The 144179-nt window shown below is 37.8% G+C and overlaps 1 long non-coding RNA gene across 3 annotated transcripts; it reads right to left on the minus strand.

The window, feature by feature from the left end:
- Positions 1–6663: 6663 nt before the first annotated feature.
- On the minus strand, positions 6664–92140 carry LOC129422933 (uncharacterized). Of its 3 annotated transcripts, XR_012358026.1 has the most exons (5): positions 68088–68198; positions 54984–55051; positions 54639–54897; positions 20511–20700; positions 6664–6755 (listed from the first exon to the last, which is right to left on the minus strand). It is a non-coding gene; the product is annotated as an uncharacterized lncRNA (long non-coding RNA). The 3 variants fall into 3 exon arrangements; XR_008637587.2 differs by lacking the exons at positions 6664–6755; positions 68088–68198 and adding an exon at positions 91943–92140 and having other exon boundaries at positions 19716–20700; XR_008637588.2 differs by lacking the exon at positions 6664–6755 and having other exon boundaries at positions 19716–20700.
- Positions 92141–144179: the final 52039 nt, after the last annotated feature.

The raw sequence follows: 144179 nt of genomic DNA on the forward strand, positions 1-144179 counted from the left end.
AAATTTGATATACATACTCAGACGCCGTCATGCTGTAGGCGTTCCCCAAATGCTCCATAGTTTTCTGTTCTTGGAAGAAGTGAAAATAAACAAGAAAAAACGATAGTGTGTGTGCAAATGTTTTCTATTGCCTTTGTGTAATTGCTTGTAGTGGGGTGTCCTGTCTCAATATTTTCTCGCACATGCACTGTTGTATGCGTATTGTCCACGCACTGTCTGCACAGTCTTAAACTTTGGGCCGCACACGGATGACCGCGGACCCTCCTGATGACACAAATTACGTCATGCAGACGGCGTGCGTCAAATAGAGCCGCCATCTTGAAACAGGGGAGCCCCTCCTCTTTAATGCATCAGCGTCAAGGTAGGCAAAGGTGTAACGGAAATAAAATCACCATAAATCGTCATGAATGCAATTTTCTAGGGTTTTTTTTTTCGTTCCAGCGGTCAGACAGGTATTTAGCATTGAGTGATATTAAGAAAATCTTTTTTAGAAAACCTTTTTCTAAATATGGATAGTGCTAGTAGGCCTAACATCCATATGCAGCACAAAAGTCCGGCCTCATCCATGAATTCGAAGTACAGAGATAGCAGCGTTACTTCCTATGACTAGACCCCTGATCCAAGATGCCGGCGGTTTTGACGCATGCTTAGAACCCCAAGGTAACATCTAGTGTACATATCTATGGTATACCTTTTGCTTTAGCTGTGACAGTCGTAAAACACTAAAAAAGTATATTGACAGACAGCAAACTGACTCGGTAGATACTGCTAAAAAGACACACTTTGACCTCTTGTTTACCAAGCACTTTTTAAATGTGTTTAATTTTAATTTAATCATGCCCCCTGTATAAACCAATAATTCCCACCTTTCCTTTATCTTTAATCTTATCTAAATAACCTGTATTTCATAAATATGTCACATTAATGTATGGGTTTTGTCTCTCGGTTGTGTTTTGTGTTTCTTATGCCTATACAGTATACATGTTTTTTGTTGGCACAGGGCAGGTGATGGCTCAGGCGTTGACAAGGATTGTTTTTGTCGAGCGTAGCACTTGGCACCCCATAAATTTCGCTACGCTGATAAATTTCTGTCATTGTGCCTTTCCATCAGTGACTGTTGGTGACACAGTGGCTTCTCTCCGAACTGCTTACTGTACTGTTGTTGAATTAAAATAAACAAGAGCCTCAAGGTATATAAATGCATGCCAATGAGACAAGAACAACTGCTCCCATGCAAAACAGGCCGAGACAGATGATACAGCAGCCGAGGGAAACGATGACAGATATGCAAGGAACAATAATAAACACAGAGGCACTTTGATAGAAGTAAGCAAATTACGTCTCCATGCAGTCCAGGAGGTTGGATATTAAAAGAGTTGTTTTAAGTCTATCAAACAGCTAACCACTAATCTGTTTATTGCTGTAAAAAAATGCTTTTGTGCGTAGGCTGTTTCTATTACATAAGGCACAGAGGAAAGTTTTTGCTTCGTTCCGCTTCGGGTTCACGTAAACATAAACTCGTGGCCTATTGTTTTACGGACAAAAATCCCTAGCTGGTCCTATAGGTGTCATTGGGGCAAAACCTATAAGTACCTCAAGTACATATTGGTACCAAAAGTGCATACTGTATTATACCAAATATAAACTCTAAAAAATTCTGGGTTATTTTCAACCCAGCATTGGTCAGAAAAAAGAGACAAACACAACATGAAGTTAAACCAGTGCTTCTCAAATAGTGGGGTGGGACCCCAACGGGGGGCTTGAAGCGACACCAGGGGGGGCGCGCGAGACCCCGGGAAAATACTTTTTCAGGAAGTGATTTTTTTGCACCGTCACTTAAAGACATTACACCCCAAACACGCTGATAAGCCGCTTGAGTTTTTTATTATTATTTATTGATTATATTTAATGTAATTTGTAAGTATCAAATGGTCAAAAAATATACTATAAATAAGGATAGATTTTTTTATTTCAGGCAAATTGATGCATTTTAAGTCTTTACTGTTACAGACTAAAAACAATGTTAATAAAGTTATTCTTTGTTGTAAGTTGATTGATATTTCTTTTTTTGTGTTTTCTTTAATGTTAATAAGGATACGATGTTTTGCAGATGTGTCATTTTATAAACAAATTATACTATTTACAGTCGCGGCAGAGAGTTGGGGGGGGCGCGAAATGTTTACTTCTTCCTAGGGGGGGGCGTGACAGAAAATAATTGAGAAGCACTGAGTTAAACCAACTTTGTTTTGCAAGTCAATTCAACCTACTATTTAAATTTTTTTACTTATAACTTATAAAAACATGTTAAAATTGTTTAACTTTATTAAAGGTAACAAAAATATATGTTTTGACATTTTTTACAGTTCAGCATTTTTAAAGGCATGGTATCTGATTTGATCCAGAAATATTTTTAGTTATGCTGGTTAAAAGCTTTATCACATCCCGATAGCATTCACTATGTTAAAGTGTCTTAATGTATTTGTATAAATATATGTCATCTGTGAAAGGTAGGACCAAATTGTTCAACAAATCATTGAACTCGGACCGAATGCAATAATTGTATGCATGCAATTTTTGCCCTTTTTCGTGAACGTGTTTTGCATGCCCTGTTCACCAGTGGTGTCAAAAGTATTCATATTCATTACTCAAGTAAAAGTATAGATACTAGAGTTTAAAAAGACTTTTGTAGAAGTTGAAGTATCAACTCAAGCTTTTTACTCAAGTAAAAGTGAAAAAGTACTGGTTTCAAAACTACTTAAAGTATAAAAGTAAAAGTAATGTAAGGAAAAAAATATCATTACGGAAAAAAGCCTAGGCCGCACCACAGGGGCCTATTGTGCACGACCCGATCTCCTCTAAAAAATGTTTCTTAAGGCCATAATAACTATAGTGTCATATTAAAATGTTAATGTTAAAAAAATGTGGGATGCACTAGGGCCAGGGGTATGCAATGTCAGTCCTGGAGTGCCGATGTCCTGCAAATTCCAGCTCCAACCCTTACAAAACCTTGGCTACCTGTAGTTTCAGGTGACTTTTTCAGGGGCTTTTGATTAGACCTGGAGCTAAACTCTGCAGGACATAGGAACTCCATGTTGCCGACCCCTGCACTAGGCTATCTGTTTCAACTGAATACTGTATATGCCCATTAAAAATGAACGCATTTTAGTACAATGCAAACAAGTACATTAAAGCAGTGGTTCTCAAACTGGGGGCCGCGAGATGGTGCCAGGGGCCCCAGTTTTATAATATTTCATGAAATACATTACTTTATTATAAATTCTATAAACCTCAGAAAAATAAGGATACTAAACAAAAGCAATACATTTGTATAATTTAACATGTTTTGTTTAATTCAAAATTTATGTTTTAGAATGATTTATGTCATAAATTTTTTTTGGGGGGGCTGTGAAGGAATCCACTGTACACAAGGGAGGCCGCAAAAAAAATGGTTTCATAACCACTGCATTAAAGAACCTTATATGTGTACTACTGAGCATTATATATAAATATTCAAATATTATAATGGTGCAAAAAGTCAAAATTCAGAGCAGGGCCGCTGCTGGCCAAACTTTTACAGTGGTGCCCTCTCTAGTTAAAAAACAACAAACTATAGTATGTGTGAGCATAGAAATATGCTATTGTTATCATTTATAATTGTATTTTGACAGCAACACAATCTACAATTACACACATATGCAATTATATATTAAAGCCTATATTTCTGCATCTGTACCAGTGTAGCTAATGGACTTCAGCTTAATCTAATGTGACAAAGCTGATCTTACATGTCAGTGTAAATCCAAGTAATTTTGAAGACTGTCTTTCTTGTAAGTAAATTAAAAGTCAGGTTTAAGGAAACAGCTGATGTCTATTAACAAAAGCAAAAGTTGGTATGTATGGGTATGTGTTTGATTGATTTAACACTCAAGCATTTAGCTAAGTAGGTTTTGTTAATGCAAATAAAATTTAGGGCAGTTATTACAAAACAACAGATGTCTTTAGCATAGATATCTTTGCCATGCTTCAAAACGCAATGCAGCACAATGTCATTTAAGTTGAACAACTGAAGTTACATGATTTAAATTGGTACATTGTTATACTATTTAAATCACACAGATGCGTTGGTGTCAGCAGCCAGCTATATATTTACACAGGCTTGTGAATGTGATCTGACCTGAAATTGATCCGCGAGTTTTATTTCGTCCTTTTCCATTTGAAGGCAGAATGCCGCGTTATGTTACTGTACAAACGGATGGCGGATGATATCAAAGCATCGCGAGAGCAAACCGCTCCAACTGCTTCGCATGCTTTCTAATCGCTCTCGCGGTTCTTTTAAGTTTATCTTTGCAGCGCTATCGAACAAACTTCTGATCATCTGCAGTCAGCTGGGGGGGCGGGGATTGCGTACGGCGGGGATTGCGTACAAACCAATAGGGTGTCGGAATGGTGTATGTTTATACTTCTCATCCAACCACATTCGCATTCATCCGGATGATGCAATTTATCAAGATAGGTTTTGGGGTTTTTTAACGATGACAAGCCGGAATGTAAAAAAAGAAAACAAGCCGAAATTAAAAGAAGTAACGAGGCGATTTTTAAAATGTAAGGAGTAGAAAGTACAGATAATTGCGTGAAAATGTAAGGAGTAGAAGTAAAAAGTCGTCTGAAAAATAATTACTCAAGTAAAGTATAGATACCCAAAATATCTACTTAAGTATTGTAACGAAGTATTTGTACTTCGTTACTTGACACCTCTGCTGTTCACGTCATCAGCGGGTTTACGTGCGGTGGTACCCATATAAACACCAGCAGTGTAGATTTAACACTGGTGATTTTGCTGCGTAATTGTTTAAAATAGTTAATTGCCATCTTTATTTCAAACGACCCGACTGACTGCGACCCGAATATCATTAAAAATATGAAACCGCAGGCCGCTCATTTTGGATCAACCCGCGCATCACTGTTGCTGTTATGTTATGTACACTGTTATGTAGTTTGTGTTCCTTTTCCAATTAGTGTAACAATATTTATGTTTTCAAACAAGCAAACAACTACGTCTACACAACCAAAAAAACTCAAAAGTTGTTTGTTGGTTATTTTGGTAATGTTATTCACTTTGTACTGCAAAGTTGTCTCTCACTGGTAAATGAGATAAATGGTTCATGTTTTATTTGGAATAGGCATGACTTTGGATGGCTCCAAAGTAGTAGGTTAGGGTGTTTTCACACATGCACTGTTTAGGTCGGCCCAAATGACATGTCGCTCCGAGTACGGTGCGTTTGGGTCAGTGTGAACACAACAGCCGCACTCGGGTGTGCACTAAACGGCCGCTCCGAGACCGCTCTAAACAGGTGGTCTCGGAGCGGCTGTTGCCGAACTCTGGGGCGACCCACCTGTGGTGTGAACACTGCTGGACCTCGGGCCGAACCAAATACAGGAAGTTCTCCACATGTTTGAGCAACTGGGCTTCCGTTGTGACGTGAGCCGGGTGTTATATTGTGGGTTAACAACAAACAAGCCAATCCTGGTCCGTTGCATAGAGATTCGCTGTCGCCTTTACGTTTGAGCTGATGATTTTATAAATGCATAGCTGTCCTCCACACACAAATAGTGACATTACGGGCTTTTTAGCAAACGGCTCCGTGAGAAAGGCTTTAATAGAACAGCTACGCAATTTCTCGTTAAAGCAAAGAAACTTCGCAAAGACGTGCATCGTTTATCTCCACATATTGATAGCTGCGCTCTCCTTGTCAGGCTGGTTGTCGTGGAAACGTGGGGGTGGTCATGAGACGGTAAGAGCTGTCAGAGACCAATGACAGCACTGACCGTTGTCACATAGTGTACGGTGCGGCATTTCGAGTACAGCAAAAAAATATATATGTGAACACGGACCGCACTAACTGAAAAATGATACAATGTATTTTGGTGCGGTCCGAGGCCGCACCACGGTGCGCACCAACATATGTGAAAACAGCCTTAAAGTTAGCATTTTTCAAAATCAGATACCCTGCCTTTAAAAGAGACATATCATGAAAATCTGACTTTTCCATGTTTAAGTGCTATAACTGGGTCCCCAGTGCTTTTATCCACCTAGAAAACCTGAAAAAGATCAACCCTGTAACTTAGTTTTGGTAAACCATTATCTGCAAGCATGTGAAAAATAGCTAATTGAAATTTGGCTCCCCTTGTGATGTCAGAAGGATATTGTATTATATACAATACGTACAATATATACATATGTGTGCTGGGGAAACCAAAGATTTATTTTGCATCTTAAAAAAGTCTTACCTGCAGCTAAATGGTACATACATATTAGGACCTTATAAAAGGGTACTGCATGGCCCAGTGATAGCTTGGGGCAATTTTTTCTGACAGTGTACATGTAAGGAGACTCTTATCTGTAGTTTCCTGAATATTCCAATATTTTAAAAATAAATAGCAAGGGTTGTTTGTGACTATATCTTGAGAATTTATCATGCATTGCTGCAGTCTGTCTGTCGAACTGCACACATTCAAACAAACAATCTGACATGTTGACACTACACGACAGGCAGGTGGATGCATTAGCCGATCCCTCTCGTAGGTTAGAACGCATTGCCCTATTTCGCTCAATCAGACTTTGGGGACAGATACAGGCAGATAAGCAGAGTTCAGATCACTCACGGTTTGTGGAGCGGCCCGCAGCACATTCGGCCGAACACTGAACCCTTCAACAAAGAGAAGATGCGTCTTCTTGATCCCTGCCATGCAGTTTCCTGTAACAAAGGGCTTCCATCAGATCTTCAAAACATATTTGTGTCATCTGTTTGTTTATTCTTAAGAATGAAATATTGCAATGTTTGCCCCGCTAACCGACGGGTTTGTTCTTGGCGTACACGGCCAAGGCTATAGGAAATCATCTGGCGTGTTGGAAAGCACATGATATATCTGAGTCTTATTCCAGACGGATAAGATCTTGCGTCCGCTATGGCTGCGACCGGCTCGTGTGAGTGATGTGCAGCCTCTAAGTCACCCTTGTTTCCTCTCAGCCACGGCCTGCAGAACCTCACTAATAAATGACACTGGAGGACAATGTCCTATTTCCACTGCGGAGTCATCTGTCATAGCACACTGTGAACAGTCCAAAGTTGCCCTCTCAACCTGCTAACTGCCTTTAGACGACAAACATTCACGCACGAGAGAGTAATCCTGTCTGTATTATAGCATTCACAATGTTATATACTGTACATTATACTGTACACTTTTAAAAATAATGGAGCTAAAACACTTTACACTGTAGTCAACATCAGGAAACAAAGAGCTGCTTTTTATATTTGGTCAAGCTCCATATTCAGACATTAATATACACTCACCTAAAGGATTATTAGGAACACCTGTTCAATTTCTCATTAATGCAATTATCTAAATCAGCAGAAGACCCCACCGGGTACCAGTCATCTCCACTACAAATAGGAAAAAGAGGCTACAATTTGCACGAGCTCACCAAAATTGGACAGTCAAAGACTGGAAAAATGTTGCCTGGTCTGAAAAGTCTCAATTTCTGTTGAGACATTCAGATGGTAGAGTCAAATTTTGGTGTAAACAGAATGAGAACATGGATCCATCATGCCTTGTTACCACTGTGGAGGCTGGTGGTGGTGTAATGGTGTGGGGGATGTTTTCTTGGCACACTTTATGCCCCTTAGTGCCAAATGGGCATCATTTAAATGCCACGGCTTACCTGAGCATTGTTTCTGACCATGTCCATCCCTTTATGACCACCATGTACCCATCCTCTGATGGCTACTTCCAGCAGGATAATGCACCATGTCACAAAGCTCGAATCATTTCAAATTGGTTTCTTGAACATGACAATGAGTTCACTGTACTAAAATGGCCCCCACAGTCACCAGATCTCAACCCAATAGAGCATCTTTGGGATGTGGTGGAACGGGAGCTTCGTGCCCTGGATGTGCATCCCACAAATCTCCATCAACGACAAGATGCTATCCTTTCAATATGGGCCAACATTTCTAAAGAATTCTTTCAGCACCTTGTTGAATCAATGCCACGTAAAATTAAGGCAGTACTGAAGGCGAAAGGGGGTCACACACAGTATTAGTATGGTGTTCCTAATAATCCTTTAGGGGAGTGTATATCACATTCCACATGGGTCATATATATATTTTAGATTTGTCCACCTCTGAATACTACACATAAAAGTAAAAAACTGCTTTACAAAACATACACAACATTGAGAAATCACAGTCAGGTTAATGCACTTACAGTACAATGGAATAAAAATCCAATACAGACTTGCATCTCATTGGCTGAGGACTTTGCAGTGTAGGCTATTATTGCAGAGTAATTATGGGTATTATGGAAAAATTTACTTCTTTTGTAAAATGAACTAAAATATTGTTTGTTGAAATTACTTAAACAAATTACTTGGAACCTGTTGACATAATATTTTTAATTAAACCCAACATTTCATTTTTTGGAGTGTGTAATGCTACTCTAATGGTACTCAAGATTAACATAAGATAAGCAGAAACAGCATGTATTGTGTGAACTTGAACACCATTCCACTTTCTATGTCTATATTCATGGTAAAACTGCTTAATCTACACATAAGATGGTCACAATTATACACAAGTTGGGGAAGGACAATTTGACATCTCCAAAACCAAAAAGTCCCCATGAAATCAAAACTGACAATTATTTTTTTTATTATTTTTATAAAAAATTAATCAGAGTCATTATTTTTGTATTGTTTTTGTTCATGTGCCTCATAAAATTTTATCCAAATCTGAAAATACTTCGGCACTCTTGTGGCGATTATTTTCTGATGATGTAATCTAGACTGCTTGGGGGGAGCATCTATTAACCCCACCCCCTCCAACTGTCAGTCTGCTGCGAGTTCCCAAAAATTGAATGCCTACTTTTCTATATCAAGTCAATTCACAGAAGAAAACACAAGCCCCTCCCGTTAGTTCCCTTGTGTGATATCTGTTTCACTCGAAAAAACACGGAAGTAAAGTCAACCGCAACTTTTGGTTCACGGGGACTTTAATATCGTACCCAAGACATCCGAAGGCATCATGTGTACCACAATATCACATAGTATATTACACAGGCACTACATCCAACTTGGTGCATTAACTGCCTGATTAGGCATTAGATTATATTAACCAAAGTGCCAAGAAAGACATCTTGAGTTTTAATATCAATTTGTAGGTTAATCAGGTCAGTATGTGCCAAAGCCACAGTGTCGGCTTTAATAACGGAAAATCAAGAACCTGTTCAATGCAAAACTTTCCTGATCTTTTCCGCATACATCTGCAAACTTCTCATTATGGCCTTTTTGACAGTTGTTTTAATAATCTGTCAGTCTAAGAAAATGTTTAATGAGCCGGATTTAAATTACAGTAATTTGATTTTTATTGAGGCTGCATTAGAAGATTAAATGGATGTAATAATTCATATTTTCCCATTCCTCTAGGCTAAAGGCTTGGTAAGAAAGATTGAACTTCTATGCATCAGCAGGACTACTTAGCAACGGCAAACCTTATTAATAATAAAATGCACAATCACTCTGTTTTATGAAGGAAACAGGACAAGAGATGCCCAGGGGAAGATCACGGGAACAACGGCAGCTGAATGATGCCCAAATTAAATAATGACAGCCAGAGAGACTGAAAACTTCACCTTGCCGCAAATTATCTGCACAATATCAACATGGATACGTGTGAAAGCGACCGTTCTACGGATTCTGGCGGTCTCTTCCGTTCACGCGATTAAAACCTGACACCAAACAAAAACATTGCTCATTTTCATCCTCAAAAATAGAACCAGCAGTGCGATTCTTCTCACCTGGGTTGCTTGCACCCCTTTTCTCTCTCTCACACACACACACACATACTTTCTCTGCATCTCTACCTGTTTTCTGTGGTGAAAAATGTTATTTACATGGCGAGGGAAGCATTGTGAATGCTTAGAGTGAGGCACCTGGTCGTTCGCGGGCAGAGATAGAGTGCCTACAGATAGAAATCTAACAGCACTATCTATCTGGGTTATTAAACCTGCCCCTCAGGACATACTGAACAGAGCGCTGGCTATTATGTAGGCCAGAGAGAGACAATCGAGAAAAGCCACGTCACAGAAAATGTGTGCCAATGCAGGACAACACGTATGTAGGGTGTAAAGTATTGCTTTGATTGTGTTTCATTATTACACACTAAAAATGCTGCGTTTTTTTTTTCAAAAAAGGGACATACCGAGTCAGCGTGGTGATAATTTAATCTATGCTTGGTTGATTCAACCCAAAATGATCTCTGGGTCTGGCGCTAGCACTTTTAGCATAGCTTAGCACAGGGGTCTTTAACTTTTCTTCTGGGGCCAGATTTAAAAATTGTAAATATGACGCAGGCCAAACTTTTACCCCTATTTTTACTTTTGATATATTTTTTTACTTTTACCATATATATGTGTGTGTTGTTGTCGTTTTTGTTACTTTTGTTGTAGTATATTTGAAAAAAACATATTAAAAACATGCATTTTCAAAACAAATGCACACTTCTTGTATCCAGTGTGTTGCCTTTTAATTACTGAAAACTCATATTTTCTTTATTAATATTTAAAACAATTGCAGTTTAACACGTAAGAGCCAAATGTTAATAGTAAAAGTGTAAAAGATCAACACTCCTAAACATATTTTGTTTATAACTGTTTAACTTTCATTCATTGTTACATGTCAACTACTCACAACATATAGCAAGTCTTCTCCTAATGACTAAAATTGCACTACATTTTCTTTTTTAATATTTTATAGATATATAGGCTAAACAGCCTTTCCATTGTACATTACATACAGATATAACTGTCGGGAGTTCGCCCCCTAGTGGCAGTCGAAATGAAAATGTAGTTTAATCGTAAATCTGTCATGGGAGAGAACCTTTAATCTACGAGTATAGTTAATAATTTACTTACCAGCAATTAAAGTATTCAAGTGTTACTGATAAAGTAAAACAAAAAATAGTTAATAATTTTAACTTTGCACAGTTTTGATTGGAACACGCTGAAATACATCACTTCCGGTCGCCGCGTCACATGCGGTGTAGTCGCATAAGTTTATTTTCTTTAATGCATCCAAATCTCGAATTGGATCAGATAATTATGCACCCGCAGATGATTGGCACCCCACACAGCCCCTTTCTGTGTTGTCTTGTACAGTGGAAAGGTAAAAGTAATCACGCTGAATATAAATCAGACTATAGTCGTTTCTCAATAAGGCTGCAGCCTCCGGAGGTCGCATTTCCAGGCTGCATACGTCATTAAGACTTATTTCAGAATTTTAACAATTATAAAGTTTACTATTATTCTTAGTTAATCGTAAATTGTTGTAATATGCTTATGATTTGTGAATGTAATGCTCAGTTAACTTAAACTCTATGACGTATGCAGTTTGCATATGCGACCTCCGGAGGCTGCAGCCTTCCGAGTGAGAAACGGCCAAAGGTGACCGGCGGGCCGGATAAAGATGATTGGCGGGCCGCACGTTGACTAGCCCTGGCTTAGCACAATCCATTAAACCTGATTAGACCATTAGCATCGAGCTAAATAGATAACCAAAGAGTTTCAATATTTTTCCTATTTAAATCTTAAATATTAACCCAAGATTTTAGAGTGAATACTTGAGTATCTTTGGGTGGATACCAAATTAGGCGGCTTAAAAATGACCTCTTTCTCAAAAAAAAAAAATGTCTGAATGAGCTATGCAATCACCTTCTTAGCAATTTACATTCCCATTTAACTATGTTATTTATACATACTGTTAAAATGTGTCGCTTGAACACACTTTTTTCAATTAAAGTGTTGGGGAAATAAATGCAAATGACTATTCATTAAAACAGCCAATGAAAATCCATTGCAATCAACACTATTACTCTATATTGGTAACAGAGTTTGACAGTAACAGAATTGACACTGACTAATTCAAACAACATTTTTTTTTAGCTATATACGGTTTCATCAGACGCATTCACGTTGACGCGATTACGTGCCTGAACCGAAGTGAACTTCCGGTTTGTATTTATTTAGCGTCTGGCTAAATAATCTGATCTCTGAAACAAATACCTTAAAATGTTTTGATTTGCTAAAGACGAAGGATACGAGCATTGATAACAACTGTTTGGAGAGGTTTGGCAGCAAGACAAGAATTCAAGGACCTGTAGTTAACATTGCATACATTCATTTTACACAGTAACATTAGCTCAGTGTAATAGTTGATAGATGTGAGACATGAATGAAGGTAATTTATTTGTCATTTATTTCCCTTGTTATCAGAAATTAACTGTAAAAAGACTCTGTTGTTATTGTCTCTATGTTTGTTTATGTTGTTGCTGCTGAAACCGTCTATTAGAGACTTTTTACAGAAAATATTATATTGTTATATCTTGTGATCCATGGCAATGGGTCTTAAATTATTAAAATAATTAAAAATATAACCTTTTGAAAAAACTTTGGAGACCAAATGTACCTGCAAATATAATGTCCCACAAGCAACTAGTCTAAAAATAACCTTGCACAAATGTCAAATAACTTTTATCTTGAAAAATGTCTAGTGTTTTTTGAATAATAGTTCATGTTTGACATCTGGTCTTTCGTGAATACATTAAAGAGGCTGGATGTAAGATTGATTTCTAGTGGTTGAACTTGGTACCACAGTCTAAATTCAAAATATTAAAATGGGTTTTCCCCTGCCCCTATCTCGGGTTACCAAACTTATACAGGAGCACAACTGATGATGGAAAGCATAAGTTTACCTTCTCATTTTTACGTTTGCAATGTTTTTGTCTGCAAATTACAAACTCACTCATGTGAATTTTTATAACTCAGTCTGCAGCTCATTTCAGAGGTTGTGTCCACTGGAGGTCACATTTATGGGCCATTGTGGTCTCATTCAAGCCATGAAACTGTCGAAACACAATATTGGGTACATTTGCAGTGGGCAGAATCACATAGACCAAGGCATTTAAAAAAAAGAATAACTGCCCAACATGCGTGCATCTCCTATAGCAGTGGTCTTTATTATTTTTTCACAATTGGTCAAAGTCAATAGAAAAGCCACTTTTAGGAGTGGAGAGCCCCAAAGTTAAATCCAGTCATAAATAGCATGTCTGCTTATCAATCTGTCATCCATAAACATACAATATGCAATGCAATAAATACAAAAGGGCAAATCATTCTTTATCATTTACCATTTAACTTTGTAACTGAGACAATAAAATTTTTCTTAATGACAAAAAACTGGATTTCCTCAATGCTAAGCATTCTTATAAATTGCGTACCACTAGGGGGCCAACATTCTCTTCATTTTATGCGGCGCTGCACAGAACGATTGGTGAGTGACATTACTGTGCCGCGAGAGCATTTCGAAAGCATAAGAAGCTTACAGTACTTTGATGTCAAATGAAAATCGCTCTGTGCAAGCGCTGCATGCAGTTGAACATGCTTATCGACGTGCGTCTTGATATACTGTAATGGGAAGGTTTTCTAACAAAGTTAGTGTTCAGAGCAAAAAAGACAAAAAAAGCGCATGCCTGCATGATCATATCACTGTATTATTTACTGCCATGCGAGCCACAAATTAAACCTTGCCAAGTCGCTTTGGGTGAAAAGCTCAGCTCGTCAAAGTCACTCTCACTCGGCCGTCCAATCACAGTAGAGGAGGGGTGGGACAAATATTACAACAACCAGTCAGCGCATCATTCAACGACTGATAGACAAGCCGAAGTATCATAGCAACCAAAGCACTCAGCTACAAAAAAGCTGGCAGTCGGCATCCACCTGTATTTTAAGCCGCACTTAAAAGCTTTGGTGTGCACACCCCTAAAGAAATGATGAGAACGATTGATCACATATTGCGTCTTTTGCGCACTCAAGTTTGTTATTTCAAATGTAGGCACACGGTATGCGCGCTCATAACAGAAGCGATGCGCAAGCGGTTGCGGCCATAGACTGTAAAAAAAGATGGACGACACCCGTTCGCTCTCTTTCATTGGTGAAAAGTGAAGCCGCCGGTGTCCTGATATGGCACTGACATCTTGAGTTTTGAGGTTGCGCAATATCGATTTCGGGACCAGTCCTGCGCAGTAGTGAGCAGTAAGGAAAGCCGCGAAAGCAAGGCCCCACCCTTGCCCTCGCAGAATGCGCATATCACAGCTGTCAATCATGACGTGACACCACCGTTTTTATAGCATTAAATAACTAACTAAAAACAAACTTATTTTAAAAACAAACACTTGTATTTACATCAGCGTGATAATAACTACAGTAAATGACAGCTTCGGAAAAAAGGTAGCCTATTTGAAGTGTATTTAATTTGTTTAGTTGGTCTCAAGTCCCATTGAATAACATGGGGATGCAGGGTTTATGACCTATACCGGGACCAGTCACTGGGGGGCGATCGAGACGTTTTGCCTTCACTTTTCAGGGCTTGTGCGGCACGCTTGGTTGCAACGCGCACGCGGTGCGACGCGCTCATTTTTTGCAGCCGCGTCCGCACCGCATCGAGTTAAAAACGTCTCAACTTTTTACAATGACGCAAACGCACCGCAGGTCATGTGACAAGGACCAACTGACGGTCGCGTTTTTAGATGTGAAATGTGAACCGCCCCTTAAGTTTGTTATGTTTTGTGTTATGCTATTTAACACATTATGTGTTGATTTTGTAAACACAGAGATATTTCTAGTTAGATAGACACAAAATGTGTTGTTTTAACACAGCCGTTTTAAGAGTGTACAATAGCTTAGAAACAATACTTAAAATTCAAGTTCAGTTTTCTGCAAGTTTTTACATAACTGATGTCATATTTGAAACTTAAATCCTACAATTAAAGGTGCCATAGAATATTCTTTTATTTGTCTAGGCATAGATGAATAATACGAGTTATGACCATGTCGTAAGCCTCAAACGTGGTTGTTTCCTTATTCATATGTAAACCTTGTGCATGCAAAAGACCACTGTAAAACAGACTGTGACGTTACATTCAAGATGTACGCTCCAACATGTTTACTAATGTGAGCTACTGGCATGAGCCTCAGAGCAGAGCCAAACAGAGCAGAGCTCAACATTATTATTCATGACCCTTCCAAATACGGCAAAAATATTCATTCAAAAGACAAATCCTAGGGTTGTAAATGGACATGTAAAATCGTTCTGCACTTAATAAAGTTACATATCGTCTATGTAAATTTTAAAGAACAATTTAACAGATTATTACAATGCATTCTTTGGCACCTTTAAACAGCTGAACCAGCAGCCACTCAAAGTCACAGGATAAATAATGCACCGAAACCCTGATAAAAAGATGTCACAAGAAACAATTACGCAATGCCACGATAAAATACGCACTAGTGCATTTTACCATAAATAATTGTTTTGTTCTACAAGGCAAACGATTTCAACCGATTGAAGCAGGAATGCGTGATATTGAAAATTTTGCTGTAAATATTAGCACATGAGAAGAGTGTTTGCCCGACTCCAGAGACGATACAGAGGTAGGAGTAATTGATCAGACTGAAACCCTTGTATTGCCTGTTTTGAATGTTCAAAGAAACACTTCTCTACTTGATTAATTCAATCCGATGGAAGACTGTGTTTCGAAGGGGCGTACACAAGCATATATTTTGTCCCCAGGCGTTTGAGCGAGGTGCACAGTTGGTGCACTATTAATTGTATTCTCGATCCCATTTGTTTACATTAGTTATTAAATTGGCATGATAAAAATCTCATTATATGTAACATCTCGCTGACTGTTCGCACTTAAGTCCCTCCCTTAATTTCCTGTTGATAGAAGTGCCCCGCAAAGCTTCTTTACCACGGTACAAAGACTTGTCTGAAATGCAATTACTGATGTGTTAATGAAATAAAGCAGCGATCACGAGGTAGCGTGTGCGTTTGCCACAGCCTACTTTCATTAACGCACACCTGCACACGAGCAAAGCAAATCTCTGACAGCCATTAGAGCCAGAGCATTTAATTATGCCTTTAAAACGAGGTCACCGTCGGAAGGACAAACATATTCGAATAAACACTCAATGCCAGATTCAACCTCACTTTCATCTCCAAAAGTGCTTACAGGGCGCACGTCAAATTACTCATCGCTGACTTCTGATTCATTCCTGATGGTCTGTCATTTTTTGTGTAAGCCCTTGAGGCCCTGAAGAAAAACCTATGTGGACAGGTGGCTCTCGAGGGTCCTGTGTTTGAGATAGGGGGGTCAGGTTAGTTTGACCTCGGATCTGTGCTGATTCTGACACGGTACGATCCGTGCACGGGGCCAGGGGATGAAGAGCACTGACCCGGAACCGCCAAGGGATCCCGTTCACCTTTGGGATTCCACAATGAGCCACTGATAAAATGTTAGAGCTGAAATATTTACACATGCCACGCGTGTGTATCATCCAGGATGTCTTCTACTGTTTACATACGCCATGCGATCTCATCTCCAGAGTCTTTTAGCACACAAGACGTGGCGTTAAAAGGTCACGCAAAGCAGAACGGACTCTGATAGCATGCAAAATTACAATGATCGGCTTCGTAAATCCACTTAAAGATTTCATGAAACGTTGATAAAGATGGAAACCATGCGTTACGTGCAAAGGTTTACAAGCGATGGAAATGACGTGGACACTAATGGGTGATGCTATTCTTTGCCGGTAATCGCCGGTAAATGACTACAGGAAGCATGCGGACGGGAAGTTTTTCCATTTGCTTTTGATTCTCCCTTTTTTCTTCTCTGCACGCACACACGAGCCGAGACAATTTATATGAGGAGAGGAGTTGGAAATTCTTTTTCATCAGGACAAAAACGACAGTTTGCACTCTTCACGCATTCCTGCTCCCGCGCATCCACGCCGGCGACGCAAAACAGCCCGGAAAATTAAAGCCAGTAATGTTATTTTTCCCATCAAGCCTCTTTCTTGAGTTTCCTCGCTCTGGTTTTTGATTGATGTCCTGTGTGTTTTAAATATTGATCAAATTAATGCATCAGTGCATGGCATCAACTGGAAATGTAGGTGTCACAATGGGAGAAATTTACAGCGTTAAAGAGGTGAACACTGAGTGTTATAAATTATAAGGCATCTGATTAATATTCAGGTGACATCTAGTGAATATAATCCTATGCTATTCATTTTCAGTGCCACTGCACTACTTCCATTACTCATGCCAAAAATGAATCAATAAATCATGATTCATGGCAGCTATATGGAGGCCAAATATCGCACGGCCACCAGGAAGCTTTTCAGGAGGTTACGTGCCGTCAGCGGATCAAACAGAACCATATGTTCTACGGCAACGCGAATGACGTACCACCCAACATCTCAAGGTCTTAAGGTGAAGTCAGCAATTATAATAAGTCAAGTATGATCTGTCACAATAAACGTAAGGGATGCATGAGCATACGTGCAATTCAAATTTGATTTGAATGTTTTGAAATGGTACGTGAAAACATTTGCTCATTTACATTGTTGAAATTGGAATATTCTTTTATCTAAAGTGGCACGCAAACGCATTAAAGAAATACATCAGCGTGCTCATTTCCAAGCCCACCTTGTTGGCTGTTTATGGTTAAACACTCATTAATGTCTACTAGAGCTGAGCGATACAATGAACAACGCATAACACAGCTGTAAACCAGCAAGATCTTACAATGTAAAAATGTAAATAGACTAATAGAAAACGACTTTATGTTGACTCTACAAAATGCTGAGTTATTTCCAACCCAGAGTTGAGCCGTTGGGTTAAATGAACACAGAAAATTTTTGACCCAACAATGATTTAAAACTACCCAACATACTTTAGGTTATATTATAACCCAAGATGCTGGGCTCGTCCCTTTTGGACCCAATGTTTTTAAACTCCGGTCCAGTGATTCCCAGGAGGCAACCAGGATGTTCTAGAGGGGCCCCCTGAATATTTCAGAAAGACAAATATATATTTTTTAATTTTATTATGAGTTTATCTCTCATTTCATACTACATACCTTCCAGAATTGTTTATATTAGCTTTTTATCTTGTGTGTTTTCCTCATTAAAGTCCCCTTCATTTCACTTACTGGGTTTTGTACATTGGGTTATTTTTAAAGGATTAGTACATTTTCTTAAAAAATCCAAATAATTTACTCACCACCATGTCATCCAAACTGTTGATGTCTTTCTTTGTTCAGTCGAGAAGAAATTATGTTTTTTGATGGAAAACATTCCAAGATTTTTCTCATTTTAATGGACTTTAATGGACTCCAACACTTAACAGTTTTAATGTCGTTTAAAATTGCAGTTTCAACGCAGATTCAAAGGACTCTAAACGATCCCAAACGAGGCATAAGGGTCTTTATCTAGCGAAATGATTGCCATTTTTGGCAAGAAAAATAAAAAATATGCACTTTTGAACCACAACTTTTCTTCCTCCGGCTGTGTGACGAGCCAGCGCGACCTCCCGTAATTGCGTAATGCCATGGAAAGGTCACGTGTTACTTATATGAAACGTACATTTACGGACCATTTTAAACAATAAACTGACACAAAGACATTAATTAGTATTATTCGACATACAACAACGTCAGAACGGTCCTCTTTCAACACACTTGTAAACACTGGGGCGGAGTTTTGCATACGTCATTCGTGACCTCTTGACGTGATGACTTATTACATGAGGTCACGCTGGGGCGTCACACCACCGGAGGAAGACGAGAAGTTGTGGTTTAAAAGTGCATATTTTTATTGTTCTTGCCAAAAATGACAATTGTTTCGCTAGATAAGACCCTTATGTCTCGTTTAGGATTGTTAAGAGTCATTTGAAACTCCGTGGAAACTGCAATTTTAAACTGCATTAAAACTGTTAAGTGTTGGGGTCCATTAAAGTCCATTAAAATTTGAAAAATCCTGGAATGTTTTCCTAAAAAAAAAAAAAATCTTCTCGACTGACAAACAAAGACATCAATATTTTGGATGACATGGTGGTGAGTAGATTATCTGAAAGAAAATGGACTAATCCTTTAACGAGCCCAGCCAGTGGGTTAAATTAACTAAAAAATATATACTATATATCTGCCCCAAAAATGAGTTAAAACAACCCAGCATTTTGGGTTGAAACAACCAAACATAGGTTAAATTACATCCCAATTGTTTTTATTTTAAATGTGTAAGGTTTAAACAAGATATATTTAGTTAAAGTTGCTGCAATTCAAATAAAATTGAATTGAAAAAAAATTTTTCTTTAGGTTTATACATACAACATTACTCTAAGACAGTGGTCTCCAACATGGTGCCCGGGGGCACTAGGTTGCCCACACAGAGTCTGTGAGTTGCCCGCCAAACCACATTCTACTAATAGTCTCAATTTTAATATTTATTTATTTATTTATTTATTACATATTTTTTATATTAGCTTGGCTTCTTTTATGCATGTTAACAGTTTAAACAATGATAAAACATTAACACGTAAAATAAAATAAAATCTACAAGTAAAACAAAAAAGTTTTAAGACTATATCAAAAAAAGTAGCCCTTCAGATTTTATCCATTGTGGTAGACCATTCTCACAAAAATGGTGGAGACCCCTGAAATAAGAGTACCAAATTATATTTACTATACATAAACATATGTAAATTCATATATATTTTAGGTATGGGGTCCCTCACAAAAGTTCCATCATATTTGGGGGTCCCTGGCATCATAAAGTTTGAGAAATCCTGCCCTAATCTATACTAGAACTATATTGTACACCCATCTACTCTTTAATCAGTCCTTCTAGAAAAACTCGTTTTCGAGAGTGTTTTTTTTTTATTTTATTATTGCAGGCAAAAATCCTTGATCTTGCGGCACATTTTCTTATAAAAATGCGATGGAATATGCAAGATATTTATGTAATTTTATGCGATGAAACTGCGTGAACTTGAAAAAATTGCGCAAACTTTTTGTAGCTTTTCAATGATGTTCATGTCGCGTAATTACGTCACTTCATAACATCAGGGGACATGGCTGCGCTTGTGTGAAGTAAATGCAACATTTTTTAATTTCTGCTAAGATATATATATTGTGTCTAGACCAGTTCATATTAGAAAAACGAATTTAAATTAAAACACAAATCAGAGCCAGGTGTCTCTCACCCGTGAGCAAACAGCAGGGGAACAGAAAACCCGAAGTGAAATAATTATAAAGCATGGAGGGGGTCGCGCTGTTGCTTCACTCAAGTCAAATACACTTTTCCAGAGGATACAATTCTGACAGCATTTTTTGTTTTTCATGTTAAATGTCAAAGTCCATTTGTCTTTCAAGTCGTGTTTCTGAGATCTTACTGGAAATGTGAGAGCCAGAGACCCAGAGGACAGAAAAGCAGCTCCAAACAGCTATGTCACACCATTACAGTTAATACGTACTTTGCTGTTTGAAAAGAAGGCATTTGGAAATCTGCACACTGCTGTGATAACCGGAGAGATGACAGTTCTTGTTCTCCCTCAGCCTCACCTGCCACTGCCTGTCTATGACATCTCAACTCAGTCAGCCAAATGTCACGAAGCAGAAAGTGAAATCAAGCTGGCATCCGGTGAAATGATGGGATGGAAAGAAGGAGCTTCGGAGATGTTGTTCTCTCGGGTGAAGTGAACGTCATGCGGTCCTGTTCTCCTGGACTCAACCAGACTAGATGACAGCTCACCTTTAGAGATGGAGACAGATTACAGTATCAGCATTGTCATGAGAAATCATGCAGGAGTTTGACAGTAATTTTATTGCTGTCATACCATACTACACTAATACAAAAATAGCATTGTATGGTTTTCAGGATTTGTACTAAGTACTAAGAAGTTACACTTTTCTCGACATATGGTAATATCATAATGCATTCTCATATTACACTTACAAAAAGTACTGATAAGTACTACGGTACAAAAAAATATTTTATTCCCTAATGTACCATTAAACATACAATTTCACACTACCATGGAATGCATCATTGAATTGTGGTTTTATCATCTGATACTGCACGCAAGTTGGGGAAGGACAATTTGGTCTCTTCAATTCACCTAACATGCATAATCTTTGGACTGTGGGAGTAAACCGGAGAACTTGGAATAAACCAACACTGACCGGGAGAACATGCAAACTCCAGATGAAGACTGAGCAAATGTGCCACCCTAAACATCATCTATGATACTCTTTTAAAAGATTACTTCACGTTCACCAGAAAATTTCCTGAAAATGTACTCGTCACCATGTCATCCAAGGTGTTTATGTCTTGCTTTTATCAGTCAAAAAGAAAGAAGTTTTTGAGGAAAACATTCGAGGATTTTTCTCCATATAGTGGACTTCAGTTGAGCCCAACAGTTTGGTGGTCCGAATTGGAGCTTCAATCTAAACAATCCCAAACAAGGCATAAGGGTCTTATCTAGCGAAACGATTATCTTGTTTGCCAAAATAAAACGTAGTTAACCACAACTTCTATTTTTGCACTTGCCCGCAGATGGGTGTCCGCGACCTTATATATTACAGGGTTCCCACACCTTAATTAATTTCAAATTCAAGGACCTTTCAAAAACTTTTCAGGTGCAAATCCTCCACAAGTTCAAGGACTAAATGTGGGGACACATTTCAAGTGAGAGCAAGGTTACATCGTATTACCTTTTAAGATATATTGTTACAGTTCCCTTTTGAGGGAACTCGCGCTGCGTCACTGTGGTGACACTTTGGGGACGCCTCCAGGGGTAAGTGCGTCTGAATGTGTATATCAACTTCAACCAATGGTGAGGCTTAACAACAATGACAGGGTGACGCGAAAGTTAGGAAGTATATTGATATCTGAAGTATTGCCAAAGAGGGCATTACAGAGTATAGCAAGAGAGATGCAGCGTCTCGTTCCCTTCCCGAGACGTTTTCATGTGTCAAACACAACTATATGCAAAAAAGCATTTTGGTATGAATCAACATTCGCACACAGAAGATATAAGCATTTAAAGCGAACAGTTTAGCACGTGTGCTTAAAAAGTCTAGAATGTTTATGATATTATCCACTCTAAAAACAAACGGTGCTATATAGCACCAAAAGTGGCTCCCCGCTCGCAACCACAGAAGAACCGCCTCCAGTGCCATACAGCACCGGTGAAGCACCGGTGAAGCACCTGTGTAGAACCATATAGTGCTATGTAGAACCAAATGTGGTGCTATAGTGGTGCTATATGGCACCTATATGGTTCTACACAGGTGCTTCACTGGTGCTTCACCGGTGCTATATGGCACTAAAAACGGTTCTTCTATGGTTACGATTCAAATCAACAGTTTTGGTGCTATATAGCACCGTTTGTTTTTTCAGAGTGTCCCCATGGCACTAAATTCAGCTTTCAAATTTTAGCACAAATTTCTATAAATAGTTTTCGTGTCCGTGGCATGACTTTATTTTTGTGTAATTTTATGTATTGTTTTCTCATTTTTTTTTTCTATTTTTGAATCATTGTTGCTTGGGGTTGGGGTTAGATTTGGGGTTTGGGTTAGGATTTACTTTTATGTATTAGTTTCTACATGTTTTTCTTCAGCTTTTAAAACTATTCTCGCCTGGAGTTGGGGTTTGGGTTAGGATGTCTAAAAATGTAACAGGAAGTGATTCTAACTCCAACCCCAAGCGACAATGGTAAGAAAATAGAAAAAAAGAAAACAATACATAAAATGAAACAAAAAAGAAAGTCGTGCTACGGACACAAAAAATCTATTTATGGAAATTTGTGCAAGTAACACGAAAAAGACATTTGTGCTGAATTTCATGCCATGGACACGAATAAATGAATCAAATTTTTCGTGACTATAACACATCTTTCTGTGAGATCAGTCTGTGTTTTTCGCATACGTCATGCGTGATGTTTCAACGTGATTACGTAATACGTAAGGTCACGGACGCACACCCGAGGGCTAGTGTAAGATGAGAAGTTGTGGTTAATAAGTACATATTGTTGATATTTTTGCCAAAAACGATGATCACTTTGCTAGATAAGACCCTTATGCCTCGGTTGGGATCTTTTGAGCCCTTTGAAGCTGCATTGAAACTGCAATTTGGACCTTTAGACCGTTGGGCTCAATTGAAGTCCACTATATGGAGAAAAAAAAAGAAAAGTGTTTTTTTTTCGACTGAAGAAATAAAAACAAACATCTTGGATGATATGGTTCTATAAAACTACCAAGTTTTTTTACACATACCATGGTAATAGCATGGCTTCTCTAAAAAACCTTTCCATGCATATGTTAATCCGACAGCAAATCCTTTTTATGAGAATTACTGCAATCCATTATATAACAACATCCTGCTATAAATTCAAACAGAGTTACAAAGAAAACTACATTTATTTTAGTCGGCTTAAATCTACTCCTAACAAAACACACCGAAGCTCTTCACAGAGGAACCAGGATTTAATATTCATAGCGCGAGAGAAAAATACATCATCCCGAAGGTATTTAATAAAAAAAGATTATACACCAATGTCGTTAAATACAGTTGAATAATTAACTGTTCATAATACGCCATTTCTGTGATTCAAGGTCACGCTTTACAAGTGCAAAAAGCATTTCAATACTCACGGTCAACATCAAAACACTGAGGTGTGCATGAAGCGTACTATATGTTTTTCTGCAACACCTTTCGTATTCTGTAATTCTGCCATCTTAAAGTATTAAAACGAGTCGTCAACACGTGTCAGCCTGCTAATCTGGTTTCATTTATTCTAAGCCTTGTGACTTTAACTTTGAAAAGTTTTCTCACTCTCCAGGGTCACACATACATATCAAAGCTCGTCTCCATCCTAATATGAAATAACAAGACGACAACAAATCAATGCTCTGGAAAAATCGTTATTAATAATCACAGGATTTATTGGCACTTGCACGACGGCTGCTACAAACCCCGAGTGTGTTTTTATCAATGTCTAGAATAATTGAAATTCAGGGAGTAGATAAATGTACGGCGACCCTTGATGGCAAAAACCTCGGGAATGTTTTGGGAGGGAGAGTCACAAATTCATATGAAGATCGGGCTTACAAGGTTAGCTAGGGTTGTAAAGCTCGGAAATTTTGAAAATATTAAACTTAAGGTCTGTGTAAAGTCTGCTATTAAATGTTTCTTAGTTTGTGACCGACTATGTCATGCTGGTTTATGTTTAAATGAGATCTGACTGTGCGTTTTGATCACAGAGTTCTTCATATAAAGTAATTGTATAACTTCAGTTCACAAGGTTTGCAACGCGAATGGTTTGTATTTCTTTTATACTGTTTTATGCAATAAATACCTTATTGTACTTTTACTTGCGTGTTGTGTTTTATATGGTTCAGAAGTGGTTGGGGTTAGGGTAGGCGTGAGGGTGGGGTTAGATGCTCCAAAATATCTTAAAAACCATAAATGTTTATGAAACCGTTTCTACATTTACACATTCATAACATTAAATGTCTAATCTGATGTAAAAGGCACAAACCTTAAAACTTAACAACAGGTTGTATTTATAAGCTACTGCCGCAAGAGCAGTGGTTCTCAAACTTTTTCCTTGTGCGGCCCCCCTTGTGTACGATGCATTCCTTCGCGGCCCCCCAAAGAAAATGTATGACAAAAACTGTTCTAAAATTTTACATTTTAATTAAACAAAACATATTCAGTTACACAAAGTAGTGCTGTTGGTTAGTAGCCTTATTTTTTTTAGGTTTAATTACACAGAATTCATGATAAATTAATGTAATTTATAAAATGTCATAAAACTGGGGCCCCCCTGGCACCATCTCGCGGCCCCCCTGGGGGCCCCGGACCCCAGTTTGAGAACCACTGCGCTAGAGGACACTAATGCCTTAATACGTCACTTTACGTCATAATAAGGTGCTTGCACAAACGACTTATGAGGTCGTTATTTTTTGGAGGACAGTCTCCATAATTCAGTTCGGTGAGTGGGGCACAAACTTACGTGGGGTTAATTGTAACACGGCTACTTTACATACTTATACAGGGCTGACCAATCTGTGCTTTTGGTCTTTTTTTCTTACTGTCAGAAAATCTCCTGTGAATTTGTGAAAAGTTTGATGTGTTTTGGTTAAGATATTGAACAAAGAGTGTTTTGCAGGCATGGAAGTAAATTTCTTCCTCTTATGTTTTTTGAGTTCGGTGTGTAAGTCACCAATTCCAACCTTATATTATTTTAATGACTGTCTTCTAAAACATAACAGAATTTTGAAACATGTCAGCAACTCCTAGTAACTGATACTGGGATTGAAAACATTTTACACAGCGGGGTTAGTTGTCACACAGTGTTACAATGAAGTCTCAGGTATACAATGATAATAAAATGAAAACAACGTAAATAAATACTATTTGTCAAAATCATAACTGTTAATATAATATCAGGGGAAATAACTCACAATTATCATTTTTTGTCTTTATTGTACAGCCCTTTCAAATAAATATATTTCTATGCAATGATTAATAATACAAGGATAGTTAGATGAAGGGTCATGGATGGATGAATGTGTGGATATCTATCTATTATAGGCAGATATATAAGCAATATCCACCTTTAGTATATAGACAAAATTTTATTAAATAATTTGTGTTTAAACTAAATTTTCTAGCAGGTGTTACAAACAAACCCTCTGTTTGTTACAATGAACCCCACCTATGGGGTAACGTTTGCACTCCTGTCATTTTCGTGTAATTGTACAATAATGGTAAATCCCACAAACAAACTTTAAGTGTTCATTTGTAGCAGAGATGTGTGTGTTGATTGTGTAAAAAATTATTAAACTAACTTAAATATTTTTCAAAGCCAAAAAGCGTAAGGTTGTGCCCTGCTGACCCGTACTACATAGTTTAGAGGCTTTGTAAAGTTTTTAATCAATACATTTCTAACATTTATAATGTGTTTAGAAACAATTCTCTGAAATGACTTTACACAGACTTTTAAATAATTAAAATAAATTATTTGTAAATTATGAGTAATTTATACAAACTATATTATATACAAACATCAGCTTCCTTGATATCTGACTGTCTCAGAAAGTTAACTATGTGATGGAAAACATGATTTATCCATTTAATCCATTCCATCTGAAAATTGCAAGACTTAATGTCACTTATAGATCCTAGTAATATAATTTCAATAGATAACTTTATCTAAATTTAATATTTTAACAGAAGCAGAATATACTTTTTTGCAAAAAATATCATAAAAGATTTATGCTATCAGAGAAGAAATGTAAGATTTAGCAACTGGTCTGATAAAGAAACTGACAGTTCAAATCAATGGGTGTGAAATTCTCTCACAGTGACCCCGGGGCTATCGAGGCCCTCGAAAACATTGAACCCATCATTCAAAGCGCTGATGCGTATTTGTCCTGGTGTGATTTTGAATGTGACACGTCTTTCAACGTGTCGACTTTACGGCTGTGACACAAGCGAAAATCCACTTCCCCTTGTAGAATAGAGGAGACCCTTTGGCTATGACTTAATCAACCTCTTTATCTCACACCTTACAGGAGTGTCCACAGCAAATCCCTGTGAATGATAATCAGGGCTGTTTTGCCGTCGTCTGGATGCTTTTTCCCTCCAGTTGTTTACTAATGAATTCCTAAAGTGCTGCATGAAAGTTGATTAGAATGGATTAGCTGACCTCGCCACGTCGCCATTTACATTCGGAGAGGCAACACCGAGTGCTCGCCCAGCCGTACCGTCAGCCAACCCTAAAAATCTCCATCTCCCTAATGGGATTGCAACAGAACTTTCTTCAGCTGGTCCTTCATGCCTCATCCGGTCCGGGCAGCAGGCGGTTTCGAGAGCGCAAAAAACAAACACGATTCGAATCGAAGCAGTGGGACTTTTACAGAACGTGACCCCTCGGGCACATCGACTCTGTGTTCTCCCATCACTTTGGTCAGCTAATTAAGGTGCAATGTTCCAGTTGATTAGTTTTCATTGTGTAATTACTGTGCAGTCTGTTTTCTTATGACTGCCAGACGCTCGTAGCTCACCACAAACAGAAGAGGGAAGAAGACAGTGGCCTTACAGGGTGAGAAGCGTCCCTGGGAAAAGCATCCGCTCACCGGGATCGGAGGAAACGAGATGTGACGAAATGTGAGGAAACAAGGAAGACGTGTTGATTACCAAAATCCGTGGCTTGTAGAGGTGTCTGTGTTCATGGTGTGTTATAAACCAGTTAGTAGTTTAGCTGTTATCAAAATAGTTTGGCTTTTAAGTAAGAAGGTGCTTTTTTCAACAAATAGCATTGTGGAAGACAAACACTAAATGCAGTGATGTGAATTGTGTTTAGCTGAGTGAGACAATAATCTAACACATGTCTTTATACTCAATCGCTTTATTTAAATGGTTTATGTATAACCTGTTTTCTTCACTTTCTAAGAGTCGCTTTGGATAAAAAAATCTGCTACCTAAATGTAAATGTTACTCAGTGTAACAATTCACAAGCTTTTCGGCATTTTACACACTGCAAAAAATGACTTTCTTACTTACACTGCAAAAAAATTATTTTCAAGAAAAAAAATTCTTAGTATTTTTGTATTGTTTTCAGTAAAAAAATCTAAAACTCCTTGAATTAAGATGCTTTTTCTTGATGAGCAAACCGACCCAAGAAAATAAGTCTAGTTTTAAGACAAAAAATATCAAAAATATCAAGTGATTTTGTGCATAAAACAAGCAACTAAATTCAAGAAAAAAATCAAGAAAAATTTGCTTACCCCATTGGCAGATTTTTTTGCTTGTTTTATGCACAAAATCACGTGAATTTAATATTTTGACAAAGCATCTTAATTTAGGAATTTTTAGATATTTTAACTGAAAACAAGACAAAATTTTTTTTTTTTTCTTGAAAATCATTTTTCGCAGTGTAGTATTTTTGTTAAATATTTACAAATTATTAAATCAAGATGCATTTTTTTATGAGCAAAATGACCTGAGAAAATAAGTCTAGATTTTAGACAAACAATATCAAATTTAAGCGGATTTGTATGGAGCTAGAATGATCTCTATAATAATTCACACAAAAACACGGTGTACACACACGTAGCCAAATTCACATGCATGAACGCTAATTCGCGTGCACAAAAAAAATATATATATTCATAAAATATGTTTGACCATTTAAATATATATATATATATATATAATATATATATATATAATATATATAATATATATAATAATTCACATGCACAAAATAAAAATACATATTCATAAAATACGTTTGAATATGTTTCATACAATACAAATGAAAAACACAATTCACAAATTTTAAATGTTAAAAATTTAAGAGTTTATCGTGACTGTGAATGTGTGAATCATCTTTTTCATGTGTGAATCGCTTTGGATTTGTATGTTTTTTAGACTTTCCTGGCAGCACGCTTCTCCAACGTGGGTCACTCTTACTCTTTAGACAATCCGATGCGAGCTCACCATTCAACCAATCATAAGCCGTCAAGAGCGCAGCACTAAAGGAGCTCAGCTTTGCATACCTTTTGCGCAATCTGGCTTAATTTTAACGGAAATTAAGCTTTACGTCATCAATCAAGCATGGTGAACAAAGATCAGGATGCATGTGTAAGTTATTACTTCATTTCATATTGTTTGCAACATGATCTCACAAAGTTCCGTGGGATTGTCACGGATCTCCACATTTTTCCGTGGCCCTACCACGGACATTCTTTTCCGTGGCATTCTCACGAATTGATTACTCAAATGCTTTTTCCTATTTTCAAACCATCGTTGCTTCGGTTTAGGGTTAGATTTTGTGTTTGCGTTAGTATGTCACTTTATGTATTGGTTTATACTATTTTTTCCGATTTATTCTTTTATATTTTCTAAACTTTAAACAATTGTCGCCTGGCGTTAGGGTTAGAGTTGGGTTTTGGTAAGGATGTCATTTTATGTAAATCTAACCCTAAACCGAAGCGACAATGGTAAGAAAATAGGACAAAACAGTTGAGTAACCAATCAGTGAGAATGCCACGGAAAAGAAAGTCCATGGTAGGGCCACGGAAAAATGCGGAGATCCGTGAAAATGCCACGGAAAAATACGCAAAAAATTCTGTGACTATCCCATGGAGATTCGTGAGAGCAGGTTGATTGTTTCATATATTAACATTGCTAAAATAACAAACATCTCCATTGTAATAAAGCCAGACTGAGCTAAAAAAACAAAGAAATCTGCCAATGGGGTAAGAAAAGTTTTTTTGAATTAAGTGTGTAAGAAAAAGTAAAAAAAATCTTACCCCATAGGCTGATTTTTTACTTCTTTTAGGCACAAATTCACATAAAGATATTTTTGTCTAAAAGTCAGACTTATTTTTTAGGTAATTTTGCTTGTCAACAAAATGCATCTTGATTTAAGAATGTTTAGATATTTGTACTGAAAACAAGACAAAAAATACTAAGAAAGTCATTTTTTTTGCAGTGCATGTTTTATTTATAGTAAAATCCTATGTTTAAAACTTCATGACAGTTATTTTTTTTAATAAAGTGTTAGCCTGATATATTGTGACCGTGTTAAATTAATTTTAGACTACTTGCCAAGCTACAAGCTTATGGAGTAACTTTTCTAAAACTGACAGACAAGTCAGACAAAACGTTTTGACAAAATACCATAAGAAAGTGGCATTGCTCCTGACAAAAAAATAAAACTGAAGCAAGCAAAACAGCACCCCCTAAAGGAAAATTGAGCCATTGCTACAACCCCAGACTATCGCTACAGACTACAACCCCCTTAAAAAAATAGTTTAATCACTGATGGCCATTCGGTGGACTTTTTTCTCCACAATACTTATCAGACGGAAGATGACCGCTGCGGAGAATAGACTAGAAAATTGCTTTTTTCTACCAATTCACACCAAATACGTCCATTCAATTGTACAAATAGCTCTTTAATAGAGGTAGTTGAAGAGCAATAACAGAATAATCGAAGGAATTCACATTCAGTATTATACAACAATTTTATAGTCAGATCCCAAACAGTAAGAGCAGTTTATCTGTGCAATAACATTTATATAAACCATAAACTTCATAGGACGACTGACAGTCAAAAGAATCTATTTGAAAATCTAACCTAGTATCTTCCAAACAGATACATATCCTGGGGTGATTAAGGAAATAGCGCACCTGGTTTCAAACCATTGTTTCATTTCGAAAACCGCATTCGCCTCACTTTCCAAGCGGCCCAGCGGGTGAGCATTTCTATAATGATGACGCTTACAAGAGACACAACAAGTGGCAGCCAATCTGCATCTGAAACCAATTAACACTTGAATCAAACCAGGGCGGCTTCATTTGCAGTTTTACAATAACTGACAAACATGTTTAAACAAGCGAGGAATCAACTACAAAGGTGCCACAGGCCAGGATTCACACGCAAAACAGATCCACAGAATGACATGAGTAACATTTCCACCGCTGTTATTCTTCTTGTTTGTTGCAGAAAGAGGCAGGCGCGACTCTAACATCGTAATGTAGATGATCTAATGGGGCCATTTTTAAAAAGTAGCTATATGAAGCGGAGGGAAATTGCGACAAAAATCAAGTCGAACCGCTGAAGCAATACGAAGCACTGTGGAAACATATAACGCTCTGCCATCTCTTCCCAGCTGGTGGGCAATCTGGCCAAATCTAGCACCATGAATGACATCAAGACGGCTACGTTCTGCAGCAGTGTTTTATCAAAACATGACCTGTCTGCACAGGAGAATTTATTTGCTTGGAAAAATATACACGACAAGTGAATTCTCTGCATTTTTACATTCATCTCACTTGTAATCTTCAAATAAAAGATTTAACCAAATCAATAACAATCCTTTGCTTCTGTGCACACATTTCCACGCGACGATCCACCGAGAATCCCCAAACATATCTACACAAACAACTGTAGAATCGAAATGTGTTATTCAAGGGTCAGGGTGTAGCTCAGAGGAATATGCGAATAGGAATTGCGTAGGTTTGCCTGCGTCGACTGATATATCTTGATTGTATTATGCAAATAGGCGATGCTCATTTCTTATTTCTTTCTCCCTCGAGTGGACACGATTGTTTAATCCCAGCTTCTCTACTGTTTTGTTGGAAATGTCAGTCAGAGACAGCAGGACACATTCACGGGTCTGACAGGATCAACAATGCAATCACCTTCATCCCAAAAGCACACATGGCAATGTGTTCAAGGTGCCAAGTCATGTCGATCCCTATTGTACAGTATGTAGGTGAGAGATTATACATGACCATAACCTTCATGTCATTTACTGAAAAATGTAAGCGCCATTGAACTGCTACTAACCACCAGCACTGTAAAAAGTGAAAAATTTGATCAATTTAAAAAAATACTTCAATTGGTAACATTTATGTTTTTTAATTTAAAGGGACACTCCACTTTTTTTGAAAATATGCTCAGTTTCTAGCTCCCCTAGCGTTAAACATTTGATTCCGTTTTGGAATCCATTCAGCTGATCTCCTGGTCTGACACTAACACTTTTAGCATAGCTTAGCACAATCCATTAAATCTGATTAGACCATTAGCATCGTGCTAAAAAATAACCAAAGAGTTTCAATATTTTTCCTATTTAAAACTTGACTCTACAGACATCTTATATATCTGCATCCAACAAAACCAAAGGACAGACCACTTACAAGCACAACCTCAGACAACATGAGATGGACATTATAGATACCTAAAGTACAATGTGAAAATTCCTTGTTGCACTTTTTTAAAGTTTAACTTTTTAGTAATGAGTGGCTAAAAATTATAAAAAATAAAGTTTAAATAACTTAGTTAAAAATAATTATAAACTCAAGTTTATTAAAAAAATTTTTTTACAGTGTACTTAACGGGATAGTTTGGCCAAAAGTGATATTTAACCGAGGGGCAACTTTCTCTCTGATGAAGTCAATACAGAAAGGTGGACTGGCCGTTTGAGGCTCCAAATGGGAGTCAATTCCCAAAGACCTCCATGTTAAAATGCCCAACTTTACAGTAGAAAATTAATATGTTTAGAGGCTGGTACAAAAAGTGTTTTGTCTGTACAGCTAATTTTGCCCTTAATTACAACTGTGAGGGGGGTGAATATTTTTGTAACTCATCCGTGTAAATTATATTAGGCCTTAAAGTTCTGCATAATTAAAGGTGTGGCCACTTGAGTGACGGGTGAACTGCTAAAGTCAAGCAAGGGGGGCGTGGTTTCAGCAACCAGCCACCTCAGCTTCACCCACGTCCCGTCTCTTTAACCATTTTCGGTTATCTGCGAGTAATGTGCAGTGAGGCTCGACCAAGATGTCGACGGCAGGCAGCGCCTACTTTACGCTTCAAAAATGCTCCTTACAAACCAATGGGTGATGTCACGGACACTACGTCCATATTTTTTACAGTCTGTGTTTAACCTCTGAATTATTCACCCGAGATGCATTATGTCCATAATTTTTCAGTCGAACACATTTTCAGTTATTTTAGAAAATGTCCTAGATCTTTCAGTTTATAAAATGTAAGGATATGGGGTCCACCTCCTTCAAGTCCAAAAAATGTGCATCTATCCTTCGCAAAAGTAATCCAAGCGCCTCCAGAGGGATTAAAAAGGCCTTCTGAGGGTAATCTGTGCAGTTTTGTCGTAAAAATATGCCTATTTAAAACTTTATAAATGAAAATAACTAGCTTCCAGTAACGCTGTCATCTCGGGCAGCTTGAGGGTTAGGAAATCATGGGTTTATTATCATTTTTGGCTGAACTATCGCTTTAATATTTGTACAGTTTGTTTGCTCAGCAACAGAAAGATCACTGGTTTGATCCCAGGGATCAAACATAAAATGTATAGACTGAATACACCGTAAATCGCTTTGAATAAAACCATCTGCCAAATGCGTAAATGCAAATGTCACCTCTGGCTTGCTCACTATGGGACTACTAATATCTAATAAGACCTAAAATTGTTGTTACTGTTTAACAACAATTTTACAGACAGTTATTTTTAATACATTATCAATATTGCAATAACTAATTTTAAATTAACATTTTAACAAATTAATATTCATTTTTTATATCACTTTGTGTCATATACTATGTTTATATTTAAAATTTCGGGGCAAAATTTAAAACAAGGCTCATTGTAATCATATTATTCGTGACAGCTTAATATTTAATTGATGAGTAAATACAATGTATATGACAACATAGCCCACACAAAACTTTTAAGTTCCTGGACTGTTTTTCAGAATTTTCAATAAAGTCTATAATCTCAGATTTTTGTGTTGAATATATTTGTAAATTTTTGTTTTACACTTTACCAATGCTTTTACCCAATGCTTTTTAGCAACTTACAAGAGATATTTTGTCTAAGGAGGAGAACTCTTATTTGTAACTCTTTCTCATTTTAGAGATATTTTGTGTATTTGCTGCCTCCCTTTCCACCAATCAGTGGGTGTAACCACAGTAACCTCTGCATAATCACATGTATTTAGTACCCCATTAATATTAATCTAATTAATATTCGGGTCAGGCCTTTGCTATTTCTTGACATCACAACCAGTATGTCTGTCTGTTTCCGCCAAGTGACACCCACTGGGCCACACATACTGTATATGAATGATACCGGTAGCTGAATGAGATTCTGGTCAGATATTATTCATTCACAGTTTACGCACAATGAACTGTCCGCTTTCACAATCTCATTGTCTAGTGATACATCGTTATAAACATTCAGAATAGTTAGCGTTGCATAAAGACCTCGAGTGCTAGCCTGGGCCGCTCGCGAAGACTCGACACGACACGGTGGCAGATGTCAATATGAGTCAATGTGAGACTCCCAGACAGATCTATCTCACACCACCTACACGTTCAAGCTGACACGCGGGGGCAACGTTACAGAACACGCGGGAAGGCTGGAGAACCGGTGGCGAAATGAATTCAACACGGACGTGAAATGCCAAAAGTGTCGGTCAGTGTGGCGCATGTTGTGTTACTGTAGAAACGCTGTGGGGTTTGATATTGATAAGTGCCCAAAGCAGGTGCCGTGCTGCTGGGCGGATTGGCCGAGGATAAAGGGAGCGGAGAACCAGGCAGGTGGACGGCTTAGTTTGATATCTCGTTACTCTCATTTTATCTCAGTATGGCATGGAAACGCAGCATCACGTGAAGGCCCCGGGGGACCAAAACACAAACATCTTTCCCGTCTCACTCTTTCTCCAATGCCTGTTATACTTCTTTGCATTCTGCAAGACTGTTCGGATTCATTAGTTTTTAGTTTAAGTAGCTCAGCTAGTCTGAAAACCCTCCTGCGGAGCATTACTCTTCTTCTTAAGGATCACACAAATATCACTACAAAGATGCCAATCTTCAACTTTATAATTTGGTTTTTAGCAAAAAATTGTGCCTAGAAGGCATATTCAGTCTCAGTAGAGCCTGTGAACATCACTAAAATATCATGCAACCATGCAGGTTTGCAATGCAATGTTTTGCCATGGTAATACTCTATGGGGCAGTTTTAATCCATTTATATTAGGCCTTACAGTAGTTATATTAGAAAATTTAGGTAGGTTTTACAAACATACCTTACAAATAAACAGTACTGGTGTGCATCCTGAGAGAAAAAGGCAATGATATATTTTAAGTGATGTCAGTGCAAGCTGTTTTCAGTTAAGACAACTCAAATATGCATTTTAGTCTGAGACTAGACTTAAACCCTGTCTGGGAAACCGCCCCTAAATTCTTTAAAGGGGTCATTGGGTCCCCAGTGCTTATATCAGACTAGAAAACTTACAAAAGATCAACTAGTAACTTTGTTTTGGTAAACCATTATCTGCAAGCATGTGAAAAAACAGGTCATTCAGATTTCGGCTGTTTTGTGGAGTAGGTAGCAAGTCCTTAATCTGCACTATCCAACTCTGTCACTGCCAATTAATGCAGAGAGAAAGAGAGAGAGAAATAATTGACAGCACAGTTGAGTTTCAATTTTATCAAACCATCATTATGGCGATCAGTGTTTGCATTTCACGAGCTCATTTGCATTTTAAAGGACACACCCAAAACGGTGTGCTTATCCTATAATAAATTATTTATTAATTATTTTAGCTAAAACTTTACACACACAATCGTATACACACCAAAGACTTATTTTACATCTTACAAAAAACAAAATCTCATAATATGACCCCTTAAAAGTTTGAAGTATAGACCGTTTCATCGGACACATGTGTGGTGACGCGATTACGCGTGTTCCACAAAAGCCGCTTGTTTATGTTGTCACTGCTGTAACCGTCTATATCAGTGGTTCCCAACCTTTTTAGCCCTAAGTACCCCCACAGCCCTAACAGTAAGGCTCAAGTACCCCTTGATCGAAACTAAACCAAAGTTGTGTTTTAAAGACAAATAATTAGTAATAATAATAAATTAATTAATTTTAAACATTTAAGCATGTTTATTTCAACAAACCACCAGATTGCGATCAGTGTTTGCATTTTATCAGCTCATTTGCATTTTAAAAGACACATTTTTGCTAAGGCCTACAACATGGCAATTTTGACATGCTATAATTAATTATCTGTAGAGTGTTTTGAGATTAAACTTCACATACGGACTCTGGGAATGCCAAAGACTTATTTTACAAATTAAAAAATTTCATCATATGACCCCTTTAAGGGCCAGATTTACTTATTTACTTACAGCTTGCGCAAACCATCATTTTGGCGTTAAATAACAACTGAACTTCTTAAAGACACGCAGCAGATATTTAGCTCTGAAAAGGTGTTATTTTTGCAACCTTATTGCATATGCATTTGTAGAAGTTTTCCTTTTAGAAGCAACATTAATCGGAGGAAAGAATTGTATTTTGCCAGAGGAACATACTTAAAAAATAAAAAAATAAAAAATAATATATATATAAATATATATAAGTCAAATCAGGTGTTTCAAAACTTCTTTTACCCTTCATCCTTTGTCCTCCGGTTCTTCTTAGTGTACTTAGATGGAATTGGAATGTAAAAAATTAACACATCCTTTCTAAGAGTGTAGGCTAAATCTGGCCCTAAATTTACTAAAATCTCAATTTAAGTTACTGATAATTAAAGTGTACAAACAACTTAAATTATTCTGTTAAAATATAAAGAGAAACAAAATGTGTTAAGACATTCACTATAAATACAAAAGACATCATACAGGACAAAATATGTTGCAATGCAAATGTTTTTTTGCGTCATTTGAAAATGCTATGGCAATAGGGAATGAATATCATTATTTGAACATTATTTATAGTTAATAAACTTTCAGGGTTCCCACACTTTAGTTAACTTCAAATTCAAGGACCTTTCAGAGACTTTCCAGGCTCAATACCCTCAAATTCAAGGACTAAATGTGGGGACACATTTCAAGTGAGAGCAAGGTTACATTGTGTTACCTTTTAAGATACATTGTTACAGTTCCCTTTCGAGGGAACTCGTGCTGCGTCACTGCGGTGACACTTTGGGGACGCCTCCAGGGGTAAGTGCGTCTAACTGTGTATATCAAAATCAACTAATGGTGAGGCTTAACGACAAAGACAGGTTGATGTGGGAGCCAGGAAGTATATCGCCATCTGAAATATTGCCAAAGACGGTGTTACAGGGACGCAGGAAGTATGGCAAGGGAGACGCAGCGCCTCGTTCCCTTCTAAGGGAACAACAGTTACATACGTAACCCGAGATGTTTTCATGTGTCAAACACAACTATGCAAAAAAGCATTTTGATATGAATCAACATTCGCATAAAGATATAAGTATTTAAAGCGAACAGTTTAGCACATGTGCTTAAAAGTCTAGAATTTTTATGATATTATCCTACACTACACAGGGAATAATACGGATTTTTTTTCCAGAAAACTTCTTGCATAAAATAGATTCAAGCACTTTCAATGACCTGTATCTATATGTATATTTTCCAAAACTTCCCAGGGCCTTGAATTTTTTCCCCCAGATTCACAAACTTTCAGGGATTTCAAGGACCCGTGGGAACCCTGAACTTGCGTCAATATTTGACGACCCTTGACCATGCGTCAATATGTTGACGCGGAGGGTATACCTTTCGCGTCATTTTTTGACGAACTGTGGACTTCAATACTATTAAGTCCGTTGCATTCTCTTTCCTATTTTCTTACCATTTTCTACCATTTTCGCGTCGGTTTAGGGTTAGATTTACATAATGACATCCCTACCCAAACCTTACCCTAACCCCAATGCCAGGCGACAACTGTTTAATTTCGCGTACCTAATAGTATTGAAGTCCCCAGTTCGTCAAAAAATGACGCGAAAGGTATACCCTCCGCGTCAACATATTGACGCATGGTCAAGGGTCGTCAAATATTGACGCCATGGGTGTGAGACTGTGTTATTTTGGAGCATGCAGCATATTTACTCACAACGGCTTATAATATTAATGATAAGATTCAAATTACATTTAAAGTAGTCCTTTTAACAATGCTTTCCTTACAAAAATCAATCTTAGCTCAATGACTGGACAAACGAAAAAGACATTTTTATTAAAAGTAAATGAGATCAAAGCAAAATCGAAATCTTTTGGCGTACCCCCTGGAAACTCTATATGGCAGGCCTACTCCAAGGTATATAGCATTATCTGTCAGAAAAAAGGTGGACCATAGCTGTCACTGGGGCAGTGTCTTTTCAAAAAGTACACCTTTGAACCCAAAAGTTCATATTAGTACATCAGAGGAACATATTGGCACCATATGTATTCATATCTATATTTCTAAAAGGATCAGACAGCTTGGGACCATTTTTAACATTTTTTTTAACATTGTAAGTTTAAAACACAATAGTAGTACTATTTACAGTACAGTAGATATTTTCAACAAATCGTGACTAAAATATCAGTCCCTTATCCACAAGTTTTTTACTGCATGGCTTTAGAACGGCTGACATATTGTGCAATAAGTCACATCGATTTGGACCCTTATGAGAAATGGTGAGTAAACATTGACATTTTTGTGTGAACTAACCCTTTAAAATCCTTCTGTCCAACATTTATTAATGGATTATGATCAACACCCGTGTCACTGTCACATCCCTTCAGGCATCTAAAAACATAACAGACACATATTCCCAACACAGGGTCTGACAGTAGTTATTCATTATTACTGAAAGAGGAGCTCAGCCTGTTGCCTTCCACCCCCTATGTGCAACAAGCCCTTTGGTTGAAGCCTTCACAAAAGAAAGAAGACTTTCAAAATAAGAACTCCAGCTGTCATTCCTGAATCATGGAGACAAAGTCACCTTGCATACCCTTCCGGACAGGTGACATGCAGCGAGTGGGTCGGGGGGCCGAGGGAGGTTTTGATTTGAGCGGAGTGAACAGAGGTGACAGGCCCAGAGCTCAGTGCCCAAGGGACCGCACGCCACAATCCCACACCTGCAGCAGGAGGCGTGCTGCTTCAGCAACATTCAGCCCCCTCTCCACCTGCATCTTTTCATCGTCTCACCCCAGACCCTCAAGGCAGTAGCATAAAGAATTGATATGGTATCAGTATCTCGGGTTGCATTTTACAGTAAGGGTACAAGGACATATGGATTTCATCCTTTGGTTCATCGATACTGAGAAGAAAGTAACGAATACCGCATGCGTTCCTGACGGTTTCCATGTGCTCCAGTCTCAACAACAAATACCACAAACATGCCCATATTGCATAATACAATCACTTGGTTGGTTTGGAGGGACGTATGGCCGTGCACTCTCAGAAATAGAGATACAAGGGTCAATGACGTGACGTTAATTATTTTGTGTCCGTATGGTTCAATTAAATGTAAAAGGGTTAAATTTTCAAAATAGATTAGTTGCATACCTTCTCTTTTTTGAGGACCAAGTCTAAAATGTCTGCTTTTATTTCATTTTGACCGAATATTTGGGGGATAATTGCAATAATCTCAATGTGGTGTAACCGGTCTGTGTCAATTGGTGTAACTAGTATTTTTTTTTTATTAAATAAAATATAATCGTCTGGTTTAGTGTAGGACCATTTTATTTTTTTATATAAATTTTTACATCATTTGTCAAAGATTATTTAGAAAACAGAACTGTTTTCAGCATAAGTCAGGACAAATATTACAAAACACGATAAAGTTTAAATTTAGAAATAACTAATATAATTATATTTAAAGGTGCAGTGTGTAACTTTTAGAAGATGCCCTTGACAGAAATGCAATATTATATACATAACAATATTATCAGTGGTGTATAAAGACCTTTCATAATTAACTATTATGTTTTAGTTACCTTAAAATGAGCCGTTTTTATCTATATACACCGAGGGTCCCCATGGAAGTCGCCATTTTGTGCCACCATTTTTCTACAGAAGCTCTCAACGGACAAACTTTGTTTACCAAGTTGTCTCTGACGATGACATGTTTGTCCTATGGTGGCTAGCGTAGCTTCTCTATGCGTTTCAAAAGCGAGGGATGAGCCGTGGACTGAGCCTTTAAAAATTATTATTATTATTATTTTGATGATTATGCTTAGATGCCATCCAGGTGGAAAAAATATTCAATATTTATCATTCTTTGGTGCAATTGGCGGTTACACCATTTGACATTTTCAGGTCCATTTAGTCTTAACTTTCATAAAAATGGTGCAAATGTAATTTTTTTTCTTGCCAAATCGTTTTTTGTCACTGATACACAAGCGCTGTCACTGGGTTGTAGCCAAAGATTGAATATATTATATTGGTACAAAATAAATATATACATGCGTGGATCTTAAAGGATTAGTCAATTTTAAAAAAATCCAAATATTTACTTACCACCATGTTATCCAAAATGTTGATGTCTTTCTTTGTTCAGTCGAGAAGAAATTATGTTTTTTGAGGAAAACATTCCAGGATTTTTCTAATTTTAATGGATTTTAGCATCTATTTAAAGTTACGTATTAATACTATGTATTAAAGGAGCAGTGTGTAATTTTTAGAAGGATCTCTTGACAGAAATGCAAAATAATATACAAAACTAGATAGGTACATTTCCTGAAGAAAATGTGAGTGGTGCTTGCCGTGGCAAAATTCTGGGGACCATATATGATTATACTTCAAGCCAAAAGTAAAACGATCCAACTCCCGTGTCTCTACGATGTTCTGCTGCGGAGATATAAGGCTGTGTTTACACTGTTGCTAGGGTACTGTATTTGGTTGCTAGGGGGAAAATTGGAATCCACTGGTGATTACACTCCAAGTCACAAGTCAAACGGTCCAACCCCCGTGTCTCTACAATGTTCTGATGCGGAGATATAAAGCTTTGTTTACTCTGTTGCTAGGGTACTGTATTTGGTTGCTAGGGAAAAAATTGGCATCCCATAATGATTACCCTCTCAGTCACGAGTCAAACGGTCCAACCCCTGTGTCTCTACGATGTTCTGATGCAGAGATATAAGGCTTTGTTTATTCCGTTGCTAGGGTACTGTATTTGGTTGCTAGGGAAAAAATTGGCATCCCATAAAGATTACACTCTGAGTCATGAGTCAAACGGTCCAACCCCCGTGTCTCTACGATGTTCTGATGTGGAGATATAAGGCTTTGTTTATTCGGTTGCTGGGGTACTGTATTTGGGTGCTAGGGAAAAATTGGCATCCCATAATGATTACACTCTCAGTCACGAGTAAAACGGTCCAACCCCCGTGTCTCTACGATGTTCTGATGCGAAGATATAAGGCTTTGTTTGTTCTGTTGCTAGGGTACTGTATTTGGTTGCTAGGGAAAAAATTGGCATCCCATAATGATTACACTCTGAGTCATGAGTCAAACGGTCCAACCCCCGTGTCTCTACGATGTTCTGATGCGGAGATATAAGGCTTTGTTTACTCTGTTGCTAGGGTACTGTATTTGGTTGCTAGGGAAAAAATTGGCATCCCATAATGATTACACTCTGAGTCACTAGTCAAACGGTCCAACCCCCGTGTCTCTACGATGTTCTGATGCGGAGATATAAGGCTTTGTTTACTCTGTTGCTAGGGTACTGTATTTGGTTGCTAGGGAAAAAATTGGCATCCCATAATGATTACACTCTGAGTCACGAGTCAAACGGTCCAACCCCCGTGTCTCTACGATGTTCTGGTGCGGAGATATAAGCCTTTGTTTACTCTGTTGCTAGGGTACTGTATTTGGTTGCTAGGGAAAAAATTGGCATCCCATAATGATTACACTCCGAGTCACGAGTCAAACGGTCCAACCCCCGTGTCTCTACGATGTTCTGATGCGGAGATATAAGGCTTTGTTTACTCTGTTGCTAGGGTACTGTATTTGGTTGCTAGGGAAAAAATTGGCATCCCATAATAATTACACTCTGAGTCACTAGTCAAACGGTCCAACCCCCGTGTCTCTACGATGTTCTGATGCGGAGATATAACTGTTTGAATTTTATGTTGCTAGGGTGCTCAAAAATGGTTGCTAGGGGCGTGGCTTAATACCTATGTAAGGATCCTGAGAGACTGATTGGATGCCTAAGTAAAATGAGCCCACCCCCATGTCTCTATGACACTGTGGTGCAAAGATATCCATCTGGGCATTTTATAATGGCAGTCTATGGGAGATGTTGCTAGGGTGCCCAAAATTGTTGCTAGGGGCGTGGCTTAATAGCTCTGGGATGATTCTGAGGGACTGATTGGATGCCCGAGTGAAATGAGCCCACCCACTTATCTCTACGACAATGTAAAGCAAAGATATCCCATCTGGAACTGTTTTATTCCCTTATATGGGCATGTTTCCTGCCCCATTATAAGTCAATGGGAATTTTCGGGTGCCTCTTACACCCCAGGGGTACAACTTACACCCCAATGTCATGTATGTTCTTACATAGCTTACCACCCTCCTCAAATTTAGTAAGGAATCCTCCCTCGGACCTATGACCCGTCAAAATTTTTGCAATGTTAAGTCTATGGGATTTTGCCCCATTGACTTTTCATTGGGGCACATTTGGGCACCTCTTACACCCCAGGGGTACAACTTACACCCCATTGTGATCCATGATCTTACAGAGCCTACCACCCTCTTCATATTTTGTAACCCACGCATTTCAACAAAATCCTTGAGCAGAGCTATGACTGGTCAAAGTTTGACGCAATGTTAAGTCAATGGGATTTTTCGGGTGGTTTTTCGCCCCCCTTTCGGAAATCCTGCACCCCATCGCTTATAAAAGTCATAGCACACCTCTCCTCAATAAGCCGGTCGATTTGAGCCCTCTTTCATGGGTCTACGTCAAAGCGTGCGGGACGAGTTACGCGCCGAAAAAAGTGTCCAGAAAAAGAAGAATAATAACTAGATAGGTACATTTCCTGAAGAAAATGTGAAGTGGTGCTTGCCGTGGCAAATTTCGGGGGACAGTATGTGATTATACTCCATGCCACAACTAAAACAATCCAACCCTCATGTCTCTATGATGTTCTGATGCGAAGATATAAGGCTTTGTTTATTCGGTTGCTAGGGTACTATATTTGGTTGCTAGGGAAAAAATTGGCATCCCATAGTGATTACTCTGAGTCACGAGTCAAACGGTCCAACCCCCGTGTCTCTACGATGTTCTGATGCTGAGATATAAGGCTTTGTTTACTCTGTTGCTAGGGTACTGTATTTGGTTGCTAGGGAAAAAATTTGGCATCCCATAGTGATTACACACTGAGTCACGAGTCAAACGGTCCAACCCCCGTGTCTCTACGATGTTCTGATGCTGAGATATAAGGCTTTGTTTACTCTGTTGCTAGGGTACTGTATTTGGTTGCTAAGGAAAAAATTGGCATCCCATAGTGATTACACTCTGAGTCACGAGTCAAACGGTCCAACCCCCGTGTCTCTACGATGTTCTGTTGCGGAGATATAAGGCTTTGTTTACTCTGTTGCTAGGGTACTGTATTTGGTTGCTAGGGAAAAAATTGGCATCCCATAGTGATTACACGCCGAGTCACGAGTCAAACGGTCCAACCCCCGTGTCTCTACAATGTTCTGATGCTGAAATATAAGGCTTTGTTTACTCTGTTGCTAGGGTACTGTATTTGGTTGCTAGGGAAAAAATTGGCATCCCATAGTGATTACACTCTGAGTCACGAGTCAAACGGTCCAACCCCCGTGTCTCTACGATGTTCTGATGCTGAGATATAAGGCTTTGTTTACTCTGTTGCTAGGGTACTGTATTTGGTTGCTAGGGAAAAAATTGGCATCCCATAGTGATTACACTCTGAGTCACGAGTCAAACGGTCCAACCCACGTGTCTCTATGATGTTCTGATGCTGAGATATAAGGCTTTGTTTACTCTGTTGCTAGGGTACTGTATTTGGTTGCTAGGGAAAAAAATGGCATCCCATAGTGATTACACACTGAGTCACGAGTCAAACGGTCCAACCCCCGTGTCTCTACGATGTTCTGATGCTGAGATATAAGGCTTTGTTTACTCTGTTGCTAGGGTACTGTATTTGGTTGCTAGGGAAACAATTGGCATCCCATAGTGATTACACGCCGAGTCACGAGTCAAACGGTCCAACCCCCGTGTCTCTACGATGTTCTGATGCTGAGATATAAGGCTTTGTTTATTCTGTTGCTAGGGTACTGTATTTGGTTGCTAGGGCAAAAAATGGCATCCACTAGTGATTACACGCCGAGTCACGAGTCAAACGGTCCAACCCCCGTGTCTCTACGATGTTCTGAGGCGGAGATATAAGGCTTTGTTTACTCTGTTGCTAGGGTACTGTATTTGGTTGCTAGGGGAAAAAATGGCATCCCATAATGATTACACTCCAAGTCACGAGTAAAACGCTCCAACCCCCGTGTCTCTACGATGTTCTGAGGCGGAGATATAAGGCTTTGTTTACTCTGTTGCTAGGGTACTGTATTTGGTTGCTAGGGAAAAAATTGGCATCCCATAGTGATTACACGCCGAGTCACGAGTCAAACGGTCCAACCCCCGTGTCTCTACGATGTTCTGAGGCGGAGATATAAGGCTTTGTTTACTCTGTTGCTAGGGTACTGTATTTGGTTGCTAGGGGAAAAAATGGCATCCCATAATGATTACACTCCAAGTCACGAGTAAAACGCTCCAACCCCCGTGTCTCTACGATGTTCTGAGGCGGAGATATAAGGCTTTGTTTACTCTGTTGCTAGGGTACTGTATTTGGTTGCTAGGGAAAAAATTGGCATCCCATAATGATTACACTCTGAGTCACGAGTCAAACGGTCCAACCCCCGTGTCTCTACGATGTTCTGATGCGGAGATATAAGGCTTTATTTACTCTGTTGCTAGGGTACTGTATTTGGTTGCTAGGGAAAAAAATGGCATCCCATAATGATTACACTCCGAGTCACGAGTCAAACGGTCCAACCCCCATGTCTCTACGATGTTCTGATGCGGAGATATAAGGCTTTGTTTACTCTGTTGCTAGGGTACTGTATTTGGTTGCTAGGGAAAAAATGGGCATCCCATAATGATTACACGCCGAGTCACGAGTCAAACGGTCCAACCCCCGTGTCTCTACGATGTTCTGATGCAGAGATATAAGGCTTTGTTTACTCTGTTGCTAGGGTACTGTATTTGGTTGCTAGGGGAAAAAATGGCATCCCATAATGATTACACTCTGAGTCACGAGTCAAACGGTCCAACCCCCGTGTCTCTACGATGTTCGGATGCTGAGATATAACTGTTTGAATTTTATGTTGCTAGGGTGCTGAAAAGTGGTTGCTAGGGGCGTGGCTTAGTAAGCCTTTAAGGATCCTGAGAAACTGATTGGATGCCTGAGTAAAATGAGCCCACCCCCATGTCTCTATGACACTCTGGTGCAAAGATATCCATCTGGGCATTTTATAATGGCAGTCTATGGGAGATGTTGCTAGGGTGCCCAAAATTGTTGCTAAGGGCGTGGCTTAATAGCTCTGAGATGATCCTGAGAGACTGATTGGATGCCCGAGTGAAATGAGCCCACCCACTTGTCTGTAGGACATTGTAAAGCGAAGATATCCCAGCTGGAACTTTTTTATTTCCTTATATGGGCATGTTTCCTGCCCCATTATAAGTCAATGGGGCACTTTTGGGTGCCTCTTACACCCCAGGGGTACAACTTACACCCCAATGTCATGTATGTTTTTACAGAGTCTACCACCCTCTTCAAATGTTGTAACCCACATATTTCTACAAAATCCTCGAGCGGAGCTATGACTCGTCAAAGTTCGGCGCAATGTTAAGTCAATGGGATTTTTTGGGTGATTTTTTGCCCCCCTTTCGGAAATCCTGCACCCGATCCCTTATAAAAGTCATAGCACACCTCTCCTCAATAAACCGGTCGATTTGAGCCATCTTTCATGGGACTACGGCACACCGTGCGGGACGAGTTACGTGCCGAAAAAACGTGCAGACATAAGAATAAAATATAATAATAAGAACTAGATAGGTACATTTCCTGAAGAAAATGTGAAGTGGTGCTTGCCGTGGCAAATTTCGGGGAACAATATATGATTATACTCTAAGTCATGAGTCAAACGGTCCAAACCCCGTGTCTCTACGATGTTCTGATGCTGAGATATAAGGCTTTGTTTACTCTGTTGCTAGGGTACTGTAACTATATTATCAGGGGTGTATAAAGACCTTTCATAATGAACCGTTATGTGTTTATTAACTTAGAACGAGACCCTTTTATCTACATACACCGAGGGTCCCCTTACATGGAAGTCGCCATTTTGTGGCGCCATTTTTCTACAGAAGCCCTTAACAGACAAATTTTTTTACTAAGTTGTCTCCGACGATGACATGTTTGTCTGGTTGCGGCTACCGTAGCTTCTCTATGTGTTTCAAAAGCGAGGGGTGAGCAGTGGATTAAGCCATTGGTTGCAATTCACAACCTCACCACTAGATGCCGCTAAAATTTACACACTGCACCTTTAACAATGACACCAGGCTGACAAATATCTTAAAACTCTTAAAAAAATGTGCTTCACAATGCCATAAAATAACTATTTTTGGCTGAATGGTTTCATAAAGAAGCTTTAACACTTGAAAAACCTTTCTGTTTCAATAAACTATTTAGACTATACATGGTTTCAGCAGTAACAACATAAACAAGCGGCTTTTGTGGTCATCACGTAACTTCCGGTAAACTTCGCTAACAATAAATAACAACAAACTCCTTTTAAAGTAGTTTAACAAGCAAAATAAACAACACGTAGATTATAGGAGTCCAAAACATTTGTTATTTTCAACAAGGTACTTAAAGTGAAATTAAACTTTAGACATAAAATGTCTGTTATCACGAGTAATTTATTTCCATTTTGCATTTTACATGAGAAAAAAAAGAAATTTGCACGATTTCGATAAATTATATTGATAGTGTGTTGAAGCGGACTTTTCGTAATGGTCTTTGATGGACTCAATTAACCAGAATGCACTGCGTGAAACCGAGTCATTAGCTCCACCCACCAATGACAGATGCAGCCTTCAGGTTTGTTTGACTTCATGCAGCGCCGCAAGAACCGACAGCCGGATGACATCAAGGTTCCGCGAAAGCGATTTAAAAGCAAATTCTGTAAGATTTCGCGATTCACTCTCGCGGTACTTTGACGTCATCCGGCTGTCTATTCTTGCGGCGCCGCGTGAAGTTGAACAAGCCTAATAACTTCTTTTACTGTCCAACCTGCTCTCAAATCAACTCAAGTCAACTTGAAGTTAGCCGGCAGACAAACCCAACCAAAGAGTAACTCTGCTTTTACCGTCTCTGAAGGGGAAATCACAAAAACCCTTGATAAAAGATGACTAGAACCTGTGCAGTATGTGGATGTAAGGACAACCAATTCAGGCCACCGGGAGTTTTTACATCAACGCGACCCTCACCTGACACAGCACTAACTGATTACTTGAAAATTTGAATATGCAGCCGGCACTTTCGTCAGGAAGATTTCGAGTACTGTTTTCAGCCCAGTTTTTCCGCGGACTCGTGTAATCTAAAATGGTCAAAATATCTAAAACCTAATTTGGCTTAGTTGTGGCTTGTTTTGTGTAACTACGGTAAACATACTACATAGAAAGTTATTATAATGTTGTTGTTATTATGAACACGAGCAAAGTAAGCTAACGTTAGCTCATCCTGTGCAGCTGTCAATCAAAGAACGTTATCATCTACTGTCAATCATCTCGCCTCAAGACCCGCCCCCATTTAGAACGTTCAGAATTATGTAGTCGTGCATTTTTCTTTTTCCGTTGGAGCATAATGTTGTTTAACCCCCCAGTCACATTAGCTACAAGCGACAGAGACAGAGCGACAGGCTACCATTCATTTTCAATGGAAGTGGCCGTTTGCCAGCGACGAGCTCGGCACTGCGCGAGCAAGGCGGGGCCAAAATAGACAAGCAGGCTATTTTATACAAATGCTGAGCGATGCGACAAAGCGACTGCCAATCGGAGTGAAGGAGCAGCGTGACTAAGGCTGTGGTCGAGTCTGAGAAAATAATTCAAGATGGCGGAAAATGCGTATTTATGTATATATCTGATAAGTTTGGCATTTTATCCCATATATTTTGTTACTTTTATCGAGAAATAAATACTTTTAAATCCAAAAACACCGTTCTTGTAACTTAACAATACCTCTAAAGTGACTTTTGATACCGCTTTGAGAAACTAGCCAAGGAACGCCCATCAAGCGAGTACGTGTCGCTCGATGTCGTTCACTTTTGTAGCTAATGTGACTGTAGGGTGAGGGTGGACTTCCCCTTTAAGAGTTCAGTTTAGCAAGTCAGACCAATAAAAACAGAAACCAGAACTAAACTTCTGACCAGACGCGTAATCACGTGACCGCCCATGCGTTCAATGAAACCATCTATAAAAAGGCAAAAAAGTAATGGTTCTTATAAGGACCTTTAACTGAATGGTTCTTTGAGGAACCACAATTGGTTCTTCTATGGCATCACTATGAAGAACCTTTTAAGCACTCAAGAAAACAGCAATTTTAGAGTTATTTATCAGATCTTTCAGGAATATTTTATGAGATTTTCAAACATTTTTAAATAACCTTTACAGTAAATTACAAAGTAAAGTGCACCATGGCTTCATGTTGACTTTTATACACATTGCTCTGTATATAAAGACGGTTCATCTCTCTTTACCTGTGTAATTTACAAAGTTAAAGCAGATGATCCAAAGTAGCAGAGAGCATCATGGGAGACTGGCACTCCCCACCCCCCGCCCCACCTCCCAGGTCAGCATCCATCTCTGCTCAGGAGGCTGTAGATCCTTTGACAGCTTTGTCAATGGAAATTACTCCAATCTGTCTGGAGTGGTTGAACACAGCACCGGCTTTGCCTCTCTCACTGGGCTTTTGTGAGAGTAAGCTCAAAATAACTGCCCCCAGGGGTTAACCCCTCCCTCACAGGACCTGCGAGTCCACAGTCAGAAATAAATTTTAGAGAAGAAAAACGCTGGATCGATTCAAAGTTTATGGAGGTAGAGTATGTTTTGTATCTGCTTTGTTTATAGTACAATAGCTAGTTAATTTTATTTTATTTGTATTTATTAAATGAGATGCACCTGTAGCATAAGTGGTAGAGCATTGCGTTAGCTGCTTAAAAGGTCACTGGTTTGATTCTCGCACACACACACACACACACACACACACACACACACACACACACACACACAAAATGTTTACTTTGATTTGCTTTGAATAAAAGTGTCTGTCAAATGCATACATGTACAATTTTATTTATTTATTTTATCAAGTTTAATTTTAATTTATTTATTTATTTGTGCAAAATAAGTATTTGTTTTTATTTTTACCAAACACCAGTTTTGGATTTAATGGTGTTTTGCTAGAAGATGATGTGGCCTATTTCTGTGTTTTAAATGAGGCCTCAAGAGGACGCATACTTATATAAGTAGCAAAAAGATAAAGAAAATGTAATCTCAGTAATTAATCAAGCGCTACATGCACATCACAAAAAACACAATGCCTTCCTAAATATATAATCCTTATATAGGGCTCTATCATACACCCGGCGAAACGCAGCGCAATGCGTGATGCAAGTGTCTTTTGCTAGTTTCAACGCGCGCAATTATCATTTTCACGTTTAGCACCACGTTGCTTATATAGCAAATGCATTTGCACCCGATTTTGTGCCCATGGGCGTTCTGGTCTGAAAACGAGGTGTGTTGGCGCGTTGCTATTTTGAGGCAGCTTAAATAGACTACGCCATTGACCAACTAAATCCTGCTCTAAAGTCTAAAGTCAATGGTGCAATATGTTTTTTGTTATTTAAAGAGCGCGTTAGTAATATCCGCCTATAAACGGGACGACAATGCTGGTTTGCTTAACACATACATGGATGCGCAGCAGCACAAAAACGCTTTAAAATATGAAAAATTAAAGGATTAAAATGTAAAAGATTATTATTGAGTCTTTGGACATAAATTAGGACCGATTATGAGACGATAGAAGGCGTAAAGAGCTGCTTCACCTGTAGCCTGGTAAGTAAATAAATGCTTTGCTTTAAACAAATGCATCTATTTTTTATGGGGTTTTTTAATGCTACCCCACGGATTTTTTGTAATTGATGACTCTGTACCTGTGGATATGGTGAGATGAGAAACATTTTAAGTAATGCTTTAAAAAAAAACACATGGCGCTGTCCGAGTGCTGAAACGGCTCTCCGCACGTTTGTAAATTCTTTATCTGTTGTTTGTATTTTTAGAGTACAAACCTTTTCTTGCATATTTGCAAATTATTGTATGAGATAACAATGATTATGTAGGATATTAATACATTTACAGCAATTAAAAGCCTGCTATTTTTACTTATATGACTGAAGGAAAACGACATTTAAAGGTTTTAATAAAAAATAAAAAAAATCAATAAAAACAACACAATTTTTAACATTATTCTTAATCTGGTGGTTTTATTCCTCCACTTAGTTTTTTAGTTTACAAATTCCGCTTTCTAAAGAGGGATTACAGTAGGCATGGCGCCCGGTGGAACTTGCTTTTAAAGGGGATGAGAGCTGAGATTGGTTTATTGCATGTTACGCCCAAAACACACCCATTACTCATTAGGAGAATACGAACAACCCTTTAGACCGTGTGCTTGGCGCATAAACCATTTTTCCCGTCGTTAAATTAGCAAAAGTGGAATCGGACACGTCAGCTTTAGACCGTTAAAATAGCGCCCATAATGTTCATATAAAAATCATTTGAATATGAATAAATATTAAATATGAATAAACCCCATTTATATGAAAAAATAACATTTGATTTATTTTCTCGTCTTTGCATCTAATTTTAATAACATTTCAAAATGTTCTTTATAAGTGCAACCTTAACCCAAACAATCAGCACCAAGACTGAGGTCACATGTTTGTGATATCACGTTGACCCTTGGTGACACTCGACAATTTGTGCTACCAATTTACTCACAGCAAGCACACAAACAGGTTGTGCGCAGAGGTCAAACACATGTTCCTATAGAGATGATGAGCTTAAAAAACCCCTGAGGTTTACCACACAATCATACCACCAGCACTTCACTATTCATTAGCTTAACAGACAGGGAATCCCCACCCACTTGTATGTGCGGGATGAGACTCTTATTGTCCCTCGCTGTGTACACCGAGGCCTGCCGTAGTCCAACAGCAGCTGTTTTAAAACCGCTATTATTACTGGGGGGTTTGGCAATGGAAAACATCTCCAAAGCATCTTTGCCAAACGCTGCAACTCGGGGAAACTATTATTGGCCAACACATCAGACGACTTGCGTGAGTGCTGGCCCCCTGCCACTGCGAGGGGAAGCAGAGGAACCAATTATTTAGCAAAACAGCCATAAAGAGGACTTCAGTTTTAATGATTTGACACCAGCACAGATTTTAAGGGGGAGGGCGAGGGTGGGCAACCACACCAAAACATGCATCAATTGATAAATAAAGCCAGGATTAAGAATCACAAAACATGTGCTATCATTGATGCGCTCATTGACCGTCTGAAATACGATTTAAAAAGGCTGCGAGATACTTGAGTCACTGAACTTCATTACATCTGTTTCCAATCGCAGCAGAAAGTGGAGCGGGTTTATTTCGGCGGCAGTATTAACAGGCTACAGCGTATACACTGACCTTGTAAGCAATGCAAAGATGTGCAGCGGGAGCGTAGGTGCGAGCCTGTTTTTACCACTCGTGGCACCGCTGAACTCAGCAAAAAAGCATGTTGAAGGGCAGAATATAAAAAAATAATCGTAAAATCAATAATCGCTTTTTGTATAGAACCAAAGCTCTGCAGAACAGAAACACACATGAACCCACTGTAGTAGGTCTCCTGTGATAAAAGAGGAATATTGAATTAAAATACTTCATACTTAATAGCATTTCAAAAGTAAAAAAATCATACTTTAAAGATCTAAAACTCTTCTTTGTAAGGAGCACAAAGCATGTGACCCTGTCTATGAAATCCAGACTAACGTTTCATAATCTAGGAAAAACAAAGTTTGATTTCATTCATTGATTTTAATCTTTGACATGATCTTACTCAGTCAATATTAAAGATATCAAGGTTATATTTCCACAGAATGCTCTTTACAATATGTAGGACGAGTATGTGAAAACAGTAATCACAAAATCACAAAAAATGACTTCGGTTGGGTTTTTACAGACTGGGTCAGATATAATATTTTACACGTCATGACAACTTAAAGGAATAGTCTACTCATTTTCAATATTAAAATATGTTATTACCTTAACTAAGAATTGTTGATACATCCCTCTATCATCTGTGTGCGTGCACGTAAGCGCTGGAGCGCGCTGCGACGCTTCGATAGCATTTAGCTTAGCCCCATTCATTCAATGGTACCATTTAGAGATAAAGTTAGAAGTGACCAAACACATCAACGTTTTTCCTATTTAAGACGAGTAGTTATACGAGCAAGTTTGGTGGTACAAAATAAAACGTAGCGCTATTCTAAGCGGATTTAAAAGAGGAACTATATTTTATGGCGTAATAGCACTTTTGGGAGTACTTCGACTCGGCGCAGTAACACCCTCCCTCTCCCATTATGAGAGTAAGAAGGGGAGCGGACTTTTCAGGCGAGTCGAAGTACTCCCAAAAGTGCTATTACGCCATAAAATATAGTTCCTCTTTTAAATTCGCTTAGAAAAGCGCTACTTTTTATTTTGTACCAACAAACTTGCTCGTATAACCAGTGGCGGAGCCAGAGGGGTGTCCAGGGACACCCTTGACATGTCACTGGCCACCCCGTGTGCCACCCCAAATTTAATGAGCTACTTTCACTTAATCGCTATGTTTATTTTTCGACGTGCAGCAGCGCAGCACATTGTTAAAAACAAACACTATGAATATTAATTCCCTGGGGTCGCGGCGCAAACTCTTTATTTTTCGATCACTGTGCAAAGAGACTTGGATTACTTTGCTGATTTTGGACATGCAGATATGATTTATACATAATTTAAAACGTTAAATTGTCATTTTTTGTGTGTCTATAAAAACTGAATGTTGTGCTTTTCACAAAATTAAGAAAATATACATAATGCGCGTTCTGTTATCTCTCCATCAGTGACGTATTTTCAAAAACGAGTCAGAAAAATTACTGTAACGAATACTTTTCATATCATCAGAAGATAAATGTCATGTCTACATAATGCTTGGAATCTCTTTAAAATGATGTAAGTGAAGTTGTACATTGCTAATACTACATGATTTCACCGTATATGTGGAAGTGTGGTAATTTTCTTGTGGACTGAATAAAGTCTAAGATTGCCAATTCTTTTTACAACAAATCCCAGCACCATGTTTTCATTCTTGACGTGATCTTTATAGGCTACTGTATGAATGTTAATTCGACTGGATTGCCACATTGAACTTGAAAGCATCCGTTGCGCGTGCACAGCCAGAGCTTAAATTACTTCATGTTCGCGTCTTTTTTGCATAAACGGACAAATGCTCATATGTCAAAATAGCTGTTTTGGTGATTTTCATACTAAACATTTGTTTACTGTACGTCTTAAACGAATAAACATTTTATTGCATTCGGTCTTATCCTAACGTGTTGAAATCTGCATTAAAGTTAATTAAATATCAAAAGAAAAAAGAAAACTTTTGCATCTTCTGTATCTTCGTAAATAAAGATAAATCCAAGCATCCTTTGTGTTGAGCACTGCTATTTGAAGTAATTTTAAGGTTTAACATGGAGTTTAGATTTCCTGATCTTTTGTTTCATTAAAGGGATAGTTCACAAAATGAAAATTCTGTCATCATTTTTACATCCTTATGTTGTTCTAAACCTGTAAGAATTTCTTTTTTCTGATGAACACAAAAGAAGATATTTTGATGGTATGCACACAGCTGTTAACCATTGACTTCCATAGTAGGAATAAAAACAACATGATGGGATTCAATGGATTTTGTGCCATCATTTATCAAAATATCTTCTTTTGTGTTTATTAAAATAAAATACAGGTTACGACCAACATAAGGGTGAGTAAATGATGACAGAATTTAAATTTTTGTAAGAAATACAGTAGAAAGATTTAAAATTCACCCTTATTATGTTTACATATAATGCGATAAAAAGATTTATTTATGCTTTCTTAATACATGATTACACGTCATTTTCTTTTATGGACTATGGACCCCCTAAAGTACCTTTGGCCACCCCCTGGCCACCCCATTAAAAAAATTTTAGTTCCGCCACTGCATATAACTACTCGTCTTAAATAGGAAAAACGTTGATGTGTTTGGTCACTTTTAACTTTATCTCTAAATGGTACAATTGAATGAATGGGGCTAAGCTAAATGCTATCGAAGCATCGCAGCACGCTCCAGCGCTTACGTGCACGCACACAGATGATAGAGGGATGTATCAACAATTCTTAGTTAAGGTAATAACATATTTTAATATTGAAAATGAGTAGACTATTCCTTTAAGAGAAATAAATGTTAATTTTATATATTTTTTAACTGAAATGTAAGAACCTCGATGACGTTGTCGACAAATATGACTTCCGGAATACACACCCGAAATCCTGCACAGGAAAAATGGCACACATGGTCACCCTAGATAATCCATTAAATGTATACAATCAGTTGTGGCCTTAACAATTTCAGGGTTCATGGATTAAGTTTCAGTTTAACATCTGCTGTGTCACACAGTTTTTGCATGAAAGTAGCATCAATGAGAAAATCTGAACAATCATCAGTCCATTTCTACAACTAAAAAAGTATTTTTTACTTTTGAAGTAAAACTCATTTTACATTTAAGATTGTTTTTGCTTGGGTAGTCTGCTTTGACATTTAACTAAGTCAAACTTATACTTTTACAAGTATAATTTCAGTATTTTTCAAATCCTTTCTTGGAACCGACGGCAGACGTGTTACATCAAAGCGATGCTTATGATCTCACACAAATCAAATCGGATATGAAGTTGTGCTTTAATGTGCTGAAAGCTTACACGCGTAAATCAACACGCATTTGCTGCCATGCATATGCTACGCGTCCACCTGTGCTAGCAGCACCCACGCGACAAAATTTTATGCATTCTGTGGAAATGAAAGCCGATACCGGCATAAATATATAATGAAGAGTCTGTAAATCTTCAAACTGCTTTTGATCTCAGCTGGGGATCCAATACCTGGGAACTGGGTGCAGCACACATGGACTGGGTATGTGAGATTGCCTGCCTTCAAGCCTGGAGATACAGCCACCTGTCACTTGTCCGGTAACACAGCACGCAATCATCCAATTTCAGCCGCGCTCATCGGGAAGGTCACCGGCAAAGTGCTCCACGCTTTTCACGGGGACAGAATCGCTCTTACTTACGAAAGCACCCATCTCCAGTTTCTTTGACACATGTGGCGTTTTGTCACTGCACAGCACTCCTAAAAAATTCACTGAGTCGATGCACAGATGGTCAGGCGATGACGGGCTTCATTTTAAATTAAAATGGAAAATTTGGTATTTGGTAATATGTGCTTACCTTAGCAAGTGTCGAAGACACAGAGGATGTGCTATATGCCAGTCATTCCCCCGAGTGCTGTGTTTAGCCTGCAGGAGACAGCAAGAGTCGGATTAAAGGAAAAGAAGTGGTCTTTATGGGTACAAACTTCTCAAGATTTCTCACAGAGGTGGAAATCAGCAAGAATACATTTGCACATGTCTGTGTTGTTTGAGCACCCAAAGTACTAAAGACAGTGGCATTATCAAAAGGGGACAACTCGAAACACAGTCCCAAAGCAGCACCATAAATGTTTTTTTTAGCGTCCACTACACATGACATTATAGTGATGTAGTACTCGAGTCTCGAGACCGATTTATGCTTTCTTGGACTCGTCTCGGATTTGTTTCTTCAAAGACTCGGTCTTGACTCGGTCTGGGACCACAGTAAGAGGAGAAGGACTCATAATTTCAGACCGAGTCCTCGAGACCAACACATTTTTAAAGCTTACGTAACACACGCTGTTTCTGCATTTCTGATATCAATCTGGAGTACCTATAGAGTAGTATGACATCCTTTATATCTCTGAAGAGTCTTTAGTTTAATCAGATTTATAAAAGAAATATTAGCTTTAACGAATCTTTCCGATAACGTACGAAAAAATGAAGAAGGAGGAGTTATAACACGGGAGGAGCGAGTACGAGTCATGCAACACTATACAACACTTATAACTAGTGATGCACCGATGCATCGGCCGCCGATATTTATCGGCCGATTTTTGATGAATTTGAAACCATCGGCATATCGGCAATAGCACGAGAAAGGCCGATACCGATTGTTTATTAATTAACTCCATAAAGTCAATGAATTGCATGTCTGTTGTTCAATTAAAATGATTTAATGTTTGGGTGTGCACTAGGGCTGTTCCGAATACCATTTTTTGAGCTTCAAAGCTCTAGTAGAAATCAAATCAAATAATCAAAGCTTCGGAAGGAGGGACTGAACATATTTTTCTCTTTAATAAAGGCAGGAATTTGTGTGCGTATGTGGCGGCGTGCCTGTCACACGTGCTGCGAGAACAGCATTAGTGAAACAAAACACGAGCAATACTTTTAATAAGGTAACGTTAGCCTAACATTTTTCTAACAAACAAACACTCCCGTATCAGAAATTAGAAGCATAGTTATTACTGATAACGTAAAGGGTAACTTAGGCCATTTAAATAAAACAACGTAAATAAATGAACGAATGAATGAATGAAGTTCAACAAACTGTAATAAAACGGTAGCATACTTTCAAAATCAAGTTTATTTACTAACACTTACACCATCCAATATGTTTTTCATCAGTAGAACAATAAAGAAGATATTTTGCAGAAAACCCAGTGCTCCGTCATGCAAGTCAACCGATCCGCCACTTTAAACATGTATATCTAATACAAAAGTAATCCCCTATAACTCCGTGTGACATATTGATGTCTTGTGAAGCAAATCAATCAGTTTTTGCCAGAAACTGAACGTTATTTACAACACTATTTGCGTGAATGCCAAAGCAGGAAGCCCGCTTTCCGTTCGAGGCGATCTCTTTCTGATCTCTTCTACTGGTGGCATTTGATGGCTGTTGGCTATGGATGTTGGTCTCTCTGCGCCACCTATAGAGCTGGAGCGTGAAGCGCACTTCCTGCTTGGCAAAAGCTCTGCTAAACAGACTGCACTTTAGTGGGGCAAGAAGTCCAACTTTTTTGAAGTAGCAATATTTATACTCTGATTAAAGCAATAGCACTGGCATTATTTATGTTTATTAAAGAAATCCATTATATGTAAAAAAAAAATGAGTTAATGTTGTTAATAAAAGAAATGCTGAATAGCAAAAACCACCTTTGAAGGTTGTCATGTTGTCTTATTATATTTGTTTTATTATTATTAATTAATAAAATTATTAATTTATTAATTTGTGCCTCTTATTATGTTGGTCAGTTGAATGTTAATTAGATACAATCCATGTTCAGTAAAAATAATTTGATGCAGAAATAAACTAGCTAATAGACCAACTGTATAGTATTATATACAAGTGTTTAATATCGGTATCGGCATCGGTATCGGCCAGAAGTTGTCTGCTTAAATCGGTATCGGTATCGGCCCAAAAAAATCCTATCGGTGCATCCCTACTTATAACGTATGATTCACTACATGTTCGTGTCATTTATATAATATACACGCGCCTATTTCCAACATAAGACAGAAGTCTTACTTACCACGTGTAACTCGTCATGACCCGGTTCTGAAAATCCACCGCATCAAACACACACGCAAAACTCCGCTGCTAATCCGGATAATAAACTATATCCATTGTTTCCATAAGGCTGGATGTCTTCTCCTTACATCCAAAAACACACTTCTTGTTGTGCCATTGTTGACTTTTGAAATTAAACAAAGCTGAGTGGCGTGATAAGCTGTTAGCAAGCTCTAGCGTCTCCCGCTGACTGACGGCTGGGCGGGGTTTTCCGGGGGAAGTTTTCCGGCGGAAGCCCATATAAAGAAGTGATACGTATCGAAAACCCCTGAAACGTCAGTTAGAACCGTAATCGAAAAAAATTAGCCAAAACTTGTACGAACCCTGGCGAAGTGCATTCGGCACAGAAATACTCTGAAACACGCCCAACTGCTTTTTTGACACTTTGCCTACGTTTAGCATGAGGAAACAACTCTATAACTGTGTTAATAAGTCAGAATGCTTGAAATACCATTAAACCCCCCCTTTAATGTTCATATAAAAAACCACACAACACATAACAATAATAATAAAATGCAATGTTGACGGGCATTATTTGACAATGACATCTCATGGTGCAATCCAAAGATACTGCCATCAGAGCCGTTTATTTCTCTCTAGAAAAATAGGCAAAAGATGATGCATGTGGAAGGGATTTTTTTTAATGATAGTAAAAGCACAGTCCATATTAAGACGTTAAGACAGCTCCTCTAAACAATTTCCAATCTAGCTTAGTCTGTAGGCCTAACTGTGGATTATAAACTGGGGTGATATTCTTAAAACTCGAGTCGACATGTCAGTTTTCATATTCATGACTCGGACTCGACTCTATTTGAAAACCAACGGACTCTGTCTCGACCCTTTAAAGACTCGGTCTTGACTCGGACACGGCATAGGCGGTCTCGTCCCCGTCACTAGTGGACGCCAGGCCCAACCTCATGTTTTTGTCTAGGGCTGTATGTAAAGTAACAGCCCTGACTGTTAGAATCATGCAAATCCGCTAATGGTGCTAAAAAATGTGCTGAATGCAATTTGCACATCGTAATTTCCTGTCTTGAATTTTTGCCAGTTCTGAGTGGGATATATGCCTGTTTATGATGCTCTTTATTTGATAAATTACTGTCGCCTTGATCAGTAGAAAACGTGTTTAAAAATGATCTTAACTGAATGTCTACAGAATATATGTCCTGCTTTTACAGTTTTTCTCAGTTGCTTTGGGGCATTTCTCAAATTTTTTTTTAAAATTTGCTAAATAATAAGTGCATTTCTTAGTTTGTAAAAACATCATGGATGTCCTGCACAGTGTTGGGGGTAACGCATAACAAGTAACATGCATTACATAATAATATTACTTTTCTGAAATAACGAGTAAAGTAACGCAAAGTAATCAAGTTACTTTTCAGTTGAATTAATTTGATTTAAAAAAAATACTAAATTAAACTGAACAGTCACGTAGAATTACCAACTCTAAGGGGGCGTGCACACCAAAGCATTTACGCCTGCGGCCGGCGCATGTTTTCAATTGAATCCAATAGAAAAGCTCCACTCGTCAATGTCAGTTCTCACACGGCCGTCCAATCACAGTGGAGGAGGGGCGGGACAAGTATCACAACAACCAACTGGCTCACAGCTCAAGTATCACAGCTAAAAGGCGCTCGGCTGAAAAAACAGCTGGCATTCAGGGTTCTCCAGGTGTTTTCAGACACGTTTAAAAGTTTTGTTGTGCACAACCCCTATGTGTGCGCGCCTAAGCGTGAACAGTTTGAATCAGAAACAAAAATTGCATGCCAGAGCTTGACATTACATTACTTTTACATAGTAATGCTCCTGTGCAGGTTGTCAATTCAGCAGGAAAGTTTGCCATTCTCTCTCTGTTACTGACGGGAGGTAGGCACACGTGAACGCGCTGATGACGTATGGTGTCTGCGTGAACAGGTTGCCCATTGGCATATGCAAAACACATTCACAGATGAGGGGCACAAATTGCATGTGTTCAATTATTGCGTTTGGTCCGAAATTCGCGTCTACTGCGTCCAGTTTGCCGCTTGAACATTTTTAGTTTACTAGCTTCATTTGCGCGTGAAAGCTGCGTGTGAAATTCTAGTCATCGAGACATTCATGCGGAAATTCGCATCATGAGAGGGGCTTTTGCGACTCCGCTCGCTTTCTGTAATCACATCACTACTAGAGCAAGCTCCTGATTGGTTGACACGGCGCGTTTTTTATCGCCAAAGTTCAACATTTTCAAGCCGTGTGTTTCTCACGGCAATGTTCAATTCATGCAATTCGCGCAAACTAGACGCGTAAATGAGGTGGAAATGCATCTACCGTGCTGCGCTAAACGCCTCATTCGAGACCTCCAGACCCGCGCCAATGCGTCTTCACATTGACTTAACATTGAAATCACTCGCGCTTGACGCCTCTACCGCGGCTGGTCTGAACGCAGCATGAGACTATTAAACAAAATCAAATCTGCATGATTGTGTCAATGCATTTGCAATTTTTCTTTAAGAATGAGAATTAGGTTATATGTGGTGCACAACTGACTTGATGAGGTGGATGTTGAACAAAGTGTTTTGAAAAATTAATTTCTTATTTGAGAAATGCTCCAAAGTGGAAGAAAACTGTAATATGCATGTTTTCCATTGCTAATTTATGCAGACAAACAGCATTTACTTTAGTGAATAAGGTGCAATCTACAAGTAGCCTAACTTAATTTGCATAGAAATGAATTTACATATATTACATGAACATACTTTTTTTACTTAAATCTACATCATTAAAAAAGTAAAGAAAACAAATCCATCCACAAAATCCATACAACAAGGCAACAACTATGAACTCTCCAAGCAGATATTTTTGGTAGTTGTGATATAGAAAGGAAATATCTAAAATCCTGCTTTCAAACACTTTGGGGCAACTTTCCCAGACAGGGTTAAGAGAAATCCAGGACTAGGCCTTACTTATATTAAGACATTTAAGTGGTTTTTACAAACAAACCTTACCAAAAAACAATACGGTGTGCATCTTAAGACAAAACAACGGCACTGATATATGTTAAGATATGTCAATACAAGGTGTTTTTAAATTAAGCGAGTTCAAACATGTATTATATGCACTGTCGGGAAACCACACCTTAGGGGGTGTGCACACCAACTTTTTAAATGCGTCTGAAAATGCCTGGAGGACACTGAATGCCAGCTGTTTTTCAGCTTTGAGCGCTTTTGGATGCTGTGATACTTCTGCTTTGTTTATCAGTCGTTGTACGATGCGCCGGTTGGTTGTTGTGCTATTTGTCCCGCCCCTCCTCCACTGTGATGGAAGACGTGTGAGAACTGACATTGACAAGCTGAGCTTTTTACCCAAAGTTGAATCTTTTTCAACTCTCGGCGTTCAGCACGAAAAAACGCTAGATGCTGGCTTTTTTGGAAAACGCAGAGCTTCCATTGGAAACAATTGAACTGCATTATCACGCCGGCCGCCGGCATAAAAGCTTTGGTGTGCACGCCCCCTTAAGATTATTTTGACCTCTGATATGTGCAGGAAAAGATAAACACACAATCTTGAAGATTCAGAAGAGTTTGAAGAAACACGACAGTTGACCTCAAATAAAATGGAACACCACAAAATACCACCATCTAATATTAGTGTAAATGCAACTTATACCAGAACCCCCAAAAACTACATTCAAGGTCAAAAATAGACCCTTCAAGACCAAGAATGATTTGTCTAAACTTCAAAGAAAAACAGTCAATTGAAATGACATGAACAGGAATAAATGGTTAATAAACAGCCTATAACATATCTGTTGTCTTTGTTTTATTTCCACGTGTTAGAAAAGTAGGGGGCACTGGGTCAAAAACTCGAGGTTAGTTGTAACACGGACTATTTACATTGTTACACAGGGTTGAGCAATTGGCTTTTTCTGTATTGATTTACATTGCCAAAAGACGATCTCCCGCAAAATATTGGAAATGTATAATGTTTTTCCAGAGAGTTATTGATGAACAAGTGTTTTGGTGGCATGTAAGTAAGATTTTTCGGTTTCCAAGTTGGGTGTGTAAGATACCAAAACCAATGCTATGTCATATTAACTCTTTCACCGCCAGCTTTTTTTTAAAAAGTTGCCAGCCAGCACCAGCGTTTTTCATGATTTTCACAAAAGTTTAATGCCTTCCAGAAAATGTTCTTCTTTAAATATATAAACATATCTCGATATCTCGTCAATGGCGGGGAAAGAGTTAATCAGTGTCTTGTTGACTAAAACATAGCATCGTTTTGAAATGTCTGCAGCTCTTAGCAACTTTTTTGGTGGGCTTGAAATATTTTGACCCAGTGGGGTTAATTGTAACGCTGTGTTACAACTAACGCATCAGCACTTACGATATGGAAACCGCTAACGTTAGCGTAATTCTTGCCGTTGTTTTAAATAGGCTACACATGAATGATTGCTTGCTGCCAACAAAATAAATGTGCCTGTCTTATCAAAATTCGTATGTCAAATGTATTTTTCTTCATATCTTTAATATTGAATGAATAAGGTCATGTCAAAGATTGAAATCATAATGAAATGAATGCCTAAAGTCAGACTTTGATGCTCATTATCCCAGAATTTGATTTTGAAACTGTAGTATTGTTATTACAGACTAGGTCACATATAAAAAAAAAGTTTTGTCAAAATTGTGGTGCTTTTCTCACATATTTAGACATTTGTATCCATTTATAACTGAACTATTGTTAGAAAAGGGCTGGATGAATGAATACAGTGTGGATACCTGTCTATTACAGACAGATATATAAACCAGTGGTTCTCAAACTTTTTCCGCGTGCGGGCCCCCTTGTGTATGGTGCATTCCTTCGTGCCCCCCCCCCAAAGAAAATTTATGACAAAAACTGTTCTAAAATTTCCTTTTTAATTAAACAAAACAAATTAAGTTATACAAAGTAGTGCTGCTGGTTAGTAGCCTTATTTTTATTAAGTTTAATTACACAGAATTCATGCTAAATGAATGTATTTTATAAAATTTCATAAAACTGGGGCCCCCCTGGCACCATCTCGCGGCCCCCCTGGGGGCCCCGGACCCCAGTTTGAGAACCACTGATATAAACAATATCCACTTCAAGTTTTTGGACAAAATAGTATTGAAATATTTGCCTGCAAACTTCATTTTTAGCAAGTGTTACAACTAACCCCCTGCCGGTTACAATTAACCCCACCTATGGGGTAAGTTGTAACGTTTGCACTTCTGTCACGTTTGGTTTAATTGTCCTAGAATGGTAAGTACTAGAAACAAACTTCAAATGTTCATTTGTAGCAGAGATGTGTGTGTTGCTTGTGAAAAAATATAAATAATTAAACTCAAATATTTTTTGAATGAAGCGTTAGGTTGTGCCCCGCTCTCCCCTACTGCTGTAAGTCTGCAAGCTGAGCATACAAAATTGGCTTCTGCTTGAAAACATACATTTACATAAATAAAATAATTTCAGGTAAAAACTATTTAAGAATTGCATACAGTCAAACATACCATTTTTAGAAACAGTTACATTTCCATCGCATGCCATCCAAACCTCTCCAAATTGGTGTCACACCGCGCAGTGATAATTTCAGCTCATTGGTTAAAAAGGCGTACAGGTGGTTGGTAAAAAAGACGCAGTTTTTTGCACTGAAATATCTTAGCTGGAGTTCCTTCAATTTTAGTCAAACAGGTGATCTGGAAGCTATAAATAAAGTGAGAAAGAGCGACACACTCTTAAGTTTATAATGGCAGGAACAAATTTAATGCATCAGTTTAGATCCTCAGCGGGAAAAAAAAACAGGTGTGAGGTAAGAAAAGAAGAAAGAGATCTGAGAAATAAGTGCACTTCAGGGCACACAATAAAAATCTGACTCCAAAGTAATCAACACGCATCGATCATGAAGGTGCCAAACTGAGATTCGGCCACCGCTTGGCTGTAGATATTCAGGCCTATAAAATATTGAGAGCTGAGGTATGTTTGTGTTGACTTTGATCCTCAAGACCTGGCCACCTACTGTCCTGTTTCTTCAGCCTAAAAATCACATCAAAGCTGAGATTTGACTTATTTTTATTTAAGAGATTCACCAAACTGCATTTAATTTATCAGATAGGGCTGCTATTATGTCTTTTATTCATTTATTTATTCTTGTCGAGTATAGTGAATGCACTGGAAGTGAGTTTGTACGTTGAAGCAACTCTTGTAGTTTCCTGACAAACAGAGATGGAAGAGCGAAAACAGAGCCAGGTGATTTTTGTTTGTCAGCCGTGGAGAGAAAGACGTAGCAAAAGGTTTTGACTGACAGGAAGGCACTGCTGCTGTGCTCAGGTGTTACCTGAAAAAAAATCAATCCTCCTGAGTACAGATGAGTTGAATGTCAATTTCTCAAATCTTCTCTCAATCAGGGTATGAAGTTCAGTGACAGATGACATGGGTGCAATTTAAACTGTGATTGAAGAAACAGTTCAGGTGTAAATTTTGCAGAAGTGAAGGATGCTCCGTTTTTGTTTAACCCACGAGAATGCAAATCAGTCTAATTGCGTTTGGTCTAGAACAGATGTCGTCCTCTTCCATTATCTTCTGCTGGGGTGTGAAAATTTAAGGTAAGCGCACGTGACGAAACTAATTGTAAGAGTCACACTTTTTTGTTGTTGTTGATGTTTCAGAGCATGCTTTAAGCGACTAATCGCAGACAAGGTGTGTTAATCACAAGATCATTCTGATTCCTGAAACTCCTTTTCATTCTCACACAAACTCGCGCTAACAACTTGTGCTCACTTTCACTTCGATTTGTAAAGAATTGAGCCAAAAATAAAAGAAAGCAATTGGAACTTTTCACACTCATTCTTAAAGGGATAGTTCACCCCAGAAAGTAAATTTTATCACAGATCGCTTACCCCCATGTTGTTTCCAAAGCCGTAAGTTGTTAGATTGTCTTCGGGAATTCATGTTTTGATAGTTTTAATGAAAACTGGGAGACTTGTGACTGTCTCTTATTCAACTGAGACTATTCAAGCCATCACAAAAATGTGATTTTGGCAATATTGCAATTAAACTTTATTTTGTGTGAACACAATACTTCGAAAAAAAAATGCATAATCCCATTTAGTTTAACCGTGTTAAAAGAGCTGGCATACGGCATTTTTTAAATCGCAGTATGCATCAATGTAAACGCTTTAATCGCATATATACCACACTAACTGAAGTGTTTTTGTCACGCACCTTAAGTGCAAATTTGTTTTAAACTTGACATTAAGAAGTTTCACTGAACTCTGTCAACACATCTCGCTGTCAGCAGTCTGCCTTCATCCAGAAACAGCTCAAATAACACGGCAGCAGCATATAAAACCATTACAGGCACTGTCATAATATTTCTGCCTTTATCACAGCACCAAATAACGAAATACATCCATAAGAAACTTTCCAGGGCTGGGTTTCCCGATAACGATTGAACTTAGCACTTAAGAGCATTTTCTACGAGCTACTTAACGAACATTCGTTGTTCATTTACGTGCGTTTCCCAAAGATGCACGTGAAACGATTGCTCGCAGCTGGGTTTTAAGTGCTACTTACGAGTCGCTATCCGTTTGTCAAGTGCTGAAATGTCACCAATAGAATGACTCAAATTTGTTGTAGAAGCTTGTTTAGGCTAATCATCTTTAGTCGATGTGCAATAATATTTTTTATATTATTATTCATAATTGTTCAATTACTTTTTAAATGTTTTAAAATTGTTCATAATGAAATATTCTTTTCCGTATTTAGTTAGGACTCGTCCCACTGCAAAATGCCTTCTGCATTTTATATTATAGTTTAGATTATTATTATTATTTGTTGTTTTTTATTATCTATGTTTATTTATTATTATGGATTATTGCATTGTACCGTAAATATTTATTTGGTTTCTTCAATCAGATGCCGTACCCTTCAAAACATTTTTTTTCTGTAGCCTAGATGAATTATAGCAGCAATTGGTAGGAACCATTTATCAATTTGCTAGTACCAACTTTTACCAAAATTGTACCAAATACGTTTTCCTTCTTTATTAATTTATGTTTAGTCATTTAAATTTGATTTCTCATTTGAATTTTATATATATTATATTAAAGTAATTTAAACAAATAAACAAAGAAGAACCCAATAAATAAATATACATTTAAAACATTACATTATCGTCATTGCAGGAGTGCAATTTGCTGGTTGTCCTGCAGGTGACCTTGTAACTCTGTTGTCTTACGATGCACTTATGAATGAACGATTACTCCAGAGCACTCGTAGATCTACGATGATTTTCAAGTGCTACTTAAGTTACAAAGGTTTTTGGAAACGGTCCGTAATTTTGAGATGATTCGTACGATCGTTTTACGATCAACTTAGCCTTACGATGCTTTTGGGAAACCCGGCCAAGGTCCAATACCCTCAAATTCAAGGACTAAACATGGGAACAGATTTTAAGTGAGAGCAAGGTTACATTGTGTTACCTTTTAAGCTACCCATTCTCACCAAGATGCGCACAAATGACACGCAGTGTGACCACCGTGCAATAGATACGCCAAATTCCGATTTTGCGTGCGTGTGGTGCGCCGGTCCTTCCCGTTCACTTGTGTGGCGGGTCGTTTCGTGTTGTTTTATTTGTTGTTTTCTCATTTGTTTTCTGTTTTTTAAACCATTTTCTCTTGGGTTTAGGGTTAGATTTCAGATTTGTTTAAGTAGGTTATTTAATATACAGGTTTCTCCATGTTTTTGTCTATATTTAAGCCATGGTCGCTTGGAGTTGGGGTTAGAGGTGGGGTTTGGGTTAGGATGTCATTTTTATATAACAAAAAGTTGTTCTAACCCTAAACCCAAGCGACAATGGTAAAAAAAACAGAAAACAAATGAGAAAACAATAAATAAAACGACACGAAACGATTCGGAGTTTGGCGTATCTATTGCACGATGGTCACACTGCGTGTCATTTGTACGCTTTTTGGTGAGAATGGGATACATTGTTACAGTTCCCTTTTGAGGGAACTCGTGCTGCGTCACTGCGGTGACACTTTGGGGACGCCTCCAGGGGTAAGTGTGTCTAAATGTGTATATCAAATTCAACCAATGGTGAGGCTTAACGACAAAGACAGGGTGCAGGAAGTATATCGCTGTTTGAAAAATTGCCAAAGACGGCGCTACAGGGACGCAGTAAGGGAGACGCAGCATCTCGTTCCCTTCTCAGGGAACAACAGTTATATATGTAACCAGAGACGTTTTCATGTGTCAAACACAAGTATGCAAAAAAGCATTTTGGTATGAATTAACATTCGCATACAGAAGATATAAGCATGTAAAGCGAACAGTTTAGCACGTGTGTTTAAAAAGTCTAGTTTTTTTATGATATTATCCTACACTACACAGGGAATAAAAATAGATTTAAGCACTTGCAATGACCTGTATGTATGCATGTATATTTTCAAAAACTTCCCAGGGCCTTGAATTTTTTCCCCAGATTCACAAACTTTCAAGGATTTCAAGGAACCGAAAATGATAAAATTTTCATTCTGGGGTGAACTATCCCTTTAACCTTATTTATTCAGTCTTTCTACAACAATACATATCTTAGCAATAATAAATTATTCATAATGCTTGATTGTTAATTTAGTTGACTTGAATAAATACAATATACAGTAAGTCCACTTAGAAACAAACATCATGCATGGGTCTAAAACCTAAACAACATGAAAAGTCAACTTTATTTTGCTTAGAAATGTGAATATGATCAATTGTTCTGTGTTTTCCCCTACATCTATTCATGTGAGCTGCTTTGAAACAATTAACAATTGTGAAAAGCGCTATATAAATAAAATTGAATTGAATAATATTAGATCTGTAGGCCGTGATTTTTGAGTTTTGTTGAGAAACTTGAACTTTTTTTTCATTTTTGGGTGAGCTTTTATTTTAATGTGCATTTATACAATATATTCATAAAAGTTTCATTTTACTTCCTTCACTGATTTTAGGGGCGGTTTCCCAAACAGGGCATACCCTAGTCCCAGACAAAAATGCATGCTTGAGCTTCCTTAAAGGGATAATTGACCACAAAATGAAAATTCTGTAATTTTCTCATCCTCATGTTGTTTTAAACCTGTATGAACACACAAAAAAAGATATTTTGATAAATGATGGAAAGCACACAGCTGATGTGTACCCATTTAATTCCATTAATATCTTCTTTTGTGTTAGTCAGAAACAAGAAATTCATACAGGTTTAAAACAACATGAGGATGAGAAAATGATGACAGGATTTTCATTTTTGGGTGAACTATCACTTTAATTTAAAAACACCTTGCACTGACATATCTTTACATACATCCGTGACATTGTTTCATCTCAAGATGTACACTATTGTCTTGTCAGGTATGTATGTAAAAAATATCCTAATATAACTAAGGCCTAGTGCTGGCTTAATCTAAACCATGTCTGGGAAACTGCCCCTAATGTCTATCTTACGAATTTGAATTTGACGTTATTTATAGTTCTCTTTGTCTTTACAATGCCTGGAAAAAGCATTTTGAAATGCCATTGTGTATGACATGTACTACATAAATAAAATTGCCTTTTTGCGTTCTAGAAACATATCTCAGTGGACCTAATTTTACCAACCGCTCAATTTCATCTGGGAATACTCCTGGCATACAGACTCAGCTGCTGGAGTCGGACTGAATAATTTCCTCCCAAATATTTGATGACTACAGTGAATAAAACCCAACGAGCTGTAATATAGTCGAACACATATAAAAACAGTCGGATATCAAAGAAACAGATGTCACACATGGATTTCATAATGAGCCCGGCGCATCAGAGCAGAAGCAAATAGATCAAGATTACCAACGGCCTTCCGGAGCCTCTCACGATGTGAGAAACCCAGGTCGGAGTTCACTTCCCGTCACCGCCGTCTTTCCGCCTCCTCCGACAGGAATGATGGAAAAGATCCGGTGTGTTGAAAAACACAAAAAGCCCTCAGTAACACGGCAGTGACAAATGATGGGATAATGAGTCTTTTTACTTCCAAGTGGAATTAATCAGTAGGGGATTTACGGGATTGCGTGAGAAAAATGAACCAGACCCATTTTTCTCCGGCTCTCTAGAGGTCAAGTGACTAACATGCTATTGGTCCCAACACCGATGTGTCATCAGTAACCTCTATAATCTGCCCATTGTCTTAATGGCGCTTCCAATGGGCACCTAATGGCGGCCCACAAGCATCGCCTGGCTGCTCCATATTAATTTAAGCAGGGCCCTCACTGCGAAGGTTATTTTTTATTGTGTCTGTCAGCGGCTGATAAACCTGCTCACTACCATCCATCTATCAATGCTGTAGCTCTCACTTTCTATTTTCCACCTTCCTCTCTCACCAGCTCACCTCCCTGTCACTCCCCACTTGCTATTTCTAACCCTCTCACTTTTACCCCTCGCCCCCACACCCTTTCCTCCTCTCTCCTCCCAACCTCCACAGGGCTTTTAAAAAAACATTTTCAGCTTTATATTATCTCATGAGTCCCTCCCACTGCTCTCATACTGTGATGAATGGCCATGACTCAAATATCGATTTCCAAACCGAAACAATTTGGAGACAAAACAAGTAGCAGTTTATCATATTGATTTTCCTCCCAATTTAGTTTCTCCCTTTAAGGTGACACTCTGATGGGAATGAATGAATAAATGAATAAATGAACGAATGAATGAATAAAGACAAGTGCTGAGTTGTATCGATGATATTGTACTGTGTTCCTGTAGCTCAATTGGTGGAGCATTGCGTGAGCCAATCTACCATTTGTGCACCTCGCCATTTAATGCTCTCCAATTTTTGCATTCGTGCATTTATTTATTTAGCAAAGTCTTGATTTATAGCCACAGGGTTAAATTATCCCAGAAAACAACCCAACATTTTGGGTTAAAACAGCCCAGCATTGGTTAAATTACAACCCAATGGGATGGCTCCATCCCTGGTGGAGTATTTCTAAAACCACAGATAAAAATTGCCAGCTTGAGATTGTGAGTTGCATTCATAAGTTGTTTCTTAATGTCAAGGAAGGTTCCTCAGAAGCCAAAATTTCGATGATGCTACGTCATTGACATCTGTAGAAGGACTGTTGCAATGTCGAGGATCCTCGGATTTTCAACCAAGGACTGAGTCCTTCGTTCGAAAAATATCTCATATACAGGAAAGGATGCATATGTGTAGCCTTCGTGCTCTGAAATCACCCACAATCCTATGCGCGCAGCGCCGAAAGCACACATTTTTACTGACGTAATGACGCAATAACGTGCACTTGCTAGCCTGTTCCATTTACGCGTTCTCCGAATGCTAAAGAGGAGCCTCGCGTAGCCTCTAAAGGAAGTAACTTGGAAGGACCAGTTCGGACAAGGAAGTATACTTTAAATTGAAATAGACCTATAGGCTCAGTCCATGCCTCACCCCTCCCTTTCGAAATGCGTATTAAAGCTACAGTAGCCGCCACAGAACATACCCATCATAGTCTGAGGTCCCGTACACACTGCATATTAATTCGGTTTTCACTTCACCTTTTAATGCTTAATCCTGTTCTGTACACACACAGTTCAGTAATTTACGGGACTCACAACCGCATTCTACAACCGAATTAACTCCCGCAAAATGCAGGTAGTGACAACCAAATTTACAAAAACTCTGCACAGTGTGTACATAACCGAACTGAACAACTAGTAGTTAATCAAGTGTTTAAACGTTCATCATAAAGAGGACAGGTCTCTCTTCTGAAAAAAATAAATGCTTAGAAAAGGAAAAAGTCTTCTGCATGCACGGTTCAGAAAATGACAGAGGCACAAGCGTTTGCTGACTAGTGTTGCCAGATCTTGCACTAAAAAAACAGCGAACAAGAAAAATCCAATAATAAACCGAAATAAATCTAAATGCTTTACCTCAAAGATCAAAATACTGGGAACGGCACCACACTTTATTAACATCAAAAACTTGATCGCTTCATGAGCCAAAAGCCATAAACGGTTAAGCGCCAAAACGGTATTTACGTACAAAAAAGACGAGGACCTGGCAACACTGCAAGACACGCTCCGCGCTGTGAAGCAGCCTCACAAAAACGTAAAATACACAACGTCAAGACGGAGGTTTATTGCTCCACAATGCTGTTAGATTATTTTGGTCAAAGCTGTGAGTGATAAGCACACGAGACGGCATTGCTATGGTTATTTCTGTGTCAATCATCACATTTTCGGGAGTGAGTCTTGTTCCGTACAGACATGAAACGAACATTTAGGGGATTCACTCCCGCATTTTAATGCGGTTGTCAATCCCGAAAGTTTGCAGTGTGTACGAGGCCTGAGACAACAGCCTTGTCCCAATTTAAATTCGTACATATTTTACGAGTTGGCTAATTCGTATTAATTCATATGATCACATTCGTAATCTTTGGTACGATTTGCCTTTGACGTTGGGGTTAGGGATTCAGTTTCATTGTTGTTAGTGTTTTTAATGAGAATCATACAATTTTGCACTATTAACTTCTTATGAATTGATATGAATAAGCCAACTCATAAAATATGTACGATTTCTCGTCCATGAAGAGAACTAAAATGAGACGGTCTAGCCTTCGGAGGATCCATAATTTGCGTCATCTGCTGTAGCACCCAAAACACCTGTCAGCGGGACACAGTGGAGAGGATTCGAGTTTATTAAAATAAATATGGAACCAGAAAAATCTTAATTTATTTTAGAATATATGACACGTTGATGTAGATTAAACTATCCAACATTATACCACGGGTCTATTGAATGCTGCATTCTGATTGGCTGAGAAATGTTCTATGGGTGTTGATTATTTTTCTGTAAACCGCACACCAAACTTGTCAAATGTCTTAAAAATAGGCACCAGGTGTGCATTATTTTCTTATAATTCAATGGCCCGTCGTCAATTATTCCTTACGTATATCAAATTAATCAACCTTAGAAATATATGCAACAGAATAACATTAATACAAAACATAACTTATAATAGTAAGACAGTGTCAAGAAACTTTTTTAACAAAGGTTTAAATGTTTATTTTAAACATCCAGCTGTTATGTTCAGTTGTTACATGCATGCAATGAATCTCGGGATAGCCATTTTAAGCAGCCAAAATGTTTCAATCTAAAGTAATTAAAAAATAATTAAGTTCATGTAATGTCTTTATACACCACTGATAGTATAGTTATCTATTATTGTATTTCAGTCAAGAGATACTTTTAAGTTACACAAAGCACCTTTAAAGTAAAGTTTTATTCTTTAAACATGAGGGACGAATTTAACATAGTCACATTCTATTCAATAAGACAATTGACACATGAATTGATTTATGAAGGATTTTTGTTTAATGAATAAGGCCCAATGAGACATTTGGGGCAGCTGACATGCTCCATTTAAAACCATTTAAAAAGCATGTTTCTAATATATTTTATAGCCATGTTGAATTCAGATTTTATGAAATTTGTCTATAACTGCATAGATTATTAAAGCAATAAGCTACAAGGTGTCCCAGTATTTTGTAAAAGGGATGTTCTTCTAACCATAGGCATCGGAAGCAAAAAAAAATTGTGTGAGTCCAAAACATTTACTGCAGTAGATGCTATTTTCTTGTATTGTGGTGCCTTTTAATTAAACAATTACTTTTATAGCCTAAAAGCTTTGTTTACCTTGGGTCATGTCCCTCACAGGAGTGCAGTTGGTGAAAGTAGTGAAAACATGAAATGGAGTTTAAATTATATGATAAATGAGCCAAGTAAAATTGAATCAAGGAAACGACAATGTGGAAGTCATGACTGTATCTAAAACATGGAACATGGAGTTTAATCTATTAGAGCATTCTTCTTGTCGAGTGGTTTTGACTGATGAGCTCTGACAAGTGAACATGCATATGCGCTCAATAGGGTTTATGCCCAGCTGCACTACTTCCTGAACTTCAGCCAGCTCCTTGTTTCCTGTCTGCCATTATTGGACAAACTGATTAATCCAGGTGTGTCTGATTATTGTTGTTGTGACTACTGAGGTCAGGCACACCTGGATTAATCAGTTTGTTTGTGACCACTGAGGTCAGGCACACCTGGATTAATCAGTTTGTCCAATAATGGCAGACAGGAAACAAGGAGTTGGCTGAAGTGCAGCTGGGCATAAAGCCTATTAGTGAAAAAGTGAGGGGGTCCAATACCATTGGTCTTAAAAAGAGTTTGGGTCTTAAAAGGAGTGTGGGTCGTGTCCCATAGACATATAATGGTTTCGATGCACAACACTGTCAGAAAAATATTGTCAGTATACCTTATAAAAATGCCCAATATGTAACAGGTACAGATATGGATTTTAATAAGCTCTCTTTGGTACCAATGTGTATTCTCTTTGATACTAATATGAGCTCTTTAGGTACAAAGGTGTAGGGAATAGCGGGGGCGAAAGTAGCATTTATCAAAAAAACATAATTTTAAAAGATAATGTTTTAGACAGAGATATATTTTTGATGTGGTCAAATGTGGTCTATCGATGGTGGAATTTTTAACCATGTAAAATGACTTCAGTTTAATTTCACTTCAAACATAAGTAGCGCATTTTTAATTTTGACCCTGTCAGCGTTACATTTTATGGATGCAAATAATACATCTCATAAACTATTCATTTGTCAGAGTTAAATTGAGTTTAATAGCTTAATTCTATGATCCACATTTTATTGGAATTACGATTACAATGAACAATCTGGGCTGTTTATGTCTTTTAATTCAGTAACTCTTTGTTTTAATAGCTCTGGTCATAACTCTATAATGGAACCATTTGTGGCTTTGTTGTTGATGACGGATAAATTATTTAAATAACTAAACACACACCATCTTTTCTTATAAAATATTAACAGTGACTACGATAACATTTTATGTGTTACAGTAAAATTATACAGTACGTAAAGTCCCACTGTTACTTTGTGGTCAGGCCAAAGTCAAAGCTTTAATAAAATGCTCAGATTTTTTTTACTAGAATGACCAGAAATGCTAGACTAAATGGTTTAAACTATTCAGAATCAATGAGATGTGAAGCATTATAAAATGCATTCACAACATTTTACAAATATCTAGTAGATTATCATTGAATTTTACAATTTGTTTGCATCCACGGCTTAAATGTGAAAGTCTTTTAGTTTGTGATTTACTATTTTCTATATAAAACAATCCTAAGAACGTTCTGTGAAAATATAACCTTGATATCTTTATATTGACAGAGTAAAGTCAAAGATTGAAATTAATGATTGAAATCCAACTTTGATGCTCCAAATCTTTAACCTGGATTTTACAGACACATGGATTTGTTTTGTAATATTGTGGTATTTTTTACAAATGATTTATCTGTGAGCTATTCTCCTCCCCTCCTAAAAACGATCTCTCTTTACTTCCGGTCATAATGTATGGCAGGTGGGCGGGGTCCGGGAGAATATCGCTGCGATTAGCAATTAGCGACCAAACTTCAAATGATCCAATCAGATCTCGATGGACAATTCAATCTTATTTCATTTCAGAGGCCGGTTTTACTCGGATACACATCACCACGGGGAAAATTAGGCAATTGATACTTCCGTTTCATGGCGACTTTAAAGCCAAACGGCATTAAAACTTGGATACAAATGGATAAATAAAATGGCGACAACACTTGTAACATATATTTATATGAATTTAAACCTAATCTTTAACCTAAAATACTTCAGTACAGTAATGAAGGTGCAGAGAGCTGCAGTTGGCATACTGTATGTGTCATATGTGTTATACTACAGCAGTAGACATTCAACACTGTCACTGTGTATCAGTTCACAAGCACAGAAGTGACATGACTCCATACCTCAATAGCAAAGAGTGAAGGCTCCTTTGAGAAAGACACCAAGAGAAAACTGCATCACAGAGGAAAAAACTATTAACACTTTTCTCTAAGACATAAACACAAAGCAGAGAGTTTCTATAGCCGAGAGGGCACAGCAGTACCTGAATGTGATGCTCAAGTGGAGAAAATATACTTTTCTATCATGGTCTCACAGTACTACTCATTTTAATAGAAACCATTCAAATCATATTGAGGAACGAACAAGCAATTCTCCTTTCGCACAAAAGACAGGTCTCGTAAACTAAGGCAAAATAGACTTCAATTCAATTTTATTTGAATTTTCACAATTGTTCATTGTACAAATACAGCTTCACATAAAAATAGAAACAAAGAAAACACTGAAAAGCAGTAAAGTTTTTAAATATACACTCACCTAAAGGATTACTAGGAACACCATACTAATACTGTGTTTGACCCCCTTTCACCTTCAGAAATGCCTTAATTCATTGATTCAACAAGGAGCTGGAAGCATTCTTTAGAAATGTTGGCCCATATTTATAGGATAGCATATTGCTGTTGATGGAGATTTGTGGGATGCATATCCAGGGCACGAAGCTCCCATTCCACCACATCCTAAAGATGCTCAACTGGGTTGAGATCTGGTGACTGTGGGGGGCATTTTAGTATAGTGAACTCATTGTCATGTTCAAGAAACCAATTTGAAATGATTCAAGCTTTGTGACGTGATGCATTATCCTGCTGGAAGTAGCCATCAGAGGATGGGTACATGGTGGTCATAAAGGGATGGACATGGTCAGAAACAATGCTCAGGTAGGCCGTGGCATTTAAACGATCCCAAATTGGCACTAAACGGCCTAAAGTGTGCCAAGAAAACATCCCCAGCACCATTACACCACCACCACCAGCCTGCACAGTGGTAACAAGGCATGATGGATCCATGTTCTCATTCTGACTCTACCATCTGAATGTCTCAACAGAAATCGAGATTCATCAGACCAAGCAACATTTTTCCAGTCTTCAACTGTCCAATTTTGGTGAGCTTGTGCAAATTGTAGCCTCTTTTTCCTATTTGTAGTGGAGATGAGTGGTACCCGGTGGGGTCTTCTTCTGTTGTAGCCCATCTGCCTCAAGGTTGTGCGTGTTGTGGCTTCACAAATGCTTTGCTGCATACCTCGGTTGTAACGAGTGGTTATTTCAGTCAAAGTTGCTCTTCTATCAACTTAATTCAGTCGGCCCATTCTCCTCTGACCTCTACAAGGCATTTTCGCCCACAGGACTGCTGCATACTGGATGTTTTTCCCTTTTCACACCATTCTTTGTAAACCCTAGAAATGGTTGTGCGTGAAAATCCCAGTAACTGAGCAGATTGTGAAATACTCAGAACGGCCCGTCTGGCACCAACAACCATGCCACACTCAATATTGCTTAAATCACCTTCCTTTCCATTCTGACATTCAGTTTGGTTCAGGAGATTGTCTTGACCAGGACCACACCCCTAAGTGCATTGAAGCAACTGCCATGTGATTGGTTGATTAGATATATCCATTAATGAGAAATGCTGGTGACACGAAAAATATTTGTGCTTAAGTCACGAAATAAAGCAAAATTTTGTGCCATGGACACAAATAAATTAATCAAATTTTTTTGTGGCTGTAACACGACTTTCCGTGAGATCATGTTGTTAGGGACATAAACGAGTGCTCAAAATCATTGACAATACTCGCATTTAGTAATCATTCAAAATATGCAGTCTCTTAATTCCTGTATAGATCAAAGATTTTTTGTGACATCATTCTTCAAGGCGGTTTGTCAAAAATTCCAGGGTGTGAGGTTACCTAGTCTGTTTTTAACGCACTGTCGAACGCACAGCCTTGCAAAGCAATGTTTTTTTGACTCGTACATGTATAGGGACATTCGACGCATGCACATTGCGACAAAATGCAATGCATCTCCTGGGTTACATGTACTAAATGTAAACGCATGCGTGATCTACATGTACAAAGTACCCACGGCTACAAAAATCAGGTGATGGGCGTACAGTGCAGGCGTACTATTCTGATGACGACATTTGCTCTATACACACAGTACATGGACCCTCGCGTATGTGTAAAAACTAAAATTAAACACTATTGACTCTTTTAAAATGGGGAGGAGCCACTCAATGTGACCTGCCCTAACTTCCTGTTTTGTGGAAAATACATCAACGCATTGAACAAAGCTCATTTAGCGATCCTTTTCAAAATAATGCCTAGCGACAAATCTAGCAACTTTTTGGAAAAACCTTAGCTTCTTTCAGTAGACAGGTATTAATGGGTCACATCAATAGTACTTGTTGTATTATCTGACAGCAGAAACAGAAAATATAGACAGAATGCGAAGCAACGGTGTAATTGATATACTAATTAGTATATATGCTGTCATCTGACGACATTTAGCAAATTTCAAAGCAGGCTTTAGCTACTTTCCATCAAAAATACTGACTGCACATTTTGCGCATCTTTAGTGGGTCTTTAAATTTCACATTGTCCTGTTGCACCCTGCGGTCACCGGAGACCACGCATTCCCACAAATCGCATTATGCGCGGTTTTGGTTATTCTTTTGAAGGAGTCAAATGTCAAGAGCATCTTCTAATAAAAACAGATTGGATTTGATTACAGAATGCTGACAAAGCACACTGCTGGGCACCTGAAAGGCGTTAACTTCTGCCCTGAATACATTACTGCTGACGGGTGGGACCGTCGCTACCCTTGACTCCTGGTCCGAGCGCACATTGCAGAGAGTCTCGAGACGTGGATGATGTCTCGAAATTGCACAGGGAATAAAAAACAAAATAGCTACTTATAAAGGCGAAGAAATGTAACAAAGAAAGGTGCGGAAAACTCATATCAGTGGCATATTACTGAGGTAACCTTGTGTCCTTTCCCAACCCTGGCTTTAAACACCCCTACTGTTTAAATGAGGCCGACACCCCGCCGCGTCCTCGATTGAAATTCTCTCACCACGACACATCCTTCGGTGTGCGGGAACGGCTGGGTGGAAACAGGTGAGAGCTGAGCTCAAAGTGAACCGCTGCTCTCATCTGCGTGTTTGCGAATAATGATGCTGATGAAACTGATGGATCGTGCTTGCCCGGGATCTAAACTGGGTAATGATGGGAGATGCAGAAACGCTTCTTTCTTTCTTTATATAACAGCACATAAAGTTGCTGATGAGGAGAGAGAAGGAAAGCGAGACTTTTGTGTAACCTCACCATCACATATGAGCACCTCTCTGCCAGCTGGAGAATATTCCCAAGGGTCTGTGCACAGAAAAACTGTCTAAACCAGCACAATGTTACCAGATTTTTCACCTTTGCATCATAATTAGTCAGACAAAGTTGAACTTCTTAACAGCTTAACAGTTTGAGGTTGTTCTCTAAAAATGGCCGGGTTGTTTTTAACCCATGCTGGGTAAATATTGGACAGGAATAACCATATGCAACAGCTCCGCAAAGTGAGATTTCACATCTACAACGACCAGTTAGTGTATAGCGTTACCATGGAGACAGCGGTGTCAGTGAAGAGCGTGCCTGAGGTGAAATATGAGACGTGATGTGCGAAGGAAACAAAGAGAAATCAAGTTTGATATAATTTGTGAAAAGAATACATTTATTGTGTCAATTTGTCAAATCATGCAAGCAGTGTCAAATATTATACATAAAATGCAAACTTTGAAAATAGCTTTACGAAGACAGAAGTGTCAATTTATTCAATAAATGTAAAATGTCATTTCCACCCCCTTCATGTGTGTCAGACAAAATACATCAATCATGCTTTGATCATATAAAGCATCAGATTTACTAAACAGGAGAGAGTAATGTTAGTAATGTTCAGGAACACAGGAGCAAAAATCTGATAATTACCGATGCAATCTACCAAGAAATGTTAACGTAACATAAAATGTTATCGTAGTCACTGTTAATATTTTACAAGAAAATATGGTGTGTTTAGTTATTTAAATAATTTATCTGTCATCAACAACAAAGCCACAAATGGATCCATTATAGAGTTATGACCAAAGCTATTAAAACAAAGAGTTACTGAATTAAAAGACATAAACAGCCCAGATTGTTCATTGTAATCGTAATTCCAATAAAATGTGGATCATAGAATTAAGCTATTAAACAATATTTAACTCTGACAAATGAATAGTTTATCAGATGTATTATTTACATACATAAAATGTAACATGACTACATGATTATAAAAAATTAAGGTCCCTAGCTGTCACTGGGAAGGGCCCCCATTCAAGAAGTACGGGAGAACCGGGATGAAGGTAACGCGGGATGAAAGTAACAAAGCAATTTTCTCCGAGCCCTGACTACATTTGCATTCCAAACTATGACATGATCTTTAGCACGCAACCCTTGACAGAGCTGACAAATATTGCGTTATTTGCTTCACCGCTTTGCGCGTGTAGGTCCAGAAAGCTGTTTTTAACCATAAGTAGTTTCTAAAGAAGTTATTTTTTAATTATAATGCATTTCTGGTTTCTGGTTTCATGTGTTACAGCAGTGGTTTTCAAACTTTTTCAGCTTGCGGCCCCCCTTTTGGATGGCGCATTCCTTTGCGGCCCCCCCAAAGAAAATTTATGACAAGAAACTGTTTTAAAACTCAACTTTTGATTAAACAAAACATATTAAATGATACGAAGTAGTGCTGTTGGTTATTAGTCTTATTTTTTTAGGTTTAATATTGCACAGAAGTCATAATAAATGAATTTATTTTATAAAATGTCATAAAACTGGGGCCCCCCTGGCACCATCTCGCGGCCCCCCTGGGGGCCCCGACCCCCAGTTTGAGAACCACTGTGTTACAGTACTGATCAATCTACAGGTTATTTAGTGCTGTAACACATCCTGAAGTTTGACTTCTTAGAGTTTTTCCAAATAAAAGTAAATCGTGTTTAAATGTGAGGAGATCGTGTCGGGACGAAAGTACAACTTTTTACTTTTGTCTCGCTGCTAATACGGTTGCATTATGTTGAAAATGTATATTATTCTAATTTGATTTAATTTAATTTTCATAGTATTCATACTGTTAATTTTTTTTTAGTCTCAACAAGTCAAGTTTGTACTGTCGGGTTGTTATTGAAACATTTGATGAAACTGAAATTTAAAATGTATTTTTTTGCAAAGATAAATTAAAAAATATATGTGCAGTTACATATTAACAAGGTCATAGTCATGTATATTTATTAAAAACAAATGTAACACAAAAAAATGTTCTGTTGTGCTACTTTCGTCCCAGCTGACAGGTACTTAATGCGCTACTTATGTTTAAAGTGAAATTATACTAAAGTCGTTTAACGTGTTCAAAATTACACCTTGATAGACCACACTTGTGAGTTATTGACCACAGCAAACATCTATCTCTGTCTAAAAACATTATCTTTTGAAGGGTACATATCATTAAAATCTGGCTTTTTCCAAGTTTAAGTGCTATAATTGGTTCCCCAGTGCTTCTATCAACCTAAAAATGTGAAAAAGATCAACCCAGTAACTTAGCTTTGGTAAACCACTCTCTGCAAGCATGTGAAAAAATAGGTAATTAAAATATGGCTCCCTTGTGATGTCAGAAGGGGATAATACCGCCCCCTTAATCTGCACTATCCAACCACGGCACTGCCATTTAGTGCAGAGATCAGCTCATTTGCTTTTAAAAAGACATCCAAAATGGCAATTTTAACATGCTATAATAAATGATCTATATGGTATTTTGAGCTAGAACTTCACATATGCACTCTGGGGACGGCAAATATATTTTTTTGACATCTTACAAAAGTCTAGTGAAATGTCCCCTTTAAAATTAGTGCAATTTAGCAGAGGGTTTACAACATGCATTTTAGAAATTAAATAATAGCGCAAAAACCCCGTAAATTGACGAGCGCAAACCTTAGTAAATCGCATTGCATGATTTATTTAAAGACTCTCCCCGTCTTAAAAGGAAACTCATACAATAAGGACAAATGCATGGGCATTAAGGTCAGTTGCAAAAATAACTAAGTCCGTAGCTTCATATCATTATGAAGTAAATAGTTTGCTGACTAGATGCTGCATCAGCAAAGAAACAACAGTAGGAACCTAAGTTTTTCGTCAAGGCTAAAAGGACATTAATATTAGCAGTTACACAAAAATACATGCAGATAAATCCAACCCAAATGCTTCATGTCATGATTATTTTCATCAATTTGCATTAGTTTATATCCAGCTGGTTACTTTTATCCATGATTTATCCATATTTAAAGTTAATAACGAGAGACAGCAAACTATTTGCAGCTGCTATGTTATAACCATTGGTCGATTAATCGGTTATCGGCAAAGCAGGGACCAACTTATCTATATATAAATACACGCACATGCATGTATATATATTTAAGAAATATTTACGTGTGTATATACATTTTTATATTTACTTATAATTTATATTATATATTAATATGAATACTTAATATATAGATTTTTTATGCATGCATGCATGTGTATTTATATACCCATAATTATTAAATACGGTACGAACACATGATGTAAACAAAATATTTTTATTTGCAAATGATTAGTTGTGAATAATCAATATACAGCCCTGTTGTTATGGCCTGTATCACTGGTATCTATAAAATCCACTATCGGTCAACCTCTAGTAGACACGTTAAACTAGTGACATAGTTTGCATAGTTTAAAAAAACTGATCCACTGCTCACTCTGTGAATTACACAAGTTAGCTAATAAAAATAGCAAGAACATCATCTGGGGCTTTGCACCTATTACCTTCTTCATTTTTGATAATGAAAGGTGAAATAATTTCACATTTTTTAGACAATGCGTTTGCATAATTCACACTCCAAAAAACCTACTTCTAGACAGAGCTCAGTAACTCTTGTGAAATAATTGTACCTTTTTTCCGTCTCCCAGTACAATTCCATGCATTTCGAACAAGAGGTACAACTGACCCGCCCTTGAGAATTTCTGACCTTTCGATGACACGCATTGTGATTTCAGGGAGGCACATGCAGCTGTGCACGGACGCTAATCTAATTCCTGCGAATCAGGAAAAACACTAGACCGAATTGGACCTGGCCCGTGCTAAGAGGTCAGTACAAGTGAGGTGAACTCAGACAGCATGGTGGAGAAGAAAAACCGGATGAAGTGGCCCTTTTCTCAGTTAGCAGAAGAGCACCTGGGTTGTGTAATGTCAGGGATGTCAAAGTCAAAAATGTTGATTGTGCCACTTATCAAATGATGATTTTAAAAGTGAGAGAGAATGTAAGAAGTAGGAGAACTGGGTGATTTATTTCAATAGCCTCTACTTCATCAGTCACAGGGTTTGTTAAGAGTCAGAACTAAAGTGGGAACATTTCCAACAAGAAAAAAAGAGCACAGAACAAGCAACAGGTTCAAGAAATGAAAGGCTATATAAAGAACCTTTAACATCAACACAACCATTCTGTTAAATAAATGTATCTTTGGGGAAATGTTTTTTCAGAAGAAAGAAATTAATTATTCAAAAACCTAAGACCTAACTTCAAAGGTTTTTGGAAAACCAAAATGGGGATTTCATTGGACGCACGTGCGGTGACGCCATGCGCGTCTTATACGAACTTTACTTCCGGTTTCAGTTTTTTAGTTGTTAACTGAACTCTTGAACAAATACCTCGTCGAAAAAATCTAATGTTTTGCTTTCCTAGGTAATCTATGTGTCGATTATTTTATGTGTTATATAAATAAACTACGTTTAAAGTACTTTGTTGTAATTTATTCTTAGCGGACTTTACCGGAAGTTACGTGAGGACCACGAAAGCTGCTTGTTTATGTTGTTACTGCTGAAACCGTCTATAGCATTACTGCAAGAGAACCCTTTTAAACCCTACCCAGTTTCATGAGTTTTCCTAAATTTTTGATAATTTTTTCGTGATATTATCTCGAATTTCCGAGTTTTTTTCGTGATCGTATAACGAATGCCTGTTTTCGTGTGATTATCACGTATTGATTACTCAACTAAAATAGTTTATACTATTTTTTCTGATTTTTTTTATATGTCGCCTGGCGTTAGGCTTAGAGTTGGGTTTGGGTAGGGATGTCATTTTATGTAAATCTAACCCTTAACCGAAGTGACAACTGTAAGAAAATAGGACCAAACAGTTGAGTATCTGATACGTGATAATCACACGAAAACAGGAATTTGTTATACGATCTCAAAAAAATGCGGAAATTCGTGATAATGTCACGAAAAAAGAATCAAAACATGTAGCCCCTTATGGAACGGCTGAAAATCCACAAGGGGGCGTATTTGTTCCTCAGACATTGCACAATAAACGTGACATCCGAATATATTCATTATAAATCGTGAATGAAAAGTGAGATTCGAACTAATGTCCGTTAGTTAACTAATTGCATACACTATTTATATCGTAATTCGGTCAGAAACGTCAAAATTGTGAGATGAACAAATCGTTTTGGATTAAAAGGCTTGGATATTCCATTTCATTGGACTTTTGTGGATTTATGAACAATTTGTTTTGGACAATTTCACCGAAGCGGATAAAGGGAAGATTTTGAAGGTAAGTAAATAACTTAAATCGTCGCCGCCTGGTTCATGTAACTAACAACTAGATTACAGTTTTATGAATGCTAAAAATCATATTATGCTTTGTGTGTGCGCTTAATGGATTCCTTAAAGTCTAAGCTTTCCAACGATGTATATTTTGAAGATTTAATGCTTCAAAGTTACAATGACGTAATGCAGCCTCACGTGCAAGGGAGGGGGTGTACCGTGTATGGCACAGTGTTCCTTATCAGGTTAAACCATATTTTTTGTAGTCCATATATAAAGTCAAGATTTTCTCAAAAAATACAACATTTTAATGTAATCTTCTATTTTTGTATCTGTTTACATCTATAACTTCTCTTATTTACTTCCATCTATCCTTTGAAAAAGTTTATAATGTTATTTCTGCCCTAAGATTTAAGAATTAATTTATTAAGTCCCGATGATGGCAATTTTCATTTATTATTTGAATATTACTGTGTTCATTATAAACAATTTCTTGTGCCCTCCCCTTATGAAAATTAACCATGGTATTACCACAGTTAAAACAAAAACACTATGGTAGAACTATGGTTACCACAAAATAACCATGGTTTTGTAAACCATAGTTAAACCATGGTTACTGTAACAAATGAAATTCCATTAAATTAGGAAAAAATCAAATGACAGGATTCCCACTCTAAGCCAAATGTCAAATTGCCTGACTTTCACTTAATAAAAAGCTGAATTTCCATGACCTATGTCCAGGATGCCGTGAGCATGGATAATGTAGTGCACACTATGAGTTTATAAAAATTTAGCCTGAAATGAGTAAACTATGCCAATAAACAGCTGTTTAGATTGTCTCACTTGAAAACACTGGATCCCTGGACCAGGAAACGGCATTCCTTACATCACAACTTAAAAACCGGATAAATTGATGAATTGAAACTAAAATTTAAAGCGACAAACAAAAATCCCTGATATTCCTTGACTTCCATGACAAAAATATATAAAATTCCCTGACTTTCAATGTCTGGAATAGACTATTTAAAATTCCTTGATATTCCAGAAATCCCATGACTCGTGGGAAACATGAAATTAAGAGACATCAAAGTTTTCGATAGACTTGTTGCTTTACTGAGAATGAGAGCAATTTTAGACAAAACATTTTTACTGTGTGTGTACAGGGTTAGCTAATATTTTGTTTTTTGGTGGTCCTCACTATTTTAAATGATTCAAATTGGCTAAATTATTTAAACAAATCTAATAATGTAGATGTTTAGAGCAGGGTAGAGCTGCAAGAAATGTCACAAATTGCAACGGTTTGCAATAACCAAATTACGTACACTGTAAAAAAATTCAGTAGAAATTGCAGCTGGGTTGCCGGTAACTTACCGTAGATTTAAATTTATGTTTTTTACTGGCAACATTTTGTTCAAAGTTAAATGAACATTAAAAATGTATAAGTCTTTGTCTTTGAATAAAACTAAAAAACAGCATCAAGCAAAACATTCTGGAAAACAAAATCTGGAGCAAAAAACAGAAAAAGGTTGATGATGATTTTTGGTTCCCAGAATGCTTTGCATGAGGCTGTTATTGTATAGTTTTATTCTGTAAACATAAAGACTTGTTAATATTTAAAATGTATTTAACTTTGAACAAACTCTTGCCAGTAAATAACATAAATTTAAATCTACGGTAAATTACCGGCAACCCAGCTGCAATAACATTGTAATTTCTACGGAATTTTTTTACAGTGTAGGTAGATTACAATTACAGCTAAATTTTAAAGTAATATTGCATTTTCTCTTGTATGGAAAAGACAATCCCAGAATGCATTGGGGCTCAAGTTAAAGCCTGTCCAGTCAGTCAATAATTCAACATTTAGTGTTACTGCATGCACAAATGGAAACCAATTTCAGACAGACCTACAAATTTAATTTACTCCGTTAAACTGCTCCTTCAGATGCCACTTACTTTTTTGAACCGACCGTCGAACCACGCACAGGATTGGGGGATTTCAAAAGCAGCGAAGGATACATCTATGCTACTTTCAAATATCAACCAGATGAAGGCATCTTTGTAGACAGAATGTGATGCAAACATTGGATTTAGTGCCTTGTTGCCTTCTGGTGCCTTTCGGACACAGCCAAACAGCTTTGAAAGATAAAAAAAGATTGTTTATTTTAAAAATATATTGCACGATGTTTGTGCATGCTCTGTATTTTAAATCCTTATTGCATGAACACTAAATGTGAGGAGCACAAGGCAGAGTTGCTGTCTATATATACTCAATTTTAAGGATGCATTTTGTGATGTAGGTAAAGTATGCTCACTACAAATACTTTTAACGTATTTCATCCATTACAAATGTGCAAAACGACTGAACTAAAATGACTTTTATTTCCTGAACATTCACACAAGCGCACACATTTGAACGACTTTTCCCCAGTTACACCGTGGGCACATCTGGCCTGGAACAAAGCCGCAGAAAAACAAGTGAATTTGGACAATGCTCTTGTTGATATGTGGGTCAAGGTAGCTAGAGCGGAATACACAGCGCCCATATGCCCGAGACACAGACGGATTCCTGCGGATCCGCCGTTCTCTTCCCGTGCGTCAACCAAGCTTAAAAAATCTCCGGGCAGCTGATTCATTTAGCCGCTCTCCCGAGGCCCCGGGGTCTCGGGTTGACTCGGAGCTCTTAAATCCAAACAATAGATTACGGTCACCTCCGCAGTGCCGAGTTTGGCGTTGGGAAGGGGCTCTCTGAAAAGGACAATAGTGTGCAAATTGATTTATGAGGATTCTGGGAGCCATAATGTGCAGTTGTAACAAAGAATCAATGGGCTAGAAAAATGCTAACAGCAGACCTTTATGTCTCAGGCCTTTGTCCCTGCACAATTTAATTAATTTTCTTCTCCCTCTCTCTCTTTTCTTTTTCCGTGATGGGTGATGGAAAGCTGCATCGGCTCGCTCTCGTGGCTTCAGTTCAACGGAGGTGAGCCACGGCGGCATGAAGCTCATTTTAGGAGAAACGGCAGAGTAAATATGACAGACAGAATGAGGTTTCTCTTTCCGAGGGATTGTTTCCAGGTGAGAAAGTTAACTGCAAAAAATTAAAAGGTGCGCGGGATGTGATTTGGGGGTGAAGCTCAATATTGAGTTATGCCAATAAAAAAGAAGAGAATTACAGATGGAATGAAAGATGCTTTAGGCAATACGTGCAGATTTGAATGTGTCTAAATTTATTCCTAAAAATAATGAACTGTGCTTTATGGACAGCTGTTTCTCTTTCTCTCTCCGGTGTAAGACACTGCTGTTTTATACAGTATATCACCGGTTGACGTGGAAGAACGTGGAGCGTACAGAGTTGTTGCAACATTATGTAGTAATGAATGCTTTACCGTGCGATGCTAAAGGCATCCACATCCTGCCAATGGCAAAAATAAAAGCATTGTTTTACCCCCGACGGGGTGTTAATTACAGAAAACAATCAAATCTAACGTACTGGGATGTATAGGATACTTGCTGTGTTTGTCCTGGAATAGTACACACACATAAAACAGGAAATTGGAAACAGGATAATTAGCTGTGGGTGCTGCTATTGCCCTATTACCCGAGACCTCCTAATCCTCTAATTACACCATTTGTCTATCCATTCCTCTATTTTCCTCAAGCTGTAAGCAAAAGGAAGCCTGTAGTAATTACGCTTTGCATTAAAGACACTTCACTTCTCTTCCGATGCTGTACACAGAAAACATTCAAGGAAAGGTTTAACAAACACAGACATCTTCCTAATCAGATTAAAATACATAAAACAATGATAGTAAAAACACTCATCAGTAATTTGTAGTATGTTTTGGCTCCATGTTTTAAATTTCACCCATAGAGGCTTTTTGAAATAAAAATTAGTTTGGACAAAACCCTTCACAAGCTGTCAGTAGTGTAATTATATGGAGCAGTACAGCTATCTGAACAGATGAGGAAATCATTGTAAGGTTTTCCTGCCATGTAAGCAGAGCCCGGACTGCAACTGTAAAAAAACGTACAAACGTGGTCGTACAAATTCATTTGTAGAAATTGCCATAAGGTGTATCGGTCTAAAAGGATCAAGATGAACTTCATACAATAATGTCATACAATAATGCCTCAACCTTTACAAAAATCATATTTTTTTGGCAAATTTATTATCATTTGTAAAACCATGGTTTTACTACGAAGCCACTGTTAACTCTTTCACCGCCAGCGTTTTTAAAAAAAGTTGCCAGCCAGCGCCATGATTTTAACCAAAGTTTAATGCCTTCCAGAAAATGTTATTCTTTAAATATATAAACATACAATATACCAAATGAAAGAACAGACCCTCTGCTTTCAAAAAAAAAAAAAAAAAAAAACGTTTCATCCTACCTTCAGTGGTTCTTTTGTAATCAGCTTTTGAATATGGGTAGGTTTCTGCAAAAACACCACATTTTGAGCAAAAATTCCATAATTCCATTTTTGTGATGGACTTTTCATAGAGATCCCATTCAGAGCGATCTTTAAAACAAACACGGACATGCAGCCTCTTGCCATAGGGCAATACTTCCGTGTTTTTAAAAGTTGCGGAAGGGCGCCACCTGGTGGATAATAGCGGAATTGCGGAAAGACGGAAAATCTCGTCATTGGCGGGGAAGCGTTTTCTCTTAATTGACGAGATATCTCGTCAATGGCGGTGAAAGAGTTAAGCTATGCTACCATAGCAAAATAGGGGCCACATTTTTGTTTTTGGTGGTCCTTAGTCTCATAAATTGGATTAATCGTTTATTCAAATGTAATAATTTTAACACTTAAATAAGAAATAAAATCAGAAATAAAAAAAATACTACTCTGTATAGTTAGACATGGATACAATGTTACAGTGGCGGCTCGTGACTGCACTTCCGAGGAAGCGCTAATTCATAATAAGTGTTCGGATTGTCACGTGTGTGGTTCCCTTTTCCAAAATATGTGTCACACGTGTGGAGAGATCCTGTGTGCATTACGTGTTTTGTCAAAATAAGTGCCTGCTGGAGACGCGTCAAAACCGTTTATGATAAAAGAGACGCTCGCGTTCCCTAAATACACATAAGACACTCACTCAACAGTAAACTCTGATTACGCATGAGATTGTGCGAATATCTGGCACACGCGAGCGTCTCCTTTCAAGTTCAAGTTCAAGGCAGCAGGCACTTATTTTGGCATGAAACGTGATGCACACACGATCTCTCAAAGCGCAGAACACATTTTGAAATGACGAACCACACACATGACAAGCTACATACATGTTATGACGAACTTCGCATCGTGAGCTTCAAAAAAAGAAGTCACCAGCCGCCACTGCTACGTTATGTGGTGTATTTTATCTATAGTTATGTTATAAACAGTAAAATTATAAGTAAGCCTGATGATATATTCAAAAACTATTATAAAGGAGTTGATTGTTGCGTTACATTATGGTTCTAATGAGAAAAATATTCCCGAGTAGCTTTCAGCCACTTCGAGAACTTTTCTTTTGGAAAACGTACAGCGGGGTAAAAAATAGAAAGAAATCATCTGATCACAGTGATGTTGTTTGATATAACCTACCAGCTCTGTAACTCAGCACTATAAGTCACGCCACGTTTATTGCTACACTTTATACAATATAGCCTATTGCTTTTAAGCAACAAATAGCCTATCATAACAACCTATAAGTCTACTATTGAGATATTAATTTAAGAAATGCATTAAAAGCAGAAAGACGTAGGCTGCAGATATAGTGGGTTTACTTCAATCTATACCACACCCGACGTTCTTGCTTTGCTTCTTATTTATTAAATCGAGGCAATTGTTTGATTAAACATTGATTAATATTAAGATACAATTTATACAAAACGAAATTCACTTTAAAGAAAGTCTTTATAAAAAACAAACCTATGCAGGGCTCGCAAAACCGCTAGCCCGACGTCCCGGGGCTATGGCGAATTCCTGTCGGGCTACAAAAATGTATCTGCGCCCTGCCCGTCTTGCGGAGGAAAAAATATTGTAATGTGTTGCATTCTCTCAGATTTAGTTAGGTAATAATATTGTTTATAATTCAGCGTCATCTTGTCAATCATTACTATCCTCACTAACAAGTGAAACTGTCAGGAAATGAAGTGAAAGCATAATTAAACCCATTATTCCTTTCGTGTTCACGTCTGATATGCGCGCTCCTCGGCTCCGCTCTTCACGAGTAGGCTATCCGCTTGCTCTTGTGCTCATCAAAAAGTGAATTAAATGTTTATTTATTTGTCATTTCGTTTAACCTCAGAAGCTTAATTTTAAGCATTTAGTTGCCTAATTTATTTTTAACAAACACTTTAAAGGAGCAGTGTGCAATTTTTAGAAGGATCTCTTGACAGAAATGCAAAATAATATACAAAACTATTATCAGGGGTGTATAAAGACCTTTCATAATGAACCGTTATGTGTTTATTAACTTAGAACAAGACCCTTTTATCTACATACACCGAGGGTCCCCTTACATGGAAGTCGCCATTTTGTGGCGCCATTTTTCTACAGAAGCCCTTAACGGACAAACTTTTTTACTAAGTTGTCTCTGACGATGACATGTTTGTCCGGTTGCAGCTACCGTAGCTTTTCTATGTGTTTCAAAAGCGAGGGGTGAGCAGTGGATTAAGCCATTGGTTGCAATTCGCAACCTCACCACTAGATGCCGCTAAAATTTACACACTGCACCTTTAATAGGCTATTTAAAAAAGTATTAGGTTTTTTGTGTTCATTTATATTTCTTGTCACTGTGTGCAGGTTCTTTTTTTGTAGGCTATGACAGCCCAATAACTTTTTTTTACCAAAAAGGCTTAATTAATGTCACGTTGCATTACAATTTAAAGTATCAATAATGTCAAACATGTGACGTGCAGTTCGTGTATGTGTGTGTGGGTGTGTGTGTGTGTGTGTGTGTGGGCTGTTTAAATTAGTGTTCTCACCAATACGCTTGTGATTCGTGAAGTTTTGACGAATTTTATAGGCTTGTTATAGTTTCTTATTCAAAACTGACACACATAGATTCAGGCCCACCTCGACTTAATCCATGCCCACCCATATGTCACATTCTGCATCCGCCACTGATGCAAAATGATAATTTTTACATCATTGAAAAAAGGAAGTGCAACACTGAAATCCATATTTCTCCTGTCTCAGGGGAAACAGAGGGAATGATGCATGACCATTCAAAAACATGACTGGGTTTCTAACTATACACAGCTTAATGCAAATGGATGAAGTGTCCCTTTAAGTAATATATATATATATATATATTTATTTATTTATTTATTTATTTATTTATTAACTTCACATATTATGTTGATTTGACAAAATGCTGCATTTTTACAGAGTACAATATTTACTTAAAGTGAGAAAATGTAAGTAAAAAACAAAACACATTTTAGGCGTTACCAATTAAACAAATTGATCAATTTTTTTCACAGTGACCTGAAAATGTGCAAATGTGCATATCACAATAGTTAGCAATAACTGAATCGTTTTACTTCAAAAAATTATATACAGTCAAAGTTCAAGACTGATGCGATGCTTTATTTTCCCAGAGTAATCTCAAAGTATATTGGTTGTATCATTTTTAGTGGTAAATATTTTCCTGTAATTTAATTTGATTATACAAACTTACAAAATTATAAAAGACAGTAGGGAAGAGCGGGGAACAAACTAACGGTTTTTGACTTTGGCTCAATCATTTAAAAAATATTTAAGTTAGATTAATATTTTTTTACACAACCAACACACACATCTCTGCTACAAATGAATATTTAAAGTTTGTTTCTGGGACCTACCGTTATTTTACAATTACACTGAAAGTGACAAGAGTGCAAACGTTACCCCATAGGTTGGGTTCATTGTAACAAGAGGGTTTGTTGTAACACCTAGAAAATTAGGTTAAAAGACAAATGATTCAATAAAATTCTGTTTATATACTAAAGGTGGATATTGTTTATATATCTGCCTATAATAGATAGATATCCACACATTCATCCATCCATGATCCTTCATCTAACCATCCTTGTATTATTCATCAACGCATATAAATAGATTATTTTGAAAGGGCTGCACAATAAAGACGAAAAATAATAATTGTGAGTTATTTCCCCTGATATTGTATTAACAGTTATCTTTTTGAGTATTTGCCTTGTTTTCATTTCATTATCATTGTATAGCCGAGGCTTAATTGTAACACTGTGTGACAACTAACCCAACTAATCCCAGCAATCAATTACTAGGAGTTGCTGAAATGTTTCAAAATGGTGTTATGTTTTAGATAACAAGACAGTGATTAAAATAATATAAGGTTGGATTTGGTGACTTACACACCCAACTCAGAAATAAAAAAAACTTAAGATGAAGAAATTTACTTCCATGCCTCCAAAACACTCTTTGTTCAATATCTTAACAAAACACATCAAAACTTTTCACAAATTGACAGGAGATCTTCTGACAGTAAGAGAAAAAGACCAAAAGCGATCGGCCCTGTAGAAATATGTCAAGTAGCTGCGTTACAATTAACCCCGTTTTAGTTTGTGCCCCGCGCGCTCACCCCTATATTTGAAGTACATTTAGGTACAAATATGTACATTTTAGGCACTAATATACACATTTTTGGTATTTTTTAAAATGTATCTCCCCAGTGAAAGCTTTTGTACCTTTTTCACATATCACATTTTTCTTCAATATCGTGCAGCCCTGGAGTATACAATAGTAAACATCATCGTCCTAGTATGAAAACCATTTCATCTGGTAGAAGTCCTATTAATATAGATTCAGAAGTATATGTGTGTGCGTGACTGCGCTTGTGCCTTCAGTCTTACACTCCCAGCATATCATTGAGCTATCATCTCTAATGCACTGTACACAGCATCCTGTTGCTGTTGTTTCCATGGACACAACAAGCCAGATGAACACATCACAAACATGCTGCTTTATACCGTTATAGATCAGCAAAATGAACCTTGCACACTGCTCAGACTATTTCCTATGCTGCTTTTCATAAACGCATCCTCCGGAGAGGCATTTTAATGTGATAAGACAAATTAATTGACATTGGTACATTCCTTGTACGTTTCCATGAGGGAGCTGTCTTCATAACATTATAATTAATACATTTGCAGTGAGCAGACATTTATTAGATGCTTTAATAATCAAAACCAATCATCAAATATTTGATGCCTGAGCCGAGACTCTCCCACTATAGTAATGCTCTCTTACCTCAAGCCTTTATTAATTATGGATATGAGTTTCGCTGGAAACGGTTGTTGAAAACTCTCTTCTCATCTTGGTAGGACTCTTAACACAACAGTAAAAACAGCAACCATTCCCTTTAGTGTTAAGGTTGGACCACACCATCTGTTCCAGCCTTACAGAGTAAAACACACACCAGCACACCTTAGAAAGCAAATCTATGAAATATTCATATCTTTTCATATTTTCAACATTCATGTCAAAGGTAAGATTAAGGGGGCGTGCACACCAAAGCATTTAAACACGGCTGAAAACGGCAGGCGGATGCCGACTGTAGGCGCTTGCCAGCTTTTATGAGTTGCTATGATACTTCTGCTTTGTTTATCAGTCGTTGAACAATGCGCCGGTTGTTTGTTGTGATATTTGTCCCGTCCCTCCTCCACTGTGATTGAATGGCCGAGTGAGAAGTTAGTAATATTAGTAATATTTTTACAATTTAAAATATTACTAATCACCTACAAAGCCTTAAAGGGCCTAGCACCCTCGTATATTAAAGAATTACTATCAGAATACAATCCATCACGTACACTGCGATCACAAAATTCTGGTCACTTAATTATCCGTAGAATATCAAAAGTGTCTAAAGGTGGTAGATCCTTTTCCTTCTTAGCCCCTAAGCTCTGGAAGGATTTACCAAATAATGTTCGAGTATCAGACACAGTCGATCAATTTAAATCTAAACTTAAGACATTCTTCTTTAACAAAGCATTCACATAAAATGTCCAGTAAATGTACTTATGCCGTAATAGTTGGTTTGTCTAGAACAAAGCATTCACATACACTGAAAAAAATGATTCATTGAATTTAATACATTTTTTAAGGTAAGTGGTTGCAATCAATTTATTTAAGCTACATTTAAACAAAAGTTTTATATTTTACTTTGCTTTACTAATCTTTTTTGTTTAAATGTAGCTTAAATAAATTGATTGCAACCACTTACCTTAAAAAAATTGATTAAATTCAATGAATCATTTTTTTTCAGTGTAACTCATCTGGGTAATATACTTATGCCGCAATAGTTAGCCTGTCTGGAACTGAGCTGACTTGAACCACAATAATGTATGACACTTGCATTACATGTGAACGGCCCCTACGCTAATAGGATTCTGTTTCTCTCTCCATGTCTCATCCTCGACCCAGAGGACAATAAGACAAACAGACCCAGTTCCTGCTGCTGTGAATGTCATCAAACCACTGATCTACTGACCGTCCTTCAACGTGATGCCCAGCCGATGCCTGACCAGTGACCACCGGCAGAACCAGTTTAATTTGCTTACCCATTCACTTACCCTGAAAGTATTTATATATATAAATATATATGTATCTCTCTCAGGGGTTTTTCTCCTCTTAGGAGTTTTCCCCCTGGACTAGCCAGGAGGGTTTTTCACCTAGGGGGGGTTTCATCCCCTGGAGAGTCCGCCATCTTTGGCTTAACTTACTACTTTACTGTATACATTACATTATTACTATGCTTGCTTTTATATGCTTTTCCTAACCCATTGTTTGGTCAAATATAAACATTTTCTCGGTTAATTTAACCCAACAGCTGGGCTCGTCCCTTTTTGACCCAACGTTAGGTTGAAAACAACCCAGTATTTTTTAGAGGGTAGTTTCATTAAATGTTGATGTAACAATATTTTGGATAACATCTGGTGAGTGAAAAGTAAGTCATGCTTGTGTTCACAAATAAATTTAGACCCACAAACACCTACAGTAGCATATCAATGAAGCGCTTCTATTCAGCCTTAAAATGAAAATTTCCAAGCTATAAACTCAGCCTCTCTTCACTTATATGCAAAGGTTTGCAGTTTTTGCCAATCTCTGTCCACGGTAAAATATGACGAATGACTTTTTCAGCTGGCTGAAAGACGAAAATAGACTACCGTCACACTTTCCACCGCTTTCAATTAATGGCACGCAACTCGCGAGCGTCTGAGGAATCAGACGGATCCAAGAGGCCTCTAAACTCTAAAGTAGGAAACAAAGCAAAGAGCTTTAATGATTGCTGTTTCCGTCAATGAGCATCCACTCCGATTTGTGTGTAGAAATTTAAAAGTGCTTTGGAATTCATCCAGAATGTTCCCTGCATCAGCATTCCTCTCAATCAATGGATATCGACGCAGGTAAGTAGGTGCTTAATCATTTTTAATTAGTGATAATCAGACATCTTGTCTGTTTCGGGAAAAGGGCCACAGTCCAGCCTTGTTAGGTCAAGTTTTCTATTTCAACTTAATTGGGATTCATTTTCTGGAAAGAAAGAGAATATTTTACTAATGCTAAAGAGTCGGGAATAATACATAGTGTTCCCTTTTTAAACTCACAGTCAACAAAAATTTGTTTTTTCATTCTTGTAAGAATGGTCAAAAAATGGTCCCAAGCTGTAACACAACAAGGTCCTTACATGTAGGCTACCATACGGGCAGTGGCGAGGCCAGAAATTTTAAACTGAGTGGACCTCCGTAAAATATGTTCAACCTCAATGCCTACTCGTAAATTACATATTTTTACAATATAGTGGTTAAACAGATTACATTACGTTTTTTGAGCAAGAAATGGAAATATAGAAAATAAGATATGAACAAATCAAGAAATTGTAAGCATATGCAGGGTTTCTCGCAGCACTTTGCAGTTCGGGCGGCCCGCCTAAGCTGGGAAACCCTACCGCCTTAACTAGGTCATCCATAAAAAGGCCGTCAAGTGCATCTCGAAGAATAGCGCGGACGCACTTCACACCGCAAGCGGGCACGTCACCACACGGCCAAATGAGAGAAAAACGTGGTCACTGTCTGGAAGATGATAAAATACGTGTCCGGAGAACTGTAAGTGGACTTATGTTTTGGTTTCATTTACATGCTAGTTACACTCCTTTAAGATAATGTAATTAATAGTGGGAAATAATCCGTTTTTACAATCTTCGTGCTATCTATCATCGTTCGCCAGACGTTCTACAACATCCGCTTCAGTTTGTGTTTATTAACCCTTTAGTTTCACTTCATAACGCAGCTGTTCCCATTACAGGGTATCTGTTAAAACATTTAATTCGTTAATAATCTAGTATGCGTTCATTTTCTGTCATAGTTTCTTCAAAGTTAAGTTTCATTTGAGTGTTTTTAATAAAAATATTTTCATTTTCATCATGACGCGTACTCCCCGCCCCACCCCCCTTTGATTGCCGTGCCTCCGGCCACGACCACCTTAACTAACACATTTTCTGCTGGAAACCCTGATATGGAAATAGAAAGGAACAAAGTTACAAATAGAGTACAACAGTAGTATTTAGGAACAGAAATAGCATCAAATGAATAATAACACTTCTTCATCCTATAAATGAAATATAATTAATCTTTTTAAAGCTACAGAAGTGATTTTTTTTGTTAGTTTGATTAACATAAAGACACAAACATAAGCAGATTTCTTGAGGGAACTGCCACATTAAGACCGGATAAGCATGGATCCATTTACTGACACACATATGATATCTTGCTGAACTGTTTGCGTTCAAGACATAACTGACTGTTTCTATGAAATAACAAGATTGTGGTATTTCGAGACAATTTTGGGTGTATGTTGTCGTGTCCAGTCAAGCGCAGAGATTCTGTGTTTGGGTGCTTATTAAACCTGCTTATTGTCTCCGTGCTTGCGCTTATGAGTGTGTGTCCATGTGAGTATGTGTGTGCATCTGTGCACACAAAAAATGGCTCATTTTAACATTTTGTGCTCAAATTGTTTAAATCGCTTAAATGTTAACATTTGCAAGGTTTAAAAACACATGCAAATTATAAAGTTTCTATATAAATAGTTAGTTCTTTCTGAATTATGCTTATTTTAGTGATTATTATTAAAGAGATGGTAACACTTTGCTTGAAGGGGTGTTCATAAGACAGATTTATAATCATGACATGACACGTGCTATGAACATGAAAGAGATTTTTTGTTATTTTTAATGCAAAGATGACATTGTACATCATCACCAATACATTATAACTTCATGTCATGACAACTTGACATTACCAAAACAACATAACTGACCATTTTTACTAGTGATACAAATTGAATTTGTTATTAGAATATGTATATAAAAGTGTTAATACTTCAAATAGTCAAATAGTTTTATAACAGCATCATGAATATTTTTCTTGACCTCAACTACAGTGGTACAAATATAATTTTTTATTAAAATGTCATTAAGTGTAAATACTAGTGCTGGGCAAAGATTAATCGCGATTAATCGCATACAAAATAAAAGTGATTTTTGGCATAATATATGAGTATGTGCTGTGTGTAATTATTATGTATAAATAAATACACACACATTCATGTATGTATTTAAGAAACATTTACATGTTTATATATATTTATTTATATTTTTATATATTCTATATTAAATATAAATAAAAAATGTATATATAAGTAAAACAATTCTGAAGTGAATATATGAATGTGTGTGTGGTTAAATATACATAATAATTAGACACAGTACACGCACATACAGTATATTATGCCAAAAATCACTTTTATTTTGTATGCGAATAATTGAGATTAATCTTTGCCCAGCACTAGTAAATACTCTATCAAACAGTTTTATAACAACATCATGTTTAACAAATAAAATCAATCATTCAATAATAATAATAATAATAATAATAATAATAATAATTAATAATAATAATAATAATAATAATTAAAATTGATAAAAGTATACTTAATTGCATTTGGAGACCGATTCACCTAAAATTAAATGAAAACAGTACAATAATGGGTTGGCCATGCAGCTTTGGGTCCATATTGCTGCAAAGTTAATTACAATAAATTAAATTGATTAAAATGTTTTGCTATTTTTTCTTCTAGAAAAATTTCAGAAACTTCTGTGTGAGGAAGAACAAGTTCTGTTAGTTGTTCGTTTTTTATGTATTGTGCACATACATAAAGTATAATATTTATACGTGTCTGTTACATTTTGTTAAGGTGTTAAAAATCATTTGACATAGTATTAACACTTAATGCCATTTAAATGACAGTTTAATGTAATGTTAACCCATAAAGCTTGGTTGTTTGATTATTATTCTGCTATGTCATGTTTATGACAAGTTATGATGTATTGGTTAATGTCACGTTTTCATAAAGACAAAAAATGCATCTTTGTATTAAAAAATGACACTTAATGACAATTGTCATAAAAGTGCATAAAATCTCCTCAATGTTCATGACACGTGACTATGACGGTGTCATGTTGGTCTTATGAACAGCCCTTCAAGTAAAGTGTTTCCAAAGAGGATATTATAATTTATTTGTGATTTCTTTTGCTTTAATTTAGTGTCTCTTCTGACTGGGTGGGCCAGCCATCAATTTGAGTGGGCCAGTGCCACCCTCGCCACTGGGTTAGCGTACATATGATACCAATATTTACTTCTGAGATACTAATATAAACTCTTTATGTGACACGGTGTGATTTTTAAAAGGGTATGGTCCATTGACAGCTAGGGACCATTTAGTATTTGCATAATGAGACAATTTAGATTTACACATTTGGCAGAAGCTTTTATCCAAAGTCACTTACAGTGCAAGTTATACATTTTATCAGTTTGTGTGTTCCCTATGAGTCAAACCCATGACCTTTTGTACTGCTAACAAAATACTCTATCAGTTTAGCTACAGGAACAATTTTATTTCATAAAGAGAAAAAATAAGTGGCCATTCCATACGCACACCGCAAAGTTTGAGAACCATTGCTTAAGCACCACTGGAAGAGCATTGTGTTACCAGCGCAATAGATTCGAAACACATACTGATAAAATGTATAGCTTGAATGCATTGTAAGTCACTTTAGATATAAGCATCTGCCAAAAGCGTAAATGTAAATGAAGTTATTTTAAAGTCAGACGGATAAAAATTTGAGGTACGATTACAAATGCTAATTAATGCATCTAACTCAGACCAGGCACATGTATATATAAAGTTAAAAGCTAATTTTGTTAAATTAATGCTGACATTAAATCCCAAACATGTTGCATGCTTAAGTAGACCAAAGCTGGCAAAGTTCACCTTTCTTTCAGTTTCCTCCAGATAATGAGGTCTTGAGATCCCAGACTCCCATCCTCCCCCAACCTCCTACTGAACGTTCATACATCATTAATGCTCGCACATCATAGCAGTGATAATTGCGGAGGACGTGAATGTCATACGAGTCACACCTCCCAGACACCGACTGACAATTCTCCAGCCGCTGGTGCCCCGACCGCCCGGCGTCATGCGAGAGTGCAACATTCACTCCCCGTTCTCTGTCATTTCCTGCTGCGTACGTGAACTTGGCCCCAACCTCCGTGAGAAACACCTTCAACAAAGAGCTGAGATGCAATATCAGCTCGGTGTAAAGCCCACACTTGCTACTGTAAAATAACAAGGTGGTATTATAGTTATTTTTTGGATGATTGCTCTGTTTTTTGTCTTTGTAATCAATTTTAGTATAACGTACCTCAGCATACCACAAGTAGCGTGGTATTAGATCGATCTGCAGGCTTACCGAGGGTCTCTGATTCTTGGGCTTAAAGATCAAACCTGCCAAAGCATCTATAGATGATTATACCATTAACCGGAGAGTGTCTAGAACGTGTCACAGATAGCACACAGTCACAGTGCTCACTGAACCGCAAACCTCACACAGTCCCTAATTAAAATACACCCCCACAGTTGTACCGGCAGGGAACAAATCTGAACAAATTTATTGCCTGATTTTCAACAGAATACTTCCTCCATCACACCTCTGTCATGATGGCTTGTGCTTGTACCTGCGTGAACGGCTGTGTTTTCCTTTTTAACAAGCCTGGCATAGTTCTGATTGTCAGTCATCCACTTGACAAACCCGACCCTCCCTTTGCCCCCTGGGATCCTCTTAAAGGTGCAGATCACATTTCCACCTGCCGCAGAAAGAAAATACATACAATCATTTTGAACAATACATTATAATATGTACTTGCTATTTTAGCTACAATCCTTTTTTTCATAAATTAAATTGCAGTCAACATTCAGTACCTATGCAAATAAAGAGGAAGATATATACTCTCTTTACTTGATTTTTTACATTTGAATGTCTTAAAAATTTTATCTAACATAAGCTTTTAAAATAAATTAAATCTTGAATGCACTGTTAGCCCTTTTGGGGTAAAAAAACGTAAAATAAAGCAAAATAAAAATGCTGACAATATTATGTTTAAATTTTATTGCTATTGGCCTGCATTAAACCTTTTTGATAAACTTAATATTAACTATGTGAAAAAACATCTATATAATGCAAATTCTCCAAAAACTTTCTTGTAGTCTCTGTTTGTCATGCACTAAAGTTTCCAGTTTGTGCACCAAAAGCACAGCCTGTCAAATACACAATCAAAAAAGGTCAGCTGTCCCTTTAAAAAGTACACCTTTGCAACTAAATAGTTAATATTAGTACCCCAAAAGTACATATTGGTACTAAAGAGTGCATGGTAGTATCTCAGATGTGCATACTGGTACTAAAGAGTGCATGCTAGTGCCTCATATGTGCACGCTGGTACCAAAGACCGCACGTTAGTACCTCAGAGGTGCATACTGGTACTAAAGAGTGCACGTTAGTACCTCAGAGGTGCATAATGGTACTAAAGAGTGCACGTTAGTACCTCAGATGTGCATACTGGTACTAAAGAGTGCATGCTAGTACCTCAGAGGTGCATACTAGTACAAAAGAGTGCACGTTAGTACCTCAGAGGTGCATACTGGTACTAAAAACCTCAGAGGTGCATACTGGTACTACAGAGGGCACGTTAGTACCTCAGAGGTGCATACTGGTACTAAAGAGTGCACATTAGTACCTCAGAGGTGCATACTGGTACTAAAGAGTGCACGTAAGTGCCTCAGAGGTGCATACTGGTACTAAAGAGTGCGTACTAGTACCTCAGAGGTGCATACTAGTACTAAAGACCTCAGAGGTGCATACTGGTACTAAAGAGGGCACGTTAGTACCTCAGAGGTGCATACTGGTACTAAAGAGTGCACATTAGTACCTCAGAGGTGCATACTGGTACTAAAGAGTGCACGTAAGTGCCTCAGAGGTGCATACTGGTACTAAAGAGTGCGTACTAGTACCTCAGAGGTGCATACTAGTACTAAAGACCTCAGAGGTGCATACTGGTACTAAAGAGGGCACGTTAGTACCTCAGAGGTGCATACTGGTACTAAAGAGTGCGTACTAGTACCTCAGAGGTGCACACTGGTACTAAAGACCTCAGAGGTGCATACTGGTACTAAAGAGTGCATGTTAGTACCTCAGAGGTGCATACTAGTACAAAAGAGTGCACGTTAGTACCTCAGAGGTGCACACTGGTACTAAAGAGTGCATGTTAGTACCTCAGAGGTGCATACTAGTACAAAAGAGTGCACGTTAGTACCTCAGAGGTGCATACTGGTACTAAAGACCTCAGAGGTCCACACTGGTACTAAAGAGGGCACATTAGTACCTCAGAGGTGCATACTGGTACTAAAGAGTGCACGTTAGTACCTCAGAGGTGCATACTGGTACTAAAGAGTGCACGTTAGTACCTCAGAGGTGCATAATGGTACTAAAGAGTGCAGGTTAGTACCTCAGAGGTGCATACTCATACTAAAGAGTGCACGTTAGTACCTCAGATGTGCACACTGGTACTAAAGAGTGCATACTAGTACCTCAGAGGTGCATACTAGTACAAAAGAGTGCACGTTAGTACCTCAGAGGTGCATACTGGTACTAAATACCGCACGTTAGTACCTCAGAGGTGCATACTGGTGCTAAAGAGTGCACGTTAGTACCTCAGAGGTGCATACTGGTACTAAAGAGTGCATGTTAGTCCCTCAGATGTGCACGCTGGTACTAAAGAGTGCACGTTAATACCTCAGAGGTGCATACTGGTACTAAAGAGTGCACGTTAGTACCTCAGAAGTGCACAATAGTACAAAAGAGTGCACGTTAGTACCTCAGAGGTGCATACTGGTACTAAAGAGTGCACGTTAGTACCTCAGAGGTGCACACTAGTACAAAAGAGTGCACGTTAGTACCTCAGAGGTACATACTAAAGACCGCACGTTAGTACCTCAGAGGTACATACTAAAGACCGCACGTTAGTACCTCAGAGGTGCATACTGGTACTAAAGAGTACATGTTAATACCTCAGAGGTCCATACTGGTTCTAAAGAGTGCACGTTAGTACCTCAGAGGTGCATACTGGTACTAAAGACCGCACGTTAGTACCTCAGAGGTGCATACTGGTGCTAAAGAGTGCACGTTAGTACCTCAGAGGTGCATACTGGTACTAAAGAGTGCATGTTAGTCCCTCAGATGTGCACGCTGGTACTAAAGAGTGCACGTTAATACCTCAGAGGTGCATACTGGTACTAAAGAGTGCACGTCAGTACCTCAGAAGTGCACAATAGTACAAAAGAGTGCACGTTAGTACCTCAGAGGTGCATACTGGTACTAAAGAGTGCATGTTAGTCCCTCAGATGTGCACGCTGGTACTAAAGAGTGCACGTTAATACCTCAGAGGTGCATACTGGTGCTAAAGAGTGCACGTTAGTACCTCAGAGGTGCATACTGGTGCTAAAGAGTGCACGTTAGTACCTCAGAGGTGCATACTGGTACTAAAGAGTGCATGTTAGTCCCTCAGATGTGCACGCTGGTACTAAAGAGTGCACGTTAATACCTCAGAGGTGCATACTGGTACTAAAGAGTGCACGTTAGTACCTCAGAAGTGCACAATAGTACAAAAGAGTGCACGTTAGTACCTCAGAGGTGCATACTGGTACTAAAGAGTGCACGTTAGTACCTCAGAGGTGCACACTAGTACAAAAGAGTGCACGTTAGTACCTCAGAGGTACATACTAAAGACCGCACGTTAGTACCTCAGAGGTACATACTAAAGACCGCACGTTAGTACCTCAGAGGTGCATACTGGTACTAAAGAGTACATGTTAATACCTCAGAGGTCCATACTGGTTCTAAAGAGTGCACGTTAGTACCTCAGAGGTGCATACTGGTACTAAAGACCGCACGTTAGTACCTCAGAGGTGCATACTGGTGCTAAAGAGTGCACGTTAGTACCTCAGAGGTGCATACTGGTACTAAAGAGTGCATGTTAGTCCCTCAGATGTGCACGCTGGTACTAAAGAGTGCACGTTAATACCTCAGAGGTGCATACTGGTACTAAAGAGTGCACGTCAGTACCTCAGAAGTGCACAATAGTACAAAAGAGTGCACGTTAGTACCTCAGAGGTGCATACTGGTACTAAAGAGTGCACGTTAGTACCTCAGAGGTGCACACTAGTACAAAAGAGTGCACGTTAGTACCTCAGAGGTACATACTAAAGACCGCACGTTAGTACCTCAGAGGTGCATACTGGTACTAAAGAGTACATGTTAGTACCTCAGAGGTGCATACTGGTTCTAAAGAGTGCACGTTAGTACCTCAGAGGTGCATACTGGTACTAAAGAGTGCACGTTAGTATCTCAGATGTGCACGCTGGTACTAAAGAGTGCATGCTAGTACCTCAGAGGTGCATAGGCTACTGGTACAAAAGTTTTCTCTGTTCAACACTTTTCATCTTTACTTTATTTCTATACTTCATCAAAATGTATGTTTTGACGAATAGGTTATATGTTTTCTTTGATTTATGTTAATCAGTGTTTGCTAGTCTCCATCTGCCTGCTGCTTGTTTGTCTGTCATAATAAGCAGTTGGCCTGTGTATTTGTCTTATTATTTGTATTAGGCCCACATTGTGAAGCGACCTTGGGTTCTTGAAAGGCGCTATAAAAAATAAACATTTTATTATTAAAAGAGTGCACGTTAGTACCTCAGAGGCGCACAATGGAACTAAAGAGTACATGTTAGTACCTCAGAGGCACACACTGGTACTAAAGTGCGCACATTAGTAAATCAGAGGTGCATACTGGTACTAAAGAGTGCACGCTAGTACCACAGAGGTGCACACTGGTACTAAAGAGTACACATTAGTACCTCAGAGGCACACACTGGTACTAAAGTGTGCACATTAGTAAATCAGAGGTGCATACTGGTACTAAAGAGTGCACGCTAGTACCACAGAGGTGCACAATGGTACTAAAGTGCGCACATTAGTAAATCAGAGGTGCATACTGGTACTAAAGAGTGCACGCTAGTACCACAGAGGTGCACACTGGTACTAAAGAGTACACATTAGTACCTCAGAGGCACACACTGGTACTAAAGTGTGCACATTAGTAAATCAGAGGTCCATACTGGTACTAAATAGTGCACGTTAGTACCTCAGAGGTGCACATTGGTACTAAAGAGTGCACATTAGTACCTCAGAGGTGCACACTGGTGCTAAAGAGTGCACTTTAGTACCTCAGAGGCCCACACTGGTGCTAAAGAGAGCACTTAAGTACCTCAGAGGTGCACACTGGTACTAAAGAGTGCATGCAAGTACCTCAGATGTGAATATGGGTAGCAAATGTATACATATCTAAATGGTACACATAAATAACTTTTTCAACTGTACTTTTGGACCATTTTTTTCTGACTCAAACCATCTGAGGAACCCTGTGGAACGTTCATGAGCATTAAATCACCACATTACAAATGACCCAGTGCTGTTTTCGTTTACGGCACTCCACTTTCAACCACAACATCATTTGCAAAGCCACAGAGTCACAGCGTGACCAAACCCCAAAACTCATCTTCCTATCCCCTGACTGCCCGATTCTTACACCGAGTGCATCACAAATCCCTCCACTTGAGTTTTCAGCTGCGGTCGAATCTGCATTATTCATCTAAGAAGCATATTTACTCTCTAGTCTGCAGTGATTGAGGCCGCAGGCCCCAAATTAACCTTCTCATCTTAGAAAGCATTCACCCCGTGGCGCCACGCTCCAGTTGGGGGTTCGTATCGATTGACAGACTCTCAAGAGGCAGGGACGTTTGTTGTGTGTGCGCAGGTCTCCGTGGAGGTGCTGGGGCGGCAACCGGTGCTTAGCTGACGGTGAGCTTGCTGGTTTCTCTCTCTGAGTTATGGCAGCAGTGAGTACAGGGCCCTCGCCGCCTGTCTGACGAGGCTTGTTAGACGTTGCTTAAAATAGAGAGAAACATCTCTACCTGCCACTCAGCTCCATGCAGAAGGTTACCTGGCGCCCAAAGTGCAGCAGAAAGAGCAGGGTAGGATCTGGATTGTTTACCAGAGTCCTCCCTCGGCACATGTCCTTATTGGAGACAGCCTGCTGAGATTTCCCACAGGATCCGGGGCGCTGCGCTACGGGGGAGACGGGGGGAGAGAGGGCATCGCACCAACCTCCACTTCATCACACAACAACACCTCCGACAGTAAAGCTCCCCTGCTAGTTACCTGCTCCTTTTGTTTTGTGCCAATACGACTGATTTACTCAGGTTTATACATCTGCTAGCAATTTACCCTCCAGCAGGTAGAGAGAGAGAGAGGAATTGATCTTAAGATGTGTTTGTGTAACCGAAGCAGTGTGCGTTGTATGTGTTCGGTTGAAAAAACAACTGTGAATGTGAACTGTGGTCTACTGTACTGTTGTCTTCCTTGATAAACCACTCCACCTATTGGGAACAACTCCAAAAGGTGTCCTCTTAATAAAATATGCTTTTTTCCAAAACAACAGTTTCCTATAGGCCAAACAAATTTCGTTTTAACCTTTATATATTTCCATATATCATTTAAAATATATTTCAGGGGAAACAAATACATTTCTAATTTTAATCACCCATACGGCAAAAAATATATTTTTCCTGGCCAAAATATAAAAGTTTGTATAACATTTATAAAGAATAAGTACAAATATATAAGTACGTATACAATTATAAGTATACTTTTGCAGTCAATCTTTTCAAACCCCAACGTTTTTCTGCCAATGCACGTGAATATAAATGCTTTAAATATATTTCAAAACACACAAAAAAATTACCATATAATATCAATATATTGGTGAGAAATACATTTACATCTATTTTTAAAAATATATTTAAAATTACATTTATTTTTTATGTTTATTTTTTTATTACATTTATTTTATTTATTTTATATATTTTTGGCAGTATAAATTTAAATTACACTATGCATTTTTATAACTTTGTGTTATCCCCTTGCAACCAATTTAAAAGATATTCCAAAAAACATTTTGAAGTACTATTTTTGTTGGCCATTGTTTGTATACATAACAGGTTTGAAAATGTTAACATTAAATTTAAACTGCTCAACTGCAAAAATATACTTTTTAATAATTTTATAGGTATATTTTTGGCGGTAACAAATTTGGGCTGTAAAAAGATTAATTGTGATTAATCGCTTACAAAATAAAAGTCTCTTTCTTTCTCTCAAATTTTATCTCTCTCAAATCAATATATCAATATATATCAATATACATATCATATCTCTATCTATCTATCTATCTATCTATCTATCTATCTATCTATCTATCTATCTATCTATCTATCTATCTATCTATCTATCTATCTATCTATCTATCTATCTATCTATCTATCTGATATGTATACAGATATATATTGATATATTTTATATTATAAATAAAGAATATACCTAAATATAATTTTTCTTAAATTCGTACATGTATGTGTGTATTTATATATACACAACACAGTACACACACACACACACACACACACACACACATATTATGCAAACACAAACTTTTATTTTGTATGTGATTAATTGCGATTAATCTTTTGACAGTCCTAAAAATATTTTTTGTCGTATAGGTTGTAAAATTAGAAATTATGTATTTGTTTCCCCCGAAATACATTTTGAAACGTTAATATATATGAAGTTTAAAACTAAATATATTTTCAAATAAAAAAAATATATATAAAATTAAGCTTTACTTTCTACAAAATGTATTTAGCATATATTTGTCCAGAGAAATGTTTTTTTTTTTGTTTGTTTGTTTTTTTTTTGCAGTATGAGTATTAAACCCATGACCATGTTGTGTACCAGTTTATCTACAAGAACACTCTGTATTGTACAATACAACTGTAAAATGACTAAAAAACAACCACAGAAAAGTCAACATATAAGCCCAAGATATCTAGTATATTTGTTTCATTTTGGAGAACGTAAACATCAATAAAGCACAACTGACAACCATATTAAAAGATCAACATCTGAGCAATAACATTTTCCCTTGGGAGGACACCTACAGTATGCATTGTGTGCAAGTGTGTTAAACAGACATAGCCAGAGCTAATATCAATTAGCATGCAGCATCAATTAGCATGCAATCTCACAGCACATTAAGGAGGGTAATGGCTTGACCCCAGATTCGGCGGGCCCTCGAATACTTCAGCGAGTCCTTCTACAACTTCCATGAAAGTCATCAGATCTTTCCAGAAACGGAACGTAAGAGCAATAATTACATTCATCCAACTGGAGTGTATGTGAGTCATTTCCATCTTACTGACGTACGTTCAGTCAAATTAGAAGTGTACAAAATGTGACGATTTGTCACAGCTTCAAAATGGTCTTTTAAAGATTTGATGTTCATTTTCGGACTGCAATAAAGTCAATAAGACGTTCAAAATCACCAGAGATTACGACAAATTAACAGTGTCAATGGTGTGACTCGCTCTTCTCCAGATGTGATAAAGGCGCGTACGCGGGTGTGAAACAGGCGAAGATGCAGCGAACGCACCTCGTTTCGAATTATACTATTGTAAGCCCATAATAACTCACTCCATTAAACATTACGAGAGCTAGGACTCCTTTCTCGCATTGCAACGTGATCTACAATGCCATCCATTGCCTTTCTCACCCCATATTTTTCTGCCATACTATAATATAGTCCATATAACTCAGCATTGTCCGATCTGTGCTCATAAAAAACTTTTCATTTTGAAATGAAATATGATTTACAGTGCATTCAACCCTGCACTTTAACTGGGACTTCAATGGAAGTACATTGCAGAACACAACGCAATAATGCTGTCATACTGTACAAACAGTCATATTTGAAGAAAGTGCACAAAAACCACTCACATTTTCTGTAGAGAAAAATATTTTTTGGCTTTAAGTCAAACATTATGTCTAATTCATCTTAATGTCTGTCAAGACAGCTAAAGTCATTTTTATGTGTTTTTTACATAAAATGATTCATATAACCTTTATACCTTTAATATTGACTGAGTAAGGTCAAGTCAAACATTGAAATCAAACTTTGATGCTCCTAATCTTAAATGCTTCTTATCTAAATTTAAGACTGAATTTCACAGATTTTTAAACAAAATACTAAGAAAAACCAGGGCATCTTTGTCATTTTGTTATGCTAGCATTGCATTTTTGGTGCATTGTTAAGAAAAACTCACAGGTGATGCAGGACGGTTCTTTAACGCAATGCAAGGGCGAGGGATGATATATGATTGAATGTGTATCTCTCCCATGGGAACTTCCTTCTGCTGTTCTGAAAGGAAGCTATTTACTCGGTCACAGCGCCGCTAAGGAACAAGACAGACAGCTACTGAAAACGCCGTTAATCCAACCCGTTTAGGCAGGCCCGCGACTCCATCTCGAGCCAAATAACTCTGCGAGTGGCAGATATACTGCTTTTGCAAGGGACTGACATTGACATATGAAGATTAAGGGGGGTCTGGCATTCACTTCCTCTTAAGCGAGCTCGTACTAAAGGAATATCGGAGAAGTTTAGCAGGTACTGCAATGTTTTTCCAGCACTGCCTCCACACGCCTTATTGCGGGTTAATAATGGCAGCCAATAAACAGTCATGTGCGGATTAAGACATAAGGGTGTTATAATTAGCGTCTCTCGTCATAGCGAGGTGAAAAGTGACACTTTGATGTCTTCTGATCGTTGACTGCATTTGCTATTTTATTTTCAGTGCAAAGCTTGCCCACTAAAGTATATTGAAGACATTCAAATGCGCTAAAGACTTTAAATGCCAGGAAAATCAACAGAATGACGTTATCAGCTTAGTCACTTATTCATTTTAACTTTCATTGCATCAAATGTTCCTACAGTGAGTCAAACTCCATTGGGAAACAACATTGCTGATAAATACAATACTTCAAGAAGTTACTGGGCCGGCCTGGACAGCGGTTTAATCTTAAGACCAAAGCAAAAATCAAAGCATTACACTGGAAAAAGTAAAAAAAAATTACAGTTTATCTCAGTTGCTTTGAAGCATTTCTTGAATGCTCTTTTTAAAATTTGCAAAATAATGTGTGCATTCATACGAACTTGCAAATGGATGTCCTGCAAAAACATGTAACTTGTTCAAAATCTTTACTGTAAAAATGAGCTGTAATTATGCAGCTGGTTGCCAGTAACTTATGTAGAAGATAAAGACTGAAAATGTTTTATGTTCATTTAACTTTGAACAAACTTTTGCCAGTAAATAAAATACAGTAAATGTAAAATCTACAGTAAGTTACTGGCAACCAGCTGCCAGTAATACTGTAATTTCTACAGAATTCTTTTACAGTGTTTAGTTCATCTCTCAGAAGTATTTTTTTACCTCAATGCCATCAAAATGTCATATTTGTCAAAAATCATATTTTACAGAATTAATAAAAAATTACAGAAATGTCAAATTGTCTGTAACTCTTAATTTCAAGATTCACTTATTTATTAATTTAACTAACATTTACAAAAAAACTATGGAAAACATGCTTACAGCACCGGATTATGACACACAGGTCAACAATTTTGCATGAAATTCCTTGTACGATTAAATAATTCCTAAATGTTTGGTGTAAGACTATTCAACAGAAATCAGTATAATGAATTTCGATAAGCAATGAAAAATGTAGCAAACAGCAAAAGATGCACGATTTGTAATTCGTCCAAAACAATCAGAATTTGCTTTTATGTTGTGCCCAACTGAATTGATTATGTGGAGGTTGAACAAAGTAAATTGAGAAAAACTGTAAGTGAAAAGTGTTAGTTGAAAATGTTTAAATATTTTAGGTGTTTTGAAGCTATTTTTTACCTTAAAGGAGACATATGTGACCTGATCCAGCAAAATGAGTCACAGTGACCCAAATTTCAAAATTGAGATATAAGCTTTTAGTCAAAGTCATACCTTGAATAGTTTTAAAGATATAGACATTTGAATTAAGGTTGTCTGTCCTCTTTTTCCAACTGAAAACCTGAGAAAAACGCCTTTAAAGTTTTTTGCCTGTTTTTTGTAGATATCTTTCAAAATCCATTGCATTTTTAAATTGAGAGAGATAGAGAGACAAGCAAAAAGAAAACAAATAATGCTTGCCAATGCAATCATATCTTTGTGTAGGCTAGTTGACAATAACAGTGTAAACAAATTAAAAAAGGAGTTAAATAGGAGAGGAGAGTGCTGCGAGTATGACAGGAGGATGGCTGGACCAATCGCGTGCCCCGGGGTTTCCCATTGACAAATGATCAGCGTTTATGAAGATTTCTGATTGGCTCTAAAACAACGTATAACACCATATTTGGAGAGATAGTGACGTTTCAGGGGATACCCGGGAAATGCTCAGAGGTGACGAGAGGATTTGAGAAAAGCGATGTTCATTTCCAGCGAATTTAGTAATACTGTTTCAACTTTAATAGTCATTTAAACACCTTTACTCAATTATTTGGACTACGAAACTTTGAGAGATTATTTTTTAATGTATGTTCTTTGAAATTAGCTAAAAATATATATTTTTTTGATAATTTCATTGTTTTTCCACATTATCGGCTGATATCTTAAAACGGAACGTTGCGACTTCCGACTCATTTCGCCAGAGCAGGTCACATATTATGAAAATCTGATTAATTTTTCCATGTTAAAGCACTATAATTTGGTCCCCAGTGCTTCTATCAACCTAGAAAAGTGAAAAAGATCAGCCCAGTAACTTAGTTTTGGTAAACCATTCTCTGCAAGCATGTGAAAAACAGCTCATTGAAATATGGCTCCCCTTGTGATGTCAGAACGGGATAATACCGCCCCTTAATCTGCACCATCCAACCACGGCACTGCCATTTAATGCAGAGATCAGCTAATTTGCATTTTAAAGGACACACCCAAAAACAGCACATTTTTGCTTACACATACAAAATGGCAATTTTAACATGCTATAATAAATTATCTATGTCTCCTTTTAAATCCACTTAAAGTGAGAAAATGTAAGGTAAGTAAACTTCATTTATTTAGGTGTTACCAATTAAAGTAGTATTAAATGTGATTTTCATAATCTTAAAATTAAGAGACATATTAGAGACACAGCAAACCCTCCAACAAAAATGGAACATGAAAATTAATTAATTAAAGGCAGAGTTGGAAAAGTTTGGAAAAGTGTATGTGTGGGGCGGGTCTATGAAATAAGGGTCCAGATTCAATTGGGGTAGGGGCGTGTTTGTTTAGGTGATTTCAAATGTCAACATTGGCTTTCAGAGATCATGCACCCCGCCTTTAAGGTTTCTTTTGATATTTTTGCAAAATGCTTATAATGAGATAATAATTATTTTCCAGCTAACATGTTTATTTATACGTATATCCATTTTTTTTGTTTATATATAATATAGAATATATAAAAATATAAATAAATATATACCCACACACACACACATGTAAATGTTTCTTAAATACATACATGAATGTGTATTTATATATACATAATAATTACACACAGCACACATTCATATATTATGCAAAAAAATCGCTTTTATTATTTAGTATGAGATTAATATTTGCCCAGTACTATTTCTTTTATTTCATTTTTTAGGCTATAGACTACTAAATTCTCTACAGCCCCAAATTTGCCTTGTTTTAGCCTAGTGTTTGGACAGCTATTAGATGCATTTAATGCAAAATTGCTTGCTTGCAATTAACTCGACTCTTGCCTACTATAGTAATTGCACGTCTAAAACTGTTATTAATACCACAGGGTGTTTTCCAGATGTTTACTCTTTTAACACCAAGATACTTATTATTTTGGCTACAGGGGTGTGTCAGAAATACCAAGCAACATAAGTGCAAATAAGCTGAAAGGAGAAAACACAGCTAACTGGAATCGACAACATAAGACAGAAAACAAAATATTGATTCAGCACTAAAGAATGGACGGTTTACGAAACGTCAAAACATAATATATGAACACAGCCGAGCATCACATTAATGCTTGTCTGAGAAAACCACAAGGTCAATGATTAAAGCCAGCAACTTGGTCAATGTAAAGAGATCTGCGTTCGGTTTCATCTGGTTCACACATTTTCCTAATGACTGTTTATATTTAAAGGGTTTTACATTTTCTATTAAGATGAATGGGAATGCTAATAGATAGCTCACTTCAGATAGTATAGAGCTGCTTGGCTGAACTCAGTATTGTGAATCTTAATGAAGATGCAGGGTTAATTACACACAAAGACAAACAGTGCATAGATACTGCAAAACTGCCTTTGGCAATGCATTACTGTAATGAGCATGTCAAGAACGTCAACATTATTATTTAAAGGTCAGGTAAGTGCTATTCACCACACAAACACTCTTTCACATCCTTTACATCAGTCATAGGTCGCACCATGCACTGGCATCATCCTATACTGTATTACCACAAAGGTGTGTGTGCAAAACCCTCTAAGCAGCCAATCACACCAAACGGGTTTTAAACGCTTGAAAACGTGAGGTGGTGTCCTGTCAATCAAACATTGAAGTGTGAGCACTCCTGAAACTTGGCATTGCTGTTAGCTGTTATATTAGTAGAAAACTATAAAAAGAGGACGCTTGCTCTGACCTTGATCGAGGGTAAGAGGTGCACAAACAAGCAGGGAACAGTGAGCACAATTTAAAAAAAACACAAATGACAAAGCGCTTTTCCGAGGTTGAATATTTTTTCAACTACAGGTGCTCAGAGCGCTCTTTAACTCATTCACCGCCAGCCTTTTTGAGAAAAGTTGCCCACCTGCATTTTTGTGATTTTAACAAAATTTTCACAAAATTCCTTGCAGGAAAAATTATTTTCTATAAATATATAAACATACAAATTATATCAAATTAAAGAACATACCCTCTGCTTTCAAACAAACAATAAACAAACAAACAAAAAACGTTTCATTATATATTTACTTTTTCTACTTAATTTAACCACTGAAATATGGATATTTCTCTTCAAAAATACAACATTTTGAGCAAAAAGCTTAAAAAATTGCGTTTTTGTAAAGGAATTTATGTTAGAGATCAGACTCAGAATGACTATCAAACATAAAGGCATGTAAAATAAATCATTAAATCTTTTTAACTTCCGTTTTTGATAAATTCGGTTTGGCGCCATCTGGTGGATAAAAGCCGTATTACACTTTCACTTTGAAATTCGTCCAGAAAGGCATATTTATTAGTTAAATATGAACTCATAAATGACGAGATAACTCGTCAATGGCGGTGAATGAGTTAACAACGCATGGTGCAGCAGGTGGCAAAAACATGAAGCTTTTGGTGCACATAAACAGCACGCATAACGTTAACTGCCCAGAAATCAATAAAAAAGGTGCCTCCCACAGTCATAAATGCGTTCTGTGTGATCCGACCCTAAGTGTTTTTGACATGTTTTTATCAGGTACAGTCATTTCACTTTATTCATAATATATTCCCTTAACCTCCTTTAACTATTTCCCCATTATTGACAATCAGAGAAAATGCTTCTCTGCCAATGACAGTTTTTTACAGTAATCCATATTTCCGCTATTATTACTGGGTGGCGCTCTTACCCAACTTATAAAACACTGAAGCATTCACTGATCCAAAAACAGTAAAAACTCTTTGTTTTTATCATCTGTCTGAATCTGATCTCTATCAAAAGTCCTTCATAAGAATGCAATTATTTCAGCTTTATGCTCTACATTTGGTATTTTTGAAGAAACCTACTTTTATTTGAGAGGAAATAAAATATAACAAATGAAGATACAATGAAACTTTTTTGTTTGTTTGTTTGTTTGCTTGTTTTATGGTCTGTTCTTTCATTTGATATATTTTATGTTTATATATTTAAAGAAGAACACTTTCTGAAAGACATTGAATGTTTGTTAAAATCATGAAAATGCTGGCGCTGGCTGGAAACTTTTTATAAACGCTGGCGAGGAAAGAGTTAACCAGGTAAAAAAACTCTTGCAGTTAGACAATTAAAATCCATTGTACACGCGCTGTCGTTCACCCACTTTCCTGGAAAATCGATGTGGGTTTATGGCATTTTTGAAAGGCCTGATTAAGCAGATTTGAAGCAAAAGTTTTGATGAACGTATTTGATGTGTAAAATGGAATAAATCCATTTCAAATCCATAATTTGATTTTCAAAGATTTATTATAAAAACGAATTATTTTTTTCCACAAAATGCTATAAATCTATTGAATCAATATATAAATGTGCATTCATCTTTGTTATATTCATTTAGTTGACTAGTGGTATACACCGATTAAAAAAATAAACATCAATGGCGTTAATCAAACACTTACTTTGTCATTGCTGCTGTTATACTTTGGACGTCGTTGCTTAACATTTTTCACAGCAATCAGCTGTAAAATGTTTTGGTCCTGCTCGATTTTCGTTGACTTTGAGTAAAATAATGGAAAGTTTTTCATAAGATCCCCTGGGGTCAATGTGTTAGCATGAGAGAAGCTTGATGTTGTCGGCAGAACAAGTAACCGGCATTTTCCGTTGCCCGAGTGCCTCTCACGTAAATGATTAGATGTTGATGGCTTACGTTTCTTCAAAGAACTTATATTGACAAGAAGTGAAAGTCAATAGAATGTTCCATTGCAACACCAGCGCCCAGCAGCAGCCCTACGAATCCGCCATTTTGGAATGAGAGCGACTCGGCAGTCAACTAGAAGTGATCAAGGCCGCGTTATCCTAATGGGCAACATGGGCTGCAGCCCAGGGCCCCGAACACTAGGGGGCCTCCGAGACAATTCTATTTTGAGTTTTTAAAAACATTTTCATTGACGTAATTATGCGTAAGCGCTACCTAGAGCAGAGGCCCCCAACCACTGGGTCGCAGGAATGTTCTGAAAAATGTGTATAATAGCTACGTAATAGCTTATGGGATATTTTGTCCTTTAAGAGCCGACTTCAAATAACATCGATAATTTCCACTCTTGTACAAGGCCGCAGTCTCTCGTTCTCTCTCTCTCTCTCTCTCTCTCTCTCTCTCTCTCTACCAGCGCATCGGCAATCACATTGCTATCTTTAGAGTTTGAGTATACAGTACTTCTAAAACACAGAGGTATTATTTATGAATCATTTGCAAATGTACCTCGCAAATCATGTGTACGTGAAGATGTTCAACCTGGTAACATCGCAAATGAGAAATGACTGAAAAGAAATTTCAGAATTATCCAGCGATCGTGACACCATGTTCAAAATAAACCTTTTAACTGCAGTAATAATATTTTAACGGGTACACTTTTAACGTAGTTTTGAAAGGAACCTAAACAGTGTCAATCATCATTAAAATCATATCGTAAACGGGAGTCTCCGCGCCCGGCCGCAATTCTTCTGGCATCTCTCCTCATCATCTCCTCCTGTACTTAAACTTGGGGCTCGAACCCGACCTAAGGTCGAGCTGCCTTCAAAAACAGCGTGCCAAGTTCGTTTACCGTTAATTATTATGACTAAATATAGGCAGGCAATCTCGTGAAACAATGAAAGTAAAACAATCCGCCAAAATATGGTTTTACACACATATAGAAAATATACAATAAATAAAGCAATTATTAATTTTCCTAATGCATGATTGTTTTATCTTTACTTCTGTTTAAAACGTTATACATTTCGCAAAAGAGGATCTTCAGCACTTTTTCAGTTCGAACAGCAACTACAGGAGCTTGTTCAGTTTACTGCTCCAGTGTGCTTTTCCTAATGTGTAAATTGCATTATAAGAATCTTTCTCACCATCCTTGTATCGAATGCTTCGGGAGAAAGGTCATTTTCGAAATTGGGATAAACTGAGGTTGTCGAGTAAAACATTTTGCATCAACTTGATTTTAATGATTTAATTAAGGAATTCTCTTTGAAAAAGAACAGAAAGAAGCTCTTTTAGTGGTGAGTTGTATTTAATAAATGTTATTTTCTTATTTGTAAGATTATAACTTCATACTATTGTTTAATTTAATTACATACATTAATGTCAAGTGAGTATGACATTTTGCGTCAACTTGATTTTGATGATTTAGTCGAGGAATTCTCTTTAAAGAAGAGCAGAAAGAAGCACTTTTAGTTGCTTAATAAATGTTATTTTCTGTGCTGTTCTGATTGTAAAATTATTACTTGATAATATTGTTTAATTTGTTTAAATAATTTTAGCTTACTTTTGCGTCAACTTGATTTTAATAATTTAATTGAGGAATTATATTTAAAGAAGAACAGACAGAATCACTTTTAGTTGTGAGTTGCATTTAATAAATGTTATTTTCTGGGCTGTTTCTGATTGTAAAATTATTACTTGATAATATTGTTTAATTTATTTAAATAATTTCAGCCTACTTTTGCGTCAACTTGATTTTAGTGATTTAACTGAGGAATTCTTTTTAAAGAAGAGCAGAAAGAAGCACTTTTTGTTGTAAGTTTTATTAAATAAATGTTATTTTCTGTGCTATTTCTGATTGTAAAATTGTTACTTGATAATATTGTTTAATTTGTTTAAATAATTTTAGCCTACTTTTGCGTCAACTTGATTTTAATAATTTAATTGAGGAATTATATTTAAAGAAGAACAGACAGAAGCACTTTTAGTTGTGAGTTGCATTTAAAAAATGTTATTTTCTGGGCTGTTTTTGATTGTAAAATTATTACTTGATAATATTGTTTAATTTATTTAAATCATTTCAGCCTACTTTTGCGTCAACTTGATTTTAATGATTTAATTGAGGAATTCTCTTTAAAGAAGAGCAGAAAGAAGCACTTTTTGTTGTAAGTTTTATTAAATAAATGTTATTTTCTGTGCTATTTCTGATTGTAAAATTATTACTTGATAATATTGTTTAATTTGTTTAAATAATTTTAGCCTACTTTTGCGTCAACTTGATTTTAATAATTTAATTGAGGAATTATATTTAAAGAAGAACAGACAGAAGCACTTTTAGTTGTGAGTTGCATTTAAAAAACGTTATTTTCTGGGCTGTTTTTGATTGTAAAATTATTACTTGATAATATTGTTTAATTTATTTAAATAATTTCAGCCTACTTTTGCGTCAACTTGATTTTAATGATTTAATTGAGGAATTCTCTTTAAAGAAGAGCAGAAAGAAGCACTTTTTGTTGTAAGTTTTATTAAATAAATGTTATTTTCTGGGCTATTTCTGATTGTAAAATTATATGATAATATTGTTTAATTTATTTAAATAATTTTAGCCATTTAATGTTGCACATATGCTGTAAAAAACACTGGATTTACTAAAAATATAGACAGTGCATCGTTTTTGCATCCCCTTTTTTCAGTAAGTTTTACTAAAAAAAATTAATGGGGCACGGCACTATATTTTTTAGTAAATCCAGCCTTTATTTTTTTCAGTGTATATTAGGGGGCCTCAAACCAGCGTTTGCCCAGGGCCTCACAAAGGCTTAACCCGGCACTGGAAGTGATGGCAATATCAGCTACTTTGTACATTAAAAGATCAAATTCAAACTGAATGATGATAACACAGAATAACAATCAGACAGTGATCATTAATCCCTTTTTACAGCTTTTTTTCAGATATTTAGACAAGTCTTCCACTTTTATATAGGCTAACTTTACATACATACATACTGACATAAACTCATCCACACACAATATTTTGGCTTTATATACATACACATATACACACATAATCCATTTCGAACAATTATGATTTATAAGTTAAAAAAAACAGCCACTATCCAAAAGTGGCAATTATAGGATAACAGACAGAGCAATGCATCATGTTCTATAAGATTATCATGTTTGTATCGGGATCCAGGGGATTAATATGTACAAAATATATTTCATACCTAGTGGAGTTGGTAACTAATAATTATAGTAAATGTGTAAAGTAGCATACATTAGAATTACATAATAAAGTAAGAAAAAAACTACCTCAAATGTGTATCTATTTAATGATGGATTCCACAACTGATAACAACAACAACACAACACATACATACAAGACAATACAGCATTTCGTGTAGGTGTAGCAAGTGAACAAAATTTAAATTCAAGAAACTTATTATTGCCCTTCTGATTTGGCTGTGAGATTCGCTGAGAATGAATTGGCTGTGAGAATTTTCATTCCAAAATGGCGGCCGCGCTACTGAAGCGCCACCTAGTGGCTGTTGCCAAAAACGAATCAGAGTTTCGCCTCTTGTTCTTCTATACTCTTTGGTTTCTTCCCCGTCACAGAAAACCACCACTGGTGTATCAATGCAATTAACGTATTATTTATTTTTATTTTTTTTTGACGATCACGAAGTACAAGATCTCAACGTGCCGACATGGCGTTTATTGCATTTTGGGATAAAAGGGAGAAAAGATGACAAAATAACATGGCGGATATTGTATTTTTTGTATTGTAACGGTAACAATTACGTTGCCGGTAAGTTATGAAATTACCAAAATAGTATAATCGTATTACCTAACTGGAACATACTTGGTTATCTCACGTTAGGAGACATAGTGATTTGGTACTGAAATTACCTCCCTAGAAAGTAACATTTATGTTGCCAGCTGGTAAGCTGTATATATTTTTCTTTTTTTTAATCCCAGCCATGGATTAAAAACAAATTACTTTTACAAAACACAATCTCAAAAAACTCAAAATGCCTTTAACAATTACAATTTTTAATCGATTGGCAGCTCACATACCACATTTGAGCCTTTCAGAAGCGTGACTGCAGAGTGACAGCTGCAGGAAACCTGAGCCTTCATCTGTTCCCTCTGAAACGTTTGAATGACTGAGACGTACACGAAATTCAATTGTTTCCGGCCCGCGTTATCCATCATTTTTATTAGTGCGGCAGTGAGATAAGACTTAGTTATCTTTTCAGGGAATCCATTTGCTCCACATGAGTAATGTCAAACGAAAGAGAAAATCTCGGTGGCTGACGGCACGCCAGTCATTGATTAGACACGGTTAAATCGAGACGTGTTCGGGTCGGGCAGGGGGAGATTTTGGCATGTATGTTATTTCGACATCAACAGATTACAGTCAGCATGCCAAAAAAAGGAAACGCTATGACGGATTGAGATGAATGAGGAGCCAAATGAGCTGACAACAAGACGCCCCAGGCAATGCTTTACTATTCAATTAGTCTTTAAAAGGGCTTTGGGGAGAATGACTTCCCTCTATCAGTCCACATTGAAAGAGAACCGTTTCATGCCGTATTCGCATTAAGAAAGCTTTAGGGTGAATACTCGTTCATTCATCTCCAGCTATTAGCCCATCCAGCTGTGCATTAATGAAAGCCACCCAACTTAATGAAGCAGGCCTTCCTCAACGGTGACTTTCTTACCTGTCATTTAAGAGCAGAAAACGGTGTCCCAACGTCTATCCAAGGTGCTCATTACCTTCCTCTCCGGTGTACTATTAATAAATTGAAAGAATAAAAATAATGTTCAGAATGTGGCAGTGCAAATATCCATCCATAAGACATACGGTGGGACCACCAGTGAAAATGTCATTTTTTGTTATTAATGTTGACTTTCAGACACCGCTGCATGTCATAGTTGAGATAAAGAGGAGGACTATTAGCCTACTGTATATGTATGAAGATAAACACTTTACATAGCAAAACCACCTCTCTTTATCATAACACCCTTGGATCATTTATAAAGTGCCATTTACCAGCCCAGAGTGGGGCAAACTCAACAAAATCCATCATAGAAACTGATAAATATACAAGACCTGGGCAACATTCATAAAAATCCCATTAATGTATCGTGTCACAGTTTGGTTATGCTTTAACCTCCGGGTTATAAACGACTCGGGAGGCTGATAAGGATACACGTCCCCTCGAGCCCGCGTTCTCTCACTGCGAATGTCAACGATGGGAAAAGTCAACAGAAAAGGCCAGACTCTGAAACTAATGCCAGCACCTGCGTAGCACAGCCCCTTCTTCTTACCCCATTTCTACGGTGAATCAATTGACGTTTTTTTCTTTCCTTTTTTTTAATTATGCCAAGATGATGATGTATGCCCCCCTAATAAGACATGAATGGGAAATGAAAGGTCGGCGTTAGCTAGATAAATGACCACCATTATTTCACCAATCGGAGAGAAGCCCTCTATATGTTCTAATTTGAATGATAATAAAATTCTGAAATGCTTAGTCCTGCCAAGCCACCTTCTCCATGATAAGCAGCTAGGCAAGGTAACCTTGTCCGGTAACCCAGGCTATTATGGGATTGGGAGAGGTGCTGTGCTTCCAAATGAGAGCATCGAAATAAAATCACAGTTCCCCTCTGGTGCGAGACAATAGCTACATGACAAGACAAAAACTACTATATGATAAGTCCCACCTAAACTTCACCCATCAAGTGCTTTTATGGGGATTTACTCTTTCTGATGAGCACACATCAGATTTGGGGAGCCTTATGGCGAGTTCAGAATGCACGATTTTAGCCCAGATTTTGACTCGCCGATAGGTTTTTGAGAAAACGCTGACAAATGCCCAAAATCACAGGCAAATCATGCACGCGAGTGACTATCAGACAGTGTGAATTATCAAAGATGGATCTGAGAGAATCGCCAACAAGTCGCCAAAACCTGTGAGATATCTGGCATGTCAGATATCTGAACCTGTTGGTGATTCAAAATCATGGCGTGTGAAATGTGTTTTAACTAAAAAAAAACATCGGGGATGACCTACAGCCAATAAGAGAGGAACATACAGGGCAGCTGGAAGTTCGGGCAGGAGTCTCCCCAACCATTTCCTCCTTGATAATCTTTATTTCTTCTTCTTTCCTGCTGCAAATGAGCCCACATGCAATTTGTATGGCAAGCTTCTTGTGGGCTATCATTTTTAATAATAATCCCAGTCTCAAGTGAGAACTCCGGTCTTGCAAGCGTGACCCCGCGTTGTTTCCTTGTCAATTCTCGCGTGCGTTTGGTTGTGAGATGTAGTTTGCGGACTGGGACAAAGTTGTCGGCGATTCTTCTTATGGTAAAGTCATGCAATGTGACAACCCCTGTCGCCAATCCATCATGCAGTCTGCAAACAGCAGCGACTGAAAGGTACCCCAGATAGTCACTGGGCTAGTGTGAAAAGATCTGTGACCTGACTACTCTGAAAATGCAGTCTAACTCGGCATTACTGTGCTTTCACACCGCCACTGGCGAGAGTGTCAAAGTGGCCGGAAGTCATTGATTTTCAATGAGAGCCGGCGGCGAGCTACGGTGAGCAGCTGTGCGATGCATCATGAACGGTGTGAGCGTCAAAGAAAGTTGAAATCAGTTCAACTTTATGCTACTGAGCAATAACGCGGTTCAGCAGCAAACCAATCGGAAGGCGAAAACATTCAGCAGTAACCAATCGGAAAGTGGAAACCTCCGCTTGAGAGAAGTTCAGAAAATGCATTCCAGGGTCTCCCGCAGAGAATTTGTTAGTTAAGGTGGTTTGTGGTCGGGGGAGTGGTAATGAAAAGGGCGGGGCGAGATGCACTTTTCTATTCTCCAAGATGCACTTAACAGCCTTTTGTGCAGATATTTTTTTTTTGGACGACCTAGCTAAGGCGGTAGGGTTTCCCTGCTTAGGCGAGCCACCCGAACTGCAAAGTGCTGCGGGAAACCCTGCATTCGAGCATCAGAGCTTTTATTGACGCTCTCGCCGATGGCGGTGTGAGGTTTTCTCGGGTCCAAATAAATGTGACCAGAATCACTTTTTACCCGAACCCAACTTGCATAAATGTTTTTTTTACAAAAAATACCCAACCTGAGACAAACCAGAAAAATCAGACCCGAGTCCGACCCACTGGCAATTTTTTTAACCCAACGCTCACATTCACAAAATACACGCAAGACACTCCCTTAACATTAAACTCTGATTACGCATGAGATTATGCGAGTATCTGGCAAACGCGAGCATCTCTTTTATCATAAAACCTTTAGACACGGCTGCACAAGCACATTGCACAATATTTTGGACAGGCGCACTGCACAATATTTTGCAGTCTAGTTCAACGACATGTTTGTTGTTTGTACGCTATCCAGTTTGCGCGAACCAGTGGGCGGGGCTTCCGAAGTAAACGATAAGTGGCGGCTGTGTTTAAAAACGCCTACTATGTCATAACTAGGCCATTTTCTGGGCTTGGTGTTGATATTTAAGTAACAAGGAAGTTTTTAGTTCTGAAACTTTCAGGATGTTCGTTCAAGTGCAATGACCTCATATATAACAAAAGCTTAAGTTTAATTTGAATCTTTGATTCACCCAGGTCACCAAGGTCATTAGTTAAGTTAATGCACAATGAACTAACATAAACAATTTTATTAGCATTAAATAATATTAACAAAGAGTAATAAATGCTGAGAAATGTTGTTAGTTCATGTTAATAGTTAATGCATTTACTAATGTTAACAAATATAATCTTGTTGTAAAGCACTTCCATCATTTTCAACCAATAAAATATTTCCAGTTTCTATGTCTCTTACATTCTAATACATGATGTCTCATTCAACATTTGAAATCTTGAATAATGTACAGTAGATGAAACACCAATCTCTGACTAAACTTCTCCATTTCAGTGCAACTTATTCCTCTCTGTGATTACATAAAACGACTTCGCACAGCAGATTACGCTCATTCTGTGTCTAATGGCGGTATGAATAAATGAAGTGTCTGGACAAAAAGTCAGGTTGGGACAGATAACCGACAGCGCGCTACATTTCCCATGTGTTTCGCTCCGCATGAATGAAAACAATCTTCAAAGCAATTTATTTCACGCTAATGTGTTGTTTCGGTCGCACGCAAACCATCATTAGCATTGCAGATCTTAAATGAATAATGTATTTTTAGCCTATTGGAAGAGAAGTATAGGATGGCCATTCAAACATAAATAATAAATCAGATTGCCCTTGTCTTGGAATACATCTGAAAAGCAATGAAATGTGATAAACTGTTTCATCCGGCTTGCTTGATATTTGTAGCAGTCACTTACAAGATGATAGCACAACTATATAAGTTACTGACAGCACAGCCGACCGAGTCTCTGTGGTTCGACGGCCCAGGAAGATGAAGGCCAAACAGGTCGATCGTGTAGTGTGACCCTACTGAGAGAATTCGGGTCCCAGTAGAAACTTAAAACATGTTTGGTGCACGACTGGCGGACTGCTTTATAACCCCAGAACCTGCTGACCACCAGTATTGCTCTTCCCTTATGTACACTCTTTAAACCAACCACATGTCCAGTCACAGCGCTGTGGTTTTAACTTTTTTTTAGAGCCTCCTCACACCCCTTGCTCATTCTCTTGTTTCTGGATGTGGTGAAAGCAGTAAATGCACATATGCATGTACACAAAAAATGTATTATTTGTAATAAAACTGTAAATGAAAATAAGAACAACTGGCATATTAACTTTTAGCAAATACAGTACATTTTAAAGAGCACCTATTGTCCGATTCACAATTTTACATTTCCTTTGGTGTGTAAGTGTGTATTAGTACATGTTAACGATATGCAAAAGGTACAAACTCTAAAGTAAACGATGACGCGAGTTATCGTCTCCAACGTAAATCTCTTTTCTTGGACTACAACAAACACATGGATTGTAGGCAACAGTTTACTTCCTGGCATTGGTGATGTAGACAAGACCGACATTATTTTAAATTTCTCCAGCTTCGGACTTAAAGCCTATAAGTTAACTCCTGTTAGCATCTGAATCTTTCAAACATGGTAAGAAGCGTCACGTTTCCGGCTGATGTCAGAGGTATTCAGGCCAATCACAACGTACAGATTAGCTGGCCAATCAGGAACACAGAGCTTTTCAGATCTTTAATTTTACAAAATGTTTCCCCAAATTTGCGCAAAGTCTTTAAACTTTTATTAGATTTGTCAGTGGTTCTAACAAGACTATGTTATAAGAAAAATAAACTTTATTTAAATTTTCAGAAGCTTTTACTTTTATTAAGGTTTACACGTTTAAATTGTGTTTCTGCCAAAAAAGGGGGACATTTAAGAATACCTAAATATTTTACTGGAAAATAAAAAAAACACTGATAGGAAAATAATTTTTGCCATGTAAGTGTGATGCAAAATATAAAAATGCACGATATTAAAAAGGTATCTAGTTTTTTGCACCACCAGAGCGTTTTCCTATGTTTTTTATTGTTTCCAATGAAAGCGCTGCAGCGCGGGTGAAAACACTAAGCTTGTCAATGTCACTTTTCTCTTAGCTGTCCAATCACAGTGGAGGAGGGCGGGGCAAATGCAACACCAACCAACCGGCATTTTCAGAAGTGTTAAAACAAATGTTTTGAGTTGTTTTTAACCCATGGTTGGATTAAAATGTTATAATGTACACCAGTTGGGTTTGAATTAACATACAGGTGCTGGTCATATAATTAGAATATCATCAAAAAGTTGATTTATTTCACTACATTGCAAAAAACTATTTTCAAGAAAAAAAATCTCAGTGTTTTTGTCTTGTTTTCAGTAAAAATATCTAAAAATTCTTAAATTAAGATGATTTTTCTTTATAAGCAAAACGACCCAAGAAAATAAGTCTAGTTTTCAGACCTAAAATTCAAATTGAAGTGATTTTGTGCATAAAACAAGCAATACAAATCTGCCAATGGGGTAAGCAAAATTTTCTTGAATTTTTCTTGAATTTAGTGTTTAAATAAAATGTTCAAGATTTTTTGCTTACCTCATTGGCAGTTTTTTTTTATGCACAGAATCACTTAAGTTTGATATTTTTGGTCTAGGAACTGGACTTGTTTTCTTGGGTCATTTTGCTCATCGGGAAGGGGCATCTTGATTTGGGAATTTTTTGAGGTTTTTGCTGAAAACAAGACAAAAATACTCAGACATTTTTTACTTGAAAATCATTTTTTGCGGTGTAATTCCATTCAAAAAGTGAACATTGTATATTATTCATTACACACAGATTGATATATTTCAAATGTTTATTTCTTTTAATTTTGATGATTTAACTGACAACTAAGGAAAATCCTAAATTCATTATCTCAGAAAATTAGAATATTACTGAAGACCAATACAAAGAAAGGATTTTTAGAAATCTTGGCCAACTGAAAAGTATGAGCATGTACAGCACTTAATACTTAGTTGGGGCTCCTTTTGCCTGAATTACTGCAGCAATGCGGCGTGGCATGGAGTCCATCAGTCTGTGGCACTGCCCAGGTGTTATGCTCTGATAGTGTCCTTCAGCTCTTCTCCATTGTTGGGTCAAGCATATCGCATCTTCCTCTTCACAATACCCTATAGATTTTCTATAGGGTTAAGGTCAGGTGAGTTCGCTGGCCAGTTAAGAACAGGGATACGATGGTCCTTAAACCAGGTACTGGTAGCTTTGGCACCGTGTGCAGGTCTCAAGTCCTGTTGGAAAATGAAATCTGCGTCTCCATAAAGTTGGTCAGCAGCAGGAAGCATGAAGTGCTCTAAACGTCCTGGTATACGGCTGCGTTGATCTTGGACCTCAGAAAACACAGTGGACCAACACCAGCAGATGACATGGCACCCAAAACCATCACTGACTGTGGAAACTTTAAACTGGACCTCAAGCAACTTGGATTGTGTGCCTCTTCTGTCTTCCTCCAGACTCTGGGACCCTGATTTCCAAAGGAAATGCAAAATTTACTTTCATCAGAAATCATAACTTTGGACCACTGAGCAGCAGTCCAGTCCTTTTTGTGAAGAGGAAGATTCGATATGCCAGACCCAACAATGCAGAAGAGCTGAAGGCCACTATCAGAGCAACCTGGGCTCTCATAACACCTGGGCAGTGCCACAGACTGATGGACTCCATGCCACGCCACATTGCTGCAGTAAATCAGACAAAAAGAGCCCCTAAATATTGAGTGATGTACATGCTCAAACTTTATATGTTCATACTTTTCAGTTGGCCAAGATTTCTAAAAATCCTTTCTTTGTATTGGTCTTAAGTAATATTCTAATTTTCTGAGAAACTGAATTTGGTAATTTTTTGAAAATCCTATGAGCAGCACCTGTGCACTGGGTTGTTTCAGCCTAAGAGTTGTGTTATTTTAACTCTGGTTTGGTCTAATACAGACATTTTCAAGGTAAATTTAACCCCAAAATTATGTTTTTCCCTTTTTAAACCAACTGTGGGCTGAAAACAATTCAGCATTTTTTATTATGTATGCATATATAACAATGCATTAATCATAGCTCCCTGTGCTACACAAAGGCATGTATTAAAATACATATGGTAACATGTGCGAAAGAGTAATAGGAAAGAGTTTTGAGAGGCAGAAAACACATGTGTGTTTGCGTGTTGGTGTGCACACCTGGGACGGTGTGAGAAATGATGGAGTGGATGAGAAAATGAAGCTGCCCCTGAGGGCACAGTTTTAGCTCAGAAGAACAAAATTGGTGAGCCAGATCTTCTCTCCGAGCACCAATCAAACCGATCAACTAATCCTTCACAGCTAACCATCACACCACTACACCATTTGAGAAAGCCATGCCAACATGATAAAGGCCCATACTGTGCACCAAAACATGCATACAGGTTAACCCTATGGCAATAAATACTGTATATTTACATGTAGTAATTTTTACGGGCCATAAAACTACATAAGTAACACTATGCAATAAGGTACTATGTATTAACATTAGTAAACCTGAACTGTATGGCTGTGCAATTAATCGTTTTAAATTTTTGATTCAAACAATTGCAAAAATAAGATAATCGAGGTAAAACAATTATTGTGCGATTTAAAAATAAATTGCCAGCTACGTGAAATTTTTAGTGTACAATTTTTTTAATGGCGACTGGTGACTTCTTTTTCAGAGGGCGCATGATGCGAAGTTCGTCACAACATGTATGTAGCCCATCATGTGTGTGGTTCGTAATTTCAAAATATGTGTTCTGCGCTTTGAGAGATCGTGTGTTCGTCACGTGTCCTGCCAAAATAAGTGCCTGCTGCAGACGCGTCTAAAGGGTTTTTGATAAAAGAGATGCTCGTGTTTGCCAGATACTCACATAATCTCATGCATAATCAGAGTTTACTGTTAATGGAGTGTCTAGCGTGTATTTTGTGAACGTGAGCGTCTCTTTAATCATTCCATTTTTGTAGAATGACCTACCTGTGTGTTACTTTCATCCCACCTGACAGGGTCAAAAGTAACAATGCGCTCCCTATGTTCAAAGTGAAAGTTGTTTTGCATTTGTTCAAAACTACACCTGGTATTGATAGACCACACTTGTGAGTTATTGACCACAGCAAAAATATATTTCTGTCTTAAACATTATCTTTTAAAATAACGTTTTTTCTTCCCACCCCTGCTCTGCTATCCCCTACCATAACCAGCTAAAAAATAAATACATAAAGTTAAGACTTTAACATCACAGTTATTAAGCGTGTTTTTAAAAACATGATCTCTTAAATTGACATGTTTGCCGCTTTCTGGTACAGTATTTTTGCCATCTCAAGATTTTCCCATTAGGTGTCTTGCATGATTTTTTACGCAGTAATAAAGTTGGGTGAAACTGTCTATTGCTTTGCGCACTCTTTTGAAAGCACAGTGTTCATCTCACTGAACATCATTCTCAATTAAAAGCATGAAAAGCTTTGAAAAAGCTGAAAGCAGCAGAACATGAATTGCTTGACATCATCAAGATTGATTTGTCACTCAAAAAAAGAAAAAAGTGCAATCCCAGCCAACAATGGTTCTTTTAAAGCACATCAAAGCAGAGCTCCCCCCAGGACACAATAGTGTGCTGCACCTGTTTTAATCTCAAAATTGCTGTTCTGAGCGTTTCAAAAGCCTGTCTGCCATTGTCATAAACTTCACTCTTCAGCCTAGACCTTCCAGTCTTTTCTCAGCTTTACACAAAGCAGACTAAATATTTATGACTTTGAAAATAGTTTTAACACTTCTCGGGTGTAGCACACTAGAAACCGACTACCTGCGTGAAAGTGCCACTTTAGACAGGTATACGAATCAATTATTAAGCAACGTTTTGTGCTTTGGCTGCTGCTGTCGTTTGTTTAAAAATGTGCGAGACTGAAGTCACTCTTGTATAAAAGTATGTTTTTAAGCCATCGACAACTGTTTACACCTACCGAATCACCGCCAACGCTTGATAAAAAAATGAATGCCAAGGTGGAGCTTAATAAAATACATATAAATAAACGTTGATTTCACGTTGGTCACAAAACTGTAAATGGATTACCTTGGTAAAATTCCAGCACACTAAAACACGGTCAAAAAGAGCTATGCCAGCAATTCTGAGAGTATTACGGCGTATTTATGGCTAGATTGAATCATGAGAGATGATTATGTAAATTTTCCCATAGTACAAAAGGATCATAAATAAACTGGAGGCGTTCATTAAAGCTTTGGTAATGTAATGTATGGACACTGCGTTTGATAGGAGGGTTAGTTAGCTAGCTATCAGCATGATGCATCAGTCCAGGGGTCGGCGCTCGGCGCTCGATTCGCAATGTGTCAGAGGGAAATATGATCTTGCGTTTTTTGCTATCATGACTTCGAGTGAGTCTAGCTTCATCAGAAATGCAGCGTGGTGTAAAGAGAGAAAAAGCCCTCCATCCGAGATTCACGATGAGGCAATTCCCATTTCATTTCAAATCGAATAATATTTTGTTGCTGTGCGACGTATCTGTGATGCTTTATATCTTCCACTCAAGACTCAGAATGCTTGCTGCAGGAAAACGCATTACACGGTGACAGTAAATATCTAAACTGGGTTTTACAGAATGTATCTATTTACGACAAAAGACTTACACGATTCCAACCATCATTCATGCTTGCTTTGTGCTGATCCAGTTCATTTATTTTCATTCATTTTTAATGGAAATATAAGAGCGGCTCTTTGCGTCGCTGCATGCTGAAATGTGTGCGTGTCTCCCTAGAGGAAGCAAACAAAGTCGTCACAGCAGGGTGGCGAAATATATTTCATTCTGTGGCCCTTAAACTGCGGCGCAATAGTCGCTATATAAAACAAAAGTCTCATTTTAGGCATCTCACTTTTAACCTTCTGCCTTGCAAATGAAGGGAAGATCAAGCAGAGGGAAAGTGGTGACCCCAGCTCCTCTGGTTCGGAGTGGCACTGGTTACTCCAATGAATATCAAGGGCAGATAGCCTCCATTATTCATCCACCAGCTGTTTAAAAGAGCCTAAATTTACACATATATTGGAGAAGACTGCATGAACTTCCTCCCCTGTAATATTGCCTGCCTGGATTTTTGTTATTGTGGGATCCGCGCGAAACCCGCCACCCCAGAGGCGTTGTGTGCTTTTGTGGGTGGCAGAAGATTTATAAACAAAGGACCGCCAGATCACATTTGCCCGCTGAATTATTGAACAGGGATTTTATGAGTTTTTCACTCTCTCTCCATCACATATTCTGTTTGGCAATGTCATACGGAGTTTACTGAGATACCAGCTGCCTAAATGGCCTCGATATTCCAAAAGAGGACGGATTCTGTCAGGAATAAGTACGGTATTCCAACTTAGCCTGTAATCCATTGTTGCAAGGGTGACGATATTAGCCATCTTTCTGGGTTTCTAATAGATTTGCTTGTAGAAATCTGCCATTCTGAAGACAAACTTCATATTTTTTGTGTAATATTAAATCTTATTGACCACATCGTGCTCCAAATGTTATTCCCAACAAAAATTATTATTTCAGAAACCTGGAGCCTCAACCCTTCACAAAAGAGTTCAAACTTGGCCACTGAGTCGAATACAGTAACCCACAATGCAATAAGCTTAACCTTACTTTTCATTCCCTAACAGACAAAAGTTAAGACAAAAAAAATTAACTTTTCAATATGGCTAAAGTATCTGCTACTTGTGCCTAATACCGTTGCATAACCGATATGAAAAATTCTGTGGTACACTTTAGTGTTTATTAATGTAATCTGTAGAAAAATTCCAAGATACTATGATATATGTTTTACCATAGTAAATATTAAATTGACAATAAAATTTAAACTGACAATTCTTATTTTTGATGTAATATTGCATTGTTTATTATAAACAATTTATCCATTAAAGTCATTTTTTTATTTATGTGCCCTCATAAACCTCAATCAAAATCTAAAAAATGTACTTGATCATTCTCTGACATCAGTTAAACAGCTTGGGCGGAGCATGTGTTAACTCCACCCTCTCCAACTGTCAGTCTGATACCAGTTCCATGTCTGAATAAAAACGACAACTTTTCTATTTCCAATCAGAGCAAATTGAAAAACACCCACTATTTTCCTTTCACGATATTCTGTTCACATGAAAATACGTCACAACACGGAGGTAAAGTCGATTGCGACTTCCAGTTCACGGGAAGTTTAAGGTCCACTATTTGCTAAATTCTTAAGTTTTACACTATTCTTTTTTGGAAACGTTATTTGAAGGTAAAAAAACTCTTTGGTGTTGCTTTAATCAGAGTTATATAAAAAAAATCCTGACTCTTCTTAGCTTTCTAAGGCATTGAATAATACCTGCTTTTTGAAGCTCATCCATCATAAGAAAAAGGAATCCATACAAACTCCGGTGGGTTAATATAAAAAGTGAAAAGATACGTTTGTGAGGGAAAACTTTTTGTATTTTGAGCATATTTAGCAATCGATGCGTCACATTTGAATGTATGCACATTTAGATAAAAAATGGTTGCACGCCGGCTCTACGTTGGTACGCTCATTGTTTGGTGATCAGCGTGTCTTATGACAGTGTTTCTCATCACAATGCATATGACGACTAGCCACACAATGATCGTCTTTAAGGGTGTCACAATTTCGATTTTAAATCGAAATCGATCGAAATTAAGTCACAACCTCGAACTTCGAATTAAAAAAGGGGATCGTCGATGCTGCCACGCCCCCATGTCACGTCCGGTCGGCTTGCCAAGCGGGGGAAAATAAACTCTCAGAAGTGCCTTTAAAAACATCCATCAAGCGGAACGCGATTTATATTTTAAACACGAGAGATGTATTGCTCCAACTCCTTGATATGCATATCATAAACAGGATTACTAACTAGTGATCTGCCTTCGGACAGAGCGCAGCTCTCTGCACGTGCACGAGAGAGCCGCCAAGATGCAGCGGGTTATATATTAAACAAAAGGTATAGTTTGCCTCAGCTCGCATGAAACGCATAAAACTGAACAAAAACGTAAGGGTTATTACTTTAGTTTATGTTTAGACTTTGGACAGATGCAAGAGCGCGTGAGACAGAGAGAAGCGCAGCTGCTTGACGCACCGGTTTTAGTTCAGATAATAGGAGTCCAAGACGCGCGCATTGGTCTATCTGCGTGCAAGTAGGAATTCTCTCTCTACAAGCTCTCTCGCGTAAAGTAAAGCCCACAACCCCCCATGCGAGGAAAAGCACGCAATGTGCATGTTAATTTGAAACTATAATAATAATAATAATAATAAAATAATAAAGGCATATCATTTTTGTCTTAAAAAAATCATTTAAAAATCGAGAATCGAATTGAATCGTGACATCAGAATCGAAAATGTAATCGAATCGAGGATTTGGAGAATCGTGACACCCCTAATCGTCTTACCAACCATACTTTTTTTGATGCATCGATCAACCTTATACTTTAAATTAATTAAAGTAATGTAAATAAATACATCAATGCATATAAAGAGGAAACTGCAAACCACTCCATCAACCTGACAAATAAATTACCAGGCAAATAAATGACTCTGCCTTTCAAACCCCCAAGCAGAGTTCATCAGCCCAGGTGTTAACACCTCTTTACACACTGAGCAGAGCATGTAATTGACATTCATTTGAATAACAACAGCACCTGTGTATTTAAATCTATAGACTCCAGCCATCACTCTCTACGCTTTAAAGCCATGTCACCTCCTACATGACCAAGAGATATAGATAGAGCTCGCTGCGGTATCTCGCCTCTAATGGAAGAAAGCTTGAAGCTTGTTGACAAAGCATTTGAGAGCGGGCCCTAATGCCGCGCCTCATTAGGATTACCCGGGGCCTGAGCCCTGGCAACATCACTCACAGCGGCCGTCATGACAACGGGAGGCTGCAGACCTGTCACCGAGCACCAGCCATACACACTCGAGCAGAAGCTAGAAAACCAGAAGGTGCAGAAAGGGAAGGAGGGGGTTGATATACAGTCTATCACTTTTCCCTAAATAAATTCTCACAAGGGCAGAGCGACGGTGTCTCTTGCCGTGAGACAGTCTAGATAGCTGCACAATACAGAGGCAGGGCTTGAACTGTCCCCGATGGCTAATAAATCTCAGCATCAAGACAACGCTGCAACATGAGCTAGTTTATCCGAGCACTGGTCAGTACGGCGCGGCACCTGGCTGTTCTCATTTCTTTGGGGGCCCGTGGGAATCGAGATTGCAAGATGATTTGGGCCGATGACAGGATGTAGTTACGTCGCACATATCTTATTCATGTGGTCAGAGCGCACTTGGGACTTGAGGTCGTCTAGAAACGTAGTCTAGAAACGTCTATTTGCTATTTTTTACGTTCCTCGGGGGACGTGTCGGACATTCCCGGAAGAGTAAATACCTTTCTGTGTTAAGCACTAAGCACCATTTATACCTCACATGGTGTTGCTAGCCACAAAACAATCTGGATATTGTTAAAGGGGACATTTCACAAAACTTCTTAAGATGTCAAATACATTTTTGGTGTCCCCAGAGTACATATGTGAAGTTTAAGCTCAAAATACCATATAGATCATTTATTATAGCATGGCAAAATTGCCACTTTGTAGGTGTGAGCAAAAATAATGTGCAGTTTTTGGGAGTGTCCTTTAAAATGCAAATGAGCTGATCTTTGCACTAAATGTCAGTGCCGTGGTTGGATAGTGCAGATTATCCCCTTCTGACATCACAAGGAGAGCCACATTTCAATTACCTATTTTTGCACATACTTGCAGAGAATGGTGTACCAAAACTAAGTTACTGGGTTGATCGTTATCACATTTTCTAGGTTAATAGAAGCACTGTGGACCCAATTACAGCACTTAAACATAAGTCAGATTTTGAAAAATAAAAAAATAGTATGAAAAATACTTTTAAGTAGAAAGTGAAACCTCTGATTGATAGTGACCCTAGCAGCTTATCAACCCACCAGTGGGTTTACTAAAAGAAAAATATCTGAGGGACCCCCTTAAGTATAATTTTTACTTCTTATAGGGGGTCCCTAATGCCTTATGGGGAGTCCCTGATCCCCCCAGCCCACCCATAAAATGTGAAAATTGCAATTGTTGTTATTTTGAAAAGAAAGTTTGTGTGCTCTGTAAGACCCATCCCCACAAATATGATATTACAGGAAAGCCCAGGATGTCATTTTCATAGGAATCAAATAGGTTGAACAAATTGTGCTTGAATAAAGGTCTCAGGAGGATATTATAGTTTATAACTCACTTATTCAATATGTCATCATATTTGGTCTTAGTAGAACTGAGTGGGGTAAGACATGCACGTCACCGTCATTGCACCTGCAGTGTAGCCTATACAAAGAAATAAGAGTCCAATAAGTAGGTGAACATTGATAATATTAGCCAAACAACAGTCAAGATGCACAAAATATTCTTATTACTGTATTTTCGTAGTTATAATAGGAAAGCAATGTAAAATGCATTGTAAGTGACTGGAAAAGCGTCTGCCAAATGCATAAATGTAATGTAATGCTTGTTGAAAGTCTCTGGTGGCAGGTAAGTGTTGTCCCATATGCCATAAACTTGAAAAGTGTAAAAACATCAAAAGAAAATAAACTTACACCAGACAAACAAACGCAGAGGAAAAGCTTATTTTGTTTTATCTTTATTCTATTCCCGAGGGACATAACAGACAAGACAACCCTTCCGGCAGAAGTAAATACATTTCGGTGTTATCGCGGAGAAAGCGTAAATGAAAATGATATTTTTTACCTGGCAAAGTGTTGCTAGCGAGTCTAAAACACATTTCACACAACTTATCACGTAACACGCCGAAAATACTTCTTTCTTCCAGGTGCACGGATCACACGATTGAGATTCAGTGACGTCTGTTACGTTTCTAAACTTGTTTTACATTCTTATTGTGAAGGCACAGCAATAGCTACCAAAAACCAGTCATTGCGGGCATGCTTTAGATTATTGTATTCGGCATCTGCGTGCCGGTTTCAAGGTTGGCCTGTCAACAGTCTTTTTCTTGCCTACAACCAGAGGAAGGGAGGCACTCCAGAGAGATTTGCATGACTTCATTGTTTTCCTCCGTGAGTCATTTGAATGGGGAAGGGGGAAGCTTCACGAGAGACATTCTGTTAGAACGAGGGCTGGGCAACAGCTGCCACATCTCTTCCCAATCCATTTTGTGTGTTTGTGTGTGTGACCAAAACCATAACGACGATGGCTCGGTAAAGGAGATGTCATCGAAACGGAAACGAATTTGACAGTTAAGAATGCAATGAGGTGAAAAATCAAAGTCACATTCTATTTGGGTTCGTCGTGTATGGCTGCCCGGCCGGAGATCAGTCTGAGCACGTCTGGCTATCAGACGGACCCGCAGTTTCCGAACGCTCGAGCCCCCGCCCGCTCGACACACTAATAATTCATGACTAATCCCGCCCGTATCAAATCAGAGATGAAATGCAATTTACCGCAGTAATCACCGGCGATCATTGAATTCCTGGCTCTGGAATTGATGGGAGCGATATACTGGAAATGGAATTTCACAGAAAATATGTGCTCTCAGGATTAATCTGTGTTTCTAGCCTCGTCCGCAGCAGCGCCGTGAGCGAGCGTGTTTGTTTGCGTGCACGTGTGCCAGCATAAACTCAAAGAATCACAGTAATCTTCTCAAGTGGCCGAGTTTTGGCTCCGAGATCCGCATGCGTCTAAAGAGCCCTAAAAGTGGAGCGATGTGCGGCAGTTACAACTGACACGATGCCGGTCAGGGAAAACAAGCAGGATGGATGAGTCCATTCACAATCTGTCCATTAGTTTTCATTAGTCTTTTCTGGGAACCTGTAGATTTATTGGTCACATTTGCCTCGCGCTAAGTCCTGGGGGCTTTCGGTGTGATTGCAGGACTCCACAAAGGAGTGATCAGCTTCCTACTCGTTTCTGCTTGTACACTTCATTTTTATCCTTCATGATTCTCCGTCAGGGGAAAAAGTCTGCCAGATGAGCCAATGTCACCTTTCGAAGGACACATGGGGAATTCAGCAATTACAATCTGATCAGATCGCTTTGATTTGGATATTTTTGGAGATCTTGGATCGCTCTCTGATCTTGCAATGTAGGCATGGTTTAGTTAGTGCCCTTGATGGCTTCACTAACAAATCTCCTCACCCGTGTTGGGGAATGTTACTTTAATAGCATTGTTTCAATATTACAAAAGCACTATTAACTTTAAAAACACATTAAAAAGTTGATTTGTTACTTTCCTCAGTAGATTTTAAAATAAAGAACTACAATACCTATCATGCTCATACACACCTTTAAATATAGAACTACAATACCTATCATGCTCACATGCACCTTTAAATATAGGACTACGATACCCATCATGCTCACACGCACCTTAAAAACAAGACTCACATGCACATTAAAATAAAGAACTATAATATCCATCATCCGCACATGCACCTTAAAATATAGAACTACAATACCCATCATTATCACATGCACATTAAAATAAAGTACTACAATAATAACCATCATGCTCACATGCACCGTAAAATATAGTACTACAATATCCATCATGCTCACGTGCACCTTAAAATATAGGACTACTGTACAATACCCATCATCCTCACACGCACATTAAAATAAAGTACTACAATAACAATCACGCTCACATGCACCGTAAAATATAGTACTACAATACCCATCATGCACACACGCACCTTAAAATATAGGACTACAATAACAATCACGCTCACATGCACCGTAAAATATAGTACTACAATACCCATCATGCACACACGCACCTTAAAATATAGGACTACAATAACAATCACGCTCACATGCACCGTAAAATATAGTACTACAATACCCATCATGCACACACGCACCTTAAAATATAGGACTACAATAACAATCACGCTCACATGCACCGTAAAATATAGTACTACAATACCCATCATGCACACACGCACCTTAAAATATAGGACTACAATACCCATCATGCACACATGCACCTTAAAATATAGGACTACAATAACCATCATGCTCACATGCACATTAAAATAAAGAACTACAATACCCATCATCCTCACATCCACATTAAAAGAAAGGACTACAATAACCATCATCCGCACATGCACCTTAAAATATAGAACTACAATACACATCATTATCACACGCACATTAAAATAAAGTACTACAATAACCATCACGCTCACATGCACCGTAAAATATAGTACTACAATATCCATCATGCTCACGTGCACCTTAAAATATAGGACTACAATACCCATCATCCTCACAGGCACATTAAAATATAGGACTACAATACCCATCATTCTCACATGCAAATTAAAATAAAGGACTACAATAACATCATGCTCACATGCACCTTAAAATAAAGGACTACAAGACCCATCATCCTCACATGCACATTAAAATGAAGGACTACAATACCCATCATCCTCACATGCACATTAAAATAAAGGACTACAATAACCATCATGCTCACATGCACCTTAAAATAAAAGACTACAATACCCATCATCCTCACATGCACATTACAATAAAGGACTACAATAACCATCATGCTCACATGCACCTTAAAATATAGGACTACAATACCCATCATGCTCACACGCACCTTAAAATGTAGGACTACAATACCCATCATGCTCACATGTACCTTAAAACAAGACTACAATATCATCAAGCTCACACGCAACTTAAAATATAGGACTACAATATCCATCATGCTCACACGAACCTTAAAATATAGAACTACAATACCAATCATTATCACACGCACCTTAAAATACAGAACTACAATACCCATCATGCTCACATGTACCTTAAAACAAGACTACAATATCATCAAGCTCACACGCAACTTAAAATATAGGACTACAATATCCATCATTATCACACGCACCTTAAACTATAGAACTACAATACCCATCATGCTCACACACACACACACCTTAAAATATAGGACTACAATACCCATCACCCTCAAACGCACCTTAAAAACAAGACTACAATACCCATCATGCTCACACGCACCTTAAACTATAGAACTACAATACCCATCATCCTCACACACACACACACACACACACACACACACACACACACACACACACACACACACACACACACACACACATTAAAATAAAGGACTACAACAATAACCATCATTCTCACATGCACCTTAAAATATAGGACTACAATACCCATCATGCTCACATGCAAATTAAAATAAAGGACTACAATAACCATCACACTTACATGCACCATAAAATATAGAGCTACAAAACCTCATACACACTCTTACAATACAAAACTATAAGGGACTACAATACCCATCACACTCATATACACCATTGCAATAATAAACTACATTACCCATATGCTCACATACAACAACAATAAAAAATATACCACAACCATTACGTATGCAAATAAAAACGTAACATGATTTTGTGTAAATGTATTAAATAACATGTAATTTTACTGGTTACTTAAGAAAAAACATCTATGTTATGTTAACACACCGTTAACAAGAGGCTGAAAAATGTTTCAGCAACTCACAAGATATGAATTTGTTTAGTTGGGTTGAGCATCACAATTCGTGTTCGGCATCGACCAGCACAGCTCGTTGAGAATCACTAAAGACGAAGTGCTTTTATTGATCACAGGGCTATCAATATAGAGGAGGCCATAAAAGAAGCAGCAATCTTGACTTATAATACCCTCAATTCATATACACACTTTACAAGAGCTGACAAAACCTTGATCATATTCATTTCTCGCCACGGCCGTGTTTGTTTTGACATTGAAGCATTACCGTCTTGTTTACACCAAGCGACAGCAAAATCGTGCGTTTCATGTATCAAGATATGATATTCTTGACCACGTTCGGCCCAATATTTAAAGCACAAACAGGGATGATTAATCCGATCACCATGGAGATATTGGATTCCTGCGGCAGTCTCCGATCGATACGCTCTTTTCTCAAAGGGAAAAACTTTAAGATTTCATTAACCCACTGAGAAGCTCTTGACTGTGCTGGTTAAACCATTAGATGAGGTGAGGAAGGCCAAGTCCATTCTTCTGGCCAAATCGCACACATTTCCCTCCATTTGTCTATAGTTCAGTTTTGGGGCTGTGCTTAACCAAAGCGGTGACCAGGATTTATGGAGCAATAAAACGAAAATGTATTCGAAAAATGAATGGCCATTTTTTAAAGCCTTCCTGTGGTGATGTTTACTGTTTGGTTTGTTCAAACATGTTTCATCTTTCTTTCAAACAATATTCTGTAATTAATATCAGTTTATCTTTGCCAAGCGCTTGGCCTACAAGCATTTCTGCTGTATTGCATGGTTTATTCATGCACAATTTAAATATGTTTTCAAGACATGCAGATCAATTGTTAATGCGCTGTTGTACAGCATCGGAAAGCTTTGGTTTGCTGTCTCCACGGAGACTCTGCAAGTCACGTTGGCATCGCTAAGTAATTAATCATTAGTTATTTCAATTTCCATTCATCACCAACCTGATACACACAACACCCTGCTATAAATGCATGCTTAAAAAAAACAAATCTTCATTTTACAAATCTTCATTCTCATTTGCTTTAACTTTTGTAGTATAATGGCACATGGGAATATGTGCGCTTCTGCACACAAATGCATCCCATACAAATTGCACTAAGTTTGTATTCGGGTTGAATATTGTTGTGTGTCTCTCTCGGCCACTCAGATATAGCTTTTGAAGCATCCAAAGACAAAAGTCTCATTAGCAAAATTTGTAACCCTTGCAACTGATGTGCCGAAAATTCACAAGGGCAAAAAACTGAACACGACCTTGATGGAAAAATATAGCTCTGTTGTTTTAGCTTCAGTGCTTAATAAGCACGACTTTTTAATGTTAAATGTGCAGAGACTGGCGGAGACAAAGGGGTGTCCGTGGTGGCACTTGACCCCCCTGACATCTGACTGGCCACCCCAAATTTAATGAGATTCTCTCACATAATAACTTCCCATTAATCAACATTTATTTCGACGTGTGGCGGTGCAGCACATTGGTAAAAACAAATATTACGAAAATTTAAAACATACATTTAAATACTACATAATGATTTTATTGTAAACTGGAAGATGAGAGTATTTCTGTGGACTGAAGAAAGTCTATGCTTATATAACATAGATTGGCTTTTCTTTTTCTGTTTGCACTGCTTTTATAACAAAACTCAAATGCCGTGTTTTTATGCTTAAAGTGATCTTTTTACTGTATGATGATTAGATTCACCGTGTTGGACTAGACCAGTGCTTCTCAAATAGTGGGGCGGGACCCCCAGGGGGGGCTCGAAGCGACACCAGGGGGGGCGTGCGAGATCCCAGGGAAAATACTTTTTCAGGAAGTGATATTTTTTTTGCACTGTCACTTAAAGACATTACAACCCAAACACGCTGATAAGCCGCTTGAGTTTTTATTATTATTTATTGATTATATTTAATTAAATTTTTCAGTATCAAATGGTCAAAAAATATTATACTTTAAATAAGGATTGGGTTTTTTTCAGGCAAATTAATGCATTTTAAGTCTTTTTTGTTACAGACTAAAAAACAATGTTAATAAAGTTATTCTTTGTTGTAAGTTGATCGATATTTCTATTTTTGTGTTTTCTTTAATGTTAATAAGGATACAATGTTTTGCAGATGTGTCAATTTATAAACAAATTATACTATTTACAGTCGCGGCGGAGAGTTGGGGGGGCGCGAACTGTTTACTTCTTCCTAGGGGGGGCGTGACAGAAAATAATTGAGAAGCACTGGACTAGACTGTCGACTTGAACGCATCATGTTTGCGGCACGACGCTTCGATAGCGTGCATGGCTACATGCACAGAGCTTAAATGAGTTCATGCTCGCATCTTTTGTCTGAAACGGACAAATAAACAAAACATTTGTCAACGTATCATACTGTCGTAAACAACTGTTTATGTCCTCACTGAATAAAATTTTATTGCATTTGGTCTTATAAGCCTAAAAACACAGTTCCTGTTTTTAAATAACAAAAATAAGAAGAGAAAAATCACTCACTGCTCCTGTTTGACTAACTTCTGTAACTTTGTAAAAAAGATTCATCCATATTTACTTCTAAATAAATTAATAAGAACAGAAAATTCACGAGTTGTTCAAGGGGAGGGCTTTGAACTCAGAATATTAGCTCAAACCCAGAGTACCCCCCCCGCCCTCTTTAACTGGGATAGATGTACCAGCTGAGAGTGAGGTGATGGGGTGAAGGAGGGATGCTGCAAAAAACTGTCACAGGACAGAGGTGATGGATGGCTATATATAGAGACCTCTTTGCGCTGATTGGTTGGATTACATGACCATGCTCCTCTCGAACTTAGTTAAATAAACGTCATTAAATCAGATGTGAGAAATAGTTTAATTCCCCGCCAGTCTTTTTTTTTTTAAGTTGCCCGCCAGCATTTTTTGTGATTTTCACAAAAGTTTTATAAAATGCCTTCCAGAAACAATTTCTTCTATAAATATATAAACATACAATATATCAAATGAATGAACAGACCTCCAGCTTTTAAACAAACAAATAACAAACAAAACATTTCATCCCATCTTCATTTGTTCCCTTTTATAACCTCTTAAATATGGGTAGGTTCTAGGCATGGGCTGGTATGAGATTCTGGCGGTATGATAACCGTAAGCAAAAATACCACTGTGTTGCGGTATTGTCATTGTAAAAATAAAGCCTTAAAATTATAATATTCTTTCAAAAATATCTAATTGAAATGTAAACATGTATTCAATTAAATGATATAAGTCATTTTGTGAACACATCATAGCTTGAAAACGGTATAACAGAATTTTTTTTACTCTTTAAAACCTCGGTATACATTGAAACCCGTAACCGGCCCATGCCTAGTTGGTTCCCTCAAAAATACAAAATTTTGAACAAAAAGCTGAAATAATAGCATTTTCTGTTAGAGATCAGGGGTGCGTTCTCTGATAACGTTGTCTCTTAGCGCGCTAGGAAGACTCTTAAGTTAAACCTTAACTACAGGTATACCTTTCCTACGTGTGTTCTCCGAACTATACCTTAGGATGTTGCTTAAAGGCCGGGATACACTGCACGATAATTGGCTGTCCCAGACGAAAGATTGCCATCGTGAAACTATCATCGCGATTTCTGTGATCGTGGCTCTCCATCGGTGGTCCTATGTCGTACAGTGAGAGAGGTTCAAAGACGGCCGTTTTCCCGGTCTTGCGTCCAAAGATAGCTTACGATAGTTTTCTGGCAGTGTCAGAAATTCAGCGTGATCACCGCACAGTGTGTTTGCTGCTACGACCTGCGCGCCGGTATTTGTTTACCACGAGCGCATGCTGGTGACGTTGCGCAACGTGTGACGCAGCCGCCGAAGCTTCCGTGTCATCATCGTACAGTCTACATGCCTCTCGTACCCCGAGTTTAAACTATACATGTCGCACAGTGTGATAAGGTAATGATCTTATAAGAGGACAAACATCGTGCAGTGTATTCCGGCCTTAAGGTAAACCTTCTTAAGTGCTGTCCATGGTGGAGGTGCTAAATAGGTTGATATCGATTGCTCGACAATCAATTATTCACTTCATGTAATAGGTTTCGCTGCGTTATGAGAGAGCGGTGTTATTTATTAAAGAAACATTTCAGAAATAGTTCAAGTTACATTTATTAGGAATATCTGGTAAAAAATATTTCAAATTGCAAACAACTAAATTCAACCTTCTATATTTTATATCAAACCCGTGCAAAACCTGCAACTTTATTTCCAAACGTATGATGTCTAAACTGCTCCAATTCATCCGCTATGCCTTAAAAAGGATCATTTATAGGTTCCCAATAAGGGCGTTGCACAGGGGAATAAGGTGGGTCGTGCAAGTACTTGGCTGTGCATTACACTTAAAATATATAAAAACAAACTGCTATTGTTCATTAGTTCACGCGTTTATTGTGCTTGGACAGTGGATGCGCAAGCACCGTGGTTACAATGCGGATAAAGCTTAATGGACGCATTTCTGGAGCCTGTCTGTATAAATATATCAAATATTATATAATAGCCTATAAAAATATATAGTATGATTGCTTTAGATTTTAGCTTTGATTAGTTTTAATGTGGAAATTTTGTTGACCTTAGACTATACAAGCAGTAATCAAGTGCACAGTTTATTTTGAATCTTTATAAAGAATATGGCATGCAGATGTCTCAAAGTTATAAAACATTAAAAAAACTTTAATGCAAAGTCGAATTAACATTAATAATCATAATTATTTTTTGTAATTTTACCCGATTTATTTATGCAGCTAAAATACTAGCCGGTAGACTAAGATTTAACGGATATGAAATGCACAAATGAAATAGTAGGATTCGCTGTATAGCTGCCAGTTTCACCAACTCCATAACCCAAAATATATTTTTTAAATAGTTTCTTAAGCCTGTAGCATTTAATAGTTCACAGTTGATGTCCCTTTGGAAAACATAATTAAAAATCTAACAACCATCAATGTAATGATGTCTAATTATGTGAATGTTTTATTCTTTAGAGGCTCTCTAAGCGAATCTGCGAGACGTTAGTTATTGTTGACGTTTGAAACTGTTGTCAAACAGACGGAGCGTAGCTAACTCCTCCCCCTCCCCCTCCCTTTTGTGCTTTTATGAACGCGCCCAGCCCCCACCCCCAAATCCTTTTTGTCGTTTATTGGGTGGAATACTTTGTTTTGCTTTGTGATGCTAGGTTTGGCCACTTGTTGATATTGCCGTTTGTGAAGCCTGGGCTGTCTACAGAGATCGCGTTTTTTTACAGTTTGATCAGCGGACAGGCAGCAAGCAGATAGTGAGGAGATGTAACAAAAAATGTTTTATGGTCTAAAACGCTTCAATTCGCTTAGAGCGCCTTTAAATCTAAAAATATTTGCCTAATTAAACACGGAGTGTATTGCATTTTTTTTTTGCATTCAAATATTTTTTTTTTTTTTTTTGCATTCAAATATTTAGTTATATAGACTGCAATATACACAAGCTTTTATGAAAGTGATGGCCCCTAGTGGAGATCATGTGGGATAAGGTATAGCTAAGAGTGCTCCAGACCAACCTTCCGAACGAACGACTTACAGAAGTGATACGTAACTAAGAACGTTTCGGAAAACATGTATTAGCGATAAGGTACAGCTTAAGGTACAACTTAAGAACGACGTAGCGTTAAGGTAGTTTCGGAGAACGCAGCCCAGATTCAGAATGATGATCAAAATATATACGGTGTTTTTTATGTTGTAAGATTAGTTGATGTTTAATTTTTTTATAAATTAGGTAAATAATAGCAGAATTACAGATTACCGTAAAAACTTGTCAGGGAAGCGTTATTGGCAGGGAAACGTTTAGTCTTAAAGAGCACTTATTTCATTGCTAAAAAACAAGGTTATTTTGTGTATTTGGTATAATACAATGTGTTTGTGTGGTTTATGGTTAAAAAAACTAATTCCACATACCGTACATTTTTGTAGCTCCAGATATCCTGCCTTCCTCAAACTCTCTGAAAAGCTCTGTGTCCCTGATTGGCCAGCTAATCTGTACGTTGTGATTGACCTGAAAACCTCTGATGTCAGCCGGAAATGTGACGCTACTTATCATGTTTGAAAGAGTCGGTCACAATGCAATACTAACAGAAGTTAACTTACAGGCTGTAAGTCAAAGCGGGAGGAATTATGATAATGTCGGTCTTTACTACATCGCCAATCCCAGGAAGTAAACTGTTGCCTACAATCTGTGTGTTTGTTGTAGTCCAAGAAAAGCGATTTACGTTGGAGACGATAACTCGTATTATCGTTTACTTTGGGGTTTGTGCCTTTTGCATATCATTAACATGCATTATACCACGGGTTTGTTGAATGCTGTATTCTGATTGGTTGAGAAATTTTCCTTGGGTATGCATTATTTTCGATAACTGCAGACCTTACTTGTCAAATGTTTAAAAAATAGGCCCCAGAGCAATGTTTGTGGTAACCGTGGTATAAGAGAAATAATTGACTCCGGTCCTTTGAATTATTTGAAAATAATGCACATCCGCAGTGTAACTTGGCGTTGTGCCGCATAACCACCTTGTGTGTGCATTATTTTCTTATAATTCAATGGCCCGTCGTCAACTATTACTTACCTAATACACAAATACACACCAAAGGAAATGTAAAATAGTGAATCGGAAAATAGGTCCTCTTTAATTGACATGATAATTCGTCAATTGGCGGAAGAGAGTTAAAATTCAGCCTTACATTATGATTACATCTGTGCTAGTAATGCATGCATTGCAGTAGAAATATATCTAATGTGGGGTAATGAAGTAATTAGCAATCAGACTGAAGCATTCATACTTTTTTGATAATACACATAGTTTTCTTTCATGGACTGTATGGACCCCCTAAAGTTGCCTTGGGAACCCCCCGTCCACACATTTATAATTTTTTTTAGTTCCGCCACTGCTGGCCAATAGTCAAAATATAATCTTTGCAATAGACAGAAAGTCTTATTGTAGTTTTATAAATTGCTTTCAAGTGCTACTCCAAATCTTGCATACAAAAGCCGCGGTCCCTCACAATATTTCGTCTTAAAGAACCTTCCAGCTGGTTTTCCTCTCTTTTGTGTCTTTCATTGATTCAATATGCTCGCCACATTACTGTGCGATTCATTCGGCCATTGTCATTTAACTGTATTTTAATCAAGAAGAATGCCCTCAAATCAATGAAACTATATGAATACATCTCCTCTGTATTCTGTCCTGCAGTTGGACATAACAGTGCAATCTGGCCATTTGAAATACAATATTAAGCGCTATCT

Source organism: Misgurnus anguillicaudatus, chromosome 16 (genome assembly GCF_027580225.2).
Source record: "Misgurnus anguillicaudatus chromosome 16, ASM2758022v2, whole genome shotgun sequence".
Classification (NCBI taxonomy): domain Eukaryota; kingdom Metazoa; phylum Chordata; class Actinopteri; order Cypriniformes; family Cobitidae; genus Misgurnus; species Misgurnus anguillicaudatus.